The 144,179-nt window shown below is 40.3% G+C and overlaps 1 protein-coding gene and 1 long non-coding RNA gene across 4 annotated transcripts; one reads left to right on the top strand and one right to left on the bottom strand.

Annotated features, from left to right (window-relative positions):
• Positions 1-29,724: 29,724 nt before the first annotated feature.
• Positions 29,725-39,026, bottom strand: LOC116446047. The gene is made up of 2 exons (XR_004241010.1): positions 35,034-39,026; positions 29,725-30,396 (listed from the first exon to the last, which is right to left on the bottom strand). It is a non-coding gene; the product is annotated as an uncharacterized LOC116446047 (long non-coding RNA).
• A 255-nt stretch (positions 39,027-39,281) lies between these two features.
• On the top strand, positions 39,282-106,151 carry SYT9 (synaptotagmin 9). Of its 3 annotated transcripts, XM_032112058.1 has the most exons (8): positions 39,282-39,509; positions 69,345-69,699; positions 71,317-71,863; positions 97,546-97,666; positions 98,679-98,850; positions 99,436-99,565; positions 100,151-100,307; positions 101,322-106,151. In XM_032112058.1, exons 1-7 carry the CDS (start codon positions 39,362-39,364, stop codon positions 100,256-100,258), a joined length of 1,581 nt encoding a protein of 526 aa, XP_031967949.1. In that variant the 5' UTR covers positions 39,282-39,361; the 3' UTR covers positions 100,259-100,307; positions 101,322-106,151. The 3 variants fall into 3 exon arrangements, with proteins under 3 accessions (XP_031967949.1, XP_031967950.1, XP_031967951.1); XM_032112059.1 differs by lacking the exon at positions 100,151-100,307; XM_032112060.1 differs by lacking the exons at positions 100,151-100,307; positions 101,322-106,151 and having other exon boundaries at positions 99,441-99,533.
• The last annotated feature ends 38,028 nt before the right edge of the window (positions 106,152-144,179 follow it).

Raw genomic sequence — 144,179 nt, 5'->3', positions numbered from 1 at the left:
CTAATAGCACCTAATGTCCATGCATACGATTTGAGAAGCAGTTTCTGGTTAGGAATTCCTTCGGGTGTGAATTGTTCCACTGACAGGTGTTCCCTACCGGGTGATTCCAGCAAACTGAGAGTAGGTGTCCCACCTGTGCAAGCAACACAGCTCCTGGCAGATGCTGATATCTCCAAATATAACACTGTGGTGAGTATAATTGATTGTTTGTAATGGAAGTAATTTCAGCTGCAGCATTTAAAAATTACACACACAAAAAGAAAAATCAAACAGCCACCATCTTTCTTCTAGAGCAAGTATGAAACCAGAAGAATTAAGGGTAGGGATACAGATACCTACTGTATCTGGGATTCAAGGCAGGCCATGCACCCAGGGAAGGACCTGGCTGAGGGAGAGGAGGAAGAGCCACCGCCATTTATCTAAGAACAGGGCAAGTAGATGTAACATAGAGAAATATGAGCTGTGGCACAAACCCAGGGCTCCCACAGATCCAGCTGCATGAAGTGGAGGGATGGTAAGCATACTTGTGGTCCTTTTCACCTCTAAACCACCAGCAACAGTTCTGCTGAGGAAGAGGCACATTCAGCTGGTTTTTATAATGTAATGCACAGGGATTTCACAGCCAGCAAGAAGACATTACATAACAATAAACTTAACTCACAAATGTTTCATTTTTCTAGAATCACTGCACATACATTCCATTTTCATCATGCATCTGCATAACCTTTATGAAAAGTTGCACACCCCACATGCCATTCAGGGAGAATCTATGCAATCAGTGTTTCACCAGGGCTAATTTCTTTCTTCTTTTTGGAACAATGTCAGGTACTGATTAGACCTCTCTTTCTCCGAGCTAGGAGCTGCTTCCCAAAGTTTACACCTGAATGGTTTTCCTTGGCAGAAGTGACATGAAATAACTAACTATTAAAACCTTAGTTATTTTACCTGTATTCTTTCTTGCCTACAGCACTAAACTACTTATCCAGTATAAAACCATGATGCAGCTTAGAATATTTTTTCCTGGTTTTGTATATCGACCTCCCAAAGAGAGAAGCATAACTTAACAACCCCCTAAAACATAAAAGTCTGCTCTTTGTACAACCGTAAATACAGAAAGGAATGCTTCCTACCCTTGGGGGTGCCAAGAGATTTCAAATGTACAGTATTTCTTTCACTTCATCTAAAGTATTTTATTGCATTATCTGTTTTCACAGTGTCTCTTAAAGATATTTAAGTTTCAGCATGCTTTGCAACAGCCAAATGGCAGCTTAGCAGAGGATTACCTGTTCTTCTCTCTGCTGGTTATTTTTCCTTCTCACACCAAGGAACATTACTGGCAGCACTGTGCAAAATTAGCGATTACTTTGCTCCACTGCAGCATCAAGTAGCAGCCCCAGCTCTGGCAATCATGAACAGACATTCTGCCTGGAGCACTCCCCAGGGGCTGGGCACAGCAGCCTCACTCCCAGAGCCATTGGGACAAGGCAGTGGGCGAAGCAGAGGTTGTGCTGCCCAGCACGGGAGAGGAGCGAGCGGCACAGCACGTTCTGAACCAGTGACTCTCACCAAGCAGAGCCTCTGCATCACAGAGCAGCTTAATAAGGGGCCTATCTTGCACAACACAGCTGCTCATGACAGCCCTCCCGGACTCATCTGACAGAGAAATTAAAACAGGGCAGTGCAGAATAATGCAAAAAGCCATATGCCTCTTTCTGTCCCTAAACAAAGGACATGATCATTTTCAGAAAGCCCTTTTCCAAATCTGCCTGGCTGCTGGATGGATGATCATTCATGAATAACTTCTGGATGCTCACAGGTAGTGTGAAAGCAATAGAGAGAGCATCAGAGTTCTGCGTGAAGCCCATAATTAAGAAAGCTAGTGATCTGAGATGATGATCCGTGGCAGAACTGGTCTGAGTTTATTTTGAACTGGCTTTAGAATTCTCAAAGAAATGTTTTGCATTAGTGGATAAAAGGCCCTGGTAAGTAATTTGTGCTTGCTGATAGACGTTAAATGCCTCTCAGAAAGCATATAAGAAGTCCCTGAAATGCTACAAATTATTACAGCCAGCATTTCTTCCAGTTAACATATCCAACTGGATATGCAATAGCATATTGCTTATAGCAAAATCAGAGAATAGCAAAAAATCAGAGAATAATTTTAAGGTTGAGAGGGACCTTTGGGCTTTATCTGATCAAATCCCTTACTTTAAAGCAAACAAAGGTTTGTAAATCAGGACCCTGGAGCAGTATTTTCAGTCCAGCCATATCTCTTGCAGGACTGGAAACAACGATGTGCACAAGTCTCAAACATGGGTTTAAGGGTATAAGATTTTCAAAGCCAAAACCGAGTTCATTTTATTAGTCACAGCAGCTCTAGCCCTTACAACTGGTGCAAAAATGGGATGTGGAGAACAACCGACATTTTGCTCACACGAGACTGTATCACTCGGCACTTCTAAAAGCCTTGAATACCCTGATTTGAAATGCCCCAGCTGTACCTCACAGCAGCAAGGGCTCAGCTTCCCCCTGGGCTTCCCTTTTGCTCAGCCACCTCGGGGGCTGACATTTCCAACAGCTCGTCCCCCCTGGTTGAGCGAGTGTGGCACGCCACAGGCACCGCACGGCCGCGCATCAGCGCCGGGGCTCTGACCCAGAAAGAGAGAAGGGGCTGATGAGATAAACTGTGTCTGTCCTGAGTTAAACACCAACACAGCTACACTGCACTCGCAGCAGACCCAGCAAAAATATCTGTTCTTTCGGAGGATTTATTTTTGCACAGCATTTCCACAGTAAACAAACAGTCCTGATGGAAACTGTGTCAACGGAACTGTTGAAAAATGTTAGACCAGACACCCTGATCACATTTTCAAACTCCTTTATGTTCCTTTTTTTGCAAAAAAAAAAGAAGCTGTCAGGATTTATTTGCCATCTGATTATTACCACTGTGTTAACTTTTACTTATTACTTAGCTTAGTTTTAAATTTTTATTGAGACCTATTCTAGGTGGAAACATTGTCCTTTGAATAGTTATAATCATGAGACAGTATAAAATAATGTTTTCTCTAACATCTCCCTTTCCCACCCAGCTGCTCATAAGCAGGCTTTACTTCCATTGGAATATTCATGGGGTATAAATAATAAAAAAAGCATGAAAGCTGCTGGAGTGTAGGTAGAAAATTTACTCTCCTTGGTAGTTCTTAACTTTCACCTAACTTCCTTACAACTGGTAAAATAACTTGAAGCAAAATCTGTCCTTCGAGAGAAACTTCTAAGCAGTTAACAATGTACTCCATCTTTTAAATCCACACACTGCCACAGGATATTAATGTAACAGTCCCATCTCTGATAATGTACACTGCTGCCTATTAAGAGCAGGAAATGGGGAAGCTAAAGAAATGTTTTTCAAAATTAAGCAGAGGAAAAATTTTTTATGCTTAAGCAGATGGTATGCACAGAAAATTTTAAACTTACTTCCAGTCTCTCCCAGGACAGTTCTCTCTCCACCAAACCTAGCCTATTTTCCAAAACATTGTTCTCATTTACCTCTCATTAACTGAGTAGTTTTCCACAGGCTCTTGAATTTCCTTTGAGCCTCTACATATATCATGCATTTAGTAGACAAAGTCTTGAGCTAAAGAAACCCAAAACCACAACAGTAAGAAATGAATATTTATGTTCTAAAAGTTATGGCTCATTATTAGACAGTGTTTCCCCCCAAACTGTTGAGGTTTATTTTAGTAACTAATCAGCAGACATATATTGCCTTAAAAACCATTACTACTCCATCTGCATAATTATATGCAGATACTGCATTCATGAAAAAGTACAACTCCAGGTGCATTTGCTAACATTTTGTGAATCATTTAAGTACTAACCCTTTCAGCTGCAGTGTAGGTTTGCTCTTTATAGAAACAGGCACTGAAGTAACACAGCTTTGTTTGGAGTTTAATGGCTATGGCTCCTTTGCTAGCCACAGAATTTTCAAAGCAGCTACCAAGCACTTTAAGGAAGATTCGAAAGAATTGGAATATTTCAAAACTCTTCTTTATAAACTTATTTTGCTTCATGAAACTTTGATCAATGGACCCTCCTCCAAATCCCAAAGCCTATCTTTCAGCAGTAGCTGTTAGCAATCTAGTAAGGTTATTTATGTTGTGGATATCCTTTCTGGGAAATTTTGGAAGTTGACTGCACATGTAATTCACAAAACTTCTTTAACAAGACTGCTGGTGCATGTTTTTGCCATGCTTGACTCTCCCCTGGCAGAGGCAGCACAACAGGACGTGCTATTTAATAAGTTAGGTGTCTTGAACATCTTTGCCTTTCAGAGCACAGAACATTAAGCTAAACTAAGCTTGCACTGAAAAAGGCATCAGAGTTTCACCAAGAGAGTTTTACAAGATGCACTCAACAATTTACATTATTTGTCTTTTCTTCAACTCCTGTTTTGACATTATATTGCTACAATGGAATCAGTCACCCACATCTATTTTTAAGCTCTCCTGGTTTAGAATCAAGTGATACTGCCATTACTGTGAATCAGACTCTTTTGAACACAGCAACAAGCAAGTGTATTATTAATTCTTTCTAATAAAACAAAACTGCTTTCAAAGCAGTGACCCCAATTAATCGGGTAAATGGAAGAGAATGCTAAAACAAACAAACCAACAAACAAGAAACCAAAACCACAAGAAAGATTTGCAATGGGTTTGTCATTTCTTCCAAATGCTTTGGACCAGCCACAAGGCCCTGAGACCCAACTCAGCTGAACAAAGTCCCCAAGGCATTGAGTTTAACAGAATCAAGTGTACAATTAGCATGATTCTGACAGTTCTCCTATGCCTTGAAGCACTCCAAGATGCCGCAAGTTCAGGGTAATATTCAGCTGGAAAGTACTATCAGCTATCCTGCTTCATGCCATCCAAGAAAGAAAGGCATCAAACTCCAACTATCCTTGGTAGCAGGGTTTGGGGTTGTGTTTAGGTTTTAGAGCTAAAATATTTCAGACCAGTTTGTAGAATGACAGAGTCACAAACCCATCACTTCATGGAGTGGTTTGGGTTGGCAAGTCCAACATCCCTTCAATGAGCAGGGATGTCTTCAACTAGATCAGGTTGCTCAAAGCCCCATCCAACCTGGCCTCAAATATTTCCACGGACAGGGCATGTCCTTGTTCCTATGTTTCACCACCCTCATTGTACAAAATTTCTTTTTTATATCTGGTCTGAACTGACCTGTTTCAGTTTCAAACCATCACTCCTCATCCCATCACAACATGCAATACTAAAATGTCTGTGCCCACCTTTCAGCCTCCCCTTAGGTACTGAAAGGCTACAATAAGGTATCCCCAGAGCCTTCTCTTCTCTAGGCTGAAGAACCCCAAACTCCCTCAGCCTTGGCACAGGGACTGACCTCCACACTCCCCGGTGGGCCTGGCTCAATCCCACTCCTCAGCCCCAAACTGGATACTGTGCTCCAAGCCTTGCAAGCCCTGAACAGAGGGGAAGGGTGGGAAGAGTGCCAGTTTCACTCTTATTAACACAGCCCAGGTCACAGCTGAACAGCAGAAAGAAACTAGAACATATATTATGATCCTACATTTGTACTATATTACAAACACACATCGTTGCTAAACCTTCAAAAATGCATTATTTGAAATAAATCTACAGTTAGTGATTAATATGAGAAGTTACATTAACAAAAACACATAGAAGGCAATGAAAAAAATCCAACAGACAAAAGACTGAGCAGCTTTTTCCTCTTGGGCATAGTCTTTAATAACAGAATCAGTCAATCATTCTTTGAAATTCTGCTATCAGGACAAACAGAAAATGTCTCCAGGAAATTTAGGATGATGGTGTCTGGAAAACAAAGAAAAGAGCATTTCCAAGGCATTCATATCTCCATCCAGCATTTAACAGATGCCTTTATAAGCCTTGAGATGCAAGGACTGGAACAAGATGCTCTGTGCATTATTTTCTCACTTCCCCTGTTGAAATCCCTGCCCGTGTTAATATAGGTAACAGATTTGATGTTCTTACTCTGAATCAAAGAGGTTTGAACTTATCCAACCTAATGGGAATTCACACACTCAGAGGAAGTTTTGCTACCTTAAGACAGAAGCAGTGCAGAATATGATTTAACAACATTTAGTGTTTGCTGACCATTAAAACATTCCCCCCCACCACAACAAACTGATATTTTAGAGACACATGGGTCCAGTGTATCCACCACATCTAGTACCAAAAGTGGGCAGCACCCAAGCCAAGTAAAGATGTACAGAAAACATGAATTACTAAATTATTCCTAGTCAGATTATAAAGTATTGCTCACCTGCAAACCCATTTTGATGGCTTTTGATGGTCCAGCATGTCATCTTTGGACTCTAAAGACAGACAATGAAGATTCCTGTGCAAGTCAGCCTCAAAGGTAAGTATTTGCCAAGTATTTCTTGCACATGCAAGAGAAAATAGTGAGGGGTAAGAAGAGGGAGAAGCTGACAATGTAGAATAGAGGAAAAAAACCCAGCAGGTTTTCTTTCCTAACAAGACTCCATTACATACTTCTAATTATATTTACTCAGAAATAATGTAGGTATTTAGAGTGATAATAAAATTACAAAGGCAGTACATTGCAAAAAGCGTTTCCATAGCTATTTCAGTGTTCCTTCACAAGATGAATTATTAACATTAGTATCACTGCATTTTTGAAGGCAGGGATGTGGAATCATGAATTCACCACCAGCAACACAGAGACGCTGCACACATTTGCAAGGAACAATCTTAAAATGGTGGCAAAAAAAGCAGCAGCACCTTGTTTGCTATTGCGAAGAGTTATGGATCATCCTATCAAGGAGGAGCAACACATGATTTTACTTCATCCTAACCCAGGTAGTTCAAATTTGCAATGAGAAATACTGTCACGAGTTATTTACAAGGGGGTTGTACAGAATTTCCCTTGCCAAAATTATTTAGCAGATATGTAAATAATTTTGAAAAGCATCTGGCTCCAAGTTACCAGGTTTTGCACAAGGATGTCACTTTATGCAAATTATCCCATAAACACGTCAGTATGTTTCAAAATAAGACAGAGCAATGGACAAACTGTTCTAACTCTACCAGTTGTGGCAGATGGCAGGATGCAGAATGTCTGGAGCCCGTCAGATCCATGGCTTCATCTGGAGAGGACAGCCTTGGGAGGCGTGGCACAAAGGATGCCAATGACCACTATTTCCTTGCCACCACCATCCTTTTCTGTTTATACCTTCCACATCCAAATCTGGTAGGGCTAAGTGTCAAAAAGACAAAGGTATGGAAAAAGGATATTTAGACCTAGCCAAGCAGTCCAGCTAAGGACAGGTGAATGCCTCAGCACAGAGTTATAATATATATTTTCATCAGATGCTCTGCAACAGAGACCAACAGCATCTTTGAGGAAAAAAAAATTACAAAAACAAAGGTGGGTTTTCTTGTCTAGGATAACTTGCTTCCAAAAATCTGCTGTTTGGAAGCCTCTTGAACCTCAGATGACCAGGCTACCAGACACCGTGGCTCTGGGGTTTTATTCTCCATATGTCTATCAAATTTACTTCCTGAACTCTTAGTTTTGTTCCCTGTTGCATCCTGCAAAAGTAAATCTCACAGCTTAATTAACTATTCTGGAGAGAAACCAAAACAAAACATCCTCAAGAGCTCCAAACTTTTGTTGCAACAGTATTGCCCAGGAATTTCATATCAGAGCTCCAGGAAAAGCAGCATTGCCAAACAAAAAAAAGTATTAGAAATTGACAGAGAACATCTCAAATTGGAAGGGTCCTATAAGGATCATCAAGCTCAACTCCCTGCTGCTCTCAGGACTACACAAAACTAAAGCATAAGACTAAGAGCAGTCCAGTCTTTGAATTCCGACAAGCTTGGTTATGTTCCACATTTACACTGCACATCTACATAGAACTACCCCAGCACAGCCTTGTGCAGAAGACAAAAAACTCTAGATATTAACTCCAGAGATGGAAAGCTTGTAGCTAGGGCCCAAAAGTTATGCTCTTTTTCAATTTTAATAGTATTTTTTTCCCACATGCCTATTTCTAATTATTATTATGCCTATTTCTAAAATACACACCAGAAGTGTCCAGCACGGAGCAGTGATGTATTAAAAAAACCCTGTCACACTTAGAACCTTTTAAGGACCCTTGCAATGCTTCTCATTCCATGATTCAATACGTTGCAGTACAGAATAAAAATGATAGAATTAAGAGCAATATAAAGAAACAAAAAATTTCAGTCAGCATTGAGTAGTTGCCTCCCAGTAGAGTTTTTCGACTTGCATCCCACACAGCTGGTGCCAACAGCTCAAGAGGGAATTCGGCAAGACAAAATTTTTCCAAGGACTTTCTGTACTTTGAAGTCAATATAGCTATCATATGCTACTTCTTAATTCCTGCTTTCTGAATATCTGGGAGCAGCCACTTCTGTTTGATTCAGAAATTGCCTTAAAGAAAGGGGGGAAAAAAAAGAAAAAAGAGACTAATTTCATTGTAACAGAGAGCAGCACTTTAATCTGATGACTTTCAACTTTTACTACCTATTTACTGCACACTGCATCCAACTGTCTGCATGGGGAGGTTTGATCCTGATATACAGCACATCTTAAAGCAATGAAGGTCCCTTCTTATTCATTTAAAAAACCCAGGAAATTGTCCAAGTATTTTAGATATTTCTCCTGACTCTTCAGCAAATGCTCTGATATTTGATTACTTTTCATATTTATGTTTGCCTAATGGTGGTTTATGTGCATATAAGAGCACTACTGGAGGTCTTCTATCATGTTCCAGGAATTCACTGCTGAGATTTAGTCTAAGTAAAATCCAAATAACATTATCCAAATAACATTTCTCTTCTAATGATTCCTGACTAGTCATGATAAATTATAGAAAGTCACAAGCAAACTTACTCCAGGAGATCGGTGTTAAATAGCAAAAATAACTGCACTTGTTGCCACATTTATTTTCACATGGCAAGGCAAAAGAAGAAGCTGGATGATATGTTAATGAACTGGCTGTTTCCCAACATCCTCTCGAACACATCTGTTGTATCTCTCCCCTGCAAAAATACTTATACAAGTAAAATCAGCACTTCCATTCCTTCTTACTTAGCAACTTAATCTGGCACTTTTATTACCCAAAAATGGATTCTAGCAAACGGCCCCAATATCCTAATGCAGCCAACTTTCTTACTTCTCTTTTTAAGCCAACAAGAAAGATTAATCTAATATTTCTAAGAAATAGAATATTTTCTAAGTTTCTGTAAAACCAAGACTGGTCAACAGTATATACAACAGTTAGTAAATTATCTTCTCCTGGCACTACAGTAGCAACAACAAATAAACTGGAATAATTATTAAATTAGTTGTTTTCTTTGGAAAAGCACCCCAAGAGAGTCCTGATTTCCCCAGTGATCTAACAAGATACTATTTGTACACAGACATTGTCTTAAAAAAACAAAAGTTTTGGAACTGACTGGTTGATTTAGAATTTATCAGACTGCAGAGCATCAAGTGATGCAAACTAAGTAACAGGGGATGACTGAAATAATAGAAATATATTTCTTTCAGACACTATTAAAACTTTATACATATCCCTTAGGGCCATAAAAATATGTGCATAAAAATGCACATATGCTCAGGAGACCTTTAATCTATGAATAGTTTATCAAAGTCACCAAGTTTAAACAGAGTAAAAACCTTTCTACAGAACGAAGGCTTCCCAATCTGCCTTTCCTACACACTTATATCTATTACATAGGAAACATGAGATGTTCTGCATCAAATTTTACATTCTAAGTAATTTCAACTGTATTCACCTCGAGCATTTTAGAAAGCGAGCTCACTTGCAGTCTCCTGGAAAAGCTTTTTAGAGATACACAAAATCTCTCACAACCTAAGTGTTAGGCTAATCCAATAAAACACCCAAAGCATCCCAATTAAACAACAAAAAAAAAGCTTTATATTGAAAATTCCACCTTGCTGATAAGTAGCTCCATGTAAACTTGACTCATGTAAATAATTCACAGCATTATGCACGAAATACTTTAAAAGTTCCAGGGTTTTTATAAACTCCAAAGAAAACTATGCATTACTATTAGAACAAAATGTTTGCTTTTATTTTCCAGCTTCTTTTCCCCTCTGGGTGGGATAAAAATATTTCAAGCCAAGCTGAAGTTAGCTACTAATACAACTCTGCATACCAAAGTAAAACAGATTCATTGAAATATATGTAGCTGTAGAGATCCTCCACAAAGCAAAGATCTATCACAAGTCATAAAGTGCTGCCTTCAAAATGAAAGCAGAGCTGCATTACACAAACTTTATCTTCAGCTAAAACTCAAACTATCATTTTCAATACTCTTCTAATATGTAACATTTTAAATTCTATTATTAATGCTGCTTTCTTTACCTGTTGAATACTCCACGGACACAAATTGAAAGTTGCTAAAAAACTTAGATGCATAAAGCTAGAGTTTTATCTGGAAGTGAAGGGACATCACACCACCTACAGCCAATAAAGACTTTATTAGCCCATCTCAGCTCCACTTAGTGCACCCATTCAGCTTTCAGGATTATTCCCAGTAGGTTAAAATCCTGACAGTATTAGTCAGAAAAATTAAATTAGTCTTTACCAAACCACTTTGATATAAGTTATTCCAGGGCTCATTAGATCAATCCTGAACCATTGAAATGCTTTAGTACTGAGTAGGAAAGAGTGAGACAATTCACAATTGATTTCCTTGGAAGCTAAATTAAATTACATGGAGTTCTATGTCTAGTTTTAAAAGGGCAACAACAAGTCAATGCTGTGTGCTTTTTAAAGAAAAAAATTCTCTAATCTCCACTTCCCAAAACAGTCTTTTCCAGTTCCCATTGAGAAAAACCCAACTGACACAGGCATCTAGGTGCCTTTACTTCGGGAAAAATTTTGGGCTTCTGATCTTCCTTTCAAGAGAGGCCTAGAAAGATAAGACTCTACTTTGGACATTGTAAATTCTGCACATAAGACTTAATTTATGGCAACTTCAACTTTATCTGGACCATATACAATTTACATGCAGTCTTTTGCTTATTTTTGCTTTTTCATTGTAAGTTTCCATGGCATTTTTCATCAGCCATGCAATTGGCTGCCTTCAGATTTGTTACTTTTGAAAATATCTCCCTGACATCTCTTCAGAGTTGTGCACCAAAATATGATCTAACATCCTACAAACACCATATTACCTGCCCCTAATGGGGATCCCCAGAGCTCTGTCCTTGGCCCTGTGCTCTGCAACATCCTGAATGACTTGGACACAGGACTTGAAGAGATACTAAGTTTGGAGATGATAAAAAATTGGGAGGAGCTCTTGACTCTCTTGAAGGCAGAGGGGCCCTGCAGAGAGACCTTGATAGAAGGCTGGGCAATCACCAACTGTATCAAGTTTAACAAGGATAAGTGCTGGATCCTGCACTTGGGATGGGGCAACCCTGGATGCACAGACAGACTGAGGAATGAGAGGCTGGAAAACAGTGCCAGGGAAAGGGACCTGGGGGTCCTGGTCAATGGAAAGTTGAACATGAGCCAGCAGTGCCCTGGAGCCAGGAGGGCCAGCCTGGGGGGCATCAGGCACAGCATCACCAGCTGGGCAAGGGAGGGATTGTCCTGCTCTGCTCTGGGCTGGGGCAGCCTCACCTCAAGTGCTGGGGGCAGTTCTGGGTGCCACAATACAAAAAATATAAAGGTACTGGAGAACATCCAGAGGAGGGCCTCAAGGATGGGGAAGGTTCCGGAGGAGAAGCTGTGTGAGGAGCAGTTGAGGGCACTTGGTCTGTTCAGCCTGGAGGAGACAGAGGGGAGACATCAGAACAGTATTTAACTTCCTTGTGAGGGGAAGAGGAGGGGCAGGCACTGATCTCTTCTCTCTAGTGACCAGTCACCCAAGGGAATGGCCTGAAGTTGTATCAGGGGAGGTTTAGCTTGGATACCTGGAAAGGGTTCTAAATCCAGAGGGTGATTGGGCACTTGAACAGGCTCCCCAGCAAAGTGGTCACAGCACCAGCCTGACAGAGTTCAAGAAGTTCTTGGACAATGCTCTGAGGCACATGGTGTGACTCTTGGGGTGTTCTGTGCAGGGCCAAGAGGTGCACTTTGGAAATACTTGTGCATCTCTTCCAACTCAGAATATTCTATGGCAATAAAAATTAGGAAATGTTTTAGACAGGTGTATCTTTCTACATTTAGTGCTACACAATTTGTTATCCCTTGTTATATTATAATTCAGGAAGAAGAAGCAGTCATAACTTTTTCATATAAATGATAAAAGAACACCCCTGTGCACAATTTAGTCGTCATGCCCATTCCTGTCACTTTGAAACTCACTAACGGTTAACCACAGAAAAATACTGCAGAACATTAAATGCTAATAGAAACTCGTGTCCACTTCTCCATGGATAAATTTATCGGAACAGACACAAATCCCTTAACAAGCTTTGCATTGCACAAAAAGACACAAAGTAGTTATTTCGTATTTTTGTTTCAGATTACAAAAAGCTTCCCTTCAGGAGCATCAATGTAGCAATGAAAGCTGGGCTCCAGCCACTGTTTATCAGGACACATGAAAGTAACCAAAAATCAGGTCCTGAGCTGGAAAGCCAGAGAAAGAACATTTATGTAAACTATTCCAATGCCAAAACAATTCCTTGCCATCTAACATGGGCCACGCAACTTGCCCAAATACCCAAATTCACTTTCAGATCCACCAACCGTTTTCCATCAAATCATTTCTAGCTCTACAGTGACCCGCTCCAAGCAGAACCCAACAGTGCAAAGTCTGAACTTGCAAAATTCAGTGGACAGAGTCACAAGATCTTTGATGATGAACTGCTGTTGGTTGGCATGGGGACAAGAGAAAGTCTGCAGACCAGGAAAAATTGGGAAAAGAGAATCAGAATGCTGCTGGGAGCAGTCTGTCTCCAACTCTGTCATCAACAACAGCCTCCAAGAGCCCAGTAAAAACAAGGGCATACAACAAGAGTGGAAAGGAAACACACATTTTACCAGCAAGGCAATTCTTCCTAATTTTTAGTAGCCCAGAAATTTAACAGAATAGAGCAGCCTTGGAGACTGCATTTTCCACAAGAGACAATGTGGATTGCATGTTACACTAATTAGAGAACTGTTATTAGTACTGGAGAAATAACCAGCCAGTTGGACAGCCTAAGCCCACAATAAAGTGCAATGTGTGAAACAGTCAGCTCTAGAGGCACTTGGGACAGCAGAAACATAGCTGCTGTTCTATAAGGGTGCAGCACACTCCTGGCAATTAAACTGGCTGCTGCTATAGAAAGCATTCAGCAATTCATTTGAAGAAGAAAAGAAAACAGATCCTTTCCCACAGAGATGCACAGGTTCTGTGCGAGTTTGTTCAACAGGAGGATTTTTAGACTGTCTTAGCTGGTGATTCCTCTGAGCAGATTCATTTGATACTAGATTTTTGGTCACCTGGAATTTTCTCAAGTCAAAATCCATACCCAATACAGTGCTCTGCTCAGTCCTGAAAATGGATTTGTTCTAGTTCTCCTAATAGTCGAGTACACAAGCAAACATTGTGGTTCCCCCTCTATAAGCAAAGTAGGGTTTAGAGGAAACTAGGAGCTAAGAAGCTCAGACTTTTGTTGTAACCTATATGGCACCCCATGGGTGGCATCTGGAGAGGAATCAAAAATGCATCAGAAGATGAAAAAATGGATTTTTGGCATGGCAGGAGCAATTTTATGCTTTAGAGTACAAGTATTACACTACATGCATATGTACATACTGTTCTGAAGAAAGTTCCTATTACACTCTCATCTTTCTAATGCCTGAACCCAAGTCATAAGGTCAACAGTTGTGATACACATCAAATCCAATTAGGCTCCCTGCAGGTTGTCATTTTTCCCTGCATTAAACACTACGGTGTAAAAGAAATAGCCTAGTAAATAAAGATGCTTAGACACTAAACCTCCTAAGACCACAGCTGTCTAGTTGCTGCTTTTTACCACAACTCCATTACATAAAAAAAATCACTTGTCACACTATATCTATATTTTAAAGCAAATATACTTCTTCCATTTCATCTGCTAAAAGTGTTTCTGACCTACAGTTAGTGGACTCTTAGCACCTTCCCATGTTCCTTCTCCTTGCAGTGCAGCATTACTATCTCCATAATAACAACTGCTTCAGTGACATGGATTATAAATGAGCTCTTTTCCAAGAGAAGTCGAAGTTTTACAGAAAGAACATATTCCACAAAGCTTTTATTTAGAGTATTTACATAGAAATAACCTTGCACTGAAGAGAAGAGTGGACAAAAGACAGAGAAACTCCACAAATGGTCAGCAGTAAGAGGTGAAGGGAACACCTTGCAATGCTTTGATTTCTAATTAGAATGCAAGATGCTTGAAGCAAATCGTACATCTGAGATGGTCAATTAAGAGTGCTGTCATTGTTCTTCCACTGTAAGACCCCCTCAACCTTGCAAAAGACAGAAAATCATTACAAAATGGTTAATGCTTCAGTGTCTAGGTAGCTATCCTTTGGAGAACAAAAAGCTTATTTATATCAAAATACAGATTCAACTCAAGTAATTTTATCTTCTGGTTTCCAAGGAGACAAGTGACCTCCATATACTTCTCCTAACAAGTGTACCAAAGTCATATCATAGCAAGTAAAGCCATGAAAGCCATAAGAAAGTAGCTCAATTCAGAGACAATCTGCTGCTCAAACCTGAAGTTTAACAGCTTGGGTAGTTTGCCAACACAGCTTCACTTTGGTGTCACTTCCCAAGCTTCCTTTTAACAGAGCATTCTCTGTAATAGATATTGCCAGTCTTTACCTCAAGGGAAAATACCAGGCAGGAAAGGCTCCAATATGGAAGCACAGACAGTATATTACAACTGGGCAATAATCTAACTTTAGCACTCGTGGGGCAAACCTTCTTGAGATCCAAAATCCATCCTTTCACAGCCCATCAGCAACCCTTTGAAGCCAACATTTATGTTGTATCAGCAATTTTCTATTTTAGTATCCCAGAATCTCAGGAGGATTCTGCTTTCTTCCTCAGCCAAGCTCAGGAAACCTACTGGAGCCCACAGTATGTCTAATCACATTTTCAATGCCTTCCTAATCTACAAAAAGCAGATTTGTTTTGGCAAAGTGCACAGTTAAAGAGATTCGCTGTCTTTCCCCATACCCCTACTGAGTGTCACTCACATGTTCACAACATACTAGGGAAACAAGGAACCAGCTTTTTCTTGGAGAAACTGCTTCAAGTTTCTCCCATTAAAGTTCACCATCCATTCCCAGGTAGCTGCACACATTTTGACTTCCTTGTGTCGCTCACGCTCATTTTTCTGCTGTTGTTCCTCCATGTATTCACTGCAGGCAAAATGCTGTAAAGCTGACATGGAGATGGTGAGCTGCAGGACTCTGGAGTGCTGCTGTGAGCAAAGTGCATGCCTGGGGTAACTTATGACTAATCTCAGCCTGTCCTGATCTATCTCAGCTGACGGCAATAAAAGGAAGCAAAAAGAAAAACAAAACATTAACATATACGAAAGCCCTAGACACCAGTTCTACGTTGTAACTGTGCAGTAGATTGATAGGTTCTTTGTGGCATTTCCAAGATCAGCTTTAGAACCCTGTGCTACTTGTGTAGTAGGGCTAGGAAAGGGGCTTTGAGACATTCACAACTGTTGATGGCAAATTCCACCATCCTAAGCATCTACCTGGACACAGACTAACCAAAAATTCAGGAAAAGTGACAAGTTCTGATCCAGGAGACAGAAAAAAAAAGGAGGTGGAAGAGACTGTTATTTTAGACCTGACTAATGAAGTGTTTGAGAATATAAATGTGTGAAGGTGTTTTGAATGAGATCATGAGAGACAGCGCCAGTGATCCTGCAGAAAGTAAGAAGTGAGAAAAGCTGAACAGGAACAAGACAGCTCTAGGTCAAACTCACAGGTGCATCAGATGAAGCGCAATGCTAACAGACACTGGAGAAAAACATCAGCATGTAATGCCAGAATTGGGGGTTGCAGTGCCAAGTGGATTTCTGGAAAGACACAAATAGCAATAAAACATAAAAAACTAGACCTAGACAAATGCAAGTCCAGGATTTCTCCAATAATACAAATTGCAAATGCAAAACTCCCCAAACACTTTAAGTACCTGTTTTGCTTAATCTTCAAAGAAGACTAAGAGATCAGATATTGAGCATAGCTGGTGATAAGAGAAAACAGAGTAAGGAAACGAGCTTAAAACAAAACCAGTCCCAACACCACACAAAATCCCCACATACACAATGATAAGGATATCTTGCTGGAAAACCGATCTTGTTATTTTATCCCCCTTGATCCTGCAGCTGAAAACACACACAGAAGAGAAAGTAACAGAAGAAAACCCACATGGCAGGGGCCTGGTGAATGCCCAGGTGCAGGGCTTTCATCCACTACCAACTCAACAGCAAAATTGTCACTCAGGTTTTTTACTCACTCCCATTTGTGACAAGTTTTACAGGCAACCAGCTGTAATCCAGGTTCCTTTCTACTACAGAATTCTACATTTTCACATCCTTTTGTTGCCTTATACAAGCTGCTGTATCATATTCTACCTCTTGACCAGTCAAGCATGTCTTACACTCTCAGTTGGTTTTTAATTCTCTCCTTTCCAACTATTTGCATAAAGGACAGTAATTTTGTACAGGACAAATAGAGTCAGTACTCACAGAAAATTATTTTTAGAGAAAAAGTGCTGAAGTTACCACTTTTGTGCTTCCCTATCTTTGAGGTTTTCCAAGAAATCTGTGTAGCTCATGCATAGAGCATCTCCCTGCTACTGCGAGCTCTCTCACTACACGGATAGAAAAGAAAATGAATCAGAAATCAAGTGCTGAGCATTCACAGGCCTGTACTCGATCTTTCTTCTCCTTGGAAGCGCAACCTCACCTAATTACAAGGCTCTCAGCACTGCCAGCTGTGTGGTACAACGTGACACAGGTGTGCAGCATCATTTCAGAAACAAGATGAGAAACACAGGCCTCTCGCACTGGAAGCTCTGTGACAGGGTATTGTCCAGAATTCCTGTGCTGATAAGCATTTGATGATACAGAAGGTTACATAAATAGACAGATAGATGAAGGTGGATAGGAAGAGATGTGACAGAGAGTGACAAACACATTTTGGAGTACAAGTCTTCCAGCACAGTCAGCAGAATGCCCAAGGCAAAGTGGTATTTTATTAAAGTAACTCACATAGCACGGAGAAAGGCTAAGCAGGGTTATCAAACCTTCTCCTTTCATCACAAATAAAAAAAAAGACTGCTGCCTACCATTTAAAGAACGGTCTGACTGTTATGAACCTTAGCCATGGAATTCTCACTAAAATTGCTGCTTTTGCAAAAGGTCTTCTCTCTCCCACTGGCAAGCAACAAAGCATCGGACTGTGTTCAAAAGTCCTCAACTAAAAGTGAAGTAACAGACACAAAGCCACAACTATGTCATAGAGCTGTAAATCAAAAAGCTGCAGGATGATTTGGCTGAGTGCTATTTTTTTTACTATAATCAAAGCTCTTCAGGTCTGTGCCATTTGTGATTTATCAATAAACATGTGAGTCATATTTGCAGCTGCTTGTCAATCTTAATTCGTGGGAAGTAAAGGATCTACTTTACCTGCCATAATGTAAATTTATCATGGAATTGGCTATTTTATCTCTAATTTATCATAGGAGAGCACAGGATCCCTGCAGCAGAAAGTCTTCCAGTGACTCACAGCTGCTGGGTGTAAGCACTTAGCTTAACATCACTGAACATCATTGTCTTTAACCCCCAGCCTGCTAATCTTTCAAGGCAGCAGGATGCTGGCAAGACCTCAGCACATCTGTAGCCCTCCAGGAATCTTAGGTATTACCAGTCTTCGTTTACTCTTCTCCTCATCCCTTTTAGAAAAGAGTTTAAATTTGACAATAACCATGTACATGCAGTTAGCTTTGATATAAAGCATTTCCTGAAATCTCTTAATAAAACAAACATGAACCAACAGTAGGTCATTCAAGTATAAGATCTCATTCAGACTGAAAACTCAAGATCTTAAAACTGATTCTGAAAATTCAAGACCTGAAAATTGGTTTTCCATTACTGATGTTGCATTAAGAAACTGTGTCTATAGATTAATTCTAATCTGGGTTTTCTATTCCCAATCTACTCTGAGAACATCAACCATCTTCCAACATACCAACATCCAAACTCCCAAACTTCCAACATAAATTCTTCTATTTACAGATTGGATATTGCATTAAATTCACAGTAAGTCCTTTGCAAAAAATGATACATTCAGTTTTTGCAAGAGAGAATATACTTTATAAATATCCTTCATCATCAAAAGGGCTAATTTTTTTTTTAATTCTACCATTCAAATGGTTGAAGAACTACACTTGGGCAGCTGCCTAGACACATCCCTTCTTGAGAAGTTTTTGAATGCATCAGTGAAAATGTGCTCAGACTGAATTTAATCTCTCTGAAAAGTCATGTGCACAGCTTTTTTGATAAGCTCATGGTGTATCCACTGAGGAAGGCTTTACCACACACACCCATGCTGGCTCACTTGGATGGAAGCCAGGCTTTCCAAGAGACCCGCTGCCACGGCGAGATCATAGCAGGTTGACACATTTTTCAAGAGAGCACAGCACACAAAGTACTCCCTGTGCTTCTCCTAAAGAGAGGCTCTCCTTGGAAAAACCTAGCCCAAAGGGAAGGGTGGGGGTGGGTGGAGAGCTTGAGCCTTTTTCCTTACACTCTGAAAATGTAATGTAATTGCACAGGGAAAGGCTACACACAAACACTGTTAGTGCTATTAGTGAACAGGACAGCTTTCTGTGAAAGAATAGCCATCTCTGAGAGTGCAAATGTGTGTATGTTTATTGAGTTGCTTATGTAAATGCATTTTTTCGACAGGCTTTCCAATAAAAATTTTAGTTATGATTTGTCCTGCTTAGGTATAAACTCAATTTATCTACCAAAGTAAACACAGCATAGAAATTAAGTTATATATTTCTAAGCTAGAGATGTCAAGCAGAAGGTTGGAAGTCCAGAAAACAGAATAAAGAACGAAATTCAGTAATCCATACACAACTGCCTGAAGGTTGGGAAGAAGAGCAGGTGGACTAAATAGTACTAAGGATCACCATAGGAAGGCCTGTAAACCTAGAATTGTTATTGGATTAGACCTCTATTTTGGACAAAAATTATTTGACTGACTACCTAGAGAATCAGATTGGTATCACTTGGCTAGGTTCATTACTTGGAATAGAGTTTGGACTGTGAACAGAGATCAGGAAAGCAGGGGTTAATGACCTAAGATGATGCTTGATTCTAGCAATGATAAATGAGAAAAAAGCTCTCTTTATATGGGAAATCAGAGCATGTTTATTCTGGACTCATTGCTCCAGCTGGACGTCTTACAGAGGATGTAAGTATTCAAAAATGTAACTCAAATTCCAGTTCAAACCTGGGTAAGAGATACATCTTTCTTCCATCTGATACATTTATGGTGTGAGCATGAGTCAATGATTTATAATTTAAATGGGAAGTGCAAGTCACATGGCCAGGGATATATTAAGTGATGAGGGGAAAAAAATCTTCAGGACTAGATCTTAAAAAATTTCTAGCATGGGAAGACAAATAACAGCCCAATGGTCATGGCTGAGACTGTAGCTGGGGATGGCTCAAGGAAGGAGAACTCATGAAGCTGACATGAGCATTAAATCATAAAAGACAAGAAAGACCACAGCTAAAAAGATGATAAAAAAATATAAGTGAGATAGAAACTATACCAGAAATATAACTTGTGCCTGCCCCATTTTAGCCCTGTAGTTCTTAAAATATCCAGCACCCATTTGAGCCTCTCCCAAATCCTGCAGAATGGACTGTGACTCCCTGTCGTGTCTGTAGCACTCACTTCATCCCTACGAGCCCTTCAAGATTCAGCCCTGCTTTCAGTTTGGCAGATGCTCCCGAAATGAGACTTGGAGGAAGCAGGGCTAAAGGAGCTGTCACTCCAGTTCAGGCAAGTACTCACCAGCCCTACAACTGCACTTGGATGCAGCTTTCAGGAGAGGGGAGAGGCAGGAGTGAGGTGAGTGCTGCAGGCTGAGAGCATTCCAGGTGGCCTGGGGACTGCGGACAGAGGTGTAAACATGCTGCCACTGGCAGGAGGGTACAGCAAGTCCCACTGCAAGGCTGAAAGATGGAATTTAGGTTAAGGATAGAGCTTGGGAAAGGAGAGCATATGCAGCTGAGTGATAGACCTTGACATGCTCACACAGCTAAAATAAGAGCTTGAAGTAACAGGAAGAAATGTTAACGTCACTCCTTCTAAAGCTGGTATGAGACTCGTGAGTACAGCTTACGCTGTGGCTGGTCTGGGAAAGAGAAACTCTAGAGGTGAAACTAGCCATGGATTGTAAAGATGGGAAATTAAGACACATGGATGAAACCACAGAGGACTTACTACTCCGGCTATAGCAGGTAGAGAGCCTCTGGCAATAATCCAGGAGAGGTTAGGCTGGTTTAAAGTTAGGCATGCAGAGCTAGAAAGCTGAAATTGATGGTGATTATTTAAAACCTCACATGGAAAAAATGAAGACCGGAGGGAGGAGAGGGAATTAATCTATCACTTTTTAAGACAGATACCAGTTTATGGTAGCAAAAAGGCTGGATTTAGAAATAAGAGCCCCCAGAAGGCTGCTATTGCTCCTCGAGTGCTGAGCACAGCTAATTCAGTTAGCATTTGTCCAACAGCATAAGCTCTGCCTTCCCAAAAATCAAGTACAATGGGACAGGTCTAAAGGCCTGACAGAAACATCTGCCATAGAAGACTAAACTTTAGACTCAAGTAATGCTCCACACAAATATCACACAAAATCAGTGCTTCCTGAAAGAGCAAGTAACCATCATCATCAGTGTCCAGTAAAGTGCTCTTTTTTTTACCAGCTAACAGAGGTCTTAGCACATCATAAGTAGTGCACATAGTAAAAAAACACTGGCTTCAGATTTCAAGTAGTACCTCTCTGGAATTTGTAAGCATCTCTTGAAAGGCAGGCCTTGTGAGATTGAAGTAGTTACCAGCTTGGACTAAGAAGAAAAAAAGGATCTTCTTGCCTTGGAAGGAAAAACCCTTCCATTCTCTCCTACAAGAGCTTTGAACTATTTTCCTTTTAGGCAGAGGACACTGTTAAAGGATGTCTGGCATTACGACCTGCAGATGGTTATACAATACATGAGAGTTGCCTGCAATCTTAGGGTTCTGTGAACTCATGAAGATGATTGATGAATGCTTTTGTTCTGCTAGAGACTGAAGAGTAAGTTAGCTTCAGTTTGGCTAAAATTAGGTTAGTGATTGGGTTAGTGACTCACTAGTAAGGTGATTTAGTAAGGTTAACAGTAAGGAAACATACTGTAATAGCCAGCTGTTCTCTGAAAATGCAACTTTTTTCTGATTCGTAATGAGAAAGCAAAAATCATGGCATTTGCAGCACCTTACATTTCAGACAGAAATATTTCTATGATTATTAGTGGGGAAAAGATAGGAGTTACAGAATTTCCTTAAAAAGAAGGCTGTCAGAACCCATTAGATTTCCACATACAGAGATGACAATCTCATTCTAAAGTTTCATTTTTTAATCTGACACCACACGAAGACATTACAGTATGATGATGTTTTAGTCCTTTCTCTTGGCATTTGCAGTTCTTCTGATGATCCACCCACCTTCTCTTCCCCCAAGACCCTAAGTACCAGTGTTCACATGGGTTTATAATCCAGTCTACTGTAGTGTAGTTAAATACATCTCACTGTTTTTAATTTTGTAACAGTTTCTTTCATAGTTCCAATGCTCTCATAATCACAGTGCTTCCTCTGTATTTCTCTGTGTTGCCCTGCACACTCTCTGTTCTTACTGATTTTATTCAGAGTTGATGCTCAGCATCTTTCAGAACATAATCTTATAGACATAGGCTCTAATGCTTCCTTAGGGGTTGTCTGGTTATTGCTGTGTTCTGTGGCTGGGATGAACACACAGTGCTCTCACAAAGTCACTGATGTGGCACCACTGGGTCTCTCCTGCAGCAGCTGCAATCAGCAATGAGAAGGGATGACAATAACCAAAGGAGAAGCAGCTTGTCACGCCCTTCATCCCATGACACAGAACATCTCCTCAATCTGCTGGACTGTACATCAATGGGAATTAGCCCTTCAGCAGCTCCCAAAAGGAGACTACAAGTTTTACAATCGAACCATACCTCCAATTATTTTTGCTGTGTCCAAAGTAGAACTTTATTACCCCAGATAGCCCAGTCTCTTGAATTCAGGTTGTTCTGAGTTTAGGAACCTCTCCCACTTTTGGAAATAAAACCTTTTTCAAAACAGCCAGAGTGCTGCTTTTCCTAACCTCTGTTCATTAAGCTGTTTGCACCCCTCTGGGAGAGATCAGAGATGGCTTTGAGAGAATAAATTTCAATGTTAAGGGCAGTATTGTGCAGATTTGAGATGGAGAAGCACATTTTTGGGAACAAGAACTACACTGCATAATCTTGCTATCAAGTATTCTTCCTGGTAAGTCTGTGACATCATCTGGCAGGGAGAAAAGAAGTCCAGACATTATTCCAAGAAAGGGAGATATATTGTCACTGTTAGGCTCACAACATAACTAAAAGAAAACTATTTTATAACTGTCCATAGTCAAACATAAAATGCATGAGTGAACTCTGGAAATCTTACAAAGTGCAATCAATGAAAGACAAAATACTGAAAACCACCCATTTCTTACAGCCATATAAAGATATTATGAGCAATACAAAGAGTACTAGAAACCATAAAAATAGAGTGTAAAAAGATATTTGAAACTGTTTTGTTTGCAACCCTGCACCCTTTTAATTTTTTTTTTCCCTATGGCAACAAATGTTACCACACTCCAGAGCTTCAGTTTAAAACAAAGAAACAAAAACTGCAAAGTGCACAATATTTATTGTGTTGCCTTAGATCTACAAGGTATATCAGAATGCCACAAATTCTGCAAGGAAATTATAGTGTAAGTTAACATGGAGAGCTGAGAGGAACAGTAAGCATGATGTATGCTGAAATGAATCCTCACTAGTATTTGCTAGACTAAAGCAAGGTGCATTGAAAGAGGCCTCCCTTTCATGTTTTGTTTTTTCCCCTGACAAAAATAATGAAGGTGATCTTCTCCACACTCATGGCATTATAAAGAATTGGTCTGACTGGTGTCTTGGAATATTTAATACCTTTACATCAGCGAAGGGATTCACTCACAGAGAAAGCATGCAGCAGAGTGAATGATGTAATCTTACTCTTTAAAAACATGGTTGGCACAGAAATTGTCCATTTTACTCAGGAGGATGCAATTACATTTCAGCTTTCATGTAAAGCTGCTTCATGAAATTGAAAAGCCTGCGCATGAACAGAAACAGAACAGCAGGGAAACAACAAAGACTCTGCCTGGCTATGGATCATTTCTCCTTCTCCACACAGTTTGAGGGAAAAATAGCTGGCTGTACTGGGTGAAGACAATCTACAGTAAGCAGGCTGGTACCAGCTCTGCTGACCTAATGGCAACAAGGAGTCTAGGAATGAAGAGCTCAGACTCCTGGGGAAAGCAGATAATCCAACCCCTCATGTCTGTAAGTAAAGACTTTATGAGCTACACAAGAGAAAAAAAAAAGAAACAACACAGAAAAAAACCAACAAAAATACAAAGAAATGGGAAGTCATCTTAGGTCTCAAGGGAGGAAGAAGAATCTTGCTAGTCAACCCAAATCCAGATGCTGGGACTAAAATAGAGAAGTCCCACTCACCGTTTGCTCTGCCAAAGCCTTCGAGAGACAGCAACACAAATTGCCAGAAATGCTTTAACTGAACAGGTTTCTGTAAGGAAATGCCAGTGTGTTGATTTGGTTTAGGAATGTTAGTAAGAAAAATAAACTTTCTGAGACAGTGAAGGAGAAAAGAATTTTAAGGTGAAGTCTTTGTTCCTTCCTCCCAGCTGGACATCACAATGGGAGGAAACTCATGTAGAAGAAGGTATCAGGCACTTGCTTCAGGGTGCTGTCTTCCCAAGATGACAAAGTCTTTGGTCAAATGAAGGCAGTCCCACTTTTACCAGCACAACACTTTGAAAAAAGCATGTTTTCTCCCCATGCTAGAATAGGAGCTATCATGAAACTCCTCCAAAATTCAAATAATCATAAAGACATTTCTCATTCCTCTCTGGCTCCATGATAATGAACAAAAGGAAAGTTGAAATTCAGATACAAACTAAAAATATAACTTTCAGGTCAGAAACTCTCAGCTTAAGAAATTATACTCTGATTATGTAAGGCTATAGTAAGTTAATTAACATTTATTAATCAGTGTTCACTTCAATGTGAAAAGTAGCACATCAAGTCAGAAGAGACTGTTTCTACATTCACACAAATATGGCTTATGTTGTGAGACATAACTGAGCGTAAATCTTGATCTGTTAATTACCAAGGTCTTTACTGTGTAGTTTTAGATACTTTGATCAAAGGTTAAAAAACTCCTGTGAGAGACAGATGAGCATTTGGAAAAAACACAGTGATCACATTTTATTATGATTTCTCCTTGTTTTCTGAGTATCAAGTTGTTGGACAGAACGAAAAGTTCAAGGATCTTTTCGATGAATATCTTAAAACTGTCTAGTTGCTATCAATAAAAAGATTAAATTTCTGTACCCTTGGTATTTGGCATGTCTGCCAAGGAAGAGCAAAGTTATTACCAATAATATCTTTGTTACGTAACACAGAGAAATTTAAGTCACCACTGACAGTTCAGTGAGGAGAACTACCAATAAAAAAGTCATATCACACATTCCTTAGTTTGCTCACATCTATACTTTGATAAAGCATACACTGAGAAGTAGACATACCTGTCTGGTTTTATAATTTTGTATTTTTAGAGTAAAAATGAAAAAAGAGAAAGTGTGATCAGTCCACTGTGTAATTCAGAAGAAAGAACTGTAAAAGTTTCATCTCCTAATCCTTTGATTCTATGCAGCACTGCAGTGCTGAAGTGAATCCACAATTCGCAACGGAAACCTAAGATCTAGAGGACAAGCTGAGATCCATCTTAAGCTAAAATACCCAGACCCCACACAGACAAATAAACCTCAGAACTGACTGCTGTGAAGTACTGAAATCCACCAAATACAGGCAACCTTACAGATCACTTTGCTTTTACCCAGCTTTGGGAGTAAAGGCTGTTGTACAGTGTGGAGAAAGTCACCACAGTCTTCACAAGGCATTTGGTGGGAGTTGCACTGGATATTGAATGACCTGAGATGGGCAGCTGTTGAAACAATTAAGACAACCTTTTACCTTTTCTCTAAACTTAATACACATTCAACAGCAACTGCAGAGGTATGCTTATTTACTCAAGAAAAATACTTGAAATCAAAATAAATTTTTGCTAAGCAAAACCACTTTCAAGACATCAATGTAAAATGCTTTTGCACACTTTTCATTGGAGACAAAAAGGCATTGCTCACTTAAATTCTTTTCTTATCTGGTTAGATCACCTTCTACTGCATAGAAAACTTTTAGAAAGCAAAATTTGCTTTCCTATATGTTGTGTTGATTATATTTTGCCCCATTTTTTATGTAATCATACTCAATTTCTATTTGAAGAGGCCAGAAAACCTGGCCAGAAAACCAACAATATTTCCACAGTCATAACATCATTCTCTTTCTTTAGAAAAGCTTATGAAACCTATTTTTTTAGCATTTTCTCACAGGCAATGCTTAAAAATCATTGTTTTCTAAGGTTACTTTTTTGTTTCTTTTTTCTGGAGACCCTTCAACTCGTCTCTATCTGAAATTGCAGTATCTAAAACTTGTGTTAGATGAAGCGTCAGCAATTCCAAATCAGGATAATTATGTCCTTTGTCTCTCATGCAGCATTCCTCACCATAAACTGGAGAATCACATTTGTCTCTTTTTGCAATAGCTTCACATTGTCAACTCACTCTGTTTGTTTTTCCCCATGAGCCGAAGTTTGTGTTCCAAATCCTGCTCTAGCCAGCACAACTACAGGGTGGATAATGCATTCTTCACCTTCCACTTGCTAATATGGGGGAAAGAGGCCACTGACTTTCACACATAATCCATGGAGTCAGGCACACGCCTCAGCAAGATTCAAACCAGCTCAGTTACTGACCAAGGAGATTGCTGGCATCAACCCGCTCCAAGTACCACTGCAGACAGCCCAAAGGAATACTGGGACCAGCACTACACTTTACATTCCCCCTCTTTCCTCCAGACTGAAAGCTGGGCTTTATCAGCCACCTGGAATACTGTTTAGAATCCTCTCCCGAAGACAGGCACTGTTCCAGGAGGGTTAAAATCAAAAACCATAGCAGCCAAAAGAGCAGGATCTCAGTACAACAGCAGCTCTATCACCACAGGCCTGGGCCCTAGAGTATATCACCGTGTCCCGCAGCCAATAGGAGGAGGAGGAGAGAAGATCCAGCAGGCAGGAATTGTGCAGCAAGATTGATTGATTTAATTATTTTACAAACTCTTTTATAGACTTTTTTCTTCATAGTCTAATTGGACAAAGGATCAGCCACCTCTTGGGGTGATTGACTAAAATCCTAAAACATCCATTGTCAAAATATTTTCCGACTATAACATAAACAAGACTTTTCAAGGTTGCAGGTGGCTTGGTTGTTTACATAACTCTGCTACCTCTTCTGTGAGAGAGAAAAGTCTCTCGTGGACTTAGAAAATAGCAAGAAAATCCTTGCTAGCAGCATTTTTGTATCTACACACCTCGTCTAGATCACATTCGAAAAGGCAAGGCCAGGAGTCATTTCATCACAGAAAATATTTTTTCCCACAGGTTCTGGCTCACAGAACAACTTAACTTATAGATGGCCTGGGCCCTCTGCCTTGCTAAAGCAGCCTTAACTCTTCTGGCTGAAGAATTATTACAGTGTTGAAAAGAGCTGAAAAGTCTCAGTACCTAAAGAAGAACGAACATGGCTCTGAAAGCTAACAGCAGCTGATATAGGCTGGGGAACATTTCTGTGACAGCTTCAATATTTAACCAGTAAAGTATGGAACATGTATCTTGATTTCCTATGCAGTGTTTTGGTGTGAACTTTAGTTCCTGGAGTAATTAATGCCAAGAGAAACCCTTCTCACACAGCAAACTAGGTGCTTACCTAGTTTCTTAGCAAACTCATATGCTTTCCTGACAGTAATCATTTGCAAGAATTTATTTTTAACATCAATTCTGCTGTAATATGAAAGTTCAACTGCTACCGATTGTCAGCTTTCCCTAGATTTAGGCAACAATGTATTTTGGGAGTATGACTCAGGAAAACATTCACATGACCAAGTAAAGCAGGTGGCCAGGACCTACCACATAGCATCAGCTTCATCAGAACATCCTCAGAGAAGGAAAAATAGCTCCCAGCCCTTTGGGGAGATGATCACAGGGTGGAAGAAAAAACTGTTCTAAAGTATAGGTTATAATTATTACAACAAATAAAGAAACTGCAGAGTCTTTTGCCTCAGCATCACAAAGAGATGCATTTTTAAAAATCACTATTCTTCTGATGAAAGTGTTTATATTGTGTTGTCAGTAAGTCTTGAAAAAACTCATTTACACAAGGGACCTCAGTCATAAGCTTAAATTATGCCTCTGCCACAGAAACAGCTTACCTGGTTCTCCATCAAAAGTATCTCACACAGCAGCACAGCTCATTTATTCCCCCAGTATTTCCCCCAATAGGAGAGAGAATTTGTTTGTTAGTCTGTCGGGAAGGGAGATGTCCAAGATCCCATAAAATCCTCCCTGTCTTGCACAGATTTATGCCCAGCACTGGCTCCTGTGGCTGCACAGGAGCAGCAGGCTGGCAGACATTGCACTGAGGTACCACAAGTTACAGTGCGGCCAAAGCACCGTGTTCCACTGGGATTCCTTCATCTCCTTCATGTGGATAGGAGGGATTTGTTATTCCTGCCATTCCCTTGCCCCAAAACAAGGCTGTGCCCAAGTCAGCTGTTAAAAAAGCTGGGGACACTCAAGGTAACTTTTTCATCTTTAGCCAGAGATTTGAGAAAGGGATTTTACCTCAGGATCCTCAAACCAGCACTCTGGGAGCACTCCATAGGCAGTCCCGACGCACACTGATTCCTGGGAAGCATCTACCTTTAGGGACATGGGTTGTTCCCTTTAATTATAACCAGAAGTATGTTTATAACCACAGTGTGCATGCATGTGCTTCAACTCTGACTTGAATTCCTACTTGTGGGAAAAGGGATTGCACACCCAAGCTCTGCCTTGAGCCCGGAACAGATACCATTTCTGCATTTCTTACCTCAAGAATACCTAGCAAAAAGCATATTCTTGATGCAGTTAACTGATTTTTAACCAAAACTGCCTTCTGGATGGACTCTAGCTTATTTGATTATATGTTAATCAGAACTAAAGATAGAACTAAAAGGAATAAAAGCTTTCATCCATCCACAAGACTTGTGGGTTTATTTTACTTGCAAGCAGATCCCATCTGATCTGTCACTTAATTTAAAAAGTTTTCTAGATTTAGCTATCTTTCAAAGAAGCCCATGACTACACAAACACTAGTGATATATGTAAGTTAAAAAGCATTAATTTACCATGAATCAAAAAAGAGCTTTTTTTCTTTGGTATTCAGGATTTAGTTTGGGTTATTGTTTGGTTTGGGGTTTTCTCCTTTTTTAGGTTAAGGTTCTGTTATCTTTTAAAGCTCAAGGATAAGGGACCATATCCTCCTCACTGAAAGTTACTTCCTTAGCATTCTCTTACAAATTCATCACAAAACCACCAAACATTTTTGTTCCTTCTTTTGGTTAGGAAATGTTAACACGTAGCTGTAAGCAGCTGAGTGGAAATACATTAGCAGAGCTTTCCTGCAGTCCACACTATGACTGAGCTCAGATATTTACTCATATGAACTATACCACTCAGTGAGATTGTCAATAAGAGTTAATTATATAAAGGTTCCACTAGACAGTATGATAACAATTTTCGATTTTTTTTTTTTTTTCGGATGATTCTGCTTTTTGAGCTAGGAAAAAATACTTTAGAGGTAATAACATTTACTCTATTCAGTGGCTTTAAGAAATGATGAGCATGCTTCAGGTTTTATACAGAGTCCTGAATACTGGCTAGACTCTTCCAATTATAATTTTTTTTCTGGGCAAGCTACTTTCAGTGACAGGTAGCACATCATCATTCCACTTTGCAGAAAATGGAGTCTCTTTTTTATGCATTCACAAACACTCAAATGATATAAACTTGGGGTTTTTTACTTATTGGCTGCTGATACATAAAATGCAGGACCAGCTCCTATTGTGTTATTGTCTGGCTCCCATTAGCATGTTAATATAAATAACAAATTTCAGGGGTATATCGGGGGTGAGCTAAGACACCCCATTTTCAGGAGGTTCTGTTCTGATATCAAGCTTTCATTACCCTTAAGAATTTGGATACTCCAGCATGTGAGGGGAGAATAGTAGGAAGAGTGCCTCATACTCAGCATGATGACGCCATCAACTTTCACTGGACTATTTTCAACATTCAGGTCCAGGGTTAAAATCTGATTTATTGATGTAGCATGCTACCTATGGCTCACCTTGGAAGCAGGAAGGTCCTTCAAGAGTTTTTGTATGTTTATTTGCAAGATCAGAGAGCTGGTGTTCAAGGGTCGAAAGCCAGACAAAACTGTAGCATCCAAAGGGGAGACAAAAACCACCAACTGCAGAGACAGGACTTTAAATCCATGTGAGCAGTCGATAACAAAAACCACAAACCACAGACTTGGGAATTCAACAATTCTCAAACTCAATTCACTCTCAAGGCTGAATTATTCAGTACACTTCTTTTTTTTTTTTCTCCTGGTAGAGTTTGCAAAAGCTGTCAAGGAAGAGATTGTCAAATTAGAAGGCAAATCAGAAGAGATGTGTTCTCCTCCCTCTTTTTCAAGTTTTAAGGAAGCTTTCTCAAGATAGATTAAAATTGCATGTGACAAGCTGCAGCACGCAGAGTACTCTCTATTAACAATGTGAATGGTATAAAGATAAAGAAAAAGATGGTAATCTGCTATAAAGAGGTCATGAAAGTGGTCCATCATATCAAAGAGCTTGTATTCATGTTAAGCTGTTTGCAGTCTTCTGGGCAGTATGTCCTACTTTGAGCCTGCAACTTTTCCTTAGGCAGTAAAGTTTTCTCCAACGGCAACACGGGGAAAACAACAACTGAAAACGAAAAAAAGAAACCAAAAATCCCATTGATGAGCTGCTGTCTCGGTTTTGAAAGACAGGTGTCTGCTAAGGAAGGCAGAGGCCCCCCTCGAAGTGGCAGATATAACCCCTTTTCCCTCCAAGTTATTATATTTTGAAATCAAGAGCCTTTAGGCAAAGATGTGGGAAATAGGAATAACAGTTCTTTACTATATATATATATATATATGTATATAACCAGTCAAACAAAACAACAACAACTATGGCAGTAACAACAATCACAAACCCAGTGCCAGCCTTCTCGGCTGTCGGGCCCTTTCCCCTCGGGTGCAGTTCCGCTCGCAGCCGGCAGGGGCGCTGGCGGCTCCCGGTGAGCCGGGCAGGTGCGATGGTTCCCCCGCGGCTGCAGGGGGCGCTCTGGAGCGAGCTCGGGAAACCCGCGGCTCTGGTGCCCTGGGATCCCGGGAAGGATGGAACAAAGGCTTCACAAACCGCTGGGCAGCCGATCCCGGACTCTCAGGAACAGCAGGCTGAAACAGCAGGCTAGAACGGCAGGCTGGAACGGCAGGGACGGACGCAAATCCCGGGTGGCAGGCGAGATGTATCCAGATGGGAGAACCCCACGGAGGCCCAGGCAGGCAGGGCGAGCAGGGCTACAGCGTAGCGAAAGCTCGAAGCAGCAGCGGGGCAGGGCAGCCACAGCCCGGTCTCCAGCAGGGCAGGGAAAGCGGCTTTTGGGGTCCCGGCGTTGTTTCCAGCAGGAAGAAAGAACGGCCAAAAAGAAAGAAGCAGCAGCTCCTTTCTCTGCAGCTTCTCTCTCCGGACGCTCAGAGCGAACTGACTCCACACCCAGGTGTAGACAAAGGAGTAGCCAGGCCCGCCCCACTCCCCTTTTTGTCTTTCTTAAGTACAGCTATTTGTCCCCTAGCAACATGCATATGGGAGAAAATTCCTTTAACAGGAAAAAAAACTAAGACTAAACTAAAACCCCAACATTATCCACCCCGAATTTTTTCCCATACTAACATGTTACATGAAACTTAACTTTTTTAACCATATAAATCTATGCATTACCCAAATTATATACAAATATACATGCTGATACTGATACAAGTACAGAGCCATGGGTAGTTCACCCTAAAACAAGGTCCCCTTGAGGTAAGCATCGGGTCTCTCCATCCTTTTGCATCACCCACCAGGTGCAACCTGGTCCCTGAGCAAAAACAACCCCACGGATGGGTTTGTCTTTGCTCAAGGCAGACTTTACCCAAACAGTTTTTCCAAGCATACCTCTCATGTGCACCACTGGAACCTTATCCCCGTCTGTTGTTTGTAGGGGTTCAGATTGGGCAGGGCCTGCTCGGCTGGTGGAACCTCGAGTGTTAACTAACCAGGTGGCTCTTGCTAAATGCATCTCCCAGTTTTTGAAAGTCCCCCCACCCAGTGCCTTCAAGGTGGTTTTAATCAGTCCATTACACCGCTCAACCTTCCCAGCTGCTGGTGCATGGTAAGGGATGTGGTACACCCACTCTATGCCATGTTCTCTAGCCCAGGTGTTTATAAGGCTGTTCTTGAAATGAGTCCCATTGTCAGACTCGATTCTCTCAGGGGTGCCATGCCTCCAAAGGACTTGCTTTTCCAGGCCCAGGATGGTGTTCCGGGCAGTAGCATGAGGCACAGGGTAGGTCTCCAGCCACCCAGTGGTGGCTTCTACCATTGTGAGCACATAGCGCTTGCCTTGGCGGGTTTGAGGCAGTGGGATGTAATCAATCTGCCAGGCCTCCCCATACTTGTATTTGGACCATCGCCCACCATACCACAGGGGCTTCACCCGCTTGGCCTGCTTGATCGCAGCGCATGTCTCACAATCATGGATAACCTGGGAGATACTGTCCATGGTTAGATCCACCCCTCGGTCTCGTGCCCACTTATAGGTGGCATCTCTGCCCTGATGACCTGAGGCATCATGGGCCCATCGAGCTAGGAACAGTTCTCCTTTATGTTGCCAATCCAAGTCTATCTGGGACACCTCTATTTTCGCAGCTTGATCTACCTGTTTGTTGTTACGATGTTCTTCATTAGCCCGGCTCTTGGGGATGTGAGCATCTACATGACGGACCTTCACGGATAGCTTCTCTACCCGAGTAGCAATGTCTTTCCACTGCATTCTATGATGATACTCCTGCATTCTTTCTTTGTGAATGAACCTTTCTCTCACACTCATTAAGAGCCGCTCCCAAAGAGAGAGAGGCCCTGGCTCCCTCACAAATATCTGGTCCACACCTGGGTCCTGGGTCAACGATCCCAGATACCTTGCCTCACCACTATCCAGTTGCACACTTGTGCCCATAAGGTCCCAAACCCGAAGCAGCCAGGTGGTATAAGGCTCACGCCCCCTTCGCACAATGTCGTTTCGCATAGCACGGAGACTGTCGTGCGACAGGGACTCAGTGATGACTTCTGGCTCCGGCTCTCCTGCTGGTTGTGAGGGCCCTGGTTGCCCATTATCATTAACTGGTCGTACTGATTTGGTCTTATACTTCCTCCTTTGCACAGGGGCGACTGCTGCTGGCTGTGGTTGTCCTTGTGGTTCAGCTGAAGCCTGGACGGTTGTAACATCCGTGGGTTCCACTGCTGCACCATCGGACTCACCCTCTTTGGGGCAGGGAGAGGGTTTTTCACTAGCTGAGGAGGTGTATTCCCTTAGCAATTGGCATATCTCCTGGCGCACCTGGCCCATCTCCTGGCACATCTCCTTGCGCACCTGGCCCATCTCCTGGCATATCTCCTGGCGCACCTGACCCATCTCCTGGCATATCCCCTGGCGCACCTGACCCATCTCTTGGCACATCTCCTGCATCCCTTTTGCCAGTACCCCCAGCCAGTTTGGGTAGTCCATTTCTGAGGTGGACTGTTGGGCAGTATCAGTCTGTGGGGCGGGATCTCTAGTGTCTGGGGCTGTGGCAGGCTCTGGCTCTGGGGTAGGATCTCTAGTGTCTGGGGCCGTGTCAGGTTCTGGGGCAAGATCAGGCTCTGGGGTAGGAACTCTACTCTCTGGGGCCATGTCAGGTTCTGGGGCAGGATCTCTAGTCTCTGGGGCTGGTGTCCGGGTAGATATCCAAGCCAATCTCAACTTATCCTTGAATGCTAAATAGAGTAGGCCTATCAGCAGCAGATGGTTAGTATTCAGAGGGAATTTAAACCCTTCGAAAATTGATGGGGTGGGCCCAAAGAACTGGTTGAGGGGTTGGGAGAAAACTTCCCCTGGTGTCATTTCCTCACAGAAGGTACCATTGTTAACATAACCCCAAAAACATGTGCTCAGTGTGTGATAGCTGTTTATCCATGTGCCCACATTCCGGAGGAAGTTAAAAACCCATGAATTCCTCACCTTCTCGACCCATAACGCAAGCTGGATAACAGCAATGGTAGCCTTAGTCAGAGGACCCATATTCAAGTAAGGAGCTGCAAAGGGGAAGAATATAGCCACGGCTACATGCCACCCGAACCAGGGTAAACTAGACCACATAGTGCTGCCTAACAAGGTTCCAATATCCAGCACACAAAATAAAGTTATCGAGGAACTGTTATTCCTTTTTCACCTCTATCTCTTAATGCCCTCAGGCCCCACGTTGGGCGCCAAGATCTGTCTCGGTTTTGAAAGACAGGTGTCTGCTAAGGAAGGCAGAGGCCCCCCTCGAAGTGGCAGATATAACCCCTTTTCCCTCCAAGTTATTATATTTTGAAATCAAGAGCCTTTAGGCGAAGATGTGGGAAATAGGAATAACAGTTCTTTACTATATATATATATATGTATATAACCAGTCAAACAAAACAACAACAACTATGGCAGTAACAGCAATCACAAACCCAGTGCCAGCCTTCTCGGCTGTCGGGCCCTTTCCCCTCGGGTGCAGTTCCGCTCGCAGCCGGCAGGGGCGCTGGCGGCTCCCGGTGAGCAGGGCAGGTGCGATGGTTCCCCCGCGGCTGCAGGGGGCGCTCCGGAGCGAGCTCGGGAAACCCGCGGCTCTGGTGCCCTGGGATCCCGGGAAGGGATGGGACAAAGGCTTCACAAACCCCTGGGCAGCCGATCCCGGGCTCTCAGGAACAGCAGGCTGAAACAGCAGGCTAGAACGGCAGGCTGGAACGGCAGGGACGGACGCAAATCCCGGGTGGCAGGCGAGATGTATCCAGATGGGAGAACCCCACGGAGGCCCAGGCAGGCAGGGCGAGCAGGGCTACAGCGTAGCGAAAGCTCAAAACAGCAGCGGGGCAGGGCAGCCACAGCCCGGTCTCCAGCAGGGCAGGGAAAGTGGCTTTTGGGGTCCCGGCGTTGTTTCCAGCAGGAAGAAAGAACGGCCAAAAAGAAAGAAGCAGCAGCTCCTTTCTCTGCAGCTTCTCTCTCTGGACGCTCAGAGCGAACTGACCCCACACCCAGGTGTAGACAAAGGAGTAGCCAGGCCCGCCCCACTCCCCTTTTTGTCTTTCTTAAGTACAGCTATTTGTCCCCTAGCAACATGCATATGGGAGAAAATTCCTTTAACAGGAAAAAAAAACTAAGACTAAACTAAAACCCCAACAGCTGCAGTCTTGTTTTTCCTCATAACCTTCATTCAGACAATTCATTCATTATCCACACCCCTTCAACTCACTCTGGAAAACACAGCTGAGTCCCAGTTGTATCAGGACATTCGCTGTCAGATGCATACTCCTAATCCTCTAGTACAGCACAGCTTCTAGTGACATTTGATGGCATCTCAGAGATTTGACACACTTCTCCTCTGCTCAGTGCAAGAGAGACACTTGGCTCTTCCTTCAGGACCTGCTGTGAGAAAGCTACCTACTATCATTCAGAAAACCCCAAAATGACATTTTACTCATTCTGACATGGGAACAGCTTACAGGCCTCCTGCAGAGGAAAGGACAAAGATCAGTACTATCTAGCATTTAACACTGGTTTTATGCATTATGTTTTTAAAATCTGAGCAGATATCAATAAATGACATGTGATTTCAAACAAAAAGCCCTAAGATTTTATAAAAGCCATAATGAAATTACACTACTATTCCTTCTTTCCTCAAAGTACGTAATTCTGATCTCAACATCTTCAAATGACTCCACATTATTTCCTGTACTCAAGAACAGCTATTTTTTCATGTTAACATCATCAAAGTGATGATACCACCCTCCCTTTAGTTAGCACTAATCTGTTTCCATATGATGTCTAGAAGTCAATGATGAGAGAAAGCCCAAAGCCACATACCTATTTTCTAACTACCCTCCCCTTAAAAGCATTCCTAAAATCTGTGGAGAGTATCTAACTCATCTCAAGAATGACACTGCTCAGAAAAGCATCATCTCAAATAAAACCTCAGCTGTAGTTACTCAGATTTCCATTTCTTGTATGTTTACCTAAGCATTTTCTACTTTTCAGCAGCAGAAAAAGATATATCCATCAAGAACAGAAGGGTAACTGTCTGTATGAAGGAGAGTGAGGCAGAAAGTCTGGCACAGCCAGTAACAAAAAAATTTTTGATAGATGTATCAATCTTTGAGCCTACAATGGCATTTCCCTTCTCCAGCCTGGACTGCAGGTGACTGCCTTTGGCAAAATGGCCTCCTTTAACCACAGCAATGTTCTCCTTGTTCTCTGACTTTTGGTGCTACTCTTTAATTACAGACCCTCACACTTTGATTTTTTGGGCTAAAAAAAATCTTGTTAGTTCTGTTGCTTTAATAACTTAGTTGCTCTATGTGTTTTCTTGATTTCCTGAAATACCCCTGGCCTCCCTACTTCCCTTTTGTTAAAGAAAAAGGTACTCCCATGATGAGCTGTGCCCAAATGGGCAAATCCAAGTCAGGCAATTATAAATACTCAACACAGATACTTGATAAGCTCTGGTTGCAGCACAGCCATCATAAAAATTCTGGTGCAAGCTGCCTTACTTTCTTCCAGAAATGCATTTGTTTCATGAATGTCTCTGCTTTGAAGGTGACTTCATTGCCAGCAATCCTTGTGTTGCTGCCAGAACACTGGGGAAAAGCTTTATTTCAAGAAAAGAAAGACGAACGTGTCAATTGATGATGACAGAACTGTTGTAGGTCAAACAGTTAAACTTATTCCGACTCTGTGTGCAGCAGGCTTGGGGATTTTTTTTTTCCTAACTTCTGAGTGCACTGTATTATGCGAGGGCAGCCTGAGCTAAACAGAAAAAAACCCAGACTTATTGTGATCAGTACAAATTGTAAGTCTCAGGATAAGGTTAATAAGATCATCCCACTGCATCACACAATGACCTTCCAGGACCAAAGTTAATTAGTGCAGCATTCATTAGGGATCTCAAACATAACATAGTCCCCTCAACTGGGAAAATCTGCAGTCGACACAGGAGTAAGCTCAACACAACGAGGAGTGCCTGCAAGAAGAGAAACATGCAATCAGTGATAACAAAATGGCAGATATAACCTGGTTTTCACAAACAGGCTCAGGAAGGAAATGTTGCACTTGCTTTGAGACACAGCACATTACATTTACTGCTGTTACCTCCAGAGACATCGGCATTTGCTTACACAGTGCACTTAGAGCTTTGGAGAATAGATGCCTTTGTTTACTAGCAGTGATGTCCAAATAGTTTCATGGTCTCTCCTCCACCAGACTGAAAAATTTCCATCTCCAAGCACCTGTATTAGAAACATCTCAGCACGTTTAAATTGCTGCTATTTAAAAAAACAAAGCAAGATATTTCAGTTATAAGAGAAGGATAAAGAAACTACCACTTCATCACCAGGCTGCCCAGAGATCACTCTGCAGCAAGCCTCAATCCCAAGGTAGCAATGAGCTTGTGGTCCCGCAGGATAAAAAACACACTCTGGTAAATGCATTAATATCACTTCGTAGTTGATATATTTGTCTGTCCTGGACAGAGGGCAAGCTATAGAACAGCACAGCCATCTTGGTCAGGGCCAAACTACCAAAATATAGCCAAATAATATATAAAATAATATAAAAACTAAAGGCAAATTGTACAGTAATTCAAAATCTGGTCACACATGATCACTGGACTTTGACTGTACTTTACAGGTATCTGTCAGTAGTCCTTGATAGCTCCTCTGTCCTCCCTCCTCTTTTGACGTATCACCAGCATTAGCCTGAACCTGATTTTGTGTTACAGATTAGAAAGTTTCTAATCTCTAAGGAATTTACATACATATGAATAACCTGATAGCCCTCATGAACCTGCTTTTCCCTAAAAGACATTCTGGTATCTGTAGTTCTACCAAGTTCTATAAAATTTGCCCCTTCTTCACTGCAGCAGGTAAAGCGGCAGGACTGCTGAAGCCTGATCCTTCATTTCAGAGAAAGCGCTCTGACTGACAGTACCTCTTAAGAATTGTCTTTCTCCCTGCATGCTTGGCGAAACAAACAAATCACATTGGTTTTTCCAGTGCCAAGATGAATATTTGTGTGGCATTTATTGAGACTAGTAGAGAATTTCACGTGATTAGATGTGAAAACATATACCAATGTCATCAAAATCTCTGTCCCTCAAAAATATGATCACAATGCTAACAACTGTAACAGCTACATACTATTTTGCTATCTATTATTAATTCTTAACAACAACAAGGCAGCATGAGTGAGTCACCTGACCACTGGTGGAATTATGCCTGGCTTATACAATCATGTTTTACAGATATTGTTTTTCTATTGAAAAGGGAGGGTAAAGGGGGGAACACCTTTCAGACATAAGCAATGTTGCCAAAGCACTAGGAGGCAAGTTATACTAGTAAACAACTTCTCTCATTAATATCCTCTCCTTTCCCAGAATGCATCTTATTTCGATGATATACTTTTTTCTTTAAGAAGAAGAAAAGCTTCTACTAGAAGATGATGCTATTTCTAGAACCGTTATCAGCAGTCTTTAAACAGTAGGCTGAACATCCACACCAGTCTGAACTTTCTGAGCTCATCGTGGCCTTTGATATTTGCTTCAACTATTATAAAAGGGAGAGAGAGAAAAAGAAAATGAAGTTAAATGGAGCAGCCAGTTCTCAGTTTTTCCCCTCATGACACCCACCAGCCTCCCAGCCTACAAACCCAGAAAGCGAAGCAGCACCTTACGAATCTCCTACTTGTCAGGATAAACATGCCTAATGGCAGACATCTCCTCAGCCCCCACCTCCTGCCGTCCCCTCCAGCTATGGCTGGGTCTCGGGTGCCTGAGGTTTCTCAGCCGTGCTTTAACTCTTTTTACCCCGTCAACCACCCGGGCCAAAATATGAATCTGCTGAATGAAGATCTCCGTTCCGCCCGGGGTACATCTCTAACACGCTCTCCTCCCCGGGTCCCGCCTGCGAGGGCGCGCGTTCCGGATAGCGAGGCATTCGCGGTCAATTAGCCGAAGAACGGGATCGTCTCCGAGCAGGAGCGGGCACCGAGGCACAAGGGCACCGGGCACGGGACGAGCCGACCGCGGGCCGGCGGCGGAGGGCCGGGCCTGCCCGCCACGGGGAGGAGGGGGAAGGGGCGCTGTCCGTCAGGACCCGCGCCCAGGACCGTCCTCCGCCAGCCCCTGCGCCGCCTCTGAAGTTTCCACCCGCGCCCGCTCCGGACGAGCGTCTGCGCTGGGGGGCGCGGGCGGCGGGCGGGACGCGGCCGGGGCGCGGGGCAGTCCTGCCCCCGGGGCGGAGAGGGGCGCGGCGGCCCCCGCCCGCTCCCTCGCCGGCAGCGCTGCGCCAGCGCGGCTGGGCGGCCGCGGAGCCGGCGCTCCCCGCCCTCGCGTTCAACTGGTGGGACCCCCGGCCGCCCCCGGCCGCGGCACCGGGGGGAGCGGCGGGCGGCCCGGCCCGGCCCGGCGGGGCGGGCGCCGCCGGCTGAGGAGGATGCGGGCGGCGGCGCGGCGGCTGCAGGCGGGCGGCGGGCAGCGGCGCGGCGCCTGACCGCAGGGCTCCGCTCCGCTCCCGAGGATGCTGCGGGGCGATGCCCGGCGACAGAGAGGACGAGATCTGCCAGAAAGCGCTGCAGCTGCTGGCCGAGCTGTGCTCCGTCGGGGCGGTGGAAAACGAGAACTGCCGGGATTTCATCTACTACCTGCGGGACAGAGCCCGGCCCCGCCTCAGCGACTCAGGTACGGTCGCCGCCCTCGGGGGCGCGGGCACCGGCGGCCTCCCCCCGGCCCCGGCTGCGGGAGGAGGGCGAGCTGCCCCGAGCATCCCCGGGCGGCCGGGAGCCGCGGGGCGAGGCCTGCCGGCGCGGCGGGGGCTGCCCGGGAGCGGGCGGCCGCGGAGGGAAGGAGGTGGCGGGGGGATGCTCCGGGGACGCGGGGCTGGCGGGGCTTGCCCGGCCCGGCCGGGGGAGGACGCCGGTCCGGGCTCGGTGCCGCCAGGTTCGGTTTTAGCGCCCGGCGCTGGGGGAGATGCGGAGCCCGAGCCCGCAGCGCTCCCCGAGCCCGCTCCGGGTGCGGCGGCGCTGGGGGCGGGCGGGCAACTTCGCGCGGCCGCTGCCAGCCCGGAGCGGGCCGGAGCCGCCCTGCCCGGCGCCGCCGCGGCTCTGCTGCAGTGCCGGGGGCCCGGGGCTGCCCTGCTGCTCCCCTGGCCCTCCCAGCGCTCGGGGTGAAGCGCAGAGGCGCGGGGGGCTCGTAGCTCGGTTTAACTGGAACACGATTTAACCCAACTCCCCAGTTCCCAGTTCTGTATGTCACAAGCTACAAAGACAATTCCTCGCATATCTGTAGCAGATGGGGGGGCTGTAGGTCTGACAAGGTGTACACTGGGTGGTTTTCTGCGTGTATGTCAGGATTACGGTTTCCGCATCATGGCAAAACACTCTTACTTAAAAACTTTAACTTAAGGAAGCTTTCTCATAAGGAAGCTGAGCTCCAGCTGCACAAAATCGTGAAAAGATTGAGGACATGTCTCTGGACAGAAGGGAAAGGCAAATTGCAGTTTAGAGTAGCAGCTTATTGTATTTATTTTTACATCATCGAGTTGAGTTTGCTCAGTATGAGGAGAAATTTAGAGAGTTAAAAGAGAAGTTGATAAACGTTTGCAGTACTGGGAAGCCTTGCTGTTAGATCAGCCGGTCATCACAAGACTCTATTCATTGCTTCATTATTCTCTGAAATAAATCACTCCGTTTAGCATAGGGCAGTCTAATGACACTCTGTTCTTAAATATTTTTCTGTAATTCGGTGAGTAACACTCAGAGTGCAACTTCCTGACAAATCCTTGGATATGCTGAAGGACTGGAGAAAACAACTAAAACTAAGTAAAAACATACTCGATGGGGGAAAAAGATGTGCTATCACAATAAATGAATAAGGAATTTTCTGTCATTCAGTTCGCTTGTAGGCAAAGCTGTTTGCAGCCATTCTGGCTTTTCACTACTTAAAATATTCAAATTGGAGTGATTCATGCAATGTTTGATAAGGATTCTTTAAAAGTAGGCAAATTTAATTGTTTCGTTCATATAGGCAGATTTAATTACTTTGTTCATATAAGCAGTAATTTTTGTGACAGACACCTGTGATTTTCTGTAATTTTCATTTACTAAAGGATCAATCACATATTTGTATATCAGGTCATGGCTCCAAAGACATCTGTTTAAATCAGTCCTCACTTTGGATACGAAACTACTTGAAATGCATATGGAGACTTTAACCTCCGCTACTTGGATAACAGCTTTTCAGATTCCTTTCAGAAGCTACCTGCTTTTTTTTTTCCGTCAGCCTCGGGCAAAAAGAGTACCTGGCATCTGTTTGGGAGTGATTTTAAAACATGGTGTGCTCAGTAAAAATTTATCACCTCTACCTAAAGGTGAAAAAAAAAAAAAAAAATTTAAATGTGTGTTTATTTCTACCTGTTTTGCTTGAACTGTTATTATACAACAGCCTTCCGGTGTTGTTGCAAACCTGCTCGATTACACAGAGCAGCAGTCCCTAACCTTCGCCAGCCAATGTGCAACAACAGTGAGCAATTATGCTGCAGGCAGCATCTTCCCATTGGCCTCAATCTGAACATTTTTATTTTTTGCAGCTGCAGCCAGTCTCAGAGGGTCTAGCGGGCAACACGCTACCCATAAGCCCTGACTTGGAAAATACTTCTGTGAAGGGGTAATGTCAGGAATTTGTTAATTTACCTAGTCTCATATTTCTTTGATTAAAATATATATTATCCTAGTAAACTGGCTGTTCATGTGGTTTGTTTAGCTGGTCCTTAGTTGTGATGCTGTGGGCTGTAAGAAGGCAGGGCACATGACTTCCAAAATGAAGCAATACGATTCGCAGTCAAAGGGCAGTAAGTACACTGACCAAACCCTGCTTGCTTCATGTAGTGAGTTTCATTGACTTAACAAGGGCAAAATGGCCTTAAAAAGCCTTGACAGCTGATCTGTTCCCTTTCCAGCCACTAGTGGCCTAAACATAGGGATGTGAAGAAAAGCAGTGCTGAAGGACAGCATCTCCTTGTCAGAACCCGGCAAGAGATGAAGCTGTCCTTGTTCCTGCCCCCCGAGGTGTGATGGGCTTTAGTCAAACTGAGTAACTTGCTCTTAGGCCACCCAAAAGTAAAAATGTCTACACCATTAGAATGGAGAAAAGTGCATTATTAGGTACATGATTAGGTATTTTACAGGAATTAGTGCATGGGGCAATGCTTTTAAAAGTGTTTCTGAAATAAAGTTGCCACTTGCCTAAACCCAGCGACATGGTGGATACAGACAATTCTGCAGCACATTTGGTTGAAGCCATTCATGGATGTTGGCTCTGTGCCCCATCAGGAGTTGTTAGAAAAACCAGCCCCTAACTGAGGGAGGGAGGGAGCTGAGGGGGGCTGCTGAGCCTGATGCCAGCGTTTGTCTCCAAGCTCAGCCTCCCGGCGCCCCTCAGTCCCAGCACTGAGCAGCCAGATCCCTGGAGATCCACTCCTCTCCTGCCTGACATCTGATGCGCTTGGCTCTGTGGCTCCCTGCCATCTGAGTGTTTGCTGTGTGACTCAGGCCAGGAGGGACTGGATGCTTGTGGTGTGCACCACATCTTTATTTTTCATGCAGTTTCCCCCTGTTGTGGGGAGTGCTGCACGTGCTTCGAGCATGAGTTAAGGGCTAATGAGATCTGGGTTTAATGCGCTGGTCAACTGGATTTAAAGGGTGACACGAGTGAGTCAGATTTTAAAGCTTTTCAGAAAACTGAAAATGTAAATTAGGCATTTAGTGAAAAATCTTCAATTAGTTCAGTAAGAGTTATATGTCAGAGCAACCTTGAAAATCCCAATAGGCATCCTTAAGCATTTAGATACCTTAATAAGCTGACTCTTTTTCTGTTCCATTGTAAAATATCAATAATATTTCTGTATCATAGAAGGGCTTTATGAGGGTAAATTGTAAAGTCTGAACACATCAAGTATGTAATACATTCATAAAGGAGAGTCAGATAGACCTCTCAGAGGACCTTCCAAGATCATGGAATATCACCCCATGACACCAGATAAAGCAAATATTGTAGAGGAGGAATGGGTGTTGCTTGAGCAAAAGAATTCATTGAAGGAAAAAGAAAAAAAAAATCCAAAAAACCAAAACAACAACAACAAAATCATGAAAGCAGAAAATCTTAATGCAGAGACTGACCATTAAAAGAGGAATTAAGACAAAAAGCTGATTATGAAGGTAAAGGTTATAAAAAAAGTCCAGGCCATTAATCATAGTGTACTTTCCTTAATTTTGTAGTAGAAAAATGAATAGAAATAAAAAGTAAACTTTCTGTTGCTTTGGATTGCACATCTTGAGGATGAGCCAGCAGGGTCTTAAAATATTCTTAATTACGTTGTTTAAAATTGACTAATAGATGCTAAAACAGAATACATCATGAATACTGTGGGCATAGTGATGGCCATTAGGCATGAAGTATTCTACAGGTCGTAAGTATGAGATCAATATTGCACAGTGACAGAAAGCCAGATTTTAGTACTTGATGGAGGTAAAGATAGTTGATAGTCAAGAAATTAAAAAAATTTGGGAGTGGAAATATGATGGATATTGAAGACAAAATGTATGACAGGCTGCAGTTACGGTCTTGAGTGGAATTTAAGGATCTTACGAATCAGTACTTTATATTTTGATGTGTACTTTCAATTTCACGACAGAGAAAAGCACAAAGAAACAAAAAGCCAAAGAGGTATAAATGTGGCCTCCCAGCCCAGGGGTTGAATGTGAGAGCCAAGGTATTCTGTGGAGAGTGTTGTTCCAATAGACTGGTCATTCCCTAGAAATCTAATACTTGCAGTTAAGTCGAACCTCAGAAAGTTTCCCTTTAATTCAGAACTGAGTTTAAAAACAAAACCTGTCTTCAAAAGGTGGTTTGATTCCTTAAAAAGGTATTTTAAAATTTTTATACCTCACATTGCTTCCTGATTTATTCCCACCTCATCCCCCAAATCTTCCAGGAGCATATCAAGCTGAAGATTTGCATCAAGACGCTAAGTGCATCTAGATTTATCTAGATAAAAAAACATTTGGAAGTTGTAAAGACATGAAAAACATTTAAGTGGGTGAAATAACTTCCAGTTTGTTTTTTATGTTTATGGTACTGACTGTGAGCCATTGCTTTCCATATTTTTAATTTTCTTTTCCTGATGGTATTCAATGTCTCCTGCTAGTGTGAGACTTCATAGGATAGAGGACAAGCATGATTCATATGCCCTCTCTTGAGGTCAGATTAATGAACACATGTGAGACCCAAGTTCCTTTGGGTTTCAAGAACCAAAACGCTCCTTCAGGAATTTAAAAAAATAAGGTAATATTATGTGTTTTAGACTAAAAATAGGTATTCTTTTTCTCTTTTGAAAAGTCAGAAACAAGTTTGAAGAAGGCAAAACCAATTACTTCCTGTTGCTTGAATTCTAAATTGTTCTGCTAGTTTAATTTCCTCTAAACAAAGAGGCTCTCAGAAATTTTCCTGTCATACTGGAGGAGTTTAATATGTTTTTTTTTTTCCTTGGAAATCTATTTTAAACAGATAGCTAAACTTTGAAACAAATTGTAGAAAAGAGCAAATCATGTTCAAAGAGACTACCTGTGTGCTTAATAAGGGCTTGAAACTATAATTAAGGTAAAGAAATGTAAGTAAAAATGAAGATTTTCATTTACTGTAACTGCATATAACTTTTTCCTAGAATGTAGTTTTGTTCTTTTTATGGGTAAGATAAAGATGTTTAGGTGTTTAAGTTGTGATTTACTCTTCAGAACCAGAGAAAAGGAAGACTACAAAGATTTTCCTCATGATAAAACTGAGCTTTGATCAGGCTGGAACACAGTCGTGTTAAATACTCTTCAGATATGAAAGAGCCGTGCACTACTGAAATCAGTTTATGTTTTTCAGAGGTGCAAAGCAACTGCAGTGTAGCAGCACTATAACTTGAGAAGCCAAACATGAGTAGGTTTTCTGTAGTCCCTGTGACCAGACTCACTCCACTGCTGTCCCATGGCTGCTCCTGGACACTGTGGGGACAAGAAAGGTTTCAGTCTATGAGAAAAAGGCAAGAGGAAGATGCCTTCTAGTCTTTCTTGGCCTCTGCATCCAGATTCAGTACAGGTGCGGAAAGTAGGAGCTTTCTGGGGCTCCCGTTTCCATTTGGGTTTTAGTCCTCATTTATATGGGGATTTTACCAAATGTTTGTTGTTTACAGTCTGCCCTTATACACTGAAACTATAACAATGTGTAGCACTGTGTTAGATAGACTGATGCCAACTATACCCCTTTGTATTTAAAAGAAAAAAATGTATTTACTTATACACTATATATATATAAAATACTTATTTCCTGAAGCCATTGCAAGCCCATTTGTGAAGTAATACTACAAGTTAGAAATAACCTGCCAACTGAATCTGAAATGGGTCATCTCTACAGTCATCACACACTTTATGCAAGTCTTTTCCAAGTGTGCAGAGAACATTAAGGAAAATGGGTTATTTTCAGCTGCAAGTAACACAAATATCTATCACTGAAAACAACCTGAAAAGTAATGACCTTGGAAAATTAGGAAGCCTAATAGCATACAGTCTGTCCTACACCTGAATTTCCATCTTAAGTGCCAGTTTTGCTGATGAAGAGCAGTAGGCTAAATTTAGCCCTTGTACATACAAACTGGTTTTGCCACTATATCTTGATCACTGTATTTGTCATAGCTCTTATTTCAATGGGATTTGCACATTCCTCATGGGGGGGAGAGGGGAAAGAATTTTTAAATTATGCTTTCCTTAGAATTACCCATAATCTTTGAGCAGGCCACAGTTTACATTGGGCACACAAAGCTCTGACTGCTTAAGCAGAGGTGTTACTGTAACAGATTTATGGGTTATTAATTCCTAAAAACCCATGAGTTTGTGTTACAATAATGTTTTTAGAATTTTATAATGGTAGAATACTGAATTGTTATGTATTTGTGTGATCCACACATTTAGTGACCCAAGTACAAGTGATCAGCCACATGTTCTCCCCAATAGCTTTCTGGAAAATTCCTTTCCAAACTAATTTGTGTGAGTTTAATTACACTGACAATTCAGAGACATAGAAATGTAAGTCCGAAATTATTGCTGTCATAACAGCAGATCTGGTTAAACTCAGTCTCGAGGCTGTGCAGCTCTGTGCCAACTTCGGTGTGTAATACATAGAGGCTGAGCATAAACTGCAATTTATGTATTTTTGTTTAAAACCACATTTCTAGGGTTTAGCTCTTCCCCTGCTGAAAATAATGATCATTGCTGATGTAGTGCAAAGCTGTACTTAAGAACATTGCACTGTACATCTTTTGCTATGTTTTGTCATTCATTTAAGCTCTTCTGTGGCTTTATTTAGACCAAAGAGATAAAGAGAGATTATTTTGACGTAAAGCTTTATGTCCCTTTCATATTGCTAACAAAATTTTAGTTCAAGGGATAAGAATTTAGAATAATTAATTATAGATGGAAGGAATGCTGTCAGTTGCAACTGCAGTTCCTAAATTTCATCATTTTGCAGGATCAATCCTTTTTGCACGCTTATTGTACTAAGTAGAAAGTGCTTGATCCATTTATTTGGAGAGTGCAGAAAGAAAGTGTTGCGTATAACAGGTGGTGGCTTGCACATTCGTTACAATTGCTATTGTAGTCACGCTGGGTATTGTGTGGTTTAAGCTGCTCAAGACGTTCAGCTGCCTCTTTTTTTGGATTTAGGCATTCATTAGCCAAGTTAGATCAGTTTGGCTTCCTTTGGCAGACGTGTGCACTGCAGGATTTGATCCTGTGTACCTCCCAAGGTTAGCTGGAATTCAGAAATACAGTAGATTCAGTCGAAACTGGCACGTGTGTCTGTATGTTTTAAACCAATTTACAGCTGATGTGTGTCTACCAAAGATAAATGTTGGAAGAGTCTATAACCTGTCAGAAAAAGCTTTCAGATTCTTGCTGTAAATCCACCATAGTAAGAAAAAAAAAGTCAGGCACTAATGATGTTGGAGTTAAAACTTTCAAATAAGAAGAATGAGGATTTGAAGTAGGGTAATTCCTGCCAGGATACTTTCTCACTTTCCTTTTTTTCCTGTTGAGTTTCACATGCACACAAAAAGAAAGCCTTGCTGACTTCTCTTGGAAATACATTTCTTCAGTTTGTTACATTTCCATCAGGGAGTTTGTTTAGAATATCCTAATTCTACCTTACAGTCTGTGAAACTCCCTAAATACTTTCTTTCCCCCTGTGATGGACCGCTCCTGTGTGTATACAAAACACTAAATATTTGTCTTTGAAAATTTCTTCTGGTAAGCCAGTCTTTATCATTCCCACTCAGGTTACTTTGGGCCTGGTTTCTCCATCCCTTTCCTAAATTATATGTGCATATACCAATGTTTCAGTTGTTTGCCCATCTGGGTGTTCCCACTCCATTTTTCAAGCAGCATCTCATTTTATTTACTGCCCCATTTCTAATCTCTTTAATTCATCTGTGTTTTAGTTCTCTGACTTCAACAATATAGTTTTTCTTGTCACATTTGGTGTGATTTCAGAATGCAGTAAGAGTTTCAGTAGCTGTGTAATCAATCAGTACATAAGCTTTGACCCATCTTAGACCCTTGTTGTCTCACTGGGCATCTGTCTGCAGCCATATAAAATTCCTTCAGAGTTTCCTTCTAAAGCTTTCTGCTTCTGTTGTTGTTTGCAAGAGGTTCATGGCTATGGAGTTCATGGTTTCACCAATACATATTAAGACATTCCAAAGCTGTTTCTCACATCTATCCAATTTTATAAATAATTACAACTTGCAACTCTATACAAATTATCCTACTGTTATAGAAAGGAATGTACAGTGCTAATTAGAAAATGATCAATGAGACCAACAGTCTTATGATCTTCTGTTTCCATTTGTAGCAGATGTTTTACCCATTTGAAAGAGGAGTTTATTTTTTTCCCCTAGAGAGGTGGAATGGATAAGATTAATGCCTAGTTATTCTAGCTCTTTTTGGGAAGCCAACCCTAAACAGGCTGATCTCAAGTGCTCATTATGCGAAGTCCTCTCTCCACAGCATAAAGGAAGAGAGTGTTTCCTGAGCCTGGCTGCAGGGAAATGCAGCAGGTATTGAGTTGTTCTTGCTGAGTGCTGTCCTATTCCCTGTAGTAAGGCTGATGTAGGATGTGTGTAGTAGTGGCATTGTGGCAGTTCTTACCTGCTATAAAGAGATTTTAGGTCCATTAGCAACTAAATACAAGAGAAAACAGTTCTGGTATTGCTTCAAAAATACGTGAAGCTCTAAACAGAAAATTCTTTTATCCGTACAATTCTGGTTTTTTAAGCTATACCAATTTACTTGGGGTAATACAAGACACAAATCTAAACCAGTTGCTCAAATTTTGTTTACTTCTGTGATTGTGCTCTCTCCTGCAATAGATCATGCTATCAAGAAAGGTTCTTATTTCTCCAGATGCCACTAAGGCATCCATGGTAACACAAATCTAATGTAAACTTTTCTTCCTTTCTGTTTTCATTTTAAGTTGACAAATACTAAAGAGGACTAATGAGTTAAAAAAAGTGGAGATGAGAAATTAGGCTTAGCAGGTAAACAGCAGGTGAGGGGCTGACCTGGTTTTGTCCATTTGTTTTGTTTATTCTAAGTTCATAGGTGTTTCACAAATAAAGAGGGGTGAAACCTCAAGGTGCAGCAGACACAAGCATGGTGCCTGCAATTGTTCTGCTCAGGAGATGGACATGAGGAGCAGAACAGGCAGCCAAGCCTCTGAAGAGAGAGATATCACCCATATTCCTAAGGGCCAAAGAGCACCAAGCAGACTTGATGTCCCTTGGAAATTTGAGGACCTGCCTGTGGGGACATAGTGGACAGGGAAGGCTGTGGATAGATATGCTGTATTATATCTCTGTTGTAAGAATTTCTGTTTCCATTTTATGTTACACTAAAACTTGCCCTTTTTTTGTCCTGATTTTAGAAGCCTTTTGAGCTTCTTTGTGGAGTTTGCTGTAGAAAAAAAGAAGATAAAGCAGATCTGTCCATATTCTTTGTCTGTCTTGGGGTCCTATTAATGGTTTGTTTGTTGACTGGGGGGTTGTTTGTGGGTTCAGTAGATTTCTAAGCCAGCCTGAGAATTCATGATTTGATGCTGACAGTCGGGCTGTGGCTATTCAGGAAAGAGGAAGCTTGGCCATTGTGGCTTCCCTTAATAAGGAAAACCTGTCACCTTGACTCTTCCCTGTGCAGCAGCATCACTGTTCCTGCCAGCTTCTCTTAGCTGCAGAAGGTGTAACATTTTTATATCTACTCTCATGCTCAGGTTAATGTCTTGTTCCTGCCTACCTTATTCGTTCTGTACCTGTCTCTTGTTCTGTTGTCATTGTGTTATAAAGAGAGAATTGACTAGTCAAGATGATTTCTTTCCTGCTGCTGCTAGGAGCCAGTGATGATAAAATAGCTAAAAGCGGTTCCTAAAATAGCAGTGCACAGGTATAGGTTTGCCAGAGCGATTTGATAGTGATTACTCTATCAGTCCTTCTGTAGTGTTACAAGTCAGACCCAGCACTGTGAACAAAAACTGCTCTTTCTTCCTTTGATGTATTTTTCTTCCTTCTTTTCTCTTTTTCTTGGGAGCTGGAAACCAGAACAGACCTTAATAGCAACAAAACCAGCAGCATCTTCAACCACTTCAACTTTACTTTCCTTGCCAGATTAGGGGGAAGCAGTTTTTCACCTTGAGGAACATCCAGAATTCAGTCTCAGGATTCACTTCTTATCCTAAAGGCTCTGTGCACTGAGAGAAGGAACAGTAATATTGTTAAAATGGAAGGCTTGGGATTTGACATTTCGGTCGTTTGGCAGTTTTACCTCCCTCTTTTCTGTACCCCTCTCTATGAGGAAGATTTCCAGTGGTAGTTGTTGCCATGGCACTAAGCAGGACGAGGTGTCTACTGGAGTCTTAAAACTGGATGTTTACGGCCGTACTGTGAAAAATTATCCCTTCTGACAAGTCGGGCTTGTTTACGCAGAGTTAACACAGCACCACTCCTCTTCTTCCAAAGTGGAGAGAGGCTCTTCAGGTCATTCCCTGTGTGTCAAGGCAAATGTGAGCTTCAGCAGTGCTGGAAAAGGCTTAGAATTAGCTCTATCCTTCCACTCCCTCGTTAGCTGTTCAAATGAACAACCGCTTCACGCCCTGCCGAGCAGCTGATTGGCCTTGGAGGGAAGAAGCATCTGAAGCAGTATTAATGTTTCATTCAAAATCATGAGAGCCAGGGAGGAGGGGAATTAGGGAATTCAAAACCCCAAATCAGTAACTGCCTTTTACTTCACCAGGTCCTGCTCTCTTGAGCAGCATCCCTAATTTTCTCCCACACTGGATTTCCTCTCAGAATGGTCTTGCTGACTTTGTGAGATGTTTTTGCCAAGGGTAAATTTAACAGCTGTCTTCTCTTTTCTTTCTCCATTGTCTGCTTCTTCTCCCCAACCCTGTTGACAGTATCTGCTATGACATATCTGTACAGGAGATGGAGGGACAAGGAAGCTGTGCAGTCCCTCCATCCTCTGCTCTTTTCCTTTCTCAAGTCTTCACTGCTGTATCAAGGCCGGTGAAAATCTCTTTTTATTTTCTCACCAAGCAAAGCAGATCAGAAAGCTGAAAAATTAGTGCCTTAAAATGCTATCTGAAAGAAATGTGAGCAAACTGGATGTGATAAAGCCATCAGTAAAGGAGTGTAGTGGAATGCGTGACAACAAGAACAGCCAGCTGCATCTGGGAAATATACAAGTCCTTGGACTCCAGCAGTATAAAACTTCCCAAGCTGTAAAAAACGAGCAATTCTTTCTTTTTTGTGGCAGTCCCAGCAGTTTGAAACATGGTTGGCAACTAATAATTGCAATCATAGCATCATTGATGTTAAAAGAAGCATTACCTCAAAGTGGGTATTCACGTAAGATCTTGGATTCATTGTGCATAGTATAGCACGTGCTGGGGTTGTTAAATTTGGAACTGTTGCTAATAAATAAAAATAGTTTTATTAGAACAGGAATAGAAAAAATGTTACATACAGAAGTGTTGCATAACCAGCCTTGATGAACAGGGAAGCACCCCTTTTACAGCGTTTCAAGAAGTACTGTTCCCAGTAAATGACCGCAAATAGATCCTGAATCCCTAGGTCATCCTGAGGTAAATATTAATATTGTTGTTTTTAAAAACCCAAATGTTGCTTATTCTTTTACCTGTTAGCCGTGGGAAAAAAATAAGGGGAAAAAGCAAGCTTTGACAGAGCATTTCCTGACTCAGCAATTGAATGGAAGGAACGATGCTGACACACTTGGTTCAAGGTAATGGAAGGACTTCACCCCGCCTGAGAAGGTCTATGGACAACAAAACAGCACAGGAGATGCCTGCCTGTAAATCCTCCTAATCAAATATTACTCAACAATATGTTAATACATATGTGTTTGACTCAGGGATATTGTTTAGAGGCAGGAGTCATGGTTTAGTTGGCTGGAATAGATTACTACTTGGGGACTGTGAAAACTAAGGCTGTTTTTTTCATTTTGCCAGGCACTTGAGATATGATCTTGTAGAAATCTGTCAGTGCTGTTTTTCCCCGCCCTTTCAGCTGCTTTTTCAGTACTGATATGCAGTAAAAATTCCATCTAATGCCATGTCTGTAATCAGCAGAGAAAGCAGGGCATGTCTCAAGTGTGATGTCGGTAAAGCATTGAGCAGAAAACTGCCTAAAAACCAGCCAAGAGAAAACAGTGGGCCCAAGGATTTAGGTGGAAAGTAGCCTGCCAGATATGGCTCTCTCTATTTTCGTAGCAAACACAAAACAAGAGCCTGGGCTTTGGCTCTATTGGGGCCTCTCAGCACTTTACTCTTATAAATAATAAACAGAATACATTTTCCTCCTGTGTAGGTTAGCAAATAGAAATGTGCCTTTGGTATCAGCAAGGAAGCCATAATTGAGAGGCAGTGATTTTGTGGAATACACATTCAAATGGGACTAAATAAAAGCATAAGGAGGATTTCAAAACTTCTATTTCTGTGCTGGGCCTCATATGTTTAGTTATGGAATTTATTCATGATACCTTTTTGCAAGCTTGGATTTGCATTCTCAGACTCAAATCATGCCACACACTCCAGCCTATATCTGACACAGCAACAGCTCCAACAGGGTAACTTTAGGTAATCTTTTGCATATCCCAGCATTTTGCCATTTACTGCCCCATTTTCAGCATAAGAGTTTTGAGTGTTTGCTTTCATGGCCTGGCTTGGATTGCAAATGCACTTCTTGGTGTGACACCATTTGCAGCTGAAACTGAAAGGAATGTGGTCATGGTAATCCTGTTCACATTATTGTAGCAGAAATGCAGAATAAAACGTATTTTTCTTGGAGAGGGACATGTTTTTAATGTGCCCCATTTCTGGTTTGTGTCCCCCTCCCCCTCACAACTGAGATTAAACAGTATATTTTAACTGACTCAGTTTATTTGCTCTTAAGGATATATATTTGTTTATTCATTTCAGTATACCTCAATGTATGTTGTAGTCATGTTTAGGAAACTTACAGAATTAATCACCCACCCCTTACATGAAAGTTGTCTAGAGAAATTAACAGTGGGTAACTCTAGGCAACAACCTACTAACAGCACAGCTTTCTCAATTCTGGAAGTTTGGAACATGCAATTTTTGGAAGTGCTTGGTCCTTTTTCTTCCCCTCTTTTTTCTTTTCTTCAGTTTTTTTCTTAACGAATGTAATCTCATGCTTACAAATGTCTTCTGTTTTCTTAACATTTACATTTTAGTCGTTCAAAGTATTATTCCTTTTTTCCTACAATCGTCTGAGTCAACCCAGTAGTGGGAATTGTTTTAAGGACATAGGATCACAGGGACTTCCTGAGAAAAGGATGTATACAAACACCTGACTCTAAAGAAAAGATTTAAAGTAATGTTTACGTAATTCAGTTTTAGGTATATTTTTTCCTAATATAATCAAGCTATCAGACGAGTAATTTTATTTTATTCTTTCGGCCTAATTTTCTTTATTTATATTGAGAGGCCATGTGGAGCCAGGATAAGAAGTAGATATTGGTGGGTCCTTATCTACCTGTGTTGGATGACAAAGAAAAAAGTATCAAGTTCTCAAAAAATTATTGTAAAATCATTCCACTGAAGTGGCTGAAAAATTAGCAAATCCCATCAGTGCATTCCAGTTAGCAAGAAGAGTGGGATGTAGCTGTCTCTGGAGAAGTGAGGAACCCCCATTACTATTTCTAGAGACCAGAAGATGAAAAACCTGTGGCTATAAATTTACCACCCATTGTGTTTGTTTTTCCCTTAGAAGTAGCAGAATATTTTAAGTTCTTCAAAGCCAAGGAATTCCCCAGATCTGAGAGCAATCCAGCTGAGCAGGTCTTGGGCAAGGAGAGAAGACGTGAAAGCTCAGTGTTCCCATGCTGTTTTCTTAAGTATCCCACAGCAGTGGTGCCCTGGTTTCTAGGAACAAGGGCCTGACACCAACATTTCCTTTACGCTCCTTGTAATTCTGGGAGGGAGGTAAGGAGAGCAGTGGTTCTCCCCTTGGAATAGGCCCAAGGAAGAGGAGCCATGAGTCTGCAAGAAGAAGGTTCCAAGGCTGATGGTCTCTTCTCTACATCCCATTTGTTTGTGTGCATCCACCTGGAGAGCCTGGTGCGAGCATCATGTGAAAAGTGTTATCACTGATTATAATTGAACCCGTCTTGAAAAAACTGTGCCCTACACCATGATTATAATTTCTCTCTCTGGAAAGGTTGTTTATCTTCTCTTTCTTGTTTATTGCTTGAGTGAACATAGCACATTTGAAATTCTGTTTTAGAAGAAGTAGGATACTGTGCAACTGGTGGTATTTCGCTGCAGAATAACCCCCAGAGGGATTTGTAATCCCCTGGTACTATCATCTAATAGTGAGCCAAATTGAATAATAAGCTCAGTGCTATGAATTCAGCCTCATACTCAGCCTCATTCTGCTTTGGTTAGCATTGCCTAGTAATTAATTATTACTCTGTATTTATGCTATCAATGACATCCAGAGGCTGGCCTAAACATGCTGGAGCTGCTGGCAGCAGCAGCAGCAGCAGCAATGTATGTACATGCAGATATTTTGTTCTCCCTCTGTAAATATGCACTGTAGACTGTCTTTTAAAGGAGTTGTTAACTGCGTCTTCCCTATAGCTAAAAGCCACCAGACACTACATGCTGGACACCACTCGAAGATGCACGTTGACACATAGTTTACTATTAATGTTTACAGGATTTGGAATGTTGTAATTGATTTTGGCACTGAAAGTGCAGTCTGGTAAATTGCTTGTCACCTTTGTTTCATCCCCGGTCTCACTGAGAATCTCATATGCAATTAACTGTATTTGCTATACTGTATTTATTCTAAAGCACACAGCACATTACTGGTTTGCTGTTCGGTTCTCAGAAATGGGGACATAATTGCTTACAAAAACACAACTCAAAATAAGGGGACCTTTGTGGTGAGGGACTTTTCTTCAGAGTAGAAAAATACAGAGACTTTAACATCATTCACGTTCCAAACTCACGGCCCTCCTGTACTTGAAATCTCCCTGACTTCAGGGACTGTAACTTGTGTGTAAAGGCATGACAAGTCAATCTCTGTTACCAACTTGTGTGGCACAGAGAGAGGAGCTGGATTTGCTGCACACCAGTGTGGTTAAGGACCGAAGTTAACAAGTTCTTGTGCTGTCTGTAAGACAGAGCAATTCCTTCTGCATGTAGAACTGGAAAGGAATTCTTTAAAGGAATGTATTTGCTCCACATCCTCTAGGTCACAAGGTGGAAGCAGCACTGAATGGCTCACATGAATTCTTCTGCCAGTTTATCCTGGCAATGTTTTCTATTTAAACAGCCAAAGCTCCAGAATTAGCATGGACTGTCTAGAAACCTCAATAAAACAAAGAGCTTTGCCAAGAAACAGTCTAGGACAGCAAAAAAAAGGTGAAGCCCTTCTCACAGATCAACAACAGGAATATGCAAAATTTTCCTTCCCAGGAATGAAGAGCTGCATGGTCTCCTGCTGTCATCCAGGTTGGATGTTGGAGGACAGGTCTGGTTCTCAAGTTCAGCCAGAGAGCACCTGCTCTTTTCATGTCATAGTGGATTGTTCAAGGAAGACCTAATCATAGATTTCCTTGCTGTCCTTGCTAAAGCAGAGGATGCTCTTTAGTTCCTCATGTTAAGAAACTAGCTGTTCTCATTTTTTCTGGAGAAAATAATTCCAGGAGATAAGATACCAATCGGGCTAAATTAACTTAATTAAAGAAAATGCAAATCCAGTAGAATACATTTTCTGGTAGAGAGTGTAGTTTCTACTTGCTGCAAGCACAAAATATCTCCAAGAGTCTGGACATGACAAATAGTGGCAATAATTATATGTCTAAAACATTAAAAATACCTTCTACCAGAATGCTGGATGAAAAGAGGAAATTTTTTTGTTTTTTTAAACTTTTGCAAATGAAAAAACAAGCTTAAATACCATGGACTTATTTCCAGGATATTCAAACTAGTTTAGATCTTACTTTTAATCCAGTTAATTATTTTGCGATTCTCCATTCAGCTAATAATCAGATTAAGGTTCTTATGTAATATGTAAAATGGTCTTTTGATAATAAAAGATTATGAAAGAAATGCTGCAGAGTTTGCTTTAGAAGAAAGCACAGCAAGATTGAAACCTACAGAATTCCAACTTGAAAGAGGCTATTAACTTTGATAGCAATTGCATGTACCATTACAATTAAATATTCCAAAAGAAGACGGGATGCATCACTTGGGGCATGGAAGACAACTACAAATCTTTACTGTAGGAACCATTTAAGATTGTACATAAATACCATTCCTCGGATTTTCTGCTTAGATCTTCCGGAATTGCTACACTTACCAAAACCTCTACTTACAATTTTTTATTACAGATGTTGATTATAATTGCTTTGGAACTTTGTAGTTGCACAGGAGGGACATTAACCAGAGAAAGGCCAGCAAGATGGTTAGAGAGATAGAGCATTTCTCCTACAAGGAAAAGCTGAGAAAATTGGGTTTGTTCAGCCCAGAAAAGAAAAAGTGACCTAACTGTGGTCTTCCAGCACCTGAAGGAAGCCCACAAGAAAGAGGGTGACAGACTTTTTACAAGGGTATGTAGTGACATGGGGAAATGGCTTCAAACTGAAAGAGAGTATGTGTAGATTAGATATTAGGAAAAATTTCTTTGCTGTGAGGGTGATGAGGCCCAGAAAAGTTGTGGGTGACTCATCCCTGGAAGTGTTCCAGGCCAGGTTGGATGGAGCTCTGAGCAACCTGGTCTGTTGGAAAGTGTCCCTGCCCTTGGCAGTTGGTTTGGAAGTAGATGATTTTTCAGGTCCCTTCCAACCCAAACCATTCTGTGATTCATGGTATTTCAGTCTTCCTGGAATCTACTCTGGAAAAAAAGAATTTCTTCTGTTTTACAACCTACGAACTGATGCTCAGCACGAGTTTTTTATGCTGCAGGGTTGGTGATGTGGCTTTTCAGCTCCCTGTATCACTTTTCTTCTGCAAAATCTGTTCGTCCTGTCAGCCCTTCACGTGCTGGCCGTGTGCCTGCCGCCTCCCAGAAAGCAGGTGCATTTGGAGAGATGGCAGCTTTCTCAGGACTGAGTTATTTGATTAACTCATTTATAACTGGGCTATTTGAACAAGCCATCCCATCTGTCTAGTGGTCAAAATCTTGCTTGTGTGCTAAGCAATGGTTGTCAAACTCCCTGCATCCCTTCTATTTAGTTGCATCGTGCTTCTCTAGAAGAAACTGGAAAGTTGCTAGACTCACAATGAGAAGTGAGAACATCCAGGCTCCATTTTTAACTTTCCAAACTGTTTTACCAAGTCTCACCTTGAGAACTGTGTTGTATCTTGGTTTCTGCTCCTGTTTCTAAAAAGGCATGTAAGTAACTTTGACATTTATAAAGGGAAAAGCTACTTAGTGAGAAACAGTTTAACCACTGAGATGATTTAACAGCTTTGTCCTACAGTCTACTTGGTATTGTGAATAGAAAAACAAACAATTCTTCAAATATCTACTAGGGTTTCTGAACTGTTTACATTCCATTAACATTCTTCAGGTCCAGATTTACTCACAGTGGTTTAAACTGTGTATGTCCAGACAAATTTTAATGCTTTTTTGCAGCTTTCATGAGTAAATCTTGATTTTAAAAAGAAAAAACTACTCACCCTATAAACAATGGAAGATTCATTGATTATTTAAATAAGGACAGAAGGCTGTCACTTATGTCTCAGATGTGTAGCAGAGGTCACTAAACTTAAATAAAGACTGAAGAAAAATAGCTTGCAAATTGCTCTTTAAAACGTTATAAGTTACATCTTTCCAATTAAAAATCTTGATTTTTATATCTTTTCCTATTCATATGATATTTGAAAGCACTGGAGAAAAAATATTTTTAATGGACCTTCATGTCATAATCCAAGAGGTTGAGAGGCATATTGTAAGTTGATGGACAGTAGCCCTACAGGCAACATCATTTATTAAGCTTATGTCAGTGGTCAATATACATGTATTTAATACATACTTCAAAATCTTATCTTTCCACCCATGCTGATGTATCTTAGACTTGGGATGGTCATGTGTGAGCGTGTATATCAGAGGGGAGGGATGGAGTGAGGGAGAAGAACAGAAAGCAAAGGAGAGACCTCTGAACACACAAACCAGTGCAAATCGGTGTGGATCCATCTGCAGTGTTGGAAAGATGGAGTGTATGAAGTGTGCCTGTTCATTGTCATTGAGGGAAATAAATTAAAATCTTCAGGATGGTTTTAAGTTATTACTGTTAATATTTTAATTGCTGGGCATTTTTAGATGCATCAAAGTAACTAACTTCTTCAAAGTGGTTGATACTTGTAAATAGGGTTCAAATGCAGCCATTGTATAAATGACTTTCTGTATGAGCATAAGAGCTTCTGATCCTTTCTCTGGCCTTAGTCTCTGGTGTTCACAAGTTTCTTGAGTTGTGGCTCACTGTGGTTTTAAATATCTAAAATAAAAACACCTCCTGCTTTTCTTAGGTGGAAAATCCACCGCGAGGCCCCTTGCAGCTTTTGAAACCTCCAGGCAGATGCAAGGCTAATGTGTTTGGTGGAGTTACTATCAGCCTTGAAACCCTGAAATGCTGAAGCATTACTATCTTGACCTTTATGTCAAGATGAATGAAAAATAAATTAACTTGAGGCAGCAGGCCATTCTGCAGGACTGCATTTGTTGGAAGATGTCTGGTTTTATATAGAGGTGGAAGGGCAAAAATAGGCTGTTTTTCATAAAAGCTGAAATACCTTAATCTTGATGGTTGCCAGAATTTCTAGACTTAATGAACTCATTATCAATACTGTTCTGTGGCATTTCTATTTCATTATTCTGTGGGTACAAAGCTATGGGTGTTGTTGACAGGAAGGTACAAGAGGGATTGGCAAATGTGGAAGTTGACAGCCCATAGTGTTATATCAAGTTTCATCTTTATCCCTTGTCCCCCACCTGTCTCCTTTTAAAGATTTGTTTTCCTTATGAATCCAGCAGGTTCTCAGCAACTCCTGACCTTTTCACAGTAAGTGATTTGTTGAGTGTGCCCCTTTGGCTGTGTGTCAGGGCCACGTTTCTCCAGGTATAGGTGCTCGATTTGACTCAGGGAATTTAAGGGTATATTAATACATTAATCTTCCTGAATCACTGACAGCAGTTTTGCATCTCATCCATGAACTTCGACATTTATGTTGGAGAGCAGCAATCCCACAATTGCTTCACTGATGCTGAAGTGCCGGGCTCAGATTTATTACCATCTTGATTTTTTCCTCTTTTTAATCTGTTGTAGCTCAATCAACGTGCATAAATCAGCAGCTGTAGGGAGTAAAGCCCTGAATTCATCCCTCAGTGAACTACAGTACAGCACAGTACCTCCAGTTTGCTGTTCCCTGAGAAAGCTGCACGTTTTATGCCTCCTGCCCACTGTGGAGTGAGAAATACAAGAAGAAAAACCCCTCAAGCTTTCCAGTTTCAATTTTACATTCACAACTAAGTACAATATGAAATTATTCAGTTCATAAGAAATTGTTCAGTTCATAAGAGTTGTTGCTACTTGTTCTTTCTACAGATTTCTTTTAATAAAATGTCTTGCATGGCTGTACAATTAAACCCAAGAAAACAGAAATCCAGATATATTCAAATCTTACTCAAAGCATACATTCTTTAGTATATGCTTTGCAAAAATAAGCAAGTTGGAGTTCTTTCCTGTATTCAGATTTGCCAAGATTAGGAAGGCTTCCAAGAGCATCTCAGCTTTAAAATAATCTGTGTCTAGGAATGAGAAAGCAGAAGAGCAGTCTGAATGATAATTTTATCAAATCTGTTTCTCAGTTCTGTTCTTTAGCTGCTACATTCCTAAGATGTTTCACTTTAGATTTCTCTTGACTTTCTCTGTTTTCATATCTGTTCTACAGTTGTCTCTTAGACAGTGTTGTCGACAGACAAGACATTTGGACTTGATCTTAAAGATCTTTTCCAAGCCAAATGATTCTATGATTTTATGATTTCCAGAATTACCCACTCATAAGTCTGTGGAAGTCTTCAGCTATTTCTTTTTCTCTCTAGTAATGGAGTCTGAATGGAAAAGAAATATATTCCTTTTTTTTTTCTAACAGTGAATTCATAGTAGACATGATTTGATTGTAAATTATTAATTCATTATCTTTCCTAGTAGTAAATATCCCTGTCAGCAAGGCTTCCATCACACCCTAATACATATGGATGAGCCCAAAAAGCTTCCTTTTAAAAGTGGGAACCCTAAGTTCACAAAGAACAACAGACACAGAATACATTTGCCATGGCTGAAATACTTTTTAAAAGAAGTCAGTGTGACGTTGCAGTGCATCTGGCTCCTCATCCAAGAAAGATAAATGCTTTCAAGGCTGTCTTTATTTCCCTGTGTGCCAACAACTCCTTCCTAAAAGAAAAATCAGGCTATTTAATCAGCTTAAGATGTTAGTGATTTGTGACAGTAATAAGCAATAAATTTCCTCTTTATCCCTATTAGTCTATGCAGGCAACTTTCTTGAAGTCCCTTGTGAGGTTTCAACACTTGTGACAACCTTTTTATGATCTGCCAGTATAGAGAAAGAAAATGAGTTTTGGCTCTTCCTTAAATGTAAAGCAAGTATTGTAAATATTGAACCACTGTGATGTGCCAAACTCCCATAATGAAGGCTTAGAGTAGTTGATTCTGAAAAGGAAGCTAATGAAATAATTGACCTTGTTTCCATTCCAAGCAATCTGACTTTAAAGAGAAGCTTGCACTTCTATTCAATGTAAATTGTGCAGAAAAGTAACACTGTCTTCTTATTTCTTACAGATTTATTTAAAAAAACCAAAAAAACAAGAACAGAAATACCACAACAAATTAAGAAAGGTTCAAAAATAGATATTTTATGTTAGGTTATTCAAAATCAAAAAGGCTAAGAGTTTCCACTAGGCTAAATAATATTATAGAGAAGGAGAGACCACTGGTATGTGAAATTCAATGCTTCCAGTAGGAAAAAGATTGGAAGTTTGAAAGAAAATTACAGATTCTGACTAGAACTATGTGAGCAACACAACTCCTATTAATTTGGCTATCTCTGTGAAAGTATCTTTTAATCCTATTCATCACATTATAGATTTGTGTGTATATATTTAGTCTTTAGGTATTAATGTGAAACCTAAATTTTGCTAAAGCTCAAACAGCCCTTCATACTCTTTAGTGCTCTGTCCACATCTCCTATAGTCCTTTGGAGTAATTTCATTTCACACATTTTCCCACCAAAAGAAAGTCAGTCAGTGAGAGATTTGGGTAAATTACTTTTTTGTTGTTGTTTTACCCCTGAAAAGATTATCCCCTGAAGGAGATCAAAATTAAAAGTACGCAGTATTGCTACTTCTTTATTATTTTTTATTAGCATAACAAATTATATCACTGGTGGTTATTAACATAACCAGATTATTGTGGTTATTAACATAACCAGGTGAGACCCCATCTGCAGTGCTGGATCCAGCTCAGGGGTCCCCAGCACTGGAAGGACATGGAGCTGTTGGAGCCAGTCCAGATCAGGCCACCAAGATGATCAGAGAGATGGAGAATCTCACCTATGAGGAAAGGCTGAGAGAATTGGGGTTGTTCAGCCTGGAGAAGAGAAAGTGACCTAATTGCGGCCTTCCAGCACCTAAAGGAGCTTACAAGAGACAGGGACCATTTGCACAGCCTGGAGTGACAGGACATGGAAGAATGGCTTCTCACCGAGTATGTTTAGATGGGATATTGGGAAGAAATTCCTTACTGTGAGGGTTGTGAGGCACTGGCACAGGTTTCCCAGAGAAGCTGTGGCTGTCCCTGGATCCCTGGAAGTGTCCAAGGCCAGGTTGGATGGGGCTCTGAGCAACCTGGGCTAGTGGAAGGTGTCTCTGCCTGTGACAGAGGAGTTGGAACTGGATGATCTTTAAGGTCCCTCCCAACCCAAACCTTACTATGATTTTATGATCTCTCTAACTGTTGTTTTAGCACTTTGGTACAATATTACTGTACAGTTTTATACAGATGGGAAATGAAATGCTGCTCTGTCATTTCCTTTAATACTCTAAAACACTTTACTATTATTGCAACTTACTGGGCTTTCAAGGACTATAATGGAACTTAGAGCTTATTGGTGTGGTTCAAATAAGCTGCTCTTCCATAACCTGGGGACTTCCTGCTGCTGGCTATATACTGCAGAAATAAATGGCAATTTCTCTTCATTATTATTCATAGGGTCATAATATTCAAGATTAATGTGTGCTCTGATGGCTTAGTCATTAAAATATTCACAAATCTGGATGGTTTTGTAATTTTTAACACACACAATTTGTCCAAAAAATTTTCTACTAGAAAATTTTTCCTAGGTTATTCTTTATTCATTCTCCATCATTCATTTTGCTATTAAAACCTTTCATTCTGCTTATGAGGGAACACACACAGTATTTGCCAAAAGTGACTATAGTCATTTTCCATTACTAGATGAGAAGTTAAATCCTTCAATTACTGCATGAACTTCTATTTTGCATACCATAAAAAAAGCCAGGATAAACACTTGCAAAACATTAATTAACAACTCCGTTCACTTTGTGAAGAATCCCGCAAGAAAAAGAAAAGTCTAAGTGTATCCTATTAATTGTTTTCTCAGAATAGATAATCTGGTTCTAGGATTTAACACATCCAGAGAAGAAGGAGAAAAAGTGGGTGGGTGGAAATAGGCATTGTGGCTTTGGCTGCACTCACAGGAACTTTACTCCTACAAAACACAAGTGCTCACTGCTCACAGGCCTGATGGTCATTGGAATTTGCAGTATCAGTGTCTAGCCCCAAAATTTCTTTCCCACTCATCTTATCACCAGCTTTCCCTTTTAGCTAATGAGACACAAGCATGCCTCAAATGCCAAATGGCTTTTAGAAGATTTCATGTTACTTTGCTCCAGCTACTTTTCCTGTCCTGCAAATGTATCACTCTCACTGATTCTTCCTAACAGGATAAAAGAGAGCCATTAAAGCCCATCTCGATACACAGAGTACTTGAAAGTCTGGCATGGTATCTTTAGAACTGCTGTCCTCTCTTCTGTTATATTATTATTTATGGGATTTTTTCCCCCAGTTTATAGTATTTTACACTTGGTATTAGAAAACCAAAAGTATCCAGTAATTTTGCACGTTTTATCAGTTCTATGAGGTGAGTATTGCAAGAGAATGTGGTAATAACCAAAAAGAACCAAGAATGAGGCATGGGAACCTGGGTGAATCTTACTACAGTCGAGTATATGCAGACATGAAAAATTCTTTTCTCTACTGCACTTTGTGTCCATGTCACTTGTGAAGCAGAAGCTTTAGTTTCCACGAGAGCAACAGCATCATTCTTTGTCAGTAGATACTACTGCAGGATGTCAGGGAAAAATGCAAGCCCTTGAACATATGACTCCTCTCAACTCTGTCTTTAAAAATCACTGCTCATCCAGCCAGCTGTCTGATTAGTAAAGGCTTTTTTTGTCACTTCCAAACTGTAGCAGAATATTATGTGTCAGCTAAGTTGTCAAAGAAATTCACTTTAATGCAGACTAAGTATATTAGAGGTCCGGTGTGCAACCAGTAATAAATTCTTCTTAGATCAAGTTCACATACAGTTTTTATTTTAATTAATCAGCTATCTAAGTATGAATTACAAACAAGACATTCTGCTTACATAATTTTTCTTCTTAATAAGCAAAACTTTCTTTTTACAAAGCAAAAAGAGGGGTAATTTACTATGTTTTGAGTACTTTTTTTGTATTATTTAATGTCCATGAACAATTTGCTTTAAGTTTTGTTGGGTTTTCTTTTTTTGCTTCAAGCTTTAGTATTGTGATTTTATCAATAAACTATTGTGTCAATCTTATGTCAGTTTTGAATTGTATCCCAGCGATTACTGCTAGAAAAATATTCTGCATAAACAAATCTCTTACTGCTTTTGCACTTTTTGTTGTGAATATTTTGTATGGCCATTTAGTAATCCTGATTTCATATTGAAATTGTGCGGTGGAATTTATGTAGATTTAAAGTAATTGACAAGTACCTTGGTGAAGTCCTAGGTTACATTTCATTGATCTGGTTAATTAATGAGACTTAGTTAATATTAAGAAATACCTGGAAAAAACAAATTTGTAACCGAAACAAAGCAGATGAAGAGAAGGCATACATGGATAAACTGGAATTTGTAACACTATTCAGGAATAAAAAGACATGCAGGCCACTCAGAGGATTAGAACAGTGTCTTAACCAACACAAGAGCTTTACATACCCTAAAGCCTACCTAGAAGATGTAGAACACACAGCCAGGGAATAAAAAAAATCACTAAAAGCTAATAACAGCCTCAAATACCTGTGAGACCCAGCTACAAATACATTTTCTGAGCATGGAGAATGTTACTACCCTGTGAAGCCCTGACAGTGATCTCATTTAGGCATGTTTTGTTGGTCCACACTCACAAATTCAGGGTCAGACAGAGAAGAGTCGGGGCATGTATGTGTTATAAAATTAATATAATCTGAGATTCATTCCCTTGGTTTTCAGCTGCCTTCCTTTAAAGAATTGCACTGGAAGTTTCTAAACACAGTATTAAGAATAATTAACAGCATTTCAGAGAAGAATACATTAACTGAGAATTATTCCTCTGCCCCAGGAGTCTTTGCAAAGGGACACCTTCCATCCTGAACAAGTGCCAGTTATGTTAATTAAGGAAAACTTGTGAAGCACAGAGGAAGCTACAGTGCAATCAGGCTAGAACTGCTTCAGATACTTGATCCTAGAACACTTCTCCACTGTAAAACTTAGGGTGTTAGACTTCTAGGTTTGAAAAAAATCCAGTTGTTCCGACAATACCATTACTGAGCTGAACGATAGCTCACCTGGATGTATTTGCACAAAAGAAAGACAATTTAGATTGTCAAAAGCACAGCTAGGATTTAAGCAATAGGCACTGATGTCTTCATTGTTTTGCAAGAAAGTGGACTTGTAAACACTTCACATTCCTTAAAATCTCCCCCTAAACAACAAAAAAGTAATAAGAGGAGGAATTTCCCCCCCCCCCCCCTCAGGAAATGACAGCTTGAAATTTCCACTGAATTTAGACAGAATCATATTCACAGAGGTTGACTGATCTGTCCCAATATATCCTAAAATCTAGAAATAGGATTATTCAGAAAAAAAATTATTATTTTATTTGAATGCCTTTTGAAATTTGCTGGGTATAAATAGGGGATGACTGCTTCTGTTGGACTAAAAATATCTGTATTGCAAGATTTTTAATGGCTAGGGTTTGTTTCACTGCTTGCTAGCCAAACTTCACCCAACAGACCAACTGTACATTACAATAATGCTTGAATATCTGAATAGTCATTTTAATAAAAACAGGAGAGTAAATCAGTATAGATTTTTTTTCGTATGGTGGCTCTTACTGGAATCTTTTGGAGTCAGATGAATCCAAATAGTATAATTCATGCTTTTTGACTCCATAACTCCAATTGCATGTCTAGACACATAAATTGATCTCTGTTAGCTATTGACCTTACCCATTGTTGGCTAATTTAGGTATTTTATTCTGTATAAAACTTAGCAATCCAAATGTTAACTTGATAAACACAAGAAGGAAAAAAAAATACTTCAATCCTTGTTTCACATATGAACAGACAAAGCCACCACTATTATTTGTGTATTTTGCTTGTCTCTTTTTTTGGTGAGGTTTTTCAACATCAGAGATTTAGAGAGTAAGGCACAACCATTTATTCCAGAAAAAACAAGTCACAGGCCTGCAATGTGGTACTGTCAGAATTTGGATGGAATCATTATACGTTTATCTTTGGTCTTACAGCCTCCCATACTGAACAACAATCATGCAACATATATGTAAAAATTCAACGTTACTCAAATTATTTTAGAACAATCTGTGATTTCATTCAAAGTCAATATAAAAGTTTATGTTCAGTGGATCTATACTGAAAACCTTTGGAATACAAAGAGAAGCATAATTTTGTTTCCTTCTTTACTAGCTAGCCTACAAAGTGCAGTTATATCTTACAGCGTTACTGAAATTTTGGTTATTGTGGTCTAAAAAAATGTTACCCACTTAGTATTTTTTCCCTGCCAAAGTCAGATTATGCTACTAGCCTACTTGGTGGTGCTCAAACATTGGAATAGGTTGCCCGCTGAGGCTGGGGAGGTCACCATCTTTGGAGAAATTTCATCTGGGCACATTGTGGGCATCCCAGGTGAGGTGACCTTGCTTGGGCAGAGTGTTGAATTAAATGATCTGGAGGGTCCCTTCCCCAAGGGCTCTGTGATTCTGTTTAAGAGGAGAATCTGAAGACAAGGTAATTTATATTCCTGTCATACAATCTCTTGACATAAAAAGTGGGATTTTTCTTTTCTGTGTAAGAGATCTACTTTAAATTGTAAGTAAAAAATTTTAAAAGATTCATCATTCAGCAATGACCAAACTGAGTCTTTTTGATAAAAGGACTGAGGGGCTTTTTATGTCACTGATTGTAATAAAATCTGTCACAGACCGAAAGGCCACGTTAATCTCTCCAGTCTTTGGTAACAACTGATGGTGTGATCCATAGGTAGAAAATTCTGTTTCACTTGCTACTTCCACATCGTTTATAACCTTGTGATTGCTACCACATAAAACCCCAGAAAAAATTATGCTGATAAGCACAGTAGATAACTAAGGTGGAAGTCAGTAGAGTACCAGGGACTGAAACATGGAAACCTGGTCAAAAATTGATCGTGACATCAGAATATCTGTAAGACAATGCCTTGAGCAAGATACTCAGAGAGCCTGTGTCCTTTCTGGAAACGATAGCTGAGTTCTTGGTTGTTGGAACTGCATGGAAATAAGGGCAGTGCCCCCTGAGTCCTCTAACAATGAAGTCACGGTCTCAACAGACAAAGAATTAGAGGAAGCTACCAAGTCTCAAGAATATTTAAGCTGGGGCCACCCTGAAGGTCTGTCCTCTTGTTTTCTGTCTGTCAAAAGGCCTCCTTTGCTAGTGTCCAGCATCAATATGCTGTAATACTGTCCAAGTATTCTGACACGCTGGAATTTGGGAGCTCAGCTCTTAGTGCAGCCATGATGACAAAGGTGGAATTAAGACATTTTGACTTGGATTCATATCACCCCCTCAAGACGCTTGGCTGGCATCATGGCATTCACAGAGGGAATTTAGAAGCAGCTGGATTTCTGAGGAACACATTTCTGTGCTGCGGATCTCATTTCTGTGAGGACAAAAAAGTAGACTTACCCTGCTCTCATTACAAAGCAGAGGAAATCACTGGCATCAGATGAGTTCTGCTACCACAGGAGAATACAGATAAACAGGCTTAGAAAAACTGAGACATCTGGAAAGATGGAGTAAAAATTATACAGAAAATACAGTATGTAACAGTACAAGTGGCTAATGGAAAAGCAGCTCCAGGATGCAGCCAAAAATCTCTTCACGTGGGACTGCTCACCTCAGCTATTCACAATGGATCTGCACTGTTGAAAATTGCCAGCCAGGCATGCAGGATGTGAAAATTACTGTCTGATGAAAGGGAACAGCTTAGAGCACTACCCTTTAGTCCTGCTGTCTTGCACAGAAGTAAGACAGATACGTGATGGTCCCTTTTCCCCCCACAGAAACAAAACTGCCATATAAAAACTTCTTCCTGACACAAGGAAGAAGTAAGACCAAGATGGTGGATAAACAATCCCCTCTCATGCTGTGACCTGCACTGTTTAGTACCCAGCTTCTCTGGAAGCAAGCTGTGAGATAATGCTGTTATATTATCAAATTCAGAGGTGTGTTATTAAAGCCCCCCAAACTCTCCAAATGAAAACCAGTTCATATTGCCCTCGGTTTTTTTCTCATGGTGTCTGTTCTCTAGAAAACTTCCTCTGCTAAAGTCATCTTCAGGGTAGGGTAGGGTAGGGGACTGCTGGTCTGCTTTTCCAATTGTTTCCCACCTTCTTATTCACACACCCTTAGCATTGGGCAGTCTTCTGTTTTCACCTTGTAGTCTGCTGGCTGGTTCTGACAATTCCAAATTTCTTATTTCTTTTAATGCTGGATCATTTACTTTAATCAGTTCTTTTTAAAAAATGGCCTTTTTGCAGACCTCTGAAGTATTTCTTGCTTCTTCTCCAGGGAAGCCAGGACAAATTGCTTTATTCTGAAGGTGTTCTTTCAATATTGCATCCTTGATCCTCAGCTTTTTAATCAAGGAGAGGTTGTGCTCTGCCTCCACTGCCAGATTTGTTTACCAATAAATATTCAAAAATTATCAAGAACTACCATTCTACTTTCTCCCAGATTCCCTTTTATGCATGGGAGGAATTTCTTTAATTAATTTCAGCTCTGAAACTCTTTGCTGTAATTCCAAGCAGCTGCTGTGCTGTCCCCACTGTTAATGAGCTTTGTCTTCATACGACTTGGAGAAGGACAGAAAGGGCCGTGCTGGCTAAAATTGTTTGAAATTGGTTTTCAGCATGCAAAATAAACTGGACAGCCCCTGTGTGAAATGGATTGCAGTGTCACTCCCCCCACTGTGGAAATCTAATCTGTCTAGCTGGTGAGAATGAGACACATCAGGGGCAGAAGGTATTGACTTCTCCACTTTTTTAAAAAAACGTTTTTTTAATTTTCAAATGGACTGGGGCTGTTTCATTTGAATTGTCATTCTTAAATAATTGTCTTAGTAGAAGCAGTACATTTCAGCCTCCTGCCATCCTTTGAAAATTCAGCCTGGCTGTTTGCTTAGAGAGATGCAGCCTGACACTCTGAATCTACACACAGTGTGAAAAATTGCTTTGATCAGCTTGTGTTTATAATTTAAGGCAGTAAAATGGAATTCTCACTAATTGTGTTTAAGGCACGATGTATTGTGTAATCCACAGAGAGATTCATTTCAAAAACACTGTAACCACAAAAACAGCTGTTCTACTGAGTCATTTTCCCAACGTGCAACTTAAAGCAAAACAGAGCAAAATCCACTCCCAGTTGTAGCTTATTTGTGTTGATGGAGTAGGATAATGCTGGAAATGTGGGGAGAAACAACAGAAAACTCATCTCCACATTCCTTTTTATACCAGAAATTTGGAAACAGAAAAGAAAAAGCCTTTGGAGTTAAAAAAACCCAGAAGAATCTCAGTTTTGAAGAGATACTGGTATCCTAATTAAATTACAAAGAGCAAGCCATGCATTGATAGTCAAAAATAATTTGCAAAGATAGGAGTGAGTCTAAAATTAGATGGAATTGAATTAAAATAATAAACCAAGATACATCAGTGAAAAAAAATTGTGTCATGGATGTGCTTGTGTGCATATTTTCATGGTGTTTAAGTCTAATACAGGCTCTGGAAGAGAAGCTAGTAAGAACTGGTAAAGCAGGTGGAGGAAACTGCACTAAATGAAATTAAAAAAAAAAATGTACTGCAGGCACAGCTCTTTCATCAGTAGGAAGTTGAGTGAGCAAGTGAGCAGCCCTTTTCATATTTAGGATGACCTTTCATCCCACCCAGCTTTTGGAGGGAAATTATAAGCTAGGTTCAAGTCTTACACTGAATTCCTAAGCTAAGTTCTATTGAGGTAGCCTTATGCTATATATTCCAAACAATTTTTTGTCCCTGGGGGAAAAAAAAGTTAGAACTTTTAATAAGTTTATATTTGATGATGGTTGCAGGGACTAGAATGTGATTTTTGTGGCTCTGCAATCCAGAGGTGTTTGCCTCCCATATTGATGCCCTGGAGATGCAGCACTCGAGGAGCACAGAGGGTGACATAGATGTGTTTCTCTCGTTTGCAGATATCTCAATAAGCTTGCTCTCCTTAGTTGTCACGGCCTGTGGTCTTGCTCTGTTTGGCGTGTCCCTGTTCGTGTCCTGGAAGCTGTGCTGGATCCCCTGGCGGGAGCGGGGTTTGCCCTTCGGGAGCAAGGACAGCAAGCAGGAGCCGCTGCACTACACGGACACGGAGCCCCATGACCGTGACTACAGTGAGGATTACCTGGGCCAGCCTGCCGCCTATCCCGAGGCCTCCTCCATGAAGATCAGCCACACCTCCCCTGATCTTCCATTAGACACCCAGGCGGGAGCGAAGGAGAACTGCGTGCCCAATGTGCGAATGCAGCGGCAGATCACTGAGCCGACCTCGTCTGCCCGGTCAGTAGCTCCAGTTTCTCTCTGTTATTAATGAATGCAAGCACAGTCCAAAAGTGCAGCTTGATTATACAGCGCGCTGATCTAAAAAAAATGTATCATTTTCTTGCCATGTTCCTTTAAAAAAAAGAAAAAAAAGACACAAATTTACTCATTGAGATGCACAAACCTCGTAGGTTGAAGGGACAGGATCACAATCCTATTCCACTCTTCTCTCAACTACTGTCTCTTTGGTGCTCTTCCCTCAGAAGCAGAATAACATAGAGTCCTGTGTCCCTTAAAAGCACCAGAACAGCCTAGATTTAGCTTGTAAAGTATATTCATTTGCACTTAGCACTGGTGCAGAACACTCGGTAATATCTCCTCAAAGATTTTTAAAACAACCAAAGAAGAAAAGTAGGGCAAGCTAATGAAACACTTGCAAGAGTTAGAAATAGGATTAAAAATTGTAGATTGTAGCCACAGTCATGACTGTGGGGGGAAAGTGACTGAACAAGAGTCAGTGAAGTCTCCAGGGGAACTGGGGAACCGGTACATGAGGGAAGAGGAAAGGGTGAGGGCGAGAGTGTGTGCAGGGGCAGGTGATAGAAGGATTATGTTTCATACAGCAAGAATAAGGATCAGCATGTGAAGAGCCAGTAAATATCTGAGTCAAAGCAGATGCATTTCAGTTGGAGAAGGTACAGCACTAGTGCAGTGGCTGTTTGCTAGCCTCTTCTTTTTATTCCTCCACAGGATATTCTGCACCTCTCACTGCCACAAGGAGCTTAAGGGTTGAATTTTTTTTTTTTTTTTGGTGACATGACAATATTTTATCGTGGAAATGACTAGTGTACAGCCATAAGATTATGTATTTATTATGCAACAAGAGAAAAAAAAAATTGGGATAGCACATAAGAAGAGGCTGTTCCTGCTTTAAGCATGGGTAAACAGATATTTACAGGGAATGAATGAACAATTATAGCAGAGGAACTATTGCTGATTAGATTCAGTATAAATAGCTTTGGATTAATCCTGTGGTGGCATTTTCCACGTGCTCTTTCTGTGTTCAACCTGAGCTCCTGGTACTCCAGTACTCTGAGTGATTGCTGCATATGAATAGGACAGTAAAATAGAACTCATAGAAGATTAGGATTTTACCTAATCCAACTTTCACTTTCACATCCCGTTACCTGAACAGGGATTGAAAATTTGATTTTTTGTTACCACCTACAAAGGAGAAATTTCAGTCACAGTAAGTGTGAATTAATAAATTTCACTGGACCAAAGCTAAAAGCAACTTCTAATCCTCAACTAATGAAAGTAAAGGAGCTTTTCAGCCAAAGTGCTGCCGAGTTTATTTCATCAGTTATGAGAGAAAAAAGGAAAACAATTGTTGGGGTGGTCAGCAAACCATTTCAGACCAGCTTGAGACACGGGAGCAGAAAATGATGTGGCATTAGCAGTGTGATGCAGAAGGTCAGCTCTCCCAACTGTTGCATTCATCCCTTTGTTAAAAATCTGACCCCATTGTACGTTGCAGAAATAATGTCAGATGCGAACAGGATCTTTAGTGTGCATGCACAGATCCTTATCCCCCCTCAGCACAGCCTGTTTCAACTCTTTCCTTCTCACTTTAAGGCACAATTCAATCCAGAGACAGCTCAACCTGTCCAACCCTGACTTCAACATCCAGCAGGTCCAGAAGCAGGAGCAGCTGACGGGCATTGGCCGCATTAAGCCAGAGCTGTACAAGCAGAGGTCACTGGACACTGACGATGGCCGGAGGAGTAACAGCAAGGCCTGTGGAAAACTCAACTTTATCCTCAAGTATGACTGTGATTTGGAGCAGCTGATAGTGAAGATTCACAAGGCCATCAACCTGCCAGCAAAGGACTTCTCTGGAACTTCAGATCCGTACGTGAAGATCTATCTGCTTCCCGACAGGAAAACAAAACACCAGACTAAAGTGCACAGAAAGACCCTAAATCCAGTATTTGATGAAGTTTTTTTATTTACTGTCCCATACAATGATCTCAACACAAGGAAACTCCATTTCTCTGTGTATGACTTTGACAGATTCTCCAGGCACGACTTGATTGGCCAAGTGGTAGTGGATAATTTTTTAGATTTGGCAGATTTTCCCAGGGAATGTAATATTTGGAAGGATATTGAATATGTCACCAATGTAAGTATTATAATTTTTCTTCTTGAATTTTATTTGTTCTGACTTCATTTCCCTAATCTGATTATAACTGAAATTGTCTGTTGAATTTGTGAAGGAAAATACTCTATTCTCTCTCTTTCTCAAGCTTTGACCTTAATCCAGGGAAATCGACAGTACATTTTCAGTTCTCATTTCTTGTTCTTTGGATATATTAAAGAAAGTTTTATGTAGGAGACAGTGGGTTTAGTCATTGCCCTGCTGATAGGGTAGAAATGCTGGAGAATGTTATAATCTTACTTAATCTGAAATTTACTTAAGGAAATACTACTTTTCTTATTTTGCCTGTCTTCCTGTTTTGCATGATTTTTTATGTAACTTACAGCACACTAATCAGCCAGAACTGCAGATTCAACATTTCTTATGTAGTGATCTTCAGTTCTTCAAAAGACTGTTCTCATAAAGTCAGAAAACCCCACAGCTATAATCCAGCCAAACAGAGTTCAGACAATGCTGTTCCATGAAAGCAGTGAAACACTGAATTGGTTTAACTCTTTGTTTGGCATCACTCTGTTCCTGGGGAAACAGGGAACATATTTTTAAAAGTGTATTTCTGTTATCCCAAAGTCTCTGTTATCAAATTCTGTGCAGGAGTCCAAACAGTGATTAGGTATAAAATCATGGAAATTACTTCCACAAAAGAAGGAGCTTTCTACTCAGAGCAGGAGCCAACCTTCTTGTAATGCCATTAGAGATGAATCCCAAGCATCCTCTGGAGGACAGACCTTCAGTGAGAATGATACATTACAGAAATCCACAGAGGTGAAGGCACCAGTGCCAAGTGTCAGTAAATATTTCATTTGCTAATGTCAAACCATACTCCGGTGGAGTGCACATTTTAGAGTCAAATAAACCAGGCATCATTAGCAGTAAGATCAAAGGGTAAGTTTGTTAGACCTCAGTTCAGGAAAGCACTGAAACTGAGAATAAGAAGCCAATGAAAAGTAAAGGATGTTGACACAAATAACTTGACCCTCACACCTCTGTGGTCTGGTAGCATGTCCATATTACAGACCAAACTGATTAAATCCTTTTTTTGTTTCTTTGAAAATTCTTTATGAAAATTTGTATTTTCCTGGTTTTAAGGTGAATTCTCTGCACATCCTGTTCCACACAAGGATGGAAGTGCAGCAGCAGCACAAGCGGTTCCTCACTCAGGGTACAGGCAGGGCACGGACACTTGGTGTCGGGGAGGATAAACCTAGCTTTTGTAGAAGAAGTTACTGCTTTTCAGCTGCAAGGGAAAAGTCAGGCTGTGACAGAGCAGCTGACAGTCATTCCAAGTGAAAGGCTGCCTTCATACAGCATTAAGTGTCCCAAGATCAGCTTCATTTTTTACAGTCAACTGAAAGTGGAATGTGCATGCACACTGGGGCTACTTTGGTAGGAACGAGTCCTTTTTTCCTGCTTTGACTTAGGCAGAAGATTGGCTCTGGTATTTTCTTTCGAACCACTTCTTCCAAATTTCAAAAGTGATGCAGCATATCATTTGTATTCAGATTTTCTGTAATATCTGAAATTAAATTCAGGACTGAAACATGAGTCATTTATTAATTCCTCCTGATACCAGTTCTCCTGTGAAGTGTAACCCTGTTTATCCAAACAGAACACACGACCTGCCTTCTAGACTTGTCAATGGCTTTCCAGCTAACAGAGGTCTTTTCAAAGCAAGTGACTCATGGTACATAGGAGACACATCCAATTTTGGGTAATGTGAGTTCTGAGATAAGAGTATCAGGTAAATGGAAGCGTGGAGTACTCAGCTTACCCATTAACATTTCCAAAATTTCAAAGGTTAGAATTCATTCCATGAGGTTCTGAGAAATACTCCATGCATCATTTAAGAAACAAAGTTTCTGCCCATTTTCTTGTCTGTGTAGCTGAGATATCTCTCAGTCTGACAGCAGAAGCTGGATCCTAAACCAGGGCAACCCACTGACACTGCTGCAGTGAATACTCCTGTGCCCAGCAGGCAGCATTAGTGAAACTCAGAAATAATTTTTGGCAAAGTGTTGAGCCCCATTGGGCAGTTTATGATTGGAAACCAAAACTGTATCGGCTGTAATAGGTTTTCAATAATTTATCTTTGAACGTTGTCTTGTTTCAAATAATAATTAGAGAACAGAAAAATGCTGGGCAAAGTTACTGAAGGGAATTCATTTTATGTAGGTCAACAAAAAGTGCACACAGGAAGGATAAACCTTGGAATTGAATGAGAAAAAGGGAAGCTCCACACAAACTACACATGACAAGTTTGCCATACTTCTGAAGAGTGCAATTCATTTTAATTCTTTGTGCATCTTATTACACTGCCTAACCAGTGAGCCCAAAGGCCTTTATTTTACATTCTTCATTTTATTATGTTCTAATCCAATTTGACACAGCAATATAAAAGAATGTATCAAATCCTTCTCTGCCCAGCAAAATGTCCTACTTAAGTGAGCACTGCAGATTATGCCTGAAATGTCAGCTTTACTGCAAACAATGCCATTAAACTGACCTATTATGTCATGTGCTTTCTTCTGTTTTCTAATAACACTGGAAGATTTTTTTATCCTAAACCAGCAGTTTTTATTCTTTGGACTATGACATCTTTTACCATCCCAGAGTTTGAAATTATTTCTTAACACAGACGCATATCAGCATAAAAATTTTTTACATGCTTAAAAGCAGTCTGGTGCCAAACATGAATCTCCAGTATCAAAATGACTCTTCTTCTAATCCCAGGTCCTCTGAGCATAACATCTCCCTCCTGTAACTGACATTTTTTCCAAGCAGAAAAAAGACAGCAGTGGGCTGTATAATGGTAGAGATAATTAAGTAGATCAACTTTAGCATGAGCACGAAATGAACTAGATAAGCTTTTTTTTATATGTATGTACTAGTCAGATTACACTGGTTTCTGGCTTATCAAGAAAAAAAAGCTGCTTTTTATTTTTAGCCTGGGTTTCTCTTGTTGGCATGTTTTGTTTAGTAGCATCTAAAACATAATCAGCGTTTGGGGTGGGGGTTTTTGGTTGTATTTGTTCACAGACTGATGGCATGTTTGAAGAGGAAAAAAAAGTGGTTGATATTTCCTTGGTTGCCATCTTCAAACTCAAATGTGATCAAGCAAAGACACATGGCTTTGTCACAAGGTAAAATGAAAAACCATGAAAGAAGAAGGTGTCAGATATGAAACAGGAAGGTGTCGGTGCATTTCAGAGAAAGGAAAACCTTCTCTTTCAGAAGGTGCCAAGTATCCCCTTGTATAACTTGCTGTGCCCCTAGACAGGAAAATCCGTTGTCAAGAATTGCTTGTTAAACATCACTGGGCTGATGCAGGGTACAGAGAGAATTTCTGCCAGCTGGAAATCCAGCTCTGGTACCTCCTGGCTCTTTGGATTCTCAAAGTGGTCAGCCACTGCCACTTGATAACCAGGTAAACTTTCCAGAGAGGACAAGTATTTTAAGAAGTGACCTCAACTTAGAGGAGGTGGGTAATTGTAGTAAGAAAGGCATTTAGAAGGCAGTTTGTGGCTTTGGTCTTACAGTATATATAGTTTCTGCCACTGATGCTCTTTTTTTCAGTTGTCAAATATAGTTACATTTAATATCTAGGCATGGAACAACAAAAACTGCTCTTTTTTCTGAATGTTTGAGCTCAGACATACACTTAAAAAAAAATCCTATTCCTAGCACTCCATTGGCACCTTTCTCTCATCTCAAAACAACCAATATATCAGGGTACAAAATGGGGTTGGAAATATAGAAGGGAAATATTTCTGAATCTGAGAGAGAAGAGAGTACGGAAATAAGACCCTGGGTAATACACATAGAATGTACATAGAATTTGAGAAGTAACATGGCACAGACTTTAAGGAATGTGTTTACTAAAACCCAAAAGAGAGTTATGGATAGTTCAAAGCTATAAAGAGACATGAGCTGTATATCAAGTTGTTCTCTTTGACATCCAGAAAGAGCCAGCATATGCCAGAAATTTCAAAGCCAAGAAATTGATTTCTTCTGTTTGTAAGACTCTTCAAGCTCTGTTAGGGTCTGGGTCAAAAATGCAACAGATAATGCTGAATTCCTTTTGCACAGATCCAGAAAATAAAAGCATATTGAAAAAAAAATTATTTAAGATGCATGTTCATATGCATGTTAGTGTTTTGACAAAGTGAGAGTTAAAAAGTGGGGTGGTTATAAGTATTTGAAATTCTTCGTTCTAAAAATGCTAATTGTTCACTGCTGTTGTTCTTGAGTTTGCCTGAGCAAGAAAGATTTGAGAATTTTTATTTTTAGGCATTTATGTTGTATAACTGAGATGCAACTGGAATCATAACATCACCAGAAGGAAGTTTCAAGTTCCCTGTTTCAGAGATGTTAATGCCAACCACAGTATGTGTGGAAGAAAGACGAAAAGAGGCTAAATTTTTCAGTCAGTTGTTCATGGAAAGCATAATAAAAGTATAAAATACTGAAATCTGACCCAACTGAAAAAAAACTTCCTCAAAGGTTGCATTGCTCAGGTCCGTTCCTGCTAAGAGCTGTGAGCAGTTCAGTGTCTGCCAAATGTGCATAAAGAGGTGCAGGTCATAAGGCTTAGGGCTTAAGCCCTCAAAAGTCGAGGAAGATAAACATCCTTCTTTGAAAGAAATAGGTCAATACTGCCCGTAGCTCACCTACAGCACAACAGGCTTGGACAACAAGGATGTAACTTCCTCAAGACATGGCACTACTGATGGCCCAAGTGAGAGCAGGTCCAGGATCTGCAGATTCCTGGCAGCAGCCTTAATCCGCTCCGTTTGCTCTGCTTATCTCCTTCGACAGTGTGCAGACTCTGGAGCTGGCAGGAAGTCAGCTAAGTCCACCTACTCCAGTTCTAAAAACTGTTTAGCTTGTCAAGATATTTTAGCTAGTATTTCTGAAATCCCTGTTCTGGCAACTTGCAGGGTTTAGAGAAGTGATGGCATTGAGCAAGAGCTCAGAAAAGCCTTTAAAATATTTACAATGGTTAACAAAATTTTTGAGTTGACAGTTTGAGGAGGAACAGAAACAAACCAAGTCTCTGGCTCTGTGTACAAATTCAAATCCAAGGCATCAATGTTGAGTGCCATATCTACTTCTTTTGTGTCAGTAAAAGGGAAACAAAAGTTGTTTTGTTTTGTTTTGTTTTTTAATACAGAAAACCTATCCTGTATTGACCTGGTGTTCTCCTTCTTTAGAGCAAGTAGGCTTTGGCACCAGGGAAGCAACCAGTTATGGATGTGGAGATGGACCTATTTAATGGATTTGCAAATGCAAGTCTCTTTACAAGAGACAGATTTGCAAACCCAGGAGTCTTGCCTGTTTTAAAACATGGCAAAAGCTTACGAGCAAAAGTAACTATTTTATGGCTATTTTAAGGCAGTAAACACAAGGGATAAGATTCACCTTGTTTAATGAATTTGTTTAAAAAAAAAAAAAAAAAAAAAGAAAATCACAATCAAACCCAGAAGTACTCAAAAAAACCCAAAACCAGAAAGTAAAATTGCCTTTGAGAGGCAGATCAGTGGATATTCATCTTCTCCTGAGTCACAAGGTCACCCTTTGTTGCATGATTTTTTTCTGTCTATTCTTAATCAACTGCACAGAAAAAAATGAAAGTGCATGTGTAATGAATCATTTCATAGCCAAAAGATGCTGGAAAGTCATAGATCTTTAATCCTTCAGATTCCTAAGGGTCACCACAGTAAGGATGAAACAGAAATTAATTAGGCTTCAGCATCAGCACAACAGGTACAGTACTCAGTCTACAGTGGAGAACAGCTGCTGTGTTTTTCTTTTTAAACATCTTTTTAACCACCTATTTAAATGCATTAATTTTCAACACTGGGCTTTTCCTTTTGTCTTCTGGGGTTTTTTTCTTTCTTAATTTAATGATTGTAATAATTACTTTGTAGGAGAAGATTTGTCAGGCATGCCATACATTTAAATGATACGAGGTCAGCACTCAGCATGGCTAAACAAAGGACAGACACGATTATGTACAATGACACAGGGTAGAGATAAAATATTAACAAGTTTTCAGAAAACTAAAAGCAGCATATGCCTAGTTCTGCTTGAGAACTGGATAATGGTGAGAATAATGAACAACAAAACTTGGGAAGGGTCAGAAGTAAAAAAAAAAAAGTCAAATGCCTTGGAGAGCAGTGGTTTGAGATGCAGCTCTGTGGGTCCCAAGGCCGTGGTCCAAGCACTGCATGCTTGGCTGTAAAAGGAACAATGACTATTCCATGCAAGGGATTACCCAACAGCCTTGTAATTCCACAGGCACAGCCAGAAACAGGATGGATCTTGTAATCACTGAGGCTTCAGCTACCATTTATTGGGGGTTTGGGAGCAGTTTAAGGAAATAATAATTCAGAGAGTTGTGTCTGTGTGTGTGTGTGTGTGTGCACCATGTGAAGTTTACAGAGCCCGGGAGCATGGCCATCAGAATTTCTGAGGGAGCTTTTTCACTATGGATATTTCTCTACAAAAAAACCCCTATACATACAACCAACCAAGAAAACAAAAGAAACTAAAGCAGACAAAAGAATAAAAATGAAACCTATGTAGTAGAAATGGCATCATTCCAGTTAAAAAATTTAATAGAAGATATTTCAAAGTTAGCATTTTGAGAAAACCGAAATTTCAAAGTAAGATATTTTGATTTCTCATTTGGACTGCATTTCTATGACTCTATTTTAAAATATTTTGAAAGCAAATTGTTTCAAGTCAAGTGATGGATATTCTGCTTCAATATGGAAATAACAGAAAATTCCTTAGCAAATTAGAATCCTGCTTTCTAAACTGATACTTTCCCTGCCCATCAGTGCTGCATCTTGAGTTCTCCATGGTCACTGTATCCTCCATGTTTCCCTGGTACAACAGCCCCAGAACAGCAATAGTGTGTGAAGAACATTTTCCTCCACACATTAGCTGCATGCTGAAAAAGGTTAGACACAACCCTAAATTCCTGCCTCCTGGTTAGTGGAAGTGTCTGTAAGTGTCCCTGTTCCACACGTCCCCCTTCTCCTTTCTTCTCACCCTCCTCTGCCAATCCTTTTTTTCCCAGAAATCTCTCTCAAACAAGGTTCTGGGAGAGAAAAAGTTCACAGTGACACTGACTGCATATAAACCAAAGTCAAAATGTGATCCCGGTCAGCCAAGCCTGTCCTTCAATTACACCGTCCAAAATTGTCAGTAGGAGCTGCAAATACAAAAAGAAATCTGGCTCCAGTATTTTACAATTCCTAGGCAGCAATTCTTGAAGACGAGCAAAGAGCATTCGCACAGCGCTAAGACTAAAATAGCTGTATTAAAGGGATCTTGGTTGTAACCATTCTGCACATAATTCAGGATTAGACTGTGCCATAGCCTTTTTTCTACAGGGTTATATAACTTTCAATTTAAACATGTGTTTAGCCAGGCAGGGGAAAAAAAATGGCTTCAAACACGCATTTAATTATTGAACAGTTTTGGGAATGCTTACTCTGTCTTTTTTTTTCTAGCAGAGGTCACAGAAAGCATTTCAATAGCTTATGGATTTATCAAAATTTCTGCAAAATCCTACTCTTTAAATTAAGTTTCAATATTTGGAGCCAAACTTGAAAGTATTCTTCCCGCTGAACATACTGTGCTTATGTGAAAAGCCTCAAGCCATTTTTAGCCTTTAATCCCCACTAGATATCACAGCCATCAGGCATCTTTCTCCACCAAACAGGGTATTTCAGAGTTCTACATTTTCCCTCTCTGTGCAGTCTGTTTATCCAGTTCTCATGTTCTTTTCCCAGGGCGTTTTATTTAACAGTAAGTGGACTTTTTTATTACAATTTCCTTAGGGATTCACTGTAACTGTGCCCCGAGCTCGCAGCAGGATATCCTGGTTATTGGGGCAGGGGATAGCAGAGCTGTTCGGGAAGCACCTCCAGCACACCATTATCTGACAGGCTGGCATCCTAACACAAGCTAAAATGTGGATGTGCTGGGGTACAGTCCTGAATTCATCTTCCCTGGTACACCTGGGACCCAGGTAAACAGGTAGGAAAGAAAGTGCCACCACACACAGGCTCTTTTCTCAGCAAAAGATTTGTCTGGCCCCCTTCAGAGTCTTGTTAGAGGATGTCACCTGTCTCACACTTTAACCCTTCAGGAGTCCAGGATCTGTAATAGAGGACAAGATATCATCTGGACAGAAGGGAAGAAATGCTGGATTGTAACTGGTGCTAGGAGGCATGGGGTTTGTGCTTACAGGCTAAGTTATAGAGCTTGCCAAAATTAAGGCTATACCATTTGCTAAATAATCACACAAGGGCTGTCTTCAGACCTCCCCACTGCCTTTGTGGGGGGAAAGCATTAGAACTAGCTGCAGCTGAACTGGGAGCTGACTTGTGGAGAAGGACATATTTTTCCCACAGTACATATCTGTATTTGTATCTGTAGCTTTTCTAGATTTTCTTCTCGTCCAGGAAACTTCGAACTGACATAAAATGACAGTGGAAACTTCAAAGGACACACAAACCATTTTTTCTAAGATTTATTGCAAGATTAGCTCGGTTGGTTCGAGCATGGTGCTGATAGTGCCAAGGTTGTGGGTTCTGTCCCTATAAGGGCTATTCACGTAAGAGTTGGGCTGGATGATCCTTGTGGGTTCCTTCCAACTCAGAATATTCTGTCATGCTGTGAAGTATAATTCCAGATATTGTGGAGGCCCTGTTTGTCCCTGGGTGGTCTTGGAGGTTGAGGTATGTGACAGCTTTTCTGTGTTCAGTCATAGCCCCCCCCAAGCACGAGGGCCGCTGCTGAGGCTCTGTAGTGAACCTTGCTCATGTCATTGCAGAAAGATCCATAGCTCTGCTCCTCCATTCTTTCACTTTGTGAAAAATAGGCAGCCAGACCATCCAGGGGAAGAGGGGCAGAAAGGCATCACTCTTTCATGCTAAGTGAGCTGTTTCTCTGAGAGCAGAACTAAAGAAACAATGGCAAAACTGAGGACCTGACTGAAAGCTTTTTCAACAAGATTTATCAGCCCCAAGTTTATGACGTCTTTGCAGAAGAGAACTTCATTTTAACTCACTGTTGTATTTCATTTCCCATCATGTATGCTCATTTCTGTAAGTATTCTGAATACATGTGTATCAGGAACAACATATAAAGTACAGTGTTTCCTGAAAAAATTCCAACAGGCCACAGCAACATCACTTTGTGTTTGACTGGGGAAGATTAAATGACAGACACAGAAATCTCCGAATTCTGCACTGGTTGTCAGAAACACTGAAAGGCAGTGCACACTCAGTGCACACTCCAGTTCTAAAAACAGGGGTGTTACAACTCCTGTAGCTAGTCCTGCTGAAGTTACTGGAAGTATTTACAGGGGTAAATGAGGCAGAGAGGCTTTTGCAGTGTCTGAGCCTTCCCATGGCTCCCTAACAGAGATGTAGAGCGAGCATTTCGCACCATGTACTCTGGTGAAGTGACATGCTCGGATGACGAGAACGCATTAGCAATGTCTGTGCTATCATGACATTTGAGATTTGTGTAGCTACATTCTCCTGGCCCTTCATTGCTTGATTAAACACCTTGCTCTATTTACTCAAGAGAACAGGACTCACAAGCTACCTCTTACCTTGGTGAGTGCTTAATCATTCGCTACTCCATCAGGCAAACTTCAAATTAAAGCTACGTACACCATCTGGAAGAAGATTCCTGACTAGTGATGGGATCTTGCTTGTGATGGGCAGGGAAGCAGAAAACAACAGACAGCTGGAGGTTTTCACAGTCGATTATATGAACTATTGGGATAAAATTCCCCACTCAGATATTTGGGGCAAATCTGGCATCTAAAAAACAGCAGTTTATCACAACATCAGGAAACATAACCTTGCTTGCCAGGCAACCAATTACTGACATTCTCAGAACGTGTGACTGAAGTCATTGCCCCTCCTGCCTAACATCTCTTCTGTTTCCTGCAGTAAAATTATTCTGGAAGGAGCAGTGAATAGGAGAAACACTTTGAAGGTTAACTCCAAAGAACAAAAGAACAATTCTCCATACTGTATTTTGTACATCTGTTTTCAAAATTCATTGAACTCTATATGTGTTTTCTCTTTAAAAACATGCTGCGGTTTTATAAGTATTTTTAAAAGCCAGCTGTGATTTAATCAACCATCTGATCTGCATTATGATAACTCTTCTGAACAACCCCAACAATAAAATAAATATGTGTGCAGTAAAGTGAAACAAAAGTGTTACAAAAATGATGGAAAAAAACTAGCAGACTTTGGTTTCAAGCACCCTAGAGAGTTATTTATGATGATCAGGAAGAAAGGAATCACTTTAAAATAATGTAAACCTTTCAATATCTGCACACCAGGCACAGAATCTTACAGTAAATGCTAATTTAACAATAAACTTCACTCTATTGGGACCACAACATTTTATGCAGGTAGAAATGAGTAGTGCTCAGGATTAGATCCTGACTCAACTGTGAAGTCAGAGAAAGATTTCCCACTGAAGCTCAGATTTCATGCATATCCTCTTGCTATAGTTTGGAAATAGTATCTTGTAAACACTACAAAAAGCCAAATGAAATAATGTAAACAGGTAACCTGAGACGTACGTCAGAAAATGCACTAGAACAGAAGAACAAGCAAATTACCATCCTTTATTCCTCTCTGCAAAAGAAATACCTGACAATGACCTACTCAACAAAGATTTGAAGGTACTCCTCCCCCAAATTTCGTGATTAAAATATGAGCAAGCTATCAAATTTTGTTTTGGAGAAAGCAGATAGAGATCTCTCCCTCAGACATTACTTGAGTTCTACATCTGCATCTTCAGTTTCTGACTGGCTGCAGCCATCCTAAGGGAATGAAAACAGATTATTTTCCCTCAAGGTTTCTTCAGTGAGCGCCCCATACCCATTCCTTTTGGTACCCCAGCATCCTTTCTCATTTTCCAACTCTTTTCCAAATCCTTCCCTTTACTTAATGTACAGAGCACCAGCATTCTTGGGAAAGCCATAAAAAACACTTCATTTGACACCAAGCTTTCATCATAAAAGAATATATAAAAACCTTCTTATCCTATCCGTAACAGTAATACTTTTTTCATTCCAATACAGATATTTTTAAAAACAAGCCTATCTCTGTCAGTAGACACTCACTGTCTTCATCCCCATCATCATGTTCTTCTCAAAAGTCACTTATTTTAGGAAACCTTTCTGTGCTAAATCAGCACACCCATCCTTGTCTGACAGTTTTAAGTCAGGATGGTCAGAGATAACTACACTAAATTCTTTCAAAATCATACTTCAAAAAAACTGAAGTTGGGCCCTTTTAAGGTATCAGATCAAGTACCCAAAATCAAATTAACAGAGTTCTAAAGTGTACTCACCACTTAGGACAAGCCAGTTCACAACTCTTGATTCATCTAAAAACCATCAAATTATGTAAATTACAAAACTAATCAAACTAATTCAGCTAAATGGCATCTAGAATGAGAAGGCATCTAAATTGTGAAGGCATCTAAGTGACTGTGAGATTCTAAGTCACAGGCTGCCTAAAAGTGCTACTTTTTTTCCTATCCGTAGGTGAGTATATACTGAATAATACTTTTTATTCTCAATTTAGACATAACCAAGTCTAAGTCTGGGCAGCTCACCACACTCAGCTCATGATTCCATGAGGAAGAACAGAAGAACAAGCTGCAGGAAACAATTTTCCTCTCTAGGTGTGTTTCACATGTACCACGTGTAAGGTAAAACAAGTTAGAAGAAAAGTCTCTGAAGAGGAGGGAGTTCTGTTGACTCATTTTTATGGAATTAAAGCACTAAAGCACTTCTATATTTAGTGCTCTCTTTATCTCACATCTTACACTACCCTCTGTGCATTCTTTAAGAGAAAAAACATGCTCACTGAAGTGGCCCTAAAATTGCCTCCAATGCACGTCTAAATAGAATAGGGAGGCACAAACACATCTGACAGAGAACAAGTGTTACAGAAAAAGAGCTGTTATCACACTCTGCACAATCACATCTTCCCCTGCTCATGCTGTAGACACCTGGATGGATGATACACTTGATTTCAGAGTCTGCATTTTCTAAAATGGATTCCTGTCTTCTCTCTTTGCCTTCCTTCAGCTTCCTCAGTCTTTTGTTTAGCTTTAAAGCTTTTTTTTTTTTTTTGTGTACTGCTAAGTAGACGTAGTGCTGGGTTGGTAAACTGCCTAGCAGCTCCAAGATTAAAATATTCTATTTATTTGTACGGTAGGTGGATGATACACAGCAACAGCATAAATTCTCCGTGACCAGATCCACATAGCTCAGGTGTCCTAATGACAGTAGTCCAGAGCTGTCTCTGAAGAAAAGCAAGTAACTGGATTTGCATGAACAACTGGGCAGCACCAGCAGTGAAGATACCAAGAAACAGTGAAATGTTCCTGGTATTGCCTGAGAGAAGTGGATCACCAGAGATTCCATGGCATTGATTTGGGAGGTGAGGCAGGGAGGTTTTCCCTGACAGGGTTAGATAGCAACAGCATCTCAGCATGTCATGCAGTCAGCAAATTTTACAGTCTGTTATGAAATCATCAGTAGCACCTCCAGGAGGAAGCAGAAGAGCCTCATCTCCCATGTTTGCCCCACACACCCCAAAAAAACCATCACCAAAACCCCAACATCTCTCCTAATTCAAATGTGCCATTTTCTTTTTAGCATGGTTTGAGAACCAAAGGTTGAAAACTGTCCTCTTGTCCACACTTCTGGAATGATGCTGTCTAGTTAGCATTAACTTTATTGTCATCCTCATTCTTCCTCCCTCTACTGCTTTAATTCCTTTTGTACTTGGAAATCAGAGAGATTTGAAGTTATAACATAATTTTTCAGTATTGAAGATGTAGGGGCTTCATCCATATTGACTTGTTTAGTAACTGTGTTTTGTAGGATTAAAGTTCATGATTCTGTTCTTCCATTTAACTTGCAATTAAAATGGAATGGCTGTGCAAGGACACTCGAAGCAGTACAGCTGCACTCCTTTGCACCCCATCCATTAACAGAACAGTGCCAGCAGTGAAGCAGTCTCTTTACCTTGGCTGCTTCACTTTGAAATTTGCAGATATTTTCTATATTACCCGTATAAAGAAGTAAATGAAGCTTCCATGGAAATAATTTTCTCTATTGTTAAAAGTGAGCAGTTTTATAGAGGAGTGTTGCTGGTAAAATGCACATTGTGAAGTTTAGTTATGCATTTGTTCTAATGGAAGGTGACATGGAATGCTCTCAGACATGGTTTTCAGCCATAATGATCCCTTTTCACCGTTTCTCTGGTGGAGGAAACTTTCTGTAGATGGTGCGGTGGAGTCTGGCACTGTTAGTGTTATCCAGGTATTACTGTTATATAGGTTACTGTTACACAGGTGACAGATCAGAAAAAGCCAACTTTTTGTATTAGTGGCACCACTTACTGGCAACCAAGTCAAAGGTAACAGGATTTCAGCATCAGGGAGCTCTAGAAATGAAGCTGCTTTTTGGCAGCAAACACATGAAGTGTTCTCACTGTTGCCTGACCTGAGGGCGTCCATGACACGACGTGACAGAATTGTCTCCAGAGAAACAAAAGACATGGAGAAATTTCAGCAGAAAGACACTTGATCATTGGCTTTAGAATCACAAGGATACCTAAGAAAAGTACCTATTGAAAAGAAAAAAGTAACTTTCAATAGCAATGAAGAAAATCACTTTGTCACTCATAGGAAAATAAGTAGGAGAAATAGATTCATAAGCCCATGCTTCTTTCCCCACCTGCTAAATTGACACCGAACTTAAAAGGAGCTGCTCACAGAAAATACTGCTTTTGAAAAGTCCAACTTAGGTAATAATTCTTCTATTACTTTACAGTGGGATGAGAAGCCAAAAAGGATCAGAGAGAGAGAGAGAAAAGGCACACCAGGGATTTCATTGAACGTGGATTTGATATCCTGGTATCACAGAATCACAGAATTGTTTAGGTTGGAAAAGACCCTTCAGATCACGTAGTCCAACCATTAACCCAGCACTGCCAAGGCCACCACTAAACCCTAAGTGCCATATCTACATGTCTTCTAAGTCCTTCCAGGGCTGGGTGACTCCACCACTTCCCTGGATAGCCTGTTCCAGTCAGAATTTTTAAATGATCAGACAGGGTTTGGATTAATGGCACTGCAGTGTTTGTTAACATTTATTTTAGTGGTCTGTGAAAGGAGCACATTATATCCAAGGGGTCAGAGTCTAGGGGCAAAGTGCTGCTTTGCTGCCTGTTTCCAGGGACCAAGGCACATGTGCTTCTCTGGCTTCTGCATTCTTTACACTGGCCACCATAGCTTCCCCACTGAAATCACACCTGGACTGGAATTCCACAACAGATGGCAAAATCTATCAAGAGACATGTGATTAAATAAAAAAATTAAACATATCTCAGAAAATTTCTAGAATAGCAAGCAAGATAGCTACTGCAGCATAGAGTTTGACATCAACTTTCTATTTTTCAAGCATGATATTATTTGGACTGCTCTCTTTTTTGCATCAATTTCTTCGAAATTGTAGAGCAAACTTATACTAGCAGTGGTTTCAGATTTGTGAAAATGGCCTTTCCTTATTACCCATTTTGTGAACGGCCCGTGCTAAGCCTGAGTAGCAAAGTCAGTACAGAGCACCTAATGTGAGTGTAATGAATACATCCACAATACATTATAGATGCTTCTGCAGACTGAAAAGAACATTTTTTTGTCCTGTTACTATCACTTTCTCCATCTTTTTTCAGCACTACCCAGGTATGTAGTTTGTCTCCTTCTCAGAGTGATGTGCTCAGAATACACGATAGAACAGACAGCTGCTTTGCACAACACAAAATGCCTGCACTGAGAGTGACATTCAGTGCCAAGGGAAGGTGAGGAACTTTTAGTAGGGCCCAAAAACCTCTGATACAATTTCAAGCCAGTCTGATTAGCTTCTTTTTGTACAGAATGGCCACTGTGCCGCTGTGCAAGACTTTGTCCTTAATTAAGACTAGGTCAGGACACCAGGGCTGGCTGCTTCCTGTGGGCTGGGATGTCAGGAGCAGTGGGGAATCCTGGAGCTGCTGGCCAGGACTTGGCCAGCCAGGTCACATCCTACCACCCCAGCCAGGGACCTGGGCAGGTGGGGACCTGGGGGGCAGCCCCTGGCATCTGCCAGCTCCCTAGGGAGTGGGAAGCTGGGCCAGGGGCAGGTGGGCAGGAGCCCTGGCAGGCAGGCAGGGCCATGAAGGGCTCTTGGTGCCCTCAGGGCTCTGACAGACTGATTGCTTTCAGTCCCTGTACACAGACAGATAATGGAGTGGGGTTAGAAGATGGAGGATCTTTTGATGTTTTAGTGGAGCTGTAAGTTCACGTGCAGCCATCATAAATCAAGGTAGAGTGAAAGGCCAATCCATTCATTTGCATACAGATCTAGTTTAAATTGACATTTTCATTTTAACACACTAGGGGAATAAAATTAACAGGCAAGACGTTTTGGATTAAAATATTTTGATTAGTTAACTTCCTTTTAAAGCCAGCTTCCTCCCCTGCAGTTTTTCTTGGCTGTATTTGAAATTTTCATTGTTAGTGGTATATGGAGATAATTGAACATATCTTTCAACTTATGTCAGAATGGAAGCAAGAGGTAACTGGCAAATAATTTGTGGTAGAAATAATTTTATGCATTAGAATGGATTTGCTGCTTCATTTTCTTGAAGCTCATGTTTGCCTAGAGATAGTGAACACTTACTTAACATATAATTTAACCTCCACTTCATACAACAAGCCAGCCTTTAGCCTTGAAACCATGGGGGTTTATTTTCTAATCTCTTTCCACCTCTGTGATGTTCACCAAAAGTTTTCTGTCAAGTCTGCAAGGTTGGCCCACCCAGGTTAAATTGCATGGTAAGGTACTGCATACTACAATGCCATTAACCTCTGCTTCACTTTAGTTTTTTCAGCCTCAGTATTTCACAAAAAATGGAAGTCTAATCCAAACCAATAAAAGCCTGTGGAAAAATTATTTGGCTTGAAATGACGGATCCGGATAGACATTCATTAACAACTTTGTTCCTCACTTTAGGCAACCACTGCCCAGTTTTCTGGATTGCACCATTCAGTTGGTTTGTGACACTTCCCTCTGTGAGACAGTCCCTTATCTGCCTGACCTACCTGTCCTTCCATTTCTACCACCTTCACCTGACATCAAAACTCTTATTTTTCCCAGTGGAAGCTCCCTCCTCATTTCCTTTCAAGAAAGCACTTGCCCTCCAAACACATATTCCTATCTAGGGCAATTTGCATTTCATTGCTATTCCCAAGCTTGTCAAGATTTCTGAAGCACTACTGCCTTCCCTGCAGAGGGAAAGGTCTGAGTCAGCTCTGTGCCAGAGTGCTCCTCCTTAAAGCTTTAGCAGTGGGAAATCAAACCCACCTTCAGGAGGCTTCCCTTTCAGCAGACTCTGGAAGTGCCATTCCAAAGGTGGCATCTTGTGAACACTGACAAGGTGGGATACATTGAGGTGGGAGAACAGGACAAGCAAATATTTCCACAGCACCTTGCTTGTAAACTCACGTCTTGCAGGTTGTGACATTTTTATACATCATGAAGATGCAGTTGTTTTTTCTACTTTTCAAGCCTTCCCTGTCCTACAGCCACACACACACACACACATGCACCCCCTGCCTCCCAGCACCAACCAGAATTATCCAAGGTAGCCTGTAATGCCTAGAAAACAAGGGCCAGGGCAGACTTTTTCTGTTATTAAATCTATACTGACCTTTCATTTTCTAGAAAGTGACAAGTCATAGAATGATTTAAAAAAGAAAAAGCAGTAACAATTCAAGAAACTAAAATATTTTTCAGAGGAATAGTTTAATTTGCAAGGAGAAACTTAAACTTCAGTTAACTTTTGTCTCTGGGCAACAATGCCATGTAGCGAGCCTTCAGAGCCAACTCTGTACTCACTCTTTTCTTAATAACTGATGAGGAAGTTAAAAATTACTTCTATTAACTTTCTTCTGAAGTTTCACTTTCAGAAGGCCTCATTTCTGTTTTTCCCATGAAATCAATTTCTGACACAGGCACACACACATAAACAGGGCAAGTACTGCAGCTTTTCCAGTCATGTCTCTACTGATTTTCATTAGCTCAATTCAGACTATCTCCTCAGTTCATCAATTTAGTTTGGAACAAATTAAGACATTATTTCTATCTCAATAGCTACAGGATAATTCATTAGATTCACTGTTAGGCCCAGATTCAGCAAACCACTGTAGTTGTTGTGAATTGAAAATCTGCATAAAGGATTCAAAGCCAGTAAAATCTATAGGATTTAAGCATGTGTTTAAGAACAAGTATGGGATAAAGTTTATCTGTACTGAATGGAGGCTGTTGTTAAAGGATCTTAATACAGAATAATTTATCAATAAAGCCTTAAATTACTTTAAGAACAAATGTATCCTGTAAACACATCCCAATAACTGAGGATCGTGTGCAGCTCACTGATTGGAAAGTTTCAATTAATCACTGCCACCCTATTTATAGGATATAAATGATGACAGTGGAGATGTTGGTTCTTTAGAGAGATAAGTACATTGACTGCCTGCAGGAAAAGGCCTCTGTCCTTGATGCTACTGAGGACATTGTGGCAAGGGAAAGTTAGGAGTATGTTCCTCTCAAGGACACTGACTGGATTTGTTCTGAAGCATTCATGAAGTGAAAGCTTCTACTTTGGCTCCAACTACCCTCATTTCAGAGGTATTGTGAATGACTGGCACAACACAAAGTTGTGTCTGGAGGATCCTACTTACGTGGCCTGGATTAAAGAAAAGTAGTCATGACACAAGGATAATGGAATCAGGGGAGGAAAAAACCTACAAACGCTAAAAATCCATGTCAAAAGTTCTTCACTCTCTGAAGACAGAGGATGTGCTGTTGGTTTTACTTCTGATGCAATCTTTATAGAGAAGTTGCCAGCATGCTCAGCACACAGTGAGTGCACAATCCAGAGTGAATTACATAGCAGCATTTCAGCTTTTTCGTATTTCTTCACTGCACTGAAACCATGCTTCAGAATTGCTTGTCAATGTTCTTTCCCAGTAAGTGAAATCAGACATACCAAAGACTTCATTACTTACTTGCTTTCATTTTTAAGGAAAGCATAAAGAAAAGAAATAGAGACAATGAAATACAAAAAAAAAAAAAAAAAGGAAATCACAGTGAGAAAATGGTTAATTTGAAAATTAACTTAAAGCATTAAATGTAGTCTGACATTGATGTATTGAAAGAATAATTATAAAAGATAGGCTATTCCCATTTTCCACTTACTTTACTTAATCACATTTCTGTAGATACAGATTGATTCAGGCATTAATAAATATCTGCTTTACTAGAGTTCATTTTTTTGATTTAAGATGTCATGAAAATAGAATTTTCCAGTCATATCTTTTCTATTCATCTCAAAATATGTAATGAGAAGCAACTGGCACTCTTATAGCCACATGTAAATTCAATTAAAATCCAACATTTCAAAAGAGTTTTTATCAGTATATATTTCTCATAGATATAGCTCAAAATAACTCTTATGATGAAATAATAAAAAATGTAGAGCTAACTTCACAAATTCTTCATGTTAGATACTCTAGATTTACTATCATTCCCAAACAGCTTAGAGTCTATGGGATTTGCATAATACTGTGTCCTGGACATGTTCCTCAGCAGAATTAATATCTTATCACTCAAATCTTACTCCAGACTTCTCAACACAGATGAGCAATTTAATAAATGTATGTCCCAAAAAGCAGATAGCACTTCTTAAGGCATCTTTAAATCATTTAGGCTTAACGCATATACCTAGTGTACTTAACTCATCCTTGTCTTAGCTGAGTGAACCTCGTCTGAAATAAATCCTTGCAAAATTCAAATCCCCCACATTAGCAAATATTAGAATGATGTGCAGTGAAACTTATCTTGCACTATAGCAGTATAATTCCCTTAATTCCAGGAAAGATTTGGAAGTAACCAGGAAGAATTTTTTGTTGTTTAAAATGCAACTAATGCTCCTCAGCCTGGAGGGGAGAAGAGAGAGAGACTTTAATTAAATAGTGGCAGTCTGTCCTTTCTGCCCTACAGAAGCTCAGATGATCCCATCTCATTCCATGACACCTCTGCTCTGTTTCTGTTTTCCAGTGTCCTTTGCAGGGACATGTCCAACTCCTAAAGGAGGCAGCATGCAAAGCTAGCGTTGCCTGAGCTGTACAGCTCTGACACAGCAGCAGGAATTTAGCAAATCTCTAAAACCACTTCTGCCGTGGAAACCTCTCTCAAGAGTTACTAACTTAATGGGAAATAAGCAAGGGCACCAGTGCCTGCTAAGTGCTCCAGTTAATGTTAGGTTGGTGAGATGCATAAAAGTACATGTGGGCACCTCACAACCCATAATTAGTTTTGCAACATAGCAGAAAGTGAAAAAGTAGTGTCTGTCTTTTTATAGCTGGGGAGCTGAGGAAGCTGGTATAATTGAGACATATGCTTTAATTAGAGTGGCACAGGCACTGCGTGGTGCAGACCCATCACAGCTCCTCTGTTCCAGAAATACAAAACTCAGTTTTCCAAAGAAATGGGCACAAACCTTGTGAATGCCTAACTTGAGCACAGCATATCTTTTCCCAGACCAGAGGCAGAAGCAGAAGATAGAACCTATAAATGGTCTTGTTTTCTTCCATCCCTTCTGCCTGTTTTCCATGAGTTTTCATACCCATTCTCTGCACTCAAAGGTATTTATGAGAAGGGAGAGGAGAACTCTGATCCCAAATGTCATCCCCATTTGTCAGAATATCCCTAACAACCAGGTGACTTACACTGAGAGGGTTTGATCCCACCTGAGCTGCTTAATGCAGCCTCAAAGGCATCAAAGGTGAGGCCATTCAGGGGCCCTTAGTCACCATCCTCTTTAAGGTTACACATCTCCCTGTTTAATATGCTGAGTTATACTCACTAAGCAACAGCACAGAGCTGCTGACACAGTACTTGGGAGGGATTTATCCTGCAGGCTAATCTCCAACAAAATGGAATAAGTTTAAAATCTATAAATACTGTGTGATTATAGACTAAAAACCTACTAATGTTACTGTTAGAATTCAGCGTTTTCAAAGATACATTTATTTTGGGTTAGTTTTACAGGGGGGAAAACCCAAAACATTTTCTGGGAAAAGCAGGAACACTAATCCTTTCAATAGAAGCCACTGAAAATTATTCAAAAAATAAGATTTTTATAACGTATCAAGAATTTCCACCAGAAACGGAGGAAGAAGGAAGCATAATATGAGAGGGGTGACTGGCTCCGTGCTCCTAACAACAATCTGATTTCCTGTGAGGTTTCATGGATTACGGGATTCATCCCATTTGCAGTTTTCAGGCAAACTTTGTGATTTACGCCTCTGGTTTGAAGTCCCCACCTGGACTGAATACATTTAACTCTCCCAGGTAACACTGAGACATTTTCAAGGAAGAAGCTTCATGCTCTTGCTCCATTGAATAAAGAACTGCATGAACACAGCAAGGGCTCAGACACAAATCTAGGTGGGATTATCAGAGGCTCCCTGTAAAGCACAGCTCACAACATCAAGGCACTCAGCCCTCACCCCGAGCCTGGAGCTGAAGCCTGGAGCATTGGAAAAGCAAAGCCAATCCCCATCTTGTTTTACCTTTTTTAGCATACGGGAACAGGCAGGTTACAGATTAAAAATAAAGGCTGTGTTTTCTTCCCCTGAACCTGAGCAGTTTTTGAGGAAAATGAGAGAGGGATATGTTTGTTACATTTATTCAGTTCTTTTATGCTTCCTGCTGAATGGGACCAAAAGAAAAATAATATAGGGCATATACGTATAAGTAAATTATAATTGCAGTTTAATTACCTTCTGATTATTTTCTTTTGATTATTAATAAAATTGACCAGCCTTTTGGTCTGATTATATTAGGGCTGTCATCGTTGCACTGTAACATGCCCAGTATGGTATTAAAACCACACATGAATGAGCTTAGACACAAATTTGGAAAGGAAAACATGCATGACTTGATAACCTACACTATTGTGAAATCTTTTCCTAGGCAGGAATTTCAAACTGTCTCAGGCAGTGTAATGCCTGTAGTGTCCCATTTTGTGGAGCGTACACAGTAGTGCATAAGCACTCCATTCAAACAGGAACTAATCCTTGCAGAAGATCCTACCCTCTGTGCTTGTTAATTCTGTTCCTCGGAGCGACTGCTTGCTAATACAGCACACCTTTAGTGGCAATCCGTGGCTTAAGCCGTGTAGCTCAGTGATTTTAAACTTGTGAAGATGTACACTAATCCTCTCTGCACTCTGATACATTGGCTTTGGTTCTGTTAAAAAGCTGAATCTGTAGAAAAGACCTGTGTGTTTGCTGGACGTGAGGGTCATGCCTGTGACAACGCTGATCTCCAGTCAGAGCATGGTGCCTGTTCTCCTGCAGCTGCCCATCATCAGAGAGATGAACACACACGTGCAAATTCTGGGGAGCAGTCACAGTTTGTGGGACTCTGAAGATCAGTCCCTCATTAAACCTTCCTAACTGAACCTTGAGGACCCATTGTTTGGAACAGTTTTCAATGTTGCCCTTTAATTACAGGAAATGGGGGTAAGACAGGGAGGAATAGCCAGGTCATGGGGAAAGGCTCTCTCTGTTATAAAATTTCTTTCCAAACTTTAGAAAACATTTACAAGTAGCAGGTATGATGGAGTAGTCATTAATTCCCTACAATTTAAAATGAAAGTTTGGGAAGACAGGGCTTCTTTTTCAGACTGAGAGAAGGATTTGCATGGCAAAAGGTGTCTCTACCCTGCTGCTGCCTGCAATCTTCCCTTCAGTCACACTCTCAGGCATTGGCTTACTGACAGACAATCTCACAATCATCTGTGACCTATTGCTACAACACCTACAACTTCTAGAACTGGAAGAGACTAAAGAAATCTCTGTTTCCAGAATAACTGATTTTTTCCCATATAATGCCCAGTGCAATTTTTCAAAAAGCATAAACAAAGTATTGTCATTGCAGCATTTGCTAAAATATCACAGTGCAGGAGACAATTACTTTTTGATTGTCAAATTGTTCAATCAAAGCTTGTGGGTAAGTACGTTATGGCATAATTCCTAATACTGCATTCAGCACATGTGATCCATTCTTCTCCCAAGCAGTTTACTTATGCAGTTCATTTATGCAGTTATATTTTTACTCTCCTTTGTGGTGACCAGTGATAGGACATGAGGGAATGGCAGGAAGCTGTATCAGGAGAGGTTTGGGTTAGACATGAGGAAAGATTCTTCACCAACATATGGTTGGGCTGAAACAGGCTCCCCAGAGAAATGGTCACAGCACCAGCCTGACAGAGTCCCAGAAGTGTTGTGACAATGTTCTCAGGCATGTGGTGTGACTCTTGGGGCTGTCCTGTGCAGGGCCAGGAGTTGGACTCTATGATCCTTGTGGGTCTCTTCCAACTCAGGATATTCTATGATTCTCTGATTTTTCCTGGCATCTGTACCTAAAACAATTGTGGAGTAATTCATGTACCTATAAACTTCTTGATAAAAACTCATAATAAGTTTTTAAAATGTTCATTCAGAATGATCAAGTCTGGAATGGAAACTTCTGTGTTTGGTAGTGACAATAAAGTATTTACAGTACTCACAGAATGAATGTCACTGTGTGGAGCACTGGAGTTGAACACAGGGTGACTTTGCCACAGCTGACAATATTGAAGGATGCCAAAATACACGGTTAAAACAACAGATGCCTGATGGGCTTTTTTGTGTTCAGGGAAAACCTGAGTAATTCAACAATGCTGTCTCCTTCTAAAGGGTAGTGACCAATTCAGGAAAAACAACCTATCAAAATTTGCCAGAGTGACAAATTCCCAAAAGATGGCTTCAGTCAATAATTTCTTTAAATGGCTTATGAAATTCTGCTCCCCTCAGAGTTGCAGCACGAGGGAATTTCACAGCTATGAATCTCAGCACCTCAGAGCTGGGCAAGTACACTTAAATGTTGGAAGTTGCTCTCACAATGGGAAGGATAAGTGAAAATTTTGCTTCCTGTTTTCCTGGTTATAGGTATCAAGCTCCAGCTGATCACTGGAAAAATGACAGAGATCAGTTATTTTCCTGTAATGTTAAGGGCAGGTGTTAACCAAGAGAAATTTCTCCTGGATGTGCTGACATCTCTTTAACCTGTAGGACTTCTCACAGCATCTCAAGCAGCACTTTGATCCTCCCACCAAGTGAGTCAGTGACACAGTTTGTTGCAGCAGGTTTGCTTCCAAGTGGGAGCTATCAAGAGGCACTAAACAGGCTGAGTCATAGCAGCCACCTCGATATTGTCCCAGCCTTTATTTGCTTTTCACCTACCGTGAAACACTGATCTTTAGAATGGAAAAGATGGTAGGGTTAAAAGCTGGTTATTCCTGACAAATGGCCCATAATATCAGCCTTTTCCTTCTTTGACAGCATCTCTCTTAAATAGCAGCATGAGGAAAGGACCTACTTTTGAATGAATGAACATGTTTGGTTTTTTCCTTGAATGAGCTGTGAGCTGAAGCAAAGATGCCTCTCTTGAGCAAGGGGTTGGATCAAGTGACCTCTAGAATTCCCTTCTGACACAACACTTTTCTACAACTCTGTGCCAGCAATGCTTCCTGTCCTGCTTATGTCCCCTGCTAACTCATGAAGTGACACAAAGGAACTGCACAGGCTCTGGGCATCGCTCTGTGCAGCAGCTGCCTCAGAGACAAACCTGTGCTAGGGGCTCTTTTCCCTCTCCTTCTATGTCATCCACCACACTTCATCTTTTGGTGACTGACAGAGAAGGATCCAGCTTGGGAAAGACGAGAAGCTATCGCACGAAGTAAGTAAGTAAGTAAGTAAGCAAGCAACATACACATACTTCACAAGAGCTGTTATTTCCGTTCCCTATAGAACCTGGAATGTAGCTTTGAAATTGCTGGATCAGGTTGTAGGAGCTGGGGGTGGGTCGGACGGTCGGGACGGACGGAGACGAGAGATCTCTGAAGTCAGATCTTGGAACATGCGGTTTATTGCAAAGGGCGTGGGTACAGGGGCACTGATCAGAGCTGCCAGCCACAGCTTGGAGCAGGCCCAGGAGAGCAAGAGAGTAAAAGTAAGAGCAAGTAGGTAAACGAAGAGGAGGTAAGTAAGAGTGGAGAAGAGTGGAGTAAGAGTGAGAGAGTAATAAGAGTGTGTGAAGTCCTGGTTACAATACAATAAATCATCTTCTGTACTGAATATTCTAATTGTCACTAACCAATCTAATACAAGATACAAATCCTATAGCATTTACATACAGCCTATAAGAATTGTTATATTACCATAGAGTGTTACATCTTAACTCCTAAAAACTACTCTTTGGACCCCTTCTGCTGAGCTAGTAGAGTCTGCTCTGACCCTTGGACCTGCCTGCAAGCAGAGGGTATTGTTCCATCAAGAGGGGATTATCTTCAGTCGGCCATACCATTGTTTTCCAGTTGTTCAGTAACTAAGACTTGGTATCTCAAAGGTGGCTTTCATTTCGATGTCACTTATAGTTCTCATATTCCCAAAATCTTTTGTCAGGCAATCAATATTTATAAGGCTTTCCTGTTTCATCTTCCCCAACATCAGGTAAATTTTTTTTCAGTCAAGAATGAAATATTAAGTTGCAGGAAGCAGTTCTATGAAAGTGTGAACTCACTGCTCCGTCAAAAAAATGCAAATCACATCACAGAAATCATTTAATACAATCTTTTCTTCGCTAGTTCTTTGATTAAAGAGCTGGATTTCCCTCTTTACAAAAAAAAAAAAAATACAGTGATGCTTTGTAACTGCAAACAAGGTTTGCACATTTTCTACTACCTTTCTGAAACCCTGATGCCATTAACACAGGAGAGGGTTACAAATTATTCTATCAATGAAACAGGTGGATAAGCTTACTTGAGGGAACTTGTCTGTGTGAGGCACAGGAACTTGTGGTTGCTATTATTATTATGATCAACAATTAGTAATAACCCTTCCTCTGCTTCTGGTGGAGGCTGTCCCATTGCCACAGACACTTCACACCTATCATGCCTGACTTCATGCACACTTTGAGAGTTGCACAGAGCTTTGCCCTGCCCAAACCATGTTTTTTTTCTGTGAACGTCTCTGTGGGTTTCCTCCTGCAGACCAGAAGGAAAGGTGCAGACATTTGTGGCTGCTTGTCAGTGATACAGGCAAATCACTGAAAAACATAAAATAGAAAGAAGGTTTTCCAGTCCCTCACAGGGTACCTCATCATTTAAATGTGTGTCATCTCCAAGTACTCAGTGCTAGAAACTATAACCTCATTTACCCTGGAGAGCTTTGCTGGTCTAGCAACATAGTGACTCGAATTTTGTATGCGCATGGATGGCTGTTTTTTTCAGATACGTTTCAGAATGAGAATTCAGCTTTTACTGCATAACTGTAGATCCCCAAAGGTATATTTTTATCTTTAAGTCCTGCTATGAGTAGAAAATTTGTAATTACTGCTTCACATTATCTCTCTTTCCTTGGAACAGGATAACGTGGATCTTGGTGACCTTATGTTTTCGCTCTGCTACCTTCCAACAGCTGGTAGACTAACTATTACAATAATAAAGGCAAGAAATTTAAAGGCAATGGATATCACAGGAGCATCAGGTATGAATGAATTTAAAGCTCAGTGTGGATTTCTGTCCCATTTCCCTCCCAAGATACAGAATTCAACACTGTCAAATCCCAGAATGATTTTCGAGAGGAGGGTTATACTTTGAGCTCTTGAGTTACTCGAGTACAGGAGTTTATGAGAACTAAATAATATATTTTAGTTTGCTCGGTTTAAAATAAGTTGCTCTTTCAAAAAGACTGCAATATTATTATTTCCAATGCCACTGTGACTCAGAGTAGAACAAGGTGGCCAAAATGCATTCCCAACACTGGGAATTTGTTTGTGCACAGTCTGTTAGTTACAGCTATGACACAGAGGCAGACTGACCCTCTCTGACAGTCCCCAAGAGCCACTGAGCCAATTCTGCTGTTGCTGGCATATGGACAAAGCAGTGATCATCCCAGAATCCTCTCAGCAACCCTTTCAAAATTCGACAATAAAAATTGCAAACTAACTTAAATAAGATTTCATAGTTGACTTCTAAATACTAGCAGGGAGTTGTAGAGCTCTCAGAAAGGAGCTACAAAGAAACATTGCTACATTCAGGAGTTTAAAAATAATTACAATTCTCTTGAGAAATATAAGACACTAATTGTTATACTTTGAATTGTGTTTAACCATATATCAGTAAATCCCGTTGTGAAAAACATTGTCATCTTCTGTCTGTTCTACAAATCTAACAAGTAATTAGGCTGCTATAAATAGGCTGTTGTATAAAATAGTCATGTATAACACGCTTCAGTGGATATTTTAATACCCTTTGAGAAGTTGGTACACAACAAGGAGCTTCTTGAACCTAAATTGTTCATTGTAAGCAGCCAGGTAAAGCTTTCAAAGCTCCACTGCCTCTCATGCCTTCCATGGTAACAGCTCAGATTCCAGTCAGGTCCAAGAGATTAATTCCACAAGCACATACGGGCACACAAGTCTGCTCCCTTCACTTTCCATTTGCGTTTGCCTAAAAGCATCAGAAGAAAAGCAACGTTGTTCTTATGATCCACACAGATCCCTACGTGAAGGTTTCTTTAATGTGTGAAGGAAGGCGGCTAAAGAAAAGGAAAACTTCCACCAAGAGGAACACCCTGAATCCCGTTTACAATGAAGCCATAGTCTTTGACATCCCTCCAGAAAACATTGACCAAATTAACTTGTCGATAGCTGTTATGGATTATGACCGGTGAGATGCCTGTAGCTGTCAAATACTGGCTGATAAAATCTTGCACATTAGATTTGCATCCCAAAATAAAATTACTGTTTTTTCCCAGTAAGTGGGGAATTAATGTCATGTTGGGCTTGGTAGAAGACTCCAGTTGTTTTTGTTTTGTCTGGCAGAATTTCCTTACTAAATTTTAAAACATAGATTTGCATCCATAACTGACAGAAGTAAGCTATGTATGTGTTTAGCAGAACTGAAGTAGCCAGGCATTTAATCAGAGAGGCCATGCATTGTTCTGTTTGTGCATTTAAGCCTTTACACACATGCTCCATTTGTAAAGTTGTGTCTTAGAGCTTGTTTGCCTTTGCAGCTAATTACAGAACACAGGCAAAGAAAACCTTTTGTGTGCTGTAAGGGGGGAAATATTAAATTACTCTAATCAGTGGGAAACAGAAAGAGCAAACCTACGTATTTCCTAACGCACTACATTCTTCAGGCAAGAATTAATCCTAAAATTCCAGGATTAATGTTTCTGATAAAATATGTAAATGGTGTGGTTCTGAAGGTAAAGTTTTAAGAAAAAAATATTATGGGCCATTTTCACAGTGTAGGTCACAATGAGGTCATTGGAGTTTGTCAAGTGGGCAACGATGCAGAGAGTCTAGGGCGCGACCACTGGAACGAAATGCTCTCGTACCCTCGGAAACCCATCGCTCACTGGCATCCTCTTGTGGAGGTAAGGCTTTGATTTCCTGCTTCCCCCTTGCAATAATTGTGAATATTCTCCCACACGGCATTAGAAGGTGGATAAAATTTTATGAGCAAGCCCAAGATCCACGTGCATGAAGTAAATCCTAGAAAAGGGCTTGGAAATGCTGATGTTAAAATTCAGACGTAACATGCAAGTTAAGTCTGCTCCTTTCAATTTTAGGGAGACAGAAGGTAATTGATGTCTATAATATATATATATACAGGAAAACACCAAGCATTATACACTCAATTAAGGGTTTGGTTTTGTTTTTTGAACAAGATCTTGGGTAATATCTTTCGCTGATAATGGATATAAAGAAATGGACCTTGTTTACAGAACAATCAAGATCTATTCTTTTTTATATACAACAACCTAATTTGACTTCTTTTCTTGTAACAATGTATCATCCATGGCACTAGCACATCCCAAAGGATGCCTAACTGCAGTGAAAAAATATGTTTAAGTGTCTCTGGAGATCTGAGGCGCTGATAAGAAGCGACACAGTCAGAAAAGCTTTTCAAGGTTCCTATGGTTTTTTTTGTTTTGTTTTGTTTTGTTTTTTGTCTTTAGGGCCCTATTCAGCAGGAATGTTATGCAGGTCTTCTGCGCTTGGATGGCTGCCGAAGAGGCTTCCTCACCCTTTTAACCTATTCAGCAGAAATTTGGCATTCCTGTTGAACTCTTTCTTAGCCATATCCTCAGGGGCTATTCCACAGAGTCCAGTGGGGTAAAGATGTCCTTTTAATCCCTCTGTCTAATCCTCTCCCCAACACAGGGAACACTAATCCTGATTCATGAGACACAGAAATTCATCAAAGATCGAAGTAAATTGCTTCCTGAAGTTACCATGACTTACTCCTATTGTTGCTCTCACTGGCTAAGTCAGGCAGTACTCCCAGTCGAAGTATCTTGTTTATGAGCAGCCCCGGAGTTATCCCCAATGTTTAAAGAGAGGAAAGAGCAGAGTACCCATATGAAGCCAAGAATAATGCTGTCAGCACTAATACTTGGAGCCAGGCAGCTCACAGCCCCTCTGAGTTACTTTCTGCACCAGAGTGCAGCTGTGTTACCACAGTGCCACCAAAGATTTCCCTATTTGGTTGTGAGCACTGGCCACAGGCAGTTCCAGAAATGATTGTCAGGCATTATGAAGATGCTACAAGCTGGGAAGAATCCCACAGTCTTGTCCTGTGTCCATAGGGAGTTGAATTTCCTGGTGCCTGGGCACCACAGCAGCACAGCTTGAGCAGGGAGTGGCCACAGGCTGTGTGGCAGCAGGAAGGCTCGATGCCTTCTCACAGCACGGGTGCTGCCAGCATGCAGCTGCCTGTGGGAGAGGATGGGACACAGTGGGGCAGCTCTGCCCGGGTGTTTGTGCCCCCAGTGACAGGGCAGATACTGGCTGAAGTGCCATGCTGGGCATTTGGGAGCTTTCAGCTGTAGCCAAGTGTTGATAGCAATGTTTGACACAGCACACGAGGTGTAGTGTAAGGGTTACTATTGGCCAGAATACAAGTGTTTCTTAGCAGAAATTGTCTACATCCTTATATCCAACCTGTCTTCCCTCTTTGATAAATTTCATTGCAGCCAGAGCCCACAATTAGGTTTTGACAGCTCTTCCCTTTTCACAGGCATCCTGTTCTTTTCATACATGCCTGGCTAACTTCTTTAGATTTCATTACTGTGGATTGCTTTTCATGTCACTGAAAGCTAAACAGAGACGTATTTTTTTCCTTCCCAGGAATCAAGTGGGGGAGGGTGTCCAGCGCATCCAGGCTGTGCAGAGAAATATATACACAGCATATCATTTTGGTTCCTGAATCAGGATTAGACTCAGCGAGAGCTTCTGGAACCTCTGTGGCCACAGCCATAGGACCCTGAATATTTGCTGAATAGGACCCTCAGTCTTCTACTGTGTGAAGAGCTATTGGTTTCAAATAGCGTGATGTTATCCACTTGTAGCATTAATTCTCCAGCTGACACTACTGCTACTGATAGATTATTTGTATGGTCGTAAGCATTACCCAAATTGAACTCATCATTTCTGTTCAGTAGAGTAACCCAGGTTTTACAAGCAAAATGATAGCAATGTAAACCAACAAATATGGGAAGCAGCAACAAATATTGTCCTTGTATTTGCCAAAAAGGTGCAGTATTGTGAATGGTTAGCTTTCTAAGTATTGTTTTTTCAAGAATGATTGCCATCAGATATTTATTTTTTGATGACAAGTTGCGTCCTCAGTCTCAGCTGGTGCCTCCTTTCACCTGACATGAAAACAAATTAATATGGTTCCTTCAAATCTGAAAAACTGTAAAAAAGTTTTGCTGGGTGAGAACAAGATGCATATGGTATTTGTAATGACAGCATGTTCTTTGAGAAAGGAGATAACCATCTGTATAACATGGAGGTTGTTAGTCCTCAACCTTTGTAGATGATTTTCCAGTCAACATTTCTGAGTTGTGTCCACGGCACTGCAAACTGTTGGAAGCATGTCCTGGGCAGCAGTGCTGAATCATGCAAACAAACACTCACACCCCATGTCATTTGAAAATGCTGTTCCAAATATATAGTGCCTGTGAAGACTTCCTTTATTATTTGTGGTAGAATTAGCAGGGCTGTTTTACATGATGGTATATTGTAAATTCTGACAAATTCTGACCATTAAAAGAAAATGAATCAAAGCACTGGATTCTGTCACGTAATGAAATCTGTGTCCCAAAGCAGGAGACCCTGGGATAAACTTTATGCCACTTATTTAGCCACGCATGGAGTTCTCTCGTCCTCCAGTGTTTCCTACAGAGAACTTGACTCACGTTTTTACATGGGAATTTTTGTTTAAAAGATGCAAATGCAAAGTATGGGTGTTTAATACAGTACAGTCGTCTGCTATGCACTTACAGAGAGGGAGCCCAGGTCTTTAAATAGTGTTCAGATAAGTCTGTGTGCATACACATTGCTTCACGTCTTGTATGTGCCAAACGTTCACCAAGCAGTTTGGATCTGCAACTTTGCTGACACAAATATGCATGCACAGATTGAAGAAATATCTAAAATTTTGGCCTCAAACCTGAAAAATTAGTTTTATAACCTATCGATGAGGATCTTCCACAAAATCAGAATTACTTGTGGGTAAAGAATAGCTTGGAACTTGCAGGAGATCTTGGATCTGTTGTAAATGTGTGCTGCAGGTATAAATCAGAATTCCTGTAAGCACAGTGGTTTTCAAAAATCTCTTGGCATGCTGTGGAGAATACAGCTGCCACAGGCAAGGGCATACCTGGCAAACTAAACAGCACTCCCAAACCTGCCCAAGCACAATTTCAGGAGGGTAACCACTGGGCATTTCCAAAAGAATGAGAATAATGTTGCCATGGCAAAACTGTTTCACTGCACCTTCAGCTGAAGCCTTCTGTCAGGAGGCCAGTGATACATGACAATGTGCATATCTGTTCATGCATGAGCCTCACCTCGGGCAGGATCCTGTGCTCTTTACCCAGGCTCATCTCTCAGGAGTCACCAAGGGGAGATGGGCATGACCAAAGAAGGAAGAGCTCTTCCTTTGGAGTGGAGTTCTCTGATTTCCTGGACAAATCATTCTATATCATTCCTGCCTGGAATGCAGAGCAGGCACGCTTCCCACTGCACCATGAGCAGCAGAAACTCCTGGGCAGGGGAAAACACCCACAAAGCAGGCTCGATTGATGTCCATGGAAAAGTGCAGAAGCCTTTCTAGGATTTGTCCCCAGCAGCTCAAAGGGACATCAGCTAAAAAGTGTTATCATTATAATTGCCAGTGGGTTGCAGTTTTCTTTTTCTATTTTATTACCATACTCAGTTTATTTAATGCTCAAGGGTCTGGCATCAAAAGAATTATTTTGAGCAGAGTTCTACTAAAACAGGGAAAGAAATCTCTGTGACAGGGAGCATTTAAAGTGGAATCCAGAAGACTTCAAAGGCTTAGAGATGAGGAAAAACCCCTAAATTTATTGAATTCTCCTAATTTTTTGCTCATGACTTGCAAACTGTTACTCAGGCTGTGGCATTACTATGTGCTTTGTACAAATACCTGCCTTATCATAGTAGTGCATCTACGGAAAGATAGATATTTTCTGTATTTGGATACTTCACTCTTCACCTTTATACTCCACTTAACCGATGATATTCCCTACACCTGAAATATTTTCATGTTCTGGTTCTGATTGGCCAGTAGACTGCTGCTGTCTTTGGACTGTATTACAATAATACAGCAGCCTGCTGGAAGGAGCAGAGGATAGATAATTCTGCTACAAACTCAACTGGAAACACAGGGAAAGCTATGGTCCCAATACTGCTCAATCTTTCTTTTCTGAACTATGATTCTCAGAGGTAAATTAGCGGTAGATTCACAAGAACGATTCCAAAGCTGAAACCCCCATTTGTTTTCTTATTTGCTGTGAATGCATAATTATGCTGTATGGTAAGTATTGTAACTCTAAGATAGAAGAGAAAACCCCTTAGAAATGCATCTCAGCAAGATTTTAATCCCATTTTGCTCTTTAACAATGTGCTATTGAATTACTACTTTTAGTTTTCTGTAACAAACCACCATGTCAGATGTTGTTCTGTGAAAAAGCAGTGAGTGGCAATGGGAAAGCCTTCCAAGCTACTGACATGAGGCTGAGTACCATGGACAGTGGCCTGATATTCCCATGACAAAACATTCACAGGACGACTCCTCTGCAGCTGAGTGCTCAAGTATTTCTTTATCTGCTTCCCCTGAAATCACAAGACATTAAAAGCATTGCTGTTTACTTTTGTTTTGCTTTTCCCTGTAAATAGCCCTGGCAGTGGATAAACAAACATTCATCTCAATCTGGGGAAGCGGGGACTACCAGAACAGAACAGAACAGAAAACCAATATGTAGCATAAAAGACCCAGTGTTAAAACTGTTTTTACCAGCCATTGCATGGCTCAGTTTTCCATGCCAGCAGATCCATAAACCACAAAAGCAGTACATGTGAGACTCTTGTTACATAGAGGTCCAATTTAACCACTGATGGGGGAACTCCTGGATCAATACAAAATGAAGCAACAGCAAAGGGCAGAGCAAAAGGGTGAAAAAGAAGAGTTTATTTCAGTCCACCCTTGGCTTGAGGGGATGGTGGTTGCGGGGGCTTTTGGGTTGTTTTTATTCTTTGGTTTAGTTTGGTTTGGTTTCATTCATGTGTTTTAAACACCAAACATGATATGTAGCTATGTTAACCTGAGCACCCAAAGTCAGAGACACAAGAGATATATTGATTTACGTGCTTGTCACCGAGCAACATTCGAGTACTGAGGGGACATGTCTGCAGCTGAAATAAAAGTAGCTGAAAACCCTTTCAGTTTAAAAGTGAAAAACAATAAACAGGCACCAGGAAATTCAGTTGAAAAATCTGTTTGACCCAGCTAGAAATCCATCTGAAATGACTTTGCTGTTAATGCATTTTGTTTGAACAGAAGGAAGCGAAAAAAGTGGATCAGGTGACTCCATCTGAATTGTCATCGATTAAATGCTTTTTTTCTGTTTAGAACAGTGCATTGCCAAATGATTGCACCTCAGTATCAAGAGAGAAAACAATGCCTTTCTTATCGAGTAGAAAAAAAAGGATGCGGAGAAAATAATCCACAATACTGTAGAATTTAATAGAAGCCCCCTGTGCTGTGAAACCAGCAGCAGGACAGACTTGGTGACAGCATCACACTGAATCTTGGTGCAGTTAGTGACACCAGAACTCCGTGCTGAAGTGGCAGCCTTGCAGCACGTGAGCCAAGCTGTGCCAGGTGCCAGTTGTATTCCGGTGGCACCACAGCATCCAAGGCTGAGCAGTTCCCAGAGCCGTGTTTACACTTCATTCCTGACACAGTGGGTTGGGCAAGGAGCCACAGCTGGAAGTTTTCCAGGGCCCTGCGGTTCTCTGGGAGCACATCCATCTCCTTGGAGGCCCACAAAGGGCACGGCGGTGGCACTGCCCAGGAAAGGCGTCAGCTGCTGAGCGAAGGCAGCGCACGTGGCACAGAGGGGAAGGTGATGGGAGGACTTGTAGACATCTGGGCTCCTCATTTGTCGTTTGTTTTGTCTGGGCTCTTTAGTTCCTCCTTCTTTTGCTCAAACGTAGACGTAAAACTGAGGTGTTTTACTCGGTTGCATGCTGGCCAGCTGCCATCTTTAATCCCCATCGCAAAGGTGCGTGAAGAGAGGTGTGTTGTTTTGCTGTACTTTTGGTTTTGATAACACATGAACATTGTACTATACTTTATTATTTCTTGTTCAATAAATAGTCCTGGTATCTCTATGTTTCATGTCTAATTTTGGAGAGTAGAGCCATACCTGTATCGAGGCTCTCTCAATTAGGTGGGCATTTTGTTCGTTCAGTAGAAATAATGCATGATTCCTTTCGCAGTGATGGTTTGAGGGACAAAAAAATTCTTAATTTTGTAATATGTATTACAATCTTCTAAACACAAGTAAAAATGTACTGTGATTTATTTATATAAATCTAGTCTGAACAAATAAGTTTTGATCTTAATAAAAACTCTGTAAGAAATTGTGCAATTGTAATTTATTACTATTTTGTATTTAATAAATATTAAAGTTCAGTTCATTATTCAGAAAGCTAGCAAACAGTTCAAAAACGTTTTTGCTTAGTTTTTCTCCACAGATAATGTGTTTTGATAAAGTAAATGAGACCAGAGAGACAAAGCTTTTAACTTTACAGCACTCACACATCATTTGGGAGTTTGGATACTGAAACCTCCTCGTGTTTCATCCCATGTCCACAGTCATTATGACAGAAAGATTATTTGACATATCAGTGGTGAATCTCATCTATGTTTAATATTAAGAAGAAAATCAAGAAGCAACAGAAGTGCTTCTATCAAGTGGCATTGTGTTAAATTAACAAAATTAGTATTTAGCATGTCATGTTGGCAAAATTAGCAGTCTTCCTGTCAACGCCTGACGTGTAGCTCCAGGAAATTCCCAGAGGTCCCCTGGCAGAGCCCGGAAACAAATGGAGAAGAGCACAGATATATCTGGTATGAGCACACAAACTGCACCCAAAAAGGCAACTCTCTCCTCCTTTTCTCTTGTCCTTTTCTCTTGTCCTTTTCTCTTGTCTTTTTTTTCACACTAGCTGAACTGACATATCCATCAGCAAGAGTCCTGCATGTGCATGACTTCTAATGAAGTAAGAGCCTCTCTGTGTCTTTAGGGATAAGCTCAGTCTCTCCTCATTTGGAAGATCTGGCCTCCTTGCTCACACCGCATTAATAAAGGGCTTCTGACATGTAACGTAAGGCACAAAACAATATTTCATGCAACTAAGAAATTCATTTCGGTCTCTTCTTGGGACTGTTTGATATTGCGGACACATGGAAAAGAAATGAGAACAGGCCTAACAAGCCTGTAGTTTTGAAGTTGATACTATCCTTAATAATGGGAACACGTCTAGGCCCTGGGTAGATTCCTGTTTTGCTGGAGGTGAGCTGGGGTCAGGGGAGATGGAAGATTAACAAAGGACACATCTATAGGCATTTTGGCCCTGGCAGTGAATGTAGTGCTCATTATCCCTCTCTGTCCCATAAGCCACCATAAAATACACCCCAGCAGAGGAGATGTATGAACTTCAAAATTGCTTTTAGTGTCTTTCAAAAATACTGGTTTGCATGTCTCTATTTCTTTGTTAATAAGCAAGCAAAAGCCTCTTCCTCTGTCAAAACAGGCCCACACATCTCTCCTTTCGAGACACTTTTCCAGCAGAATCATCCTTTAAGTCTTTACAGACTTGAAAAAAAGGGACAGTGACTGCAGTAGCCTGTTAATGACTGCAAGTGAGAAGCCAAAGTTTGAGAATCCTCTCTGGAAAAGCCTGATCAACAGCAAGGCATCCCACATAGCCTGAAACCTGAGAAGCCTTGTAATCCTGCACAGCTAATCAGCAGTGAGATGAAAATTAAGAGAGGTACCTTGTGTAAGGAGCTTTCCTGGCTGATGCCTGTGACTTCCCGCAGGGGGAGTGGCTGGTGAGGACACAGCAAAGCCTAAGAAGTGCCTGAAGTGATAGGAGTGGGAGTGTAGAGATGTCCCTGGAGAGCTGAGGACACGTGGTGTTACAGAGAAATCAGTACCTCAGAAAGGAGCAGAGGCACAGAACAGGGCTGCAACTCTGCTTCCAAACACAGGATCCTGTCGCAAACTTGGTGACTCCAAAAGTAACCTTTCCAGGGAAGGAAATCACAAAATGTCTTATTCTGAGAACTGATTGCATTCACCTCCTACCATATTGTCACTGAAATTTGTCACAGTGGGCCCTAACAGAGGTTTCTAATGTAAGCAACACATGTTTTCATCTCCCTGATTGGTACTCTAATATTGCCATTTAGAGTCACAAGGTTCTCTGGGTGCACTTACGCATTTATCATTCCCATATTAATTGACCACACACTTCAGTCAGGCCCACCACACCATCCAAAAGGTCGTGGCCTTAAACCACTTAATAACTTGTCAAAAAACATTCAGGGAATTCATGTTCCAATACCAGCACATGCAGGAAAATCTGTAAATGTTCCAAGGCATCGGAAGTGCCTGAACAGACTGGTTCAAAGAGCTTGACTAAAGCTGTTTGATATTAAAGAATCATTTAGATATGTCAGAAATGTCAATAAGCCAACTAGTGTTAGACCCAAAGATAAAACTGTCAATAAAAATATTTTTGTTGGAGAAACCATTCTTAATAATAACAACAAAATTCTATATTGAAGCTTTATAAAGTTCTGTAATACTCAGTTTAGCAGCCAGAATTCTGTTTCGAGAATGTTACTGTAATCCTATCATTTATACCCTGCTAACTGACACAAAACCAGTTCTAAAACAATAGATTGATAGAGTTCAGCTACATTAGGGCTCCCAAAAATGAAGTAAAATTTTAAGAACCATCTTTTCACAATGCAACAGTGTGGGCCCTTTTCAATAACTTTTGCCTTCCTAAAAAAAAAAAAAATATATATATATATATAGTTCCCAACATAAAATAATATTAAAAAAGACCTGGATAACATTTGAAGAATAATGACATAGCTTAGAAAAAATTCCAAACTCATCAGTCAGTTTTTGTATTTTAGTGAAACTCAAGTCCAAATATTTACTGTTCCCATAGAAATACCTCTTCCATCTGCCAGGAAACAACCTTTGATACTGGTATTTCCTCACTCCAAAACCTCAGCTCTCCAAACACGTTGGCATTGTACTTGCAGTTCAAAGGGGTTTCATGTAGACCACATTTCAGGAAAAGAACAGTAAGTCCTCAGAACATCTTTGCTAAGTCTGGCCCTGGTCCCCTCTCTTCAGGTACCCTTAAGGAGTCTCACCAGCTTCCAGCTTAGTCAGGCCATGCAACAACATACAATAATTGTGAAGTTCAAATGACCTTTTTAAAGATATTCTGCTTCATTTTGAATTCCATTACTAAAATCTTACAGAGACATAAAACTTGTTTTAAATTTCATTTCAAAGGAACTTCAGAGCTACAGGAACTGCCGTCATCTGTAAGTCTTATGCCTGAACTAATTAGAAATATGGGTACAATTTTGGCCAGAAAGTAAAATAAGTTTTCCTATGGGTAGCTAAGGTTTCTGTCAGATTTCCCCAAATGAATTAATTTCTTGCATCTTTACCCAATTGTTTTTAAATGTCCCAAGACTTCTTTCCTTTCTACACTACTTAGACTATTTGAGAAGTTAAAGTGGATTGAAACAGAAGGAGCAATTCCCATTATGACATTGGAGTTGCATCATCTCTTGGTGAGGAAGGACAGGAAGCTGTTTCCTCCTACTCTTACTACACATCCACTTTAAATTAGAATTCATTGTTCCAAATAATAAGTTGGGATGGGCCAAAAAAAAAAATTCCTTTTATTGGAGCATCTTTATGATTGGATGTGGGGCTCTGCTAAATTGCATTTTCATTTCTTCCAATCTGCCTGAGAACTGGAGTGCCATTCTGTCCCATTCCCTTTTCTGCCCTCACCCTGCCAAGGCAGAACAGCACATTTCAGCTAAACCTCCAAAGTTCTGCAGCTTTTCAGACAAGATCTGAGATTCTTTGCCTGGTAAATTCCACTGCAGGTAGAAATAACTTCCAAGTTGCATCTAGATATACGCCTGATAGATTTTCATTTTACTTGTCGACTGGTATTACTTTTTTTCTTTTACTTCTGGTATTTGCCTTTTTGCCTCCTCCTTTCCTCAAAACCTTTCCCTCATCCTCTTTCCCTCAGTGATTTTTACTGGACAGATAGGCTCAATTGTTCTCTTTCTTCACATGTAAGTTCTCCCAGAGAGCCCATGTCCAACAGACAAGGCTGTAATGAGCTGTTTCAACCTTTACTCACATTTCATCTGCCACTCACCTCACAGCGATAACATTTCCATCACAAAGGTGTGTATTTTGTCTTCAGGTAACTGACCAAAATTGCAGGGAGATAAGGGCTGCTGCAGAATGTGAGGACATGATAGAATTAGTTGCCAGTTTTCAATTTAATGAGTTAATAGTAATGGCCAGGCCTGAAACCCTTTTGATGAATGCTGCAAAATCCAAGGTGACAGCAAATCACAAAATCAATAGCTACTCATGTCTGTTCCTAAAGACATCAAACCTTTGATGTCTTCAGGTGTTTGGATAAGTACCTTAATAAAATGTTTGAGGCCATAACACAGCCTGAGATGTCAGAACGTTCTGACACTTGTCTAATGTAATGTTCAGCCACACAGAGAGCAAATAGACAAGTGAGAGAGCTGTGTTTATAAAAGGAGTACCAGGGGATTCAGGGGAACAGACACAACTATCCAACTGCCCAAATAACAGCAATTATTTGAGAAATATCTTCTGGAAGTTTTATTTAAACCAAAGGCACAGCGAACTCTAATGTTGCTGTCCTTAAGAGAAAGGATCTCTAAAAGGAGATTTGCATTTACAGCTCTGTATAAATTTCCTATCTCCTTTGGCACCTGCTGTGAACTGTTTCAAGAAGGGCAATTAATTACTTGTGACAAAGCAAAAAAAAAAAAAAAAAAGCAAGCTGTAAATCATTATTTGTTTTGGTTGCCTGAGTAAACCCCACATTTCAGGGTATAAGACAAGTCAGCAGCACTTCAATGTGCAGGGAATGCAAAACATCCTGTATTTAGTACTAATGATTCCTAGCTCCTCACACAAGTAAAACGTCTCATGTTTCTCAGAGTTTGACATTACCTTGTTCCAAAACTGCATTATTTCTTTTATCCAGACTCTCCTAACATCCTGTTACAGGAATGGCTTTCACAGTGTGCTAACGAGCCTCAGTTTTTATCAGTGTATTATGTTTGCATGGCAAGGTGCTGGTACATGGGGGGCTGCAGGGAGCAGCTTCGGTGGGTGCCTGAGCTCCCACCAGGGTCAGACCTCCAAATCAGGAAACAATTTATCCCTTCTTTTCCAAGCACCCAATACTGGCACACAGTGGATTTTAGGTCTGCAAATAAAACCCGAACTTTTTGACACAGAAGGTTCAACACAAAACATTAAAAAAATAATTCCACCCAAACGACCCGTGCTCCATGACAGTGAACCCAGATAGAGGTTGTAATAATAATAATATCTACAATACTCATAGCAATTCACATGTGATACCACATTACCTCAATTTAATTCACCTTTCTGCCTTAAGTGTTCCAGCAGTGGTTTTGTGTTTGTTTTGAATTTCCTGGTAAGTAGCAAGGGTGTGCTGCAGACTGTGCCTAAAATAGCATCTGGTTTGTAATTACTGTCTGGAACCTAAATTACAAAAAACCTGTTGCTCCATGAAAAGATATAATTATTGGAAAGATCTTTTATGCGTAGTTTGTCTGCATGCTCAACCATCAATTAAATCATTACCCTCTAATCCTGCTCATAAATAGAATTGCACAGATTCCCAAATTCCTGAACCTACAAAAATTTGTTTCCAAGTGAAAAATTGCCACGTTTATTGAATAACTAAAGAAAAGCATAATTCTTCATGGAGATCAGAGCTGTGAGCAGAGCCTTTTACCTCTTTTCTTCATGGAGGGCTATACAATCACCAAGTTGTTCATTGAGGGGTAAAATCAAGTCTGCTTTATCCACTGCAGGTACATGGGGTAAAAGCTAATTGATCCCACACCTATTTTGTGGGTACCAATCTGCATCTGCCATCACAACTTCAGTCTGGCAGCACAGCCTTTTTGCTCCAGAATTTTGCCCAGACTTCCCAATTTTGACCTTCACTAACATAATTCTTTTTTTCTTTCCTGCAACCAGACACGCATCAGACACTCCTAAAACTTCTGAGCTTTCTTCATTCTGATCTGCTTACCAAAGGAACAGGACAGTAGAGGGGGAGCAGAAACACACATCTTTGTTCTGCCCAGGGCTGTGTGTCAGGCAAAATCAAAGGACTGGTGTGTATTTCAAGAGCTTAAAAAAAGTGCTTAGTATCCTCTTGATCTCCTTCCACCTACTGACACAATTCCTGTGCCAAGTGTGACAGCTCTGAAACTGCTTTTTGCCAGGGATGCTCTGCAGGGAGTCAGTGAAGAACTCAGTGTTCCCTTTTGGGGAACTTTTGGAAAGAACCACCAGAGTGAGTGCAGGAGGCACTCATTCTTTCCTGATGGGCCTTTAGAGCCTTCCTGACATTGTCAGTGCCTTGAAGCTGATGGGCAAGCTGTGTGAGGCCTTGAGTTTCCAGTATTTTCCCCTATTCTGCTGGTAACATTTTCCTTATCTGTCTTAAATACAGATCATCTCTCAAAGACTTCTTTTTCTCCAGTGTAAAAATTTCTTCATCCCTTTGCTGATGGCTGTGCTTATGTTACAGGAATTCTGAGAGGCCCACCATGTTAGGCATGGATACAAAGGAATGCCCCAATTCCAATAAATACCAGCAGGGCTCAGGGCTTTGCAGTATTTCCTTTTATCTATCTTTAATTTTAAATCACAACGTTTAATTTCCTGGGTAATCCTATTAAAAAATCCTCCTTAATGTTATATTTTTTAATTACATTAGTCATAAACACATTTTCCACCATCCTGGTGGACATCACTCCTGATTATGTAGAGGACAAACCAGTGAAGGAAGATGACCTTCTTCCATCGTGAACCCTCATGTCACTCACTGTGACTCCGGAAAAAGCCCTGAACTACATCTCAGAAAGATCAAAGTTTGGGTTTTACTGAGCTGGATGAATGAATTCCAGCATCACTTTAGACAAAAGAATGCAATCTGATATGAGTGTTTTGCCTTCAGTCCATGACACTTCCTTCTGCAGTGCCTACTCTGGGCATTCCTCTTCTGTGCTTTGGTTTGTGTTCTGGAAATAAAAGCATTTCCTTGAAGCAAATAAAATGAAAAATACAGGACATATCCTGGGAAGTGCTAAGAAAAGTACAGTGTAGATCTATTTCTCATCTCCAAAATAATCTTATTTCATACATCCTTTTACAAGTAATTTCCTCCTTCCTCTGCCTTCCTGTAACTCCTTTGGCTGCACGTACATAGAAGGTTTTCCCTAGGTATTTATATTTTTCATTAGAAGTATATTTCTCCTACAGACACACAGAATTTATTCAAAATGTGTCCCACTAATCATATCTTCTCTAGCAAAATGTATTTCAAAGGATCAACCATTTATTTCATCTTCTCAGCAAGAAGTATTATTGCCTTTGTTCATGCATCAGAAAAGGTCCCCCAGAATGGCACCTTTATAGGATGAATTTTGAATGGCTCATACATGCAAATGTGAATATTCATACAAATTCATATCACTGGGTTTGAAGCTCTAAACCCTAAACATAACCAGGAAAATGAAGATCAAAGAGAGATCATTTCCAAGTGGCACAGCTGTGAGTCTGTTTCTAGTGCTTCCTATCCCTGAAACTGGACTTCAGATGCAATTCAAGATGAAGTTTAGTTCCAGGACTAAGCCTATCCATGAAAGTTCCTCAGTATTTATACTGAGGTCAGACCCTGTGCTGCCTCACAGTTATAAGCTGATGTCCACAACTTCAGCTGGAATCCCATCAGATGGTTTTGTTTCTGTCCAGATGATGAAGTGGACAGGGTGCCAGTAATGGCAAAGAAAGTCTAGAGTAAGTGGGTGAGAGTTTATTTTATAATTAATTCTTAAAATGTTGGTTTTGCCTTATTAATCTAAATTACTCCTGAAACAAATTCAGAGAAAATGGAGATATTTTCTTAATAACCCATCATTATGTTTTCCTAATTGGAAATAACCCACTATAAAATTTCAAAAAAAATTTCAAAAGGGAACATTTGCATAACATAATAAGCATCATTTAAGAAGTTATAATCTTCAACATTTTGTACAAGTGTGATTATCTAAATTGCTGACAATGTTAAAGAACAGTAATAAAAGAAATCCTAAAAATACTTGCAAACTTATAAAACTAAATACATTTTATTAGAGAATTTGTGTCATTTATAATATTTCCTGCATTAGCTGTTGTGATTTGAGCAAGATCTGCCAGTGTACAGTCAGGAACCTCCAGGACTGTTTCCTCTCTCTTGTATTTCCAGCAGACATCTGGTCAGCTGAAGTCCAAGGCTTTTTCTGCAGTTTGTTCATTATCTTTTTCATATAAAATGTAACTGAATATCCAGGTCTTCTTCAGACACTGTTTCTCCACATTTAGTTCTGGTAAGTTACTTAAATCCTTGTCATCTCACAGATCTAATTCTTTTGCAAATCTCACATAAATCTATCAATAAGACTGAAAGATTCAAAACTGCAGCTTTGGATTTGGGCACCTAAATTCCATCCAAACACCTTTGTTATGCCTTTAAATGCCTCCTGGTTATTAGTGACACAAAATACCACATTTTTTCATCAGAGTTGCATGTTCAGAATTTTTCCTTAAAACCAAGGTAGAACCAAGACACTGGGTGAGCATCTCACCTTTCAGTTAGTTTCTGAGAAAGTATCTGGAAAAATCTGAGTGTTCAGAATGAGAGACTAAATTAGCTTATTCATATTAGTTATGTTTAGACTTCAAGAGATTTTCATGAAGCCTTCACATGATCTATGATTTTTGAATTTGTGACTTCTAATAAACTTTGCCTTTTCTGTTTGTACATTTATACGTTTCTGCAGTTTTGGCTGTCTGGTGGGTATGGAGCTCACGTGGCAGATTCTGTGGTGCTCTCAGGCAGTGCTGTAACCTTGTCACGACTTTGAAATGGCAGAATCAGAGCCCTTCTTTCAGATTTAATTTTTGGAGACCTTCTGGCCATCTGCTGAGAAACCACAAAGTGCTACTCACTCCACCTAATCTCTGAGGGAAGCTTTCCATTAGGTTTGCTAGAAGGCCTTTAGTCTAGACTAACCTGGAGTCTCTGTCCTTCAGACAACTGTCGCTGCTTCTTATTGCAGTGAGCAATTCCTGTTACAGCTTTACATTGTGATTTAGAGCACTGAGATGGCATGGTACAGTCCTTCCTTTTGCACATTATCTAACACAGGAAGGCATTAGTGCAGTCCCTCAGTGGCTCATTAAAATATTTTAATCAAGTTTTTGTGCACTTTTCATGCAAAGAATGACTGCACAATGCTATCTCATTAAAACCAAAATCAAAACCAAAAACAACAAAACCCCACATAACAAATGTTTTAAATAGCCTCCAGATTCTTGAAAGAATAATCTATTGTACCCTCATTTAACCCAGGCACAACCAGCTTTCTGGCTGGTTCTTGCACTTAATAACACTACTGAGAATATTGCCACTGACTACAATGAGGAAAAATAATACCTGGTTTAATATATGCTTCAGCTTATAAAATAATAACAAGTTGCTTAACATGGTGTTGCTTAACCTGTTCATTCATTTTTATACATGAAATACAAAGACCAGAACACATAGGAAATTAACAAAAGACTGCAGTGCTTCTTTTTATTCAGTATTAAAAACTAAATCCTCATTTAAGGATATTATTAACTCGAGTAAACCGTCCTTTTTGGAGGGATACGTTACGGTCACAGATGTCAGAAAAAAAGTAGAAGGACTGGATGGTAGCAAAGGAAAGTTTTAAAGGTTTCTGTAAGGTCCATTGTGAACCACAGGGAATTTCTGCCACCTCACAATTCTAACCATTCAATATCTAAATTAGAATCATGGAATCATAGAATTTATAGAACTATAGAATTTTAGAGTTATAGAATTATAGCATTATAGAGTTAGAGAATTACAGAATTATAGAATGCTTTGTGCTGGAAGGGGACTGAAAGATCAACCAGTTCCAACCCCCTTGCTGCCATGGTTCCACCAGACCAGCTTGCTCCAAGCCCCATCCAACCTGTCCTTGGACACTTCCAGGGATGGGGCAGCCACAGCTTCTCTGGGCAAGCTGTGCCAGGGCCTCCCCACCCTCACAGTAAAAAGCTTCTACCTAATATCCAATCTAAACCTGTCCTTTTTCAGTTTGAAGCCATTGCTGCATGTCCTGTCACTATAAACCCTTGTAAAAAGTCCCTCCCCACCTTTCTTGTAGCCGCTTTAGGCAGTGGAAGGCTGCTGGAAGGCTCCCCAGAGCCTTCTCTTCTCCAGGCTGAACAGTTCCAAGGTCTGTTGTCTCAGCCCAGCAGAGACTGGAATGACAGTGTTCAACCCTGTATTAATAACTTTCCAAACAGCTTATCATTCACGAGCCAGCACAGGGGACTCACCCTCACGCAGCCTGGTGAAAGCAGCTCTGTCATTTTTAAGTCATTCTGTGATTAACTCCCTTGTGTTTTCGGACAACGTGCTCTGCAGTCCTGTGAAAACTGCACTGCACAATCTTCAGGCCATTTATCCACTGATAACATATTATTAAATGGAAACATTTTGGCTCTATTCTGCCAAGCCAGCACAGGGACACCACTGGAGGAGCAGTAATTAGTAGTGCTGCTGATTCTTCTCACTAGTCCCATTGTCTCGTTATGAAACCCGTTATCCTGACCCTTCTCCATCAGAAGGCCCCAGGTGAGGAGGCTGAGAATTTTCTCTATAAGAATTCCTTTTAAAGCAAAATTAACAGGCTTTACTGATTCAGTGGGCTTCTATTTTTGGTGCCTAGCTGGGAATACATTTAGGGAAAGAGATGAGTATAATTTACAGCAAGAGCTTAGAGCAAGTCCCCATGTGACATCAGAATGCGGACACTCAAGGTTACTCATTACTTCTAAAAATCTTGTCCCATCTAAGTGCAACAAATTCAGGGGCGTGATTGCAAATAGCTCCCATGGCTCTAGACATTTTAAATCTATTTATCTGTCCGTCTATATTATGTATCAACAGCATTTTTTGATGTATTTCCCAGTTATTCAAGAGATCATGAGTAAAAATATTGAAATGTGGAGCTTCTGCAACGCATGCTGTAATAAATACACCCCCAGCTTTTAGCCTTGTTTATTTTTATAAGGCTTTGTTATTAAGGGATTTTATTTTGTTCCAGTGTGCTTTCTCCTCACATCAGAGTGGTCTTCCACTAATCTTATCTTTTCTACGTTACTGACAGTCTTTTTGAGTTTGAACAACATTATCAGAGAAGTAATCAATGTTCTGCTGAAACTACAGGGATTCAACAGATACTCTTAAACCACATTACTCGGAAGCTCCTGCCTGCAATTTGGGATAAATGTCTGTATTTGAGGAAAGAATATATCATCTTATTCATGCCTGTGATTCTTCATCATATGGAGAAAGTTTTACTTCAAATAATGAATCAGAAAGCAAAGCAGCAAGAGGGCCGTAAAGAAAAAAGCAGACGAACAGCAAGAGAGATGGAGAGGAGAGGAAAAATGTGATGGGAAAAAATGAGACAGGACTAGAATTAAAGGCAATGATGTAGAAAAAAATCCTGACAGCTTTAATGGGTTGTCAAAGAAGATCTGCAAGGCTCCAAAACAAATGAAACAAAAAAAGCAGAGCCATATAAATACGTATAAAAATGAAAATGGAGCAACATGTCTCATCTGTTATTTCAGGATGCCAGAATTAAACTACTCTACCTAATAAACTAAAATTGCTGTTCATGAAATGCTGCTTTAGTTTATAACATATGCAGCCTGTACTGGTTCTAAAGATTAACCTGCATCAAAACCTCCAGTCTGTTTTTCCTGGAAAATTCCCTCAGCTTCCATGGTCTCTGATGCTAAGAAACCATAATCTTACAGTTTCCATTATTCTTGATTCAATCAAATTCATTACTTACTTGGTTTAACTGGACTGCATACAATTGATGTGTGTGCAAGTGAGTGGCTTCTTCCTGGGCTGGGAAACAGGAGGAACAAGTTTTCTTAATATTCTCAGTTTAATCAATATATCTACAACAGTAAAGAAGAACATTTCAGAAGTGAAAAGTGCAAATTTTGCACTGAGGTCCCTGCTACGGTCGTTAAACCCTGACCTACATCAGGATGTTGTGGCACCTTCAAAGGAATGTGGGATCTTCTGATACTCCATTTCATCCCCAGGCATATCAGGATAAATACACTTGTTTCTTTACCAAAAAGGAGAATGGAAAATATCAGCTTTTATGTGCCTTTATGGTACAGGATAACCAACCCCAGGTAGGTTTAAACTAGCAGATGATATTTGTAACTAGTGGAAAAAAAACCCTTTCATTACCTTTCTAGAGAAACATAGATTTAAAAGACATGATCAAATAAAGTTTAAATGGGAATTAATGTATGCATTAAATGACTGATGCCATGCTAAAAATTGTTCACTATTAGCCCTGCATGTGTATTTGTACTCACACACACACAACATTGAGAAAAAATGTACTAGAGAAGCTGTTTTTCCACCGTAATTGTCACCCGTGAAAAGTGCTAAAAATACAGCCATAAAAAGCAATCTGATTCTCTGAGTTCTGTGTTTCCTTTCCTGCCATTTCTTTAAATTAATGTCTTTTTATGGAAACCAGATTTTTTTTTAATCTTATGAGTGAATCTATTCCTACTGCTCCTTCCCTGTCTTTGGTTGCAATCCCTGGCATTTCTGCACCCATGAATTGTATGGGATAGTGGCAGGAATATTGAAGGTCTTTCAGGGGTTCTGTTTCCAAGCCAACACCCAGATGTGACCACATAACTACATCTCTTCCATAAACCTCCTCTTAAAACTAACATTAACAAGTCTCTTTAAGGTTATTGGTCAATTAATGGAAATCATAGAAATTATCTTATCCTCTTAGTACCTGGACAAAAGGAATGGAAAACTAATAAATTGATGAAGAACAGAAACTGTAACCCTCTGTTCTCAATTTTCTGCACTTTCCTGTTCCCATCTTTCACAACTCTCCCACAATTACTGCCCCAAGGTTTAGTGCTGTTTGTTTGCAATCCACAGAAGTTTTTGCTTAGGAAAAAAAGGAGGTTATATTTCTATTTAGTATAATTTTGATTTGTTCAATACCTCTAACTCAAATCCCATCAATCTCTATTTACATTATTTGTCAATAATCATTCCTCCTTGTGCCCTGCATATTTATGTTTTAACTTGTATCTAAATTCTTAATTTAAAACATCCTACCTGATACAAATATCACTCAAGAAAGAGAGATTTCCATTAACTACTCAACTTCCATTTGTTTCAGATTAAGCCTAGAGGGCTCAGCACAGTGTAAGAGCCATGCTTGAAATGCTTACTGAAGTCAACCTTAGTGTTTCTGGGGCTGGGCTTTCACCAAAGGAGTTAAAATTGCTACTAGGAGAGAATAATGCATTCTGGAATGCTTCTCATTTTCACTTCTTTTTATGCCATTTAATTTTTTCTTTCATTTTGGAAACACCCTCTATAATATAAGGGACAAACCCCAGCATTTCTATCGATGTAGAACCCATTAGGATCACTAAAAATACCTAAAGTGGATATGACTATTAATTCTGAAAGCAGATTCTCTATTATTTTCTTGTGCTGTTGTTATTCTGTACTGAGAATGCACCAGAAAGCAGCCAGATTTTACCTACCACGTTTTCTGCCTGCTGACATGAGCCTTTAGGGGGTGTGCAATCAGTATTATGGTTTTTAATTATTTTTTTAACCATCTGACAAATAGTGTACAACTCCCATGTTCTCTTCGGGCTTCTTCAGGAGGCCCAAAAGCTCCTACAGCAGATTACGTTTATTTTTTTTCTATAAAAACAAAAGCTAAAGCCTTAGCTCTGAATGCTTCTGATCTAAAGGAAGACTTTAGAGATGGAGATGTCAAATGTAAGCAATGTCTTCTGTAATAAGTGAGGCATATGAGCAAATCACAATTAGATGGAAAAGGTCTGAGAGTCTCAAGCAGGGACTGTTACTATGTATTTGTAATATTCCTAGAACATTGTAGCTCATCTTTTAGGTGATATTAAAGGTAGACATTAAGTATTGCCACCAAGGCTGCTGCTATTAGGTTTTGGAAAAAGCAATGCCATTATGAATGGGATGCAGTCACCCTGGAGCATGTTCTTGCTCATTACTGCTATTGGCAAAAACGAATCCAAAGCGACTACAACAAACACGTTTTAAGCCAATACTTTTCTCTCCTGCCAACTGGTAACAACCAGTTTGTGTTCAGTTTCATGGCAATGTACACATTTATGACTGTGCTTTTTGTGCAAATAAAGAACACAAGCAACTTGTTTACCTGTTTGCATGGAAGCAGCTAAATGCCTGGATCAGCTGGCACACGATGCATGTCTAAATCTGCTTTCCACTATTCTTCTCTAGCACAGGAGACTGAAAGTTCTTATCACTACAAGCTAGAACTTAGACTGGTAGTTTGTTATTGACCAGATGCCAGTGATAAATTAATTATTACTGTTGCACAGTTGGGGCAAGGGTGTTGTTTGTATATTTTCCATAAAAACCAATTTGAAATTCTTTGTAGATGTGATCATCACTGGGTGTTTATTCTGGATCAGCAATTTATACTCTCTAAACTGTCTGGGAACTGCTTTCTCTATATTAGGTCGTTGAAGTGTATTATTTTTGGTCAAGGTCACACAGCAGTTTTGCTGTTCCTTGATTTATTGAAGCTTAGTTTAAACAATAGGAAATGTTCTTAAAAATATTCCTCACTGATGCATCAAAACACCACCACAACAATAGCAGCAGTTTAGTCATTGCCATGCTGGGCTCGTGTTTCTCAAGGAGAGAGTGAATAACTAGAATTGGACACTGAGAGGACAGACTTCAATTCCATAAAGCATCTAAATCAATTCTTGCTTTAAATCCTGTCATTAAGTGGGATTTTATGCACACAAACTTCAAACTCAAATGGTTGAAGGGAAAAAAACCTGTCAGTAAAGTAAGAATTTTAAAATTTTTTTTTTAAATTATACCTTATTGAAAAGTACCAGAAAGCAGTAGAAATGGGTTTGGAGGGGACCTCAACAGGTTCAACAGATCTCTTGCCTGTCCTGGCACAATTTCAGCTGTGAGTTAAAGTACAGTTAGTAAGAGCTGGCCAGGAGCTCTCCAAACAGGTCTTGGTCAAATACAAAGAAATAAAATTCTGTAGCCCTAGCAAAAATACAGCATTGACAAAAATGAGCAGGTAAAACTGAAACTGCTGAGTAAGTCTCTAAAATGACTGCAATTACAGGAGCTGTGCACATGACTGAAATGGCCACAGAGCTCTGGGATCATCAGTGCAAATAAACACTAATAGGCAAGGACTGACAACAGCAAAATATTTCCGGAAAGCAAGTCAGTTTGTATTCAGCAAGAGGCAAAAGCCTTGAGCTGTAATTCATCTCCTTTCAAAAGTGCAGATGTTGCAGTGTTTTGGAAAAACAAATCATTAATGCCACCTGTAGATGCAGGGAGTGAGTTACAGAGGTAAAATGAGTTGTTTGCATTCATTTTGTGAGCTCATTTGAAAGGCAAATACAGACTCTAGGTGTTCATCTCCTGAATATGCCAGCCTGAACATTCACTCCCAGTAACTTGGGTTCCCTTTTCATTAGTACATTAGTCCTAATTCTGCATCAGTTCCTATTCAGTGAAGTAGCCAGGTACCAATCACATGGTATGGACTGATAAAAACCAAAATGAATCTTGTTTCTCATGCTTGGATTTTGTATTGATGTCAATCCCTACCTCAGCTCTGGTACCTCTACTAAATTAACAAGAAACTTGCACACAAATGAAGGGCAGTTCAAATCTGCTGAACTGCCACTGCAATAATGCAAGAAAATGAGACCTTTTTTTTTTGTTTTTGTTACCAGGTAAGCTTTTTGCAATGCAAAACTAAAATGTAATGACCACTTCATTATGAAAATGAATTTAAGATCAGAAAACACAACTATAATATCCACACTAAGGGAAATACTGCCAAAGGAAAAGCTGCTGACTATTAAAATCCTCCAGTATTACGTTTTCCCTATACCTGACAATATGTGAAGTATGATGCATAAACACTTTTCTAAATAAAAAGTAAAGAGCAGTTGCCATGGAGACATCATGTGTTCCCTTGGGGCTTGAGGAAACACAATTAGCCTACAGGATGGTTTTCAAACACTTCAATTTGAACCTTCTGGAGTTTCAGCAATGTAGTCATCTGGTAAAATAATTCTTCATGCTGCCTGTATTTTTTCAGCCAGTACATATGACTGTGTGTCCAAAAGTAATGATTGTGGAGGAATAGCTCTTATTCTGATATTTTAAATTGAATTTATACAAGTGAAATCTTCAGCTTTGTCTTTTTATCACTAGATTAAAAAATACCACCAGTTAGCACAGAACTCTCCTTTTTTTCTCTTCAAACCTTTCTGATTTTGCAACAACCATAGATGGATTTGAATAAAGACATTTTGCTTTTATTTAAACTGTAAAGAAAACAGTATTTTTTCTTGGCTGGTATCCCAAGTCAGCTCTCATTAGAAAAGAGTAATCAACGATTTGTGGAGAGGAGTGTGTTTCATCAGATAAACACTCTGCTTCTGATTTGACACTACTCTCTGCTTGATTATACAGACTGAAGCTGAATTCTGAATTTCTGAAGCCTTCTATGCCTCATATCTGTGCATCTTGCCTTCATTAAGGGGTGCAGGGAAATAATTCTAATAACTTTTTAACCTCCATCTCTGTGGCATGGTATTATTAGCAAGGTCTTTGGAAAGAATGTGTGCTTCCAAACAGAAACCTCAAGAGATTAATCACCCAGGCTAAAAGCTGTTATGGGCTTTTAACACTCCAGATGAAATGAGCTATGCCTGATTGTTAGATCCACCAAAAGTCTTTGTATTTCTCATAATTTACACCTTCCTTTAATCGTCTGAACCTACTTCTCAAAGGAAGCCAATTAGCTTCAATCCATCTTTGCATGTCATTTAATATAAATAAAAGAAACACATATTTCTGCATAGGTTTTCAATGTAATGGCAAGTCCATCTCATTTTCTTGTCTTTAAAACAGGCTAGTAGGTCATAATGCTCTGATTTGAATACTCAAAGAACAGGTCTCTAGAAATAATCCTAATTAGGACAAATACAGATAAACTTTCTATTTGCACTCTGTAAAAATGTCATGTAACAAAATCTTTTGAGATCCTATGCAGAAAAACAGTCCTGATTTTACTACAATTAATTTTGAAGTGCAAATAGAATCTCAGAAGATGATTAGCAATTGTGCCACACAATTTTTTGTTTAACAGCAAGAATGATTAAAAACCACACAGAAAACAATTCACCTCACACATTAGAGTGTGTGTCCCTTAATGATCAAGCAGTCTGCCTTTGCTGCTGTGACTAACCCACTTCTGGTACCCCAAAGAGCACTGAAGGGCAGCACTCAGTGTTGACAGTCACCATCATGCCAAAGTCTGCCATTCAAACATTATTCTACAGATTAGCAGAAGCTGCAGAAAGTTTCAGTAAGGTATCAAAAAGGTAATAAAGAGCTCAGGAAGGCAGAAGAACCGAGGTCTATGAAAAATTCAGTAAAGAGTAAAAATATACAACACTATGATCGCTACTTGCTTCTTGCCTATCTGTATCAGACATATGCAGGAAATCAAAGACCAAATATTTTCCTCTTTGACAGGAAAAATCTGATCAAAACAAATTTTCTCAATGAAAGCAAAGTGCCTGGATGCCAGAGATATAAACCAGTGCATTCACCATCAATAAAGGAATAATATTCCTTGAAATATTATTCAGGGAAAATATTAAACAGATATGCTGGAACAGAACAGTGACTTTAATATTGTGAGCAGCAATTTGGATATTCTCTTTAACGGATGTGTCATCTTGTCTAAAGCGACATATGTTCCAAGATAAATTATATCCAACATTTTAAAATACACATTTTCATCTCTTAGCAGTTAGACAGGAGTGCTGTCTTCCTCTTTAGTCTATTGAACTCATAAGATGCTTTTGTTTTCACTTTTTTTTTGTTTTACTTTATTGGTTAGTTCAATTTTTAAATTAGATAATAAAATTATTTTATACATTTACAATTTACTGCCATTTGAACATGTTCTTCACAAACCTATCTGACAGTTTTAGGGTGTGAATTAAAAGGCAATTTCAAATCCTTTTTGAGATGTATCTAATAAGTTTTCAGACCTAGTCATCAATGAAAACAGCAGAGATGAAGAGTGTCAGATAATTTAAAAGTGCATTTAAGGTATTCACATCTTATTTTCATGTGTCTAAGTCTATTAAACCATTGATCCCAAATTTACAGCTGTGAAGTTTTGAAAAGACAATTTGTGCGTCCAAACAGAAAATAGTGTGCAAAGAAAATAGTGTGCAAGTATAGAAAGCAAACATGAAATAAAATTAATTTCACAAAATGATAGATTGAAGTGAAATAAAATCCCAAACCTGTATATTCTAGCAGTAATTAGTTTTAGAGCACAGCCCAGTTCTTGGTAATATGGTAATAATAACCAAATAAATAGCAGTCCTTTTTCACCTGTGACTGCACATCACCTATCAAATGTACTGCTTGTTAATGAATCAAGTGCACAGTACTTTTTGATTTTTTAAAGATTCTGTGATTCTCTTAACTTACTCTTTTGGTAGGATCATACCAACTTTTATAAATAGAACTTAAATTTCAAGGATGATATTGAAGCATGGGATGCAGGAAAACCTGTTTTATGTGTAAGCATATGCATGTGCAACCAGTAATTTTATCAAAGAATAATTTTTTCAAAGAGTTTGGCAGCAAGAATTCAAGTTTTTCTTTTTTTTTACAGACTGGGTAACAACCACTGATCTTGAGCAACATGTCTTTACTAAGCAAAATATCATATAGCACAGAAGGTCTACATGTAATTAATTCTGCCATCCATCTCGCTATCCTGCAGTGCTACAGACGCACAGTTTATTCCTTTACCACAAAATTTCATCCCAGAATCTCAGCCTAAAACAGAAGCACTAATAGCAGTGTGAACAAACTGCTAAACAAGATTGGGTACGAATAAACATTTCTTCAGTTTCATTTATTTTCACATTTTCAGACAAGTGATAACCGAGAATAGATTTTAGAACATAACAAGCTGTAGTTTTGAGCGGCAGTCTTTAGAATTAGAAGTAAAATTCTCTTTATGAGAGAATTTATGTTCTCTCATAAAAGATACCTGTTTTTCAACTGCCACCAACAAAAGCTTAAAAACAGAGAAACCGCCTGACCTGGGGCACCAGCTATGCCAGTACCCGAATTTGGCTAACAGTGATTCCAGAGATGTACAAACAAAAAATGCTCCAAACTGAATCTTCAAAATAAGATTGTTAATCAGGTGACAGTACAAGCAGTAGGTAAAAGCATAAAAATTTATTATATAGCCTGCTGATTTACCAACAGGCCTGATCTTAAATCCTGCAAAGCTGATTGCTAGCCTCAGTGACAGCTAATGTAAAAGATGAGAGGCTTGCTAAGAAATGGAACCATAAGATGTAAATGAGGAGCTCTGTAGCCTAATTCTTCATTAGAGACCTCCTCAGAAAAATTATTCCTCCGTGTTTCTGCTGAAGTCAAGTTTCCTGATGAAGCACTGACAGTGTTCCCTGGAAGAAACATGTGAATTTGCAAGCACTGTGGGAACTTCTCAAATCAGTCAGAAAATCCTGCTCCGAAAGCTTTAATCTTTCTCCTTGAATGACAGTCATGGTTCTGAGCTCTCATCTGCAAAACTCACACTCCTCTGTGAGTTGGGCAGAACAGGCTGCCAGCTGTGAAGGGCTCACTCATCCCTCTCCTGAAAGCTGCTCCTGTCTCCTCACAGAACAATGTGTTTGCAGCAGATTTAGCTGACCCCAGGCTCCAGCTCCATGCCTGTCCTCTGAAGAATGCACACAGTGCCACAGAGAGAGCTCACTGCCTTCAAAAGCACCCACGAGTGCTGACCAGAGCCTGGTGCTTTGCCATATACAGATGACTGACTGCTGGAAAAACTAAAGGGCTGCTCTATGAATAAATCTATAGAAAGCTTTAAAAACAATAGTGACTCTACTCTCAAAACAGAAAAATGATAGGTCTCCTGGGAAATACCTCTGACCACCTGCAGCCCCTCATTTCTTTTTTTTTTTTTTTTCCCTTTTGGCTTATTTGTTTCTTTGGTCTGGGTTTTGTCAAACATCACAGCAAGGCAGCTTCTTCCAGCAAAACTACATTATGATGACTCAGGGGGTGAATTTACTGCTTGAGCCTTGGGATTACACAGTGAAACTCTGAAATTATGTATTAGCCACGTGGTAAAGTCTTCTTGAAGCATACCAAATGCACAAGTAAGCAAAAAATTGGGACAGTGTAGAAATCCTGTGGTTTTCATTTTTCTCCTGACATGTGTAATTGGTGGTGTACTGATAACCATTAAAAAACTCTTCTGGAAATGGATTCTGTATTCTAGAGCGAAGGCATCTCAGCCATTCCACCTAAGATTGATTTGTCAGCTCAGACATTTTTGACAATGCTGCTTTACATACACAAATTGCAGTTCTAGTAAATACTTTTGTATATTTCATTGAAATATTCTGCTTTGAATAAAATGCATTGGAGAAAGTTGTAATCTAAGCTACCTCTTTTATGTGATGTCAAGGTACTTGATTTCAGTAATATACTGGCTGTCTCCTGATAAAGCAAAAAGGCTTGACTTTATTTTGCTCCTGTTGAATTTTTACATAAAATATTGTAATAATCTATTCAGAAGATCTACTGACTGCAATAGAACCATATAATCATCATTAGGTTGCTATCTTCTAAGCAGTGTTATAATATCTGGTATGAAACACAAAATGCTTGTATAAGAGAGGAGCAAAAACAGGAGAGAGAGAGAGAACTTTGTGCTCTTCCAGTGGGCTTCTTGACTTTACAGTGGTGATAACTGTAGTTACATACAAGCATTGAAGGAATTAGCAAAGACACAGGGGGTCATAGCCAAAAACCTCTCATTTTTCCATCCCACACATGCATTTTGATGAATCACTATGGATATGATCTACAACATCCTTTATTGTTTTCAACATGAACCTTCCTTCAGCATCTAGTCCAGCCAGAGAGCAAGGAACAGCAAAGCACAATTTTGCTTGGTGTGAGGCAAAGATGTGGGAGTTAAACACCTCCAGAAAGTTCTCAAACCTCTCTGAGAACAAGGGGATTCTCCCAGATTGAAGAAATCCTCAAAGAATACAGCACTGGCAGGTCATATTTAATGGCAGTTGTTTCTCACCCTCCTAGTACAGTGACAATTTAAGAACACGGTGAAGTATTTGGAGCCAGAAATGCAGCAAACACTGACTGTTCTCCTTGGAGACTGTGGTTAAGGACACCTTTAATTCCAGCTCATGCCAACCAGGTGCTGCTGGTTTTAGTCTTCAAAAAAAAGTCCTGAGTTCTCCTCAGAAAATGTAACACAGATAATCTCAAAGACCACTTCCTTTTCTTCCAGATGCAGTCTAAGCTGTCTCAAGCTCTGCCACAGATTAAGTACTTACATATACGATTAGGCCTTTCTATCTCTACACACATTTCTTTGTGCTTAATACTTCCCTTGCAAGTTATATTGCTATTCTCAGTGTTATTGAAATCTGTGCCTCCAAGAGTCATTTAGCCCTATCTACCTTTTCACACTGCTATAATAAAAAGTTCCAGTCCCTCATCTGCAATTCAATCATATCCATATCATTTAAAAAGAGAGGAATTCTGTGCCCCTCCTATATCAGTATTTTTTATGCTGTAATCCCTGCTGATATTTTAGAAATTAATCTCTCCCAGGCTGTTGGAATGTGAAAGAAAAGCACAGTTCTCATCCACTATCTGTGCAGAAAGTATTAACATTATTACCCTCCATACATTCATTTCTTTTTCAAACAAAACACAACAAGACTTTATCATGGCACTGCAATATTATTCATACTCCAGTTATTTGATTCAATTTAATGTAAAGTGCTCCAAATCATTTTAGACTTGGATACTGAGATTCAACATGAAGTTAACTACTATTTTCTTTCGCTAAAGAGTGAAGCATGACTGGTTTGAAGCAGAAGCCTTCTTCTATGTCAGGGCCATGGTTCTAGGAGAAGAAGAAAACACATAGTCCAGTTTTTCTAGTACAGAGTAAATCAGATTAACAGATTTCTCCTCAGATTTGGCACCCTAGGCAAGGAAGTAAAACAGTGGTGACTTTCCCAGAGTCATACCAAAGTCCATTATTTGACAAGGGTTTCAGCAAGCATTGCCATGTATTGGGCTAGACAAACCTCTCTCTTCATCTGTTCCCTGCAGGCAGGAATGCTCAGGCCATGGATGTCTGCACAAGGAGGTTCTCCTCATCCCTGTCCAGAGTTATCCCTGAACACCATTTCAGAGGATAAGAAACCTCATGAGACTGCCAAGCCACACTTGGACTCTTTTGCTTGTGAAAGAAGGCAACAGGCAAGGGCACAGCAAAGAACACTGTGTCCCAAGTACTACAGGCAAACTGAGCATGACTGGGGAAAAGCAAAACAAAAAACCCCAAAACCCCAAAAACCCCATGAGCCAATGTAAAGCTAATCAGGATCCCTGGGCATCACCTTCTGTTCTAAAGTGTTCAGTTCGAATCCATGTTTATGACATTACTTTCTCTTCTGAAAATGGATTTCCTCACTTAGTGAGGAATTTCCTCATTTTTTTCTTAAGTCAAACACGACCTTTTAAATCTAAAACATATAGAATCTACATCAAATAACTTTTGTATCCCAAAGAACACGAACAAGATCTTATGAGTAATGAAATGGCCTAAAGCAACCAGAAAAAGGATACATGAAAAATGCATTGCTTCCCTCAAATATGCTGCAAATTTTATTTGTCTCTACAGCTCTTTCACAGAGTGAATTTATTCCCCACAGTGATATTTTTTTCCTCCGTCAGGAGTTATCAATTGCATTTTAAGTGCCTCATGTAATGGATATTCCATCATTTTCCATGAGAAGGTGCTCCACAGTCTAATAGCTGAAAATCCAGGAAACACATCCAACTTAAGAATGCTCTTTACTTGGTGCCTGCCCATATAACCTAGTAATTATTCTTTCTATGAAGTTTAATGCTCAGATGAACTTATATCTGGCCTCAGTCCTGTTAAAGGCTTCAAACAAACCTTAAAAAGGTGACAGGAGATGACAGGCAACATATTTCTTTTCACAGAGAAATACTGTATGAATTATTAATCTGACCCAGAAAAGATCCTAATCAAAGACTAGCAGGGGCCCCTTGAGCACTGTTAGTGTGAAATTCCACCCTCTGAATCTTGGAGGCGTGGGGAATTCACATAGGAAGGAGCAGAGCAATAAAGCCAAACTGTATGTCACTGATAGAAAGTTTAAAGGAGCGTTGTAACATCTACTATGGTGTTATTTATATATAAATGTGGATATATTTTCAATTATTCCTCTATTACCATTTAAAAAAAAAAAAAGAGGGTGATACTTACAATCATTTAAAAACACTACTGAGCAATTCCATACTTTTGAGGAGTAGGAAACCCAAAGAAAGTTTACCAGCAGAACTAAATATTTATTTCTTAATTACAGAATCTTTAGAATGAGCAAAACAATTACAGACATCGGGAGGGTTTTAGCTTTATTCAGTGCTGAATACATTAGCACTGTGGACATCCTCAGTGGTGGAAACTTCCACGTTGTGGCTTTGAGTGTGAAAAGCTAAGAAAAGAGATAACCAAAGATTTTAGCTTAAGCATGTTCAGCTGCTGTAGTAAAGTTCCCTCTACATCTGTCTGCTACAAAAGTGAAATGCTGGTAGGTGTTGCCACTGTATTCCTCTTGCTGCTGGAAAGAAGAAGTTGGTTTTGATTACTATGTTTATGAAATAATCAGAGAAATTACCTAAACTAATCCTGAGTTTCTGATCTTGCTCAGGTGTTCTTAGCACAGCAAATCCTGCTAATACAGGATAATGAAAAATGCATAAAGTTCTTGTGATTAGAGGTACAGGTAAATAGAAGAGAGCAAAGGGACGACACCAGATTCTGGATCCTGCAATGCTTGACTGATCTTCAGAATATGTATTAAATGAAATATTTCATCGACTGCCTAAATGCAGGCCATAATCTCTGTAGTATCTTGGGTGGATAGAAACAAACAAAACCAAACCAAACCAAACAAAAAGTTTCTATCTACTTCCCTCAGAATATCACCACTGTTACACCTGACCTATACCAGTTTACAGCAGGGCTGGGGATGCCTCACAGTGCATTTGCTCAAAGCGCACATGAGTTGCCAGCTGCCTCCTCATCCGAACAGGAACATCCAGTATCATGGAAAACATTGTGAAAACTCCAGCCAAAGAAACATGTTTACACCACATCTCATCTGAGAAAGTCATGTAAGGCCAATCTCTTATCCCAGCAGGCCTGAGATCTACAAAATTTTCAAAAGCTCTAATGAAATGCAGAACCTCTGCTCCTGCTCCCATGGGACACACACACAGCTTAGCTCTTACAGGACCCCCAGGCTAGCTCAGCCTGATGTACATTATCATTGTTTGTACTACAGATATAGCATTCATTATTTACACTACATATTTAGTCAGGTACACATTCCCTTATCTTTAAAATAAGCTTCCCATTTAATTAATTTCTCACTGTTTCCATCCACATGCTTCCTCACAACCAGATTTTGAAAAGAAGATTTTGCTCTGTAAATTCAACAACAAAAGGCAGGGTTGTGTATGAACAAGCCTCATTGTCCAGAGAAAGGAAAAATCCCACGAGCCTCTAAGTGAATAAAACACAAACTAGTAGAGAAAACTTGAGAGCAGACAGCAGTTTTGAGCCAGCCAAAACTCGGACCCTTCAGTTCATATTGCATTAATATGAAACCTTGTTTGTGTGTATCTAAATCATCCCCATATTCCATATGGTTTTGATCTGGAATGTTAGAGGGGGCGTACTTTGACATTCCTTATTACAATGGTTTCTGAGCACTTCACAACCCTTTATAGGGTCATTTTCTAAGTACTTTCACAGAGGGGAAGAGGCTCCAAGGTACAGAAATAGGAGACTGCAAGTACCTCACTGTCTTCTTGAAAGTGTTTTTTCCAAGTGATTCAGAGCTGCAGCATTAAAATCTGCAGCACTCCAAGAGTGCAGCATTCAGGTGAGCATGGCTCTCATTCTCTTGTCCTAATCCCTTTTTCATGAATGGTACCAGAAACCTTTAGAAGACAGGACCCATGAATAGATGTGAGTGTTTTATGGATATTATTAATTTACTTACTGAAGGGTGTCATCAATGTTTTTGTTGCTTTAGTTGCTCAGGAATGCTCTATGCAAACACAAGGACTGATCCTGGAAGGTGCTGACTGGTGCTGATCCAACCTATCACAAAAGGGCCAGGATACAGTCTGATCCCAGTAAGAACATGGGTCACAAAATGTTTGTTCAGCTGGCACAAAAAGAGTTCAGCAACTTCTAAGATTCATTTTATAATTTTATTTATTTTATGATATTTATTTCTGACACAGAACTCTCTGTCTTGTAGGAAGAGAAAGCCAATCTAAATAAGACACCAGCCTGAACATTCCTGGCACACAGCTCCTGTGCACACTTCCCTTCCCAGGCCTTGCACAGCCGCTTTTTCTGACAGCCACTGCTCTTTAGTAATTTTTAAATCATGAAAATTGCTTTTGGAGTTCCAGTTCCAGACACTGATTTCCCAAATACAAGGCTTCTGAACCAGTTTTGTGTAGAACTAACTCTCAACCATGTTATGAGATTTATTCCCCAAGATCTTTCTAACATAAAGGGAATTTATTTCTAAAGGAATATGCTGCAGATTATGTATAGACAGAGACAACACAGCAACAAATGCAAATTAAACATTCAGAGGCATATTGCTGGCAGAGGTTTTGGGATTCTAATATAACTTTCGCTTCTAGCACTTTTAGACAGGAACAACAAACACCAAGCCAAAACTCATTGCTATTGATTGCAACAGGTTCAATAGTACTTGTAAAGCTGAATATCCCAGCATCTTTATAGTCTCCAAAATATTTAAAAGCCATGTGAATTCCAGTGATTACATAAAGCATTCTTTAAATTTGGAATCAAATTCATCTGGGCACTTATGCCTGAAGTATCTGATATAAATTCCCATTGAGCACAAGAAGCATTCCAGAGGAACTGGCTGTGTTGGCTTCATAATCTAACCATGAGCACTTTTGGAGAGCACTTTATTATTTCAGATATCACTTTTCTCAGTCGCATATCTTTGGCTCACTTCAGCTACTCCTGCAACTCTGGTGGAGCTCAGACTGGCTCTGGGAGAGGTCTGCAATCCCAGCTGCAGCTGCCTCAGGCCTCACAGATGTGTTTAACAAGAACCTCAGTGTTCTCTGAAGGTGCCCAGCCTCAAACTCCTAAGGGACCATCCGTCACGCCTCCTAATCAGGGCTGTCACCTTCCATCTGATCTCAAGAAGGTCTCTAAAAGCCACTATTTGTTAGCCTTCCTGCAAAATACTCAGAAACCACATTGAATCCCAGACCTTGTTTCCTGCACTCAATTCCAAATTCAATTTCCCTTAGCTTTGCCCAGACAGACACCTACAGAAACACAGCTGTTCCCAAGCTTTTTCATCCACAGCCTTTGGGAAAAAAGGCTCCCATTCTCTTACTATCACTTTCGGTAATCAGCTAATTGATTTTTAGGAGCAGTTCTTCTAATAGCTATCTGCTACCAATCTCTTCTAGGGCATCTGAGAAACCCAGTGTGCCTGAACAGTCCCATAATTTAATTACCTGCTTTCTGCAACACAGAGCCAAGCACAGGCAGAGGCAATATCACTGCTCTCTGTCCTCTGGCCACCCACAAAAAAACCCTGATCCATTGGAAGTGTTTGCAGCAGCACACCTATCCTTGCATCCATTCCCCCAGAAGACCTCATACGGCCAGAACGGTTTGTCAGTGATGTCAGTCTCCACACTGGTCACGTTTTGCAAGGGGAAGTTTGCAGGGTTGACACAAAATTTGCCAACGTGCACCTTTGTAGCGGTGCAGGTGGCTGCAGCTACTCTTTGCCCTGAGGAGAACTCAGATAACCAGCTGTGGAGGCTAGCAACCCAAGCTTAGCATATAACTTTCAGTCGTGGTGAGAACCCATGATTCCCTTGTTTTGTCTTTTGCATGTTTTCCCCTGATTGGTTAATATTTTGGCCTCTTGTTTTATGTATGAAGTTACGTATAGTCATTTTCCTTCTTTAATATGTTTTAGTTCTAGAAAGTTCCTTGTTCCTTGACGCCCCATTGGATCCTTCCCTGAGTCCCTCCTATGTGTTGTTCCCATTGGTTCCCCTCCTGTCAATCCCACCTGCTTGTCTCTATCCCATGGGCTGAGATCCCTTTCCCCACCTATTCTGTACCCAGTATAAGACCCCGGACTTTCTCACCACTGGGCCTCTTTGTTCCTGCCTTTTCAGGGGAAGGAACCTGCGTGGAACACATATGGAGAGTCCCCTCGCTTTACTTCTTTGTCTTCGCCCACCTGCTTGCAAAACAGGGACAGGAAGATCCAGCCCCTTTTGGGTGAGGAGCTCTAACCCGTTTTCATTGTGTGTTGGGCACTGAGTGCCGCCTTCCAGAGGGGTTTCAGCGTTGACCTCCGAGCTTCTTTGTGTCGGCACATGAGGGGTAAAACCCCTTCTGCCAGCTCCCAGTGGGTGGAAACCCCTCCACACCTTCTCCTTGTGAGATAATGGGAAAACAAACACACGGAGCGTCTCAGAGCCCGCAGTTGGGGATGCAGGTGAATGTTGGGGAAGTTATCTGGAAAAGTGGTTTTGAGGTAAAAAGCCCGTGGGAAGAAACTTGTTAGCTCTCAGTTTTCGTTTCTCTCAGTTGATATGTTCTTTGGTTTTTCTCCTTATCTCACCGGAACAGAGATAACAGCACGGTCGTGCAGGGAAAGACAAGGAATTAACAGTTCTGAAAATGCTGAGACCATCATTCAGAACTGCAGAAAATTCTTCTGTGATATCTCAATCTTCAGCAAAAACTCATTATTGAGAACATAATTGCAAGCCAATTGCTAATCATCATCGAGACAGAATACAAAGAATGGGGTAAATCATTGTGGCCACTAAAGTAAGTTTGTGTGAACTATGCATTTCTAACGGATTTTCAGTGAACAAAATCCAGCCAGTATAAAAAGCTAAACAATCACTAAGTTATTAATAGTTTATGAAAATATTCTGTTTAAGTAATGTTCTATTACTTTCAGCTGATGAATTTTTAAATGGAAAATATTTAATCGCCTCCCTGCCACAAATGCAGCTATTTTTTTTTGCCCAGAGGCAGGTTATCTCAAAGGATGTACATAGGCAGAGACTAACTCACATAGGCACATGCTCACTGGTTTCTCACAGAACCCTTTAGTTTTGGCCCCTTTCCTCTGTTGCTCTCAGTAAAAGTAGACTGCAGCCTCCAATCATTCCAATTTTTCCGTTTATGGCAAATACGAGCTTCCACATGTGCTCTCCAGTTATTTCATGGATCATCTTGGCACTAAAAGGAGTTGAAGTAAACTCTTCAGTATGAACGGTGTGGTTGGGTTTGGTTTTCATGCTGAAAAACAACACACAGAGAAAAAGGTTCATGCACATATGAATACTGTAAGGTCTGATGGAGTAGTCAGGAATTTCAGAGATGAAGCTGCTCATCTTTAATGATTATAATGAAATATAATGAATACAATGAAAAATGGTCATTTTTATACAGCTGCTCTGACCACACCTTGGCCTTCAAGCTATTGATTTGTGCCCCAAAATCTGTGAATTTCTAACCCAAATATTTGGTCAGATTCTGTTTTCACGGCCCCTCTGACTCTGAAATCCCTGGGAGTCTCTGTGCCAGGATTTTTACAGCTAACAGCATTCCTGCTACTTAACTTGCATAACCTTCTCTGTCTTGTTTTATAATATACATTTAAAAGACCCAAAAAAGCCCCCATAATTTATGACAGTGTTGAGAACAGCTAGAACAGGAAAATGCTAACTACATTTCTGTTCTTGTTGGTGAGCAGAACTTAAGACGTTTATTCCTGCCTCTTAGATGAAAGTTGTTAAGAACCTTTCTAACTTTTTTAACGTACATGAATTTGAATTAATTTTATTTCTGATTCCTAGTGCACTTCTTCTGTTCAGGCTTTTTGTGGCAGAAGTGAACGAGCACTGGTGGAATCTAGTGGTGATGGAAGGCATATTAACTGCAGTTGATACTAGAAATAGTACAGGAAGGCAAAGACAGTGACAGATTTATGCCAGATGAAACAAGACAGTGCTTTGGTAATATATCTCAAGATATGTGCCATATGTATATGATAGCAGTTTATTTACCTCACTATGTTTTAATTTTCACATTTACATCATTCAATCTACCAGTTCAAGTTCAGTACTATGATCAGGCAGTAAAAATTCTGTGTTGGTGAATGGTAGAAAAAGGTTCTTCTGGATTTTAGAAAGCTGCTCTGCACTGACCAGACGTGCCAGCTTGTACCAAATAGTCAAAACATAGATTCATATACCACTGTAGGAATTCTCATTATATACTAGCTCACCAAAATGATTCTTTTTGTGCATATCAATCACAAAATGAGAGCAGGAACTCTCTAGACCCAAAGAAAGAACATTTGACCAGTATGTTTGGATCATCTCAAGACCCCCAGAGCCAGTTTACTCTTTCCTGCAACTCAGTCCCACTGGCACACACCATCCTGTGTCACAGGAATCTGGATCTATCCAAATTGCGTGTTTGATCAGGACTTCTGATTCTGGCAGGCATTTCTTTCTCCATGGTCCTCACTGAGCCTTCAGGTTCTCTGATGTCCTTTGACAGAAGAAAGAAAGGAAGAGAACTCTGGAAGTTGTGACAGAAAACAGGATGTAGCACCAAGATTTTAATGAATGAACATCCTGATGGGGGAAGAAATAAAAATTTTCTCTTCTTCAACAGAGAAGCTGCTGAACTCTGCCCTCCTGGAGCTGTTCCAGACTGTGAATGGCACAGTTAATACGTGATGTTTCCATTCAACTGCACATTACCTTCCAAAATGAGAATGGTCACACCATTGCTCAGAAAAATTAATGAGTGTAGCACACAGAACTTTCTCAGCAGCTACCAAGTTATTCAGGAACTTGTTACTGAAAAAAAAATCAAGGCACTGCTGAATCTAATGATGTCAGTGATGAACCTTCCCAAAGTTAAAAGTACAGAAAGAGCACATGAGAAGGAAAAATTAAAAGAAAAAAGGAAGGAAATCAGGGATGCTCAGTGCTTGCTGACTTGTATTTAAAACACTACAAAATTATTTGACTACAACACAGCACTAACACCAGTACAGTCTTTAATTGCCATGAATACAGATAATTATACAAATTTGCAATTGCCATAAATTGAATGGAAAAACAACCCCCTGATGCAGGAAGGAATTATAACTTGATTTATCAGGCTTAATTTAAATAAAAGTAGGAGTAGAGTTTAATGCTGCTGTGGAGTAATTCTCTTAAAAGCTCACAGAAAAATTATTCTGTAAAGAGATTGTGGAGTTTATGTGGGAGAGGAGTTGAATTAGGGAAGTCACTTGCAAACTTGCAGAAGAAAACCTGCAGAAGTGCACCAAATTGCTGCACTTCAAAAGAAGCATCTCAAATGCCACTTCAGCTACACCATCCAGGCTCATGATTCCAACTTACTCTGGAGATCTCAGTGGGATGCTGGAAGTACACAAGGACACAGATGCTCAGAGCATCTTTACATACATCTCTGTGTATTTTTAGAGGAAGTACTGAAAGCCGTAAGAGTTCATGGCACCATGTTGTTCTGTCTGCTTGGATCTCTGCTTATCAAACAGCACTAAAGTTTTTACTGGTTCTGCCATGAAAAAACATCAAATTCCTGCTAGCTGGAATACCATATCTAATGACTGGAATGATGACACAAAGTTCACCACTGCAAAATATATTTTATTACATTCACACACTTCAAAATCCAAAAAGCAGAATCCACGTGCTTTTCATCTAAAAGTACTTTGAGTTGTTTTGATGGTGAGTTATTTTTCAAGGACTACCATAAACACACAATAATTACAGATATCGCTGGAAGTGCTACTCACCTGCACTTGCACACAATTTTTCAAGCAAAGACAAATGCAAAAGCAATCTCTGTATTAGAGTCAATGGGAAATCTGAAATCTGAACCTAGAGCAGGTAACCAGAAATTAGTTTTAAATCAACAGCTTATTTTAAAAAGCCAGAAGCTTACAAGTATTTAATGCTTTACACTGATTAAAAAAGAAAAGACAGTGGGAATCCACTGCACAAAATACCAGCTTTAGCCACAAGGGAGTGAAGTGCAGTTGCCTGACAGTATTTCACAAAGGATTTGTTAAAAAAAAAAAAAAAACTAAAACAAAAAAAGCTTTCCCTTCCCTCCAAACAAACCTTTTCTCAAAAGATGCTAGCATGTTCTAATGAAATAAAATAGAATTTCAACCGTTACTATGACAGGACCATAACTCAAGGTAATACAGATAAATTGGATAAATTATATGAAATTAGTGATATGACATTCCTTGAAGATAATAACTAGTTGTGGAACTGTTTACATTTTATGCTCCAAAGTTGAGCTAAAATCTCATTCAGCTTAGAATTCTTGTCTCAATATAGCACCATTTACTTATGAAAAATCAAGATAAAAATATTTTGCTACTCCAATAGAAAATTACAGTTCAGTCATCTACAAGTGTTTCCAGCTAGAACTGACATTATGGAAGGTCACTTTATTTTACCTCCAAAGAAACTGTACAATTTGCATGTTTTAGGCTTATTTGTTGTTATTTCTGCAACAAGCTCTAGTTTTTCTCAGCAAGTCACAGGCTGAATAATCAATTTCTCTTCTTCTTCCACAAAAAGCACAAGGCCTGTCCTGATCTGGTTTCAATTCTGTTTAAATATTTGGATTTTCTCATCTGTGTTCAGTAGTGTCAACCTATAACTCTCTTGCCTTTTCCCAAAACCGTGAAGACCCAGCGCAACTCAGAAACTTTTGGGGTTTTTTTTGGTGATGACTGAGGTATACAATGTAACACATGATAATCAAATGGAAAATCAAATAAAAAACCATAATTTACTCAGCAGTCTCTAAGGGATTGTAGCACTGGTAAGACACAGTGAGTGGAATGTACTGAAAGCTTCAGCATGTACAAATTTTCCCATTGTGACAAATGCTCTTTCTGCGCTTGATGATGATTCCACATTATATATAGTCTTTTCATTTCCCCCATTTAAGTCTCTTTTATTCAACACTACAGAAGGAATTCTTTTCTGCTTGGTTTTCTGTCAGCCTGAGGGATTTTGGAAGATCATAACCACTGAGGTTATTAATCGGACAACATTATTTACAGACATGAAGACTGAACCGTTCCACTGCTGAAGCACAATTACTGGAAATCTGAAACAGTGTGATGGATTTCTATTGCACTGCACAGCCTCACTAAGTAATGCTTCTATGGAGATTGCTTCTTATCAAACCGTGGTGTAAAACTGTGGGTTTCCACTGTAGAATTGAATAATTGCACTCCAAAATCCACACACGGGGTCAGCAGCAACCTCGTGTCCAGCATCCAGTCATTTTTCTTCAAAGCTCAAAGTTTCTTTCACTGAAATGTCTAGAATTTTGGATCTTAAGCATTCATGTCTCACTTTATTTTTCATGTCATACTTTGAGCTTTGACTTGCTATTTCTGTCTTCAATGTATTACTTGGCTATATAAATCCAGGGAATAAAATTTATTCTCTAATATGAAGTTCCCTTGCTTCTGTATTTCTTCCTCATAACTACTTAAGGCTTCAGAGGTGGCAATACCAGAAACAAGTAATGATTGTTTCAAGTAGGGAATTAGGATCAGGAAGAGAGGAATTCCAAAGAAAGATGGATTTCAAAGCTCTGCAATTGAGTGGGAAGGCCAGCTCTTTTCGGTGAAGACAGTGTCCCTTCTGTACCAACAACTGTCCTTTACTCCATGCACAGTAATACCATTAGTGGGGTACTTGGAACTTCTGGAAGGGTGACAGTGCATAAGTTTGTTAAAACTGGTTGGTTATAGAGCAGCACAGGGGTAAGAGCATCCCCTACAGATTATTACTCTCATTATCCTTCAGTGTTCATTCCAATTGTTTGCTCCTAGAGAAGACATTGGGCTGCACATGGACTCTAAGCAATTTTAATTGATGGCAGTGATTTTATGACTAACTGCAGTAAAACCAGTAATTTACATCAGTAGTTTAATAGTGCTGGTCTTATTCTAGTTTTGGAGAAAATGAGGTGTGACCACTGGATGTATTGAGCAGATCTGGCTACCAGGATCTTCATGGAAATCTTAGGCTCTGAATTAATCTGATGGCCCAGATTCAAACCAGGGTGAATTCAGAGGCTGTGGCAATCATCACGAAAACATCACTGGCACAAATAAAGCATGGAGAGTCCAAAAGTACAAAGATGAGGCCACAGTGTTTATAATGTGCATGCAGCCTTGACCTGGAGGGACCAAAATAGCATTGTTCATCTGTAGCTTACAAAAAAGCTAGAATCACTAATTAGGAGAGAGTTGCAGAGCATATTTGAAGTAATAACCTGAAAGAGAATAGCCAATATGGATTTCAAAGGGAAAATTTTTCTGCACAAAGATGGTCATAAAAGGTTATGGAGCTGATTATGGCAGCTCATTCAAACCGTTTGATATTCAAAAGGCATTTGATGGCACATCTCCTGCTGAAAGCCATAGAAAAAATAAATTTGGGTCACATCGAAGGAAATATCCTATGGTGAGGACTAATTGCATTCATCTTTTATTTATACATGGAAACCTCATAAAACATTCCCTACCCCAGTGACATCCAAACACTTTCCAGACTGAGCTATATTTAGGACTCTGCTCTACTCCCTGGAGAGGGAGGTTCTGCCACACTCTAGGATCTGGCTCACTAAAGATCCTGAAATTCTAAGAGCAAAGGGATGCACTGGCTGTTGTTATAAAAAATGTAAATTAGTGGAGTTTCACCTTACCTAACCCATCACATCTTTCTGTTGACTCTTGCCTGACAGAAAATAGCATTTTTTGGGCGGACACAGACTTTTTATCCTGGCTTCCCAAAAGCAGGGTCACATTTCAGAACCTGAATGTCTGCACATACTTGTGCAAATGCTGCTGCTGTGCTCCAAGCCATGACTTATCATCATCAATTACCAGCACGTTCCAGTTCCAGTGACTCCATCCTTGTGCATCCCAAGCAAGATTGGCAGGATTCCAGGCATTTCAATGTCATTCCCCCTCACAGACATTGGTTTAACCAGGTGCAGCCTCTGTTTCTGTCATGTTCTTTCAGCAGACCAGGTTTTTCTGCTTCCCCCCTGCAATGTGTCTGTTATTTGATCAGACCATTAATATCTTTCTCAATTTGTCATTTTACGAAGGATCGGTGTTACAGAAAATCATAGAAAAATTCTGTTCTTTTTCTCATTCCATACAACCAGTTATGAACAGGAAGGACTGTGGGAGCTGAAGCAATTCCACACTTAGAAAGAATATTAAGCACTAAAACTTGAAGACTTTTTCCAAACCATTTCAGAAAAAATGAGTTTTTATTTGCACACAAATGAATTTTTGAGTGATTTCATCAGAGCTGCTGTGTATTAATGATGGAACATTTAATTTTGGCATTTTGAAACCAAGGGCCTTGAGGTTTTTTTTTTAATGGAAATTTGAAACTGAATTTCATTACAATTAATGATTGAAAAAAAAAAAGAAAAAAAGAAAATGAAAAAACCTTTAAGTATGTCTTTGCTATGCTAATAAATTAATATGCACGAGCCTGCTGTTTGGCCCTCAGGCCACCTGGCATGGAATGGCTCATGTCACACTAATAAACTCTCTTCCCTGCCAAAACAGGCTGCATTCAGATGGCAGAATGGGAAGGCTCCTGACCAACACTGATGCCTGAGTCCTGCCTGGCTCCTGTTTGGGAAAGTGGCAGTGAGGTCAGGCCAAAAGTGAGCAGGAGACCTTTTGAAGAGTGTGACAGTACAGAAAATAATATTCTGAAAAACACTGAAGTTCCTTGGCGCTGTTCAATTTGCTAGAATCAACATATCCTGAATGCTTTTGAACTGAGAAATTGGTTCTTTGTAGATAAATACCTGTACCTTGCGCACCAAGATCAGGTATTCTAGACATATTTAAGCACTGCTAACATGAAACAGAAGTTGCACAGGAATCAATGGCTCAATGGAGTTTGGGACTCTAGGGGTCTAAAAATTTCATTTTAAATGTCCTGTGTCATGAGGAAGGCTTGGAAAAGGGACAATGGCAACACAGAAGTCCTCCTACTTCACTTCCTCACGTAAGAGTTTTATTATGGTGATTTTTAAGGAAAAGAGGAAACAGTCAGTTAAGAGCACCAAAGTTGCTGTACCAATTCTGTTAGTTCAAATGATTGTGTCTTTTGAACAGCATCATAGACAAGGCATGAGGCTCTTTTCAACTAAGAGGGAAGTCCTCAAGTTGAGCTAAGCCTGGTTTTAAACTGTAGAAACATTTTCTTGCTCACTGAAGTCAGGAAAATATTTTAGGCAGCATTTAGCCCTCTGTAAAACCTGTGAATGCTGCTTGTGCCTGCCCTAAGGAAGAAGGGCTGAATGGGACAGGAAGAGAATGCAATGCTGCTTCTTAATTTTGGCTGCCTATAAACCTAGCCAGGATCCAGCTGTAGACTTTCAACACCAATGCACTGTTTTATGAGATATCATCACAACCCATGAAATGCTTCTTCACCTCTACCTTTGAAAAAAAAGTGCCTCTAAGATCTCCAAACTCTCACACAACACTTTAGATCTGATTCTATTACAGCCACTTGCAACAGCAGATAAAACAGCTCATACAGATAAAACAGCAGGGCTGGAGCAAGACCATTCAACAAATTTCAGCCCCCTGATATTATTTAACTTCCAGATACATTTTACTCTCAACAATTAAATCTTGCTGTTTGTTTTAATTAAACATTCTCTTTGCTCATTAAATGAGGTTAAAAAATTACTTCATCTAACAAAGCTCAGCACAGCAAAGGATTTTTCCCATGCTAACAGCCCTAATCTTCCATCTCTTTAGAAACTATTTTTGCTTTTCAGTTCTTTCTGATGAGCTTTTCAAAAGCACCAACTTCAAAATCTTCCCTTCTGCTACCATCTTTCTGTGTATATTAAACACTACATATACACAGTATGATCACCTCATTCACAAACTCTGAAATGTTTTGAAAGGTTTCAGTATCATAATTGGAGCCCCAAGAGCCTGCAGGATAAAGTCTACCTGTCCCTAAGTGGGACAGGTAGAGAAAAGAATCTCCTAGCTCAATGTGGTGCATTCAGGATTTGGTGAATGGTCTTGATCCCGAGATCCTCATTCAGAAAGCAGGCAATTATTGCTGTGCTGTGTGGACCGCATCAAGGAATTAGGTGAATCAGGCACCTCTGTGTTAGAAGTTTCCTGGGAAACCTGCCAACAATCCCTTCCTGAAAGACTATTTCTTACCCAGTTCTTTCATTCTGACATGTCTTGTAATTGCTGTTCTGTGACCCTGTTCAGTTTTCTGCATCAACTGGGATGATAATATTACCATAACAACAAGCCTCTATCTAATGAGACCAATATTCAAAGGTTATTTCTTGTCTTGTGACAAATCATAGGCTGTCACTGCTTCCTTTTTCTGCAGTGACAGAATATTGGGACTGACTTCCAAGTTTTCTCATCTTGGGAAGTTTCCTGCTAACCCTAAAATGTCCTTAAAAGGCAGAGCCCAGTGCTCTGCTCCAGCAGAGAATAGAGGGGACTTCTGCTTGCCCTCGTGAAAAGATCAACTGCAAGTCATTATGATAAAGAGCCGAACAACAGAACCAACAGATTAAGCCAAGTGAAGCCTTATTTACTCCAGAATAACTTACAGCCTTGTCAACACTAGATAGCAGAGACTATAGAGATCTGCCATAACAAGCCATGGGCCTTCCCAGCCAAAGCCCTGATGCATTTCGTGCTCTGCTATCTGACTTTGATGCACACAGAGACTTGTGAAAGGCAGTGAGAGGTCAGAATGAGCTGGTGTGCCAAAATCATAAGAAAGCCAGTGTGCAAACTGAGATTTAAATGTAAATTCCTTGGGTTTGTAGTGCTTCCTGTCTCCTGCAGCCTGCCTCTGTCTGCTGGAAAGGATGTGCCTGCTGCATGGGCCACAGAGCTCACAGCTGGTGACAAGGGAAGAGATTTCAGATTTATTAGCTGTCTTGCTAGATATGTCAGTATACTGGTGGTGATCTGACTGATAGGATTGTGCCTGAGAGAAGGACTCCAGAGAAAATTGGGATTTGGGCTGTTCACATTCTAGTCTCCCAGCACTCTCCAAACTCAATTCAATGTGTGAATCTTTACACACTCCACACTCCAGAAGAACCAACCTGAGTGGCAGCTGCTGCATTCATTTACTTCAATAGCAGCAAAGCTGAGAAGGGATGCAAAATAACAAAAGACAAGTAAAAAATTGTGCAAATGGTGCCATCACAGAAAAAGAAAGAAAAGAAACTTCATATAGCTCGATTTCATCTCCACTTATATTGAAGTGAGGGCTCCTAAAAGAGACACACAAAAATATCTGGAGAAGGATGGAAGCGGCTTACTGAAAGAGGATTTGTAAATAGCAGGAGAGTAATTTTGGCTTGGTTGTCTCAATCTTTAATCATAAAGCAGATTTTTTTTTTTTTTATGTTCCTGCTGAAATTCACAAAAAGCTTTTATACTGAACAATTCATTCTTGTATCAGAATTTTTGTTTGGTTTTATGTAGATTTTGTATTGGCTGTGTACACTTAAAATACACCAATATTTCATATTGCAAGGGTAAGAGGGAAAAGCTTGCTACTCTTCTAGCAAAATCAGTTAATTCAACTTGACTGTACAAGAATTTAAAGTTAAGTGTGTTACATAAATCATTA

This window comes from Corvus moneduloides, chromosome 6, assembly GCF_009650955.1.
Source record: "Corvus moneduloides isolate bCorMon1 chromosome 6, bCorMon1.pri, whole genome shotgun sequence".
NCBI classification, from domain to species: Eukaryota; Metazoa; Chordata; class Aves; order Passeriformes; family Corvidae; genus Corvus; species Corvus moneduloides.
Note: the sequence above shows the minus strand (reverse complement) of the source record. Positions and strands in the feature narration are given on the sequence as shown.

Coding starts and splice junctions, on each gene's coding strand:
- SYT9 (XM_032112058.1), top strand. CDS start 39,362: ATGCCCGGCGACAGAGAGGACGAGATCTGCCAGAAAGCGCTGCAGCTG. Junction 97,667..98,678: donor GGATATCACAGGAGCATCAG/GTATGAATGAAT, acceptor TGATCCACACAG/ATCCCTACGTGAAGGTTTCT. Junction 99,566..100,150: donor ACTGGCATCCTCTTGTGGAG/GTAAGGCTTTGA, acceptor TTTTGTCTTTAG/GGCCCTATTCAGCAGGAATG.